The sequence below is a fragment of the Pantherophis guttatus genome, chromosome 3, assembly GCF_059756535.1.
Source record: "Pantherophis guttatus breed Tessera chromosome 3, ASM5975653v1, whole genome shotgun sequence".
NCBI classification, from domain to species: Eukaryota; Metazoa; Chordata; class Lepidosauria; order Squamata; family Colubridae; genus Pantherophis; species Pantherophis guttatus.
In genome coordinates, this window is record NC_142065.1 from 38,984,217 (window position 1) to 39,124,318 (window position 140,102).

General features: G+C 36.3%; 2 protein-coding genes and 1 long non-coding RNA gene across 6 annotated transcripts; all 3 read left to right on the forward strand.

Moving 5' to 3' along the window:
• The first annotated feature begins 2,122 nt into the window (after nucleotides 1-2,122).
• Nucleotides 2,123-11,632, forward strand: BCAS2 (BCAS2 pre-mRNA processing factor). The gene is made up of 7 exons (XM_034414260.3): nucleotides 2,123-2,452; nucleotides 2,548-2,640; nucleotides 4,293-4,363; nucleotides 5,034-5,195; nucleotides 6,555-6,605; nucleotides 10,082-10,162; nucleotides 10,875-11,632. Exons 1-7 carry the CDS (start codon nucleotides 2,360-2,362, stop codon nucleotides 10,999-11,001), a joined length of 678 nt encoding a protein of 225 aa, XP_034270151.1. The 5' UTR covers nucleotides 2,123-2,359; the 3' UTR covers nucleotides 11,002-11,632.
• Nucleotides 11,633-20,791: 9,159 nt separating this feature from the next.
• Nucleotides 20,792-81,876, forward strand: TRIM33 (tripartite motif containing 33). 4 transcript variants are annotated; one of them, XM_034414262.3, is made up of 20 exons: nucleotides 20,792-21,611; nucleotides 43,904-44,022; nucleotides 44,152-44,299; nucleotides 46,044-46,176; nucleotides 48,461-48,577; nucleotides 49,724-49,838; nucleotides 55,785-55,931; nucleotides 59,783-59,900; nucleotides 62,619-62,866; nucleotides 63,098-63,259; nucleotides 63,718-63,918; nucleotides 65,425-65,557; nucleotides 65,998-66,061; nucleotides 68,448-68,607; nucleotides 69,130-69,479; nucleotides 71,050-71,173; nucleotides 74,545-74,619; nucleotides 74,988-75,140; nucleotides 76,991-77,041; nucleotides 77,124-81,876. In XM_034414262.3, exons 1-20 carry the CDS (start codon nucleotides 21,092-21,094, stop codon nucleotides 77,334-77,336), a joined length of 3,351 nt encoding a protein of 1,116 aa, XP_034270153.1. In that variant the 5' UTR covers nucleotides 20,792-21,091; the 3' UTR covers nucleotides 77,337-81,876. The 4 variants fall into 4 exon arrangements, with proteins under 4 accessions (XP_034270153.1, XP_034270155.1, XP_034270154.1 ...); XM_034414261.3 differs by having other exon boundaries at nucleotides 21,053-21,611; nucleotides 63,098-63,268; XM_034414264.3 differs by lacking the exon at nucleotides 76,991-77,041.
• Nucleotides 81,877-84,171: 2,295 nt separating this feature from the next.
• Nucleotides 84,172-86,351, forward strand: LOC117663794 (uncharacterized). The gene is made up of 2 exons (XR_004590813.2): nucleotides 84,172-84,243; nucleotides 86,190-86,351. It is a non-coding gene; the product is annotated as an uncharacterized LOC117663794 (long non-coding RNA).
• Nucleotides 86,352-140,102: the final 53,751 nt, after the last annotated feature.

Sequence of the window (140,102 nt, forward strand, 5' to 3'; positions counted from 1 at the left end):
CTTTCAGTGGTGTACCCATTGTTAGTGTACATCCAGTTTGCTCCTGCTGTTTTTGATATATACTCTCCAGCATCTTGAATATCCTTTCCAAGGCTTCATGATTACTCTACCAAGTGCTAGTCTATGGTATACTTACTGACTGAATGTTCCTTTACTATTGATACTTTCTACCTTAACTATCTACCACTTCAATATATTTACTGTGTATTGTAAGGCTGGTTGCTGTACCTATTGTCATTATTTCTTTATTTAATTTTAGTTCCATTTTTTCACTGTGCTCTTTGACTTTTTTTAGCAGATTAGAGTAGTACAGCACAAATTATTGATGTTTCCTCCAGTTTTAAAGCCATGTCCTTTTCCAATCCTGTTTCACTTTATATTCAGCATATAGTTAAATAAATAGAGTGTGTACAATCTTATCTCACATCCTTGCCAACCTGGAATCAATCTGCTTTACCATGTTCTGTCCATACTGTGACTTCCTGATCTGCCTGTAGTTTCACAAAAGAACAATGTGATATTCTGGGATTCCCATTTTTCTAGGTGCATTTCACAACCTGATATGGTCAACTCAAATGCCTTGTTATGGGTAAAATAGGAGAAGGAAGCAGTATTGGGTATGCTTACCTTCTTGAGTTATTTATAAAATAATAAAGATGGAATACAAATGGATATAATCAATGAAGCGTGCTCTTTTTTCTTATTCCTCAGCTTTTTCTTAGTAGCATGCTGAGTGTCATCTGACCTGAAGGGACCATCATCTGGCACTGTATTGTCAATAATTTTATATTTTCTATCCATGTGACTTTCTCGATAAAAAATACAGGAATAGTTTACCATTGCCTTCTCACTAAAGTGATAATCTGCCTCCAGCATTTTCATATATCGTGCTGTTCCATATATATGTGAGCTGGGGTGGCGCAGTGGTTAGAGTACAGTACTGCAGGCTACTTCTGCTGATCACCCGCTGCCAGCAGCTTGGCAGATCAAATCTCAACAGGCTCAAGGCTGACTCAACCTTCCATCCTTCCTTGGTCGGTAAATTGAGGACCCAGATTGTTGGGGGCAATATGCTGACTCTGTAAACCGCTTACAGAGGGCTGTAAAGCACTATGAAGTGGTATATAAGTCTAAGTGCTATTGCTATTGCTACGTACCTGCTTGCTTTAGATGGGCACCTTAACATCTTGGGTGACGTTGCTGGGACATACACTCTTGGCATATACTGCTAGCTTTCTTTACTCATTTCTATGAAGAACATTTCCTTCATATGATGATGCAGTGCAATAAGTGTCGGGAGGGATAATTTAAGCTATTGTAAAAATATTTTAAATTCTCAATATTAAAAAGACAAGATCATACAGGGGGTTCCTACCATAGAGTTATTTTATAACCAATTTCGTTGTATATTATCATGTACAATGACCAGAAAGACTATACTATTAACACCATAGTATTATTTTACATTAATACTGTAACATTGTTTATATTATTCTACAATAGTAATTATAGTATATACAATAATACTATGATAGCAAGTTTCTAAATGTGAATCAGACTTTTGATTTGTAAAACAAGCAGGGGGGCAGCTTGGAGGCTTTTGGCACTTTAATGATTTAAGACATAGAGCAAAACATTCTTATTTAAGTACAGGACAAGCCATAAACGGAATGCAAACATGTTAAGCCAATTTAATACCCAATATCTTCGCCCCCCACTCCCCGTTTTCTTTTTCAAGCTGGCTGGGGAATCCTGGGTGTTGGAAGTCCACATATCTTAAAGTTGCCAAGTTTGAAAAACATTGCTATAGATGACAAGGGACATGATTATTTTGACATTAGCTCAGTAAGGAATATCTCATCTTTTTTTAGCAGTGGACTACGTAATGTACTTTTTGTCTACATTTGTGACGAATCCAGGATCTATAGCCCATCCTGGAAGCGTGCAAAGTAAGATACGTGCTTCCTCAAGCTCCTTATTGAGTTTTATGCTTTTCAGACCTGTTGGACAGCAAAAGCCCGAATATTTTTGCCAAGCTACAGTAGTGCGCAAGTGCAAGACCTGGAGTCCAATCATCTGAACAGCATGAGCTAAGGGAGGGGCGATCGAGCAGCTCCGTGGTGTCCGTAACGATGCGAAGGTACCGATTGGCTGGACGATTTCCAGGGCCTCAAAACTTGCCAAGTTGAAGACTTCAACTCCCAGAATTCTTCAGCCAGCCATTCCGAGGGTAAAATTTAGGCCGAGGAGCCAAGGCTGAAGTGTACATCCGCGCAGGCGCTGAAAGAGGAGGCGAGGCCTAAACGGAGCTTTGTCGCGGGGCAACTGAGAAGCGGAAAGGGCTCGTGCGCGGTCCAGTATGGCCGGCCCGGGCTTAGTGGCGGGCGAAGTCGCTGTAGATGCGTTGCCCTACTTCGACCAGGGCTATGAAGCGCCGGGCGTCCGAGAAGCGGTAAGAGTGGCGCGTCGGGAAAGGCGAGAGGCGGGCCGGGGTCCAGTTGCGCCTGTCGGAGGAGCTAAGCTAGTCGCTGTCCGCTTTTCTCTCAGGCCGCGGCGCTGGTGGAGGAGGAGACGCGGCGCTACAGACCCACCAAGAACTACCTGAGCTACCTGGCGACGCCGGACTACAGCACTTTCGAGGTGAGCGCCACCCGTGTTTCGCGTGGGATCGGGCTCCGATCGAAGCCGGGACGCCCTTTCTGTCACCGCGTTGCTCCCGCCGTTCAGGAAGTGTAACGACGGCTCCCTAGTTCGATCCAACGGAGTTACGCGTGAATTATGGGAGTGGGAGTCCAGCCCATTACGGGAACACTGAATTGAGGAAAGGCCTCTTCTTGAAACCGTTTAAGAGTCTAAATTTTAGACATTCCGGAACACGAGCGCACAGAAGATACTGGCCGGGGTGGGGGGAGTGGGTGAAATATGCTTGATTGACTTGTGTTTATTGACACTTTCCCTGATGCAGGTTTGCTATTTAGAAATAGGAGTAGTTTTGATCTTGCCCACAATTCTTGTTCTTTCTTTCTTTCTTTCTTTCTTTCTTTCTTTCTTTCTTTCTTTCTTTCTTTCTTTCTTTCTTTCTTTCTTTCTTTCTTTCTTTCTTTCTTTCTTTCTTTCTTTCTTCTTTCCTTCCTTCCTTCCTTCTTTCCTTCTTTCCTTCCTTTCTTCTTTTCCTTTCCCTTTCCTTTCTTCCTTACAAAAATTTCTGATAAAAACAGATTTTGTAGGCATGGTGAGTGGGTAAGAAAGGGACAGTAGTACTACTGTCAAACATAATATACTCTGCAGAAATGGTTGCGAGTAGAATAAATGTAATATTACCTTTCTTCCGTTGCAACTACAAAGGGCAGTTTTCAAAGTTTCTCCTTATTTGTGTGGATGTGTTCTGTGTGCAATATCTGTAGTGCTTTAAAAAGAAAATTTCCATTAGCAATAGAGTGGACCAGATGGAATGGGATGGAATGACCCTATCAACATCATCAAGATTGTGCTGCAGAAATTGAACGCTTCTAATTTCTAAATATCTTACCAAAAAAATCCCCATAACAGATCCATTTGCAATGTTAAACTGTAACCTAGAATATGTGGACAGACTCCGAACCAATTTAGACATTTCAGAAAATTGGAAAAAAAAAAATTGGAATTGCCACATTTATTCTCAATTGCAGTATCACTTTCATAGACTGGAATAAGTATGTGTCATATATCTGAAATGGACTTTTGACTCACAAAAACTGTTAGTAATGGTTTAGTAATAGTAAATTCTACTTTGTCCCCTAAAATTTACTTTCTGGCAAATTGTAGAGGATTATAATCTGCATTGATTCATCAGATGTTTTGTCTCTTGCTAAGAATTATATTTTCTAGTTCAAATAATAGACTTCAGGCCAATAATTTGTGAAGTGCATGTTGGCAAATTAGCATTTCTTTCACAGGGTTTTAATTTTAGGGTATTTCTCCATAGATAATATTGCTGTTTGGTTTGTATTCATCTGGTTAGTTATGAATGGATAATTCACTCTGCATCAAATTTAAAACTTCGGTTGCAGAGATAAATGTATAAATGACATCCTCCAATTCTAATTAAGGAAAAATAATTCCACAAATCTATATTTCTGAATATGATGATCAATGTATTGCCCAAGAAGTGGTAAAGTTTATAATCCAAAACCTCTAAAAGATAATGCGGTAAGACTGCTATACATGTATGTCTGTTGATAATGTGTTGATTATAATCTTTTGCTGCCTGCTTTTTTTGGATATAACTAATTTATCTTTAATTTGATTCATAGACTGAAATAATGAGAAATGAGTTTGAACGCCTAGCAGCCCGACAGCCCATAGAATTACTGAGCATGAAAAGGTAAGGCTAGCTATATGTAGGTACAGTGTCTGCATCTATGCTAGGGCAAAGCGTAGAACTAAAATTTGGGGGCATGTTTTGAATTTTTAAAAGCTAACATTTTACTTCTTGCCTCATGACAAGCAAGAACTAGGCAGTAGTCAATAATTCTTTTCATCTTAAAAATTAACATAATTGTTTTGGGAGTTACAAATCATTAATATATGAAAAAAGATGGACATATATTTTACAAATATTGACCTTTGGGGAAAAAAACAGACAATGGGTCATTACTTCTGCTGGTATAAGCCCTGGAATCTTCAGGTATTTAAATTATGTTTAACTAGGGTTTCCTGCCTGAGCAGAGGGTTGGACTGGAAGACCTCCAAGGTCCCTTCCTATTCTGTTCTGTTCTGTTCTGTTCTGTTCTATTCTATTCTATTCTATTCTATTCTATTCTATTCTATTCTATTCTATTCTATTCTATTCTATTCTATTCTATTCTATTCTACTCTACTCTACTCTACTCTACTCTACTCTACTCTACTCTACTCTACTCTACTCTACTCTACTCTCTACACTCCCCTTACAAAACTGATACATTTATAAGTTTAAATCTTCAAAATAATGGGTTATCTATCAGTTATACTCTAATGAGATACAATGGTTTTTCCTCTCATTTTCATTACAGATATGAGCTACCTGCACCCTCCTCTGGGCAGAAGAATGATATTACAGCATGGCAGGAATGTGTTAATAACTCAATGGCTCAACTGGAACACCAAGCAGTTCGAATTGAAAATTTGGAGTTGATGTCGCAGTATGGCTGCAATGGCTGGAAAGTATATAATGAGTAAGCTGTTTGTTATAGCCTTAGTCATTCTTTGAAAAGGGTTATCTGCAAGACTTGGTATTTCATTTCCATTTGGGGGAGGCTTTATTTTTTTTTTGGTAGTAAAAGAATGCTGTCAAGAGACTTAATTGGTAAATTAAATTTGATATGCAGTCACCACATAGCTACAGGTAGTTCTTGTTTAGCGACTGCCTCTTTTAGTTACCTTGTGCAGTTAACAGGGGCAATGAAAAAGTAACTTTATGATCAAATCTTGCCTTTATGACCTTTTCAGGTCAGTAAAGCAAAGGTAAAATGAAATAAGGTCGTAATGTCTGATTCCAGTTTTGATCACCAACTGAGGATTATCTATTCTGCTATTTGCTTTCTAATGGAATGGGAAACACAAATTTTCTGTTAAGGCTGAAACCTCATAAAAGTTGTCCTTGACTTATGACCACAATTGAGCCCAGAATTTATGTTGCTAAGGGAGACATTTGATAACTGAGTTTTGCCCCATTTTACAACCTTTCTTGCCATACTTGTTAAGTGAATCACTGCAGTTGTTAAGTTAGTAACATGGTTGAATCTGGCTTCTTCATTGACTTTGCTTGTCAGAAGGTCGCAGAAGGGGATCATATGGTCCCCGGACACGGCAACCATCATAAACATGAGTCAGTTGCCATGGGGATGCTGCAATGGTCCTAAGTGTGAAAAGCAGTCATAAGTCATTTTTTTCAGTGCCATTGTAATTTCCAATAGTGACTAAATGAACTACTGTAAGTTTATGACTGCCTGTACTCATTTCTTTGTATCACACACTGCAGCATATGCAAAATAAGTTTTGTAACTTCCTTTAATAGGTCAGGTGTTTTTACCACTTTAATATTTTTAGTGTCAGGTTTAAAAGATGGCAACATTAACAGCAGTACGTATAAAAAAGATTTGGGAACTAAATTAACATAAGCTCTGTTTGATTATTTTATCCAGGTAAAATACTTTAAATCATAAATATTGAATGTTCAGTTTTAATAAAAATGAGTCCCCAGTCTGGCACTAAGGCTTCCCATGGACCCATAGACACCTTTGTTGGAGCTGCGATCTTCTTGATAAGCATTTGTACCACTGCAATGTAACAAAACCTACTACTTTACTTAAACACCATAAGTTTGTATTTGCAAAAGGGCCTATGCTGTTCCATATAGCAGGGGCTATAAACCTTACCATAATACTACTATTCCATAGTAGATCCTTTTCCTGTTGGCCCCATCTTCAGATGACGAAGTCTGGTACTTTGAATTATTGTGAAATAATACTTCATTATTTTTCCTTTTTATATTTGAATAATATAATGAATTTGTATTTTTGTCTGCTAATTAGACATTTAGTCCACATGATTGAACAGGCACAGAAAGAGCTGCAAAGTTTAAGGTAAGAACTGTTTTTGCTTTCAGTCAGAAGAAATAAGGTTGTGGAATTTGTTTGCATCATTTTTATCCTCATTGGTAAATTAGTTTAAGTTGAGCAAAAATTTTCTTGGCCAGAGATTCCACCAGATTCCCATTTATGTAAGGAATACACATAAATGAAACAATTTATTTACTTATTTTCTATAGCTGCCCATATCATCCTAGTGATTCTGCGAAGTAAAACAAAAATACAAAAATGTATACAGCATCTGAGAAAATTGTCATAATAGTTGTCTGTATAATCAAGAAACAGCACCCATAACACATTAGGAGTCTCGGGGCGGGCACATAGCCAGGTTTTTTAAAACAAACTGAGTCAGGGCCATTTTGGCTTTGAAGGAAGGATGTTCCAAAGGATAGGAACCAGAGCAGACAAAGCATGGTCTCTGCTAGCCATCATTTCTTGGCTGGCAGGACTCACAGCATTGCCCAACCTGCTGTACTGATTTGGATGGATAGAAACTATTGGGAAAAGATTGTCCCTTAGTTAACCTAGTCCCAAGCTATTTAGGGCTTTAAAGGAAACAACTAGAATCTTGAATTGCACCTGGAAATGCCAGTAACCAATGCAGCTCACACAGTAGTGGTGTTACATGTGTTGCATATCCAATATTATTCACTATCCATATCAATTGAAGCTTCAAATGTTCTTCAAGGATAGCCCTATGTAAAGCATGTTGCAATCCAAATGAGAGGTTATAGGTGCAGGGGTGACTGTGAGCAGAGCCTCCTGGTCCAGGAATGGGTACAACTGGTGTACCATCCAAAGGTGTGCAAAGGACCTCCTAGTTACAGCTGTCACCTGCTCTTCAAGCATGAGCTGCCACCTGGTCTTCAAGCATGAGAATTCCCTTCTTGTACATTGGGTCTATCCTGGGCAATAATATTGCCATCGATTAAGTCTTGCTTAAGTTAAGTCAAAGCCCATTGCATCCTATCCAGACCCTGACAGTCTCCAGATACTAGGATAGGATATTCACCACAACACTCGGAGAACCTGGGGTAAAGATATAAAGCTGGAGTCATCCTTATATTTAGGATACCTCACCCCAAACCAACAGATTGCCTCACTCAGTGGCCTCGTATAGATGTTGAATAGAGGAGCAGAACTGAGTCCTGAGGCAGCTGATGAAGTAGAAGCCGTAAATTCTATCTCCCTATCAACCCCGACTGGAAGCAACACCAAAGGAAGGAGGAAAACTAGCACAACACAGGGCCACCCATCCCCAGCTTCCAAAGCCAGTCCAGAAAAATACTATGATTATTAATTGCTACTAAGTGTTCACATAAAGCCAAAATGGATGCACTACCCATTCTGTTCCCACCAGAGGTCATCCATGAGCACTATCAATAAAGTGTCAGTCCTAAACCCTACCCTGAATCCTAACTGAAAAAGATCCAGATAATAATCTTCATCTATAGTCCTTTGAAGTTGTCCTGCGACCACTCTCCACAACCTTCCCTAAAAAGGGAAGGTTGGAAACTGGATGAAAGACATCCATATTAGTTGGATTCAGTGAAGGCCTTTTGAGGATGAGGTGCACCACTGCCTACTTAAAAAGCAGCTGAACCACTCCCTCTCTAGTTAATCACCATCCAGTCATGTGTCCTATCATGCATAGTCTTAGCAATCCAGGAGACATGGATCTAACACTGAAGTGACTGAATGAAAGTCTGCAAGGTTCAACTGGCTCAAAGTCCCCCTAGATAACCATACAAAATCTGGCCCCGAAGCCACCGATTCTGCCTATGTTCCCAAATCCATAACACTACCACTTCTCTGACAGAAAAAAAACAGATCAGGTGCATTATCCCTATTATGTGTTAGGCTCCGGATGACTTGGGTTAGACCCATGGCTGACGTGACCATGAACTCGTGAGCTGTCTCTGACCCCACTCCCAAGAAAAGCAAATTAAAGTCCCCCAAGACCATAAGGAGAAACTTTATCATCAGCCCAACCATAGTGTCAAGAAGCTCAAGCAGGGAGGTTGGTACGCAGCAGGGTGCTGGTACAACTGATCCCTCTTTGATGTCCAACTTAATAAACTGTGTTTCTTGCCCAGCAATCTGAAAAAGGGCCCCAAATATTTTAGACAATCCCTCTCCCTCTCCCCCCCCCCACTCACACACTGGGGTCTTGGCTGGTACAATATCTGGAAATAGGCAGACATATCTCAGGGGACACATACATACCTCCTCTCCCAGCTAGATTTTGGTAATGAATGCCACATTGGCCCTTTCATGCACAAGTAAGTTGTGAGTAAAGGTGGCTTTATAACAGACTAATCTGTTGTTCACTAGCATCAGCTGACAACCCAGAGCCTTGAAAGTCTGCCATCTGCTCAAGAGTGAGCTTGGGGCTGGAGTGTGCAGAACATAATATACCTGTGGCTTGGATCTGTGAGTGGCCCACTTCCCACCTCCCACCTCCCATCATATTTTCTCCTCCCATCATTACTGGAATCTTACAACCTGTCTTGATGAATAAATAGTCCTCATCCATTCTCTGGTAGTCCCATCTATTTCATTCCACAGGCCACTCTGCTGATAGAGCTACTTCTTCATTGGTGCCAGCTCCTTTCCAATGCTGCATCAACAGTCTCTGCCAAATACCTGGAATGTTTCCCTTGCAAAGCAAGCAATCTGTAGATTTGGCAGTCAGCAATCCACTTGCCAGCAACACCGGCTCCAATCCAGCCACCATTGCTGCTGGATCCAATCCCCTATGACCAGCTTTCCAACTCCAAACAAAGCAAATGGCCTTCTGTCCCTCCAGACAACTCTGTTTCAGGTCGCATAAGATATAAGTCGTACGGGTCAGAGAGTAAACCAGTCCTGTTCTCTGCTTGGGTGACGATCTCAAACGGCTCTACCACAACTTAAAAACAGCAAACCTCCAACCTTTATAACATATTAAAAATCATCTAGCAACAGCACCCATTCAGTTCATATGTATGACTTCCACGAGTTAGATTTTGAAACTCCTTTCTTAATGGGTAAAAGTTTGTTTGCAGTGTATTTAAAGTTGATGGAAAATACTATACTTTCATTTATTAGGATATAAATAATAAATAGAATTTATAAATATTTAAAATAATTTATATAAAATTAAAATAAATCTTAGGTGCTCTGCATCAGGGTTGATACAATAGGGATCTTCATTCTGTTGTAATTCAGAGGCATAGCTACACAACGATAGTCCAGAATTATTGCCATGCTCTTCTGGTTAACACATCTAGAATCTAAAACTATTCTGCTTTTCTCACTGTGAGCATTGTGAGATGCTCCAAGTGTATCCGGTGAGCTGTTTCATTTTTATGATGTCATTTTAAAGACCTGTGTTATGAGTGTTTGTAATTCTAAGGATTATTATCTTCAGGTATTGGGCTGCAGAATAAATTACTATATAATTCATTATTCCATTTTCTTTCTTCCAGAAAACACATCCAAGACCTTAATTGGCAGCGGAAGAACATGCAACTCACAGCTGGTGCTAAACTTCGTGAAATGGAGTCCACGTGAGTAGTTTTTCTCACTAGTATTTCACCTACTTTTAAAACAATTTCTGCAGAACTACTGAAGTAATCTGTTAAAATGTAACTGGGTTTTATAAAATATTTCCATAGAAGTTAGCAATTGCAAGATTTTTTATTTTTCAATAGTCACTTCCTCATATTGGAAAAAAAATATTTAAGATTTTTTTGAAATTCAATATGGAGCATATTATTGGAGCTTAAATGTTTACAAGATAACTTTTCCAAGTTATCTTATGTGTGGCATGCCATGACATAGCATAGTTTATTTGGTTCCATTGGTTATCCAGCCATTATAATTTGTTAAACATGGCTTATTGGCTTAGCATAATTTTTAAATCTGGGCAATTGTGACTTGGTCAACAATTAGTCAACATAATTAAGCAAACAGGAGTTGTAAATCCCTGTTTCTATGTATTAACAATTCTGTGCAGTATTAAGGCAGATGTCTTTTCACATTGTCCCTTATTATCTATATTTTCCTCCCATCAACAGCCATGTTATTTCTGTCATCTCAGGTGAGGCTCTGTTTGTGTTAAGCACATCCTACTAACTACTATGCTATTTTGCACTCCTTTGCTATCTTTCTATTTTATTGACAATATGATATTGCACACCCCTAAGATGAATATTCTTTCTTTCAGCAATAAAACTAGCACATTCATTTATAATGTTTTTTTTCTTTCTTTTTTTCTAGATGGGTGTCCCTTGTCAGTAAAAATTATGAGATTGAACGAACTATTGTGCAGTTGGAAAATGAAATTTCTCAAATTAAGCAACAACATGGAGAGGCAAATAAAGAAAACATTCAGCAAGACTTCTGAGGCTTGCTTTAGTTTATTGTTGCTAATACAGCATTGCCTGAAGTGTGTGCATAAGTGAAGATGATTTCTCTATGTATATAATGATATAGAAGTCGTCACCTGTGTTAAAAGATTCATGAACTTTAGCTTAATAAACTGATTACAAAGTCCAAACCTCTTCAGAAGATGTATTAATTTTTCAGATTTTTAGCATGGACGGATTTATTTTTATGAAGGATTGTATCTTTTTTTTAAAGGAATACAAAAATAAAAAATACCAATGTAAATTGTCTAGCAAGAATAAAGCACTGTAGTTGAAAAATCCTGCGGCAAAATTTATGTTGCCAATGAATGTCAAAATACTTTCAAATGTCACAAAATGGTTAGCAAAATCTAAAAGATGGAATAATTTACTTAGATTTTATATTTGGTCTTAAGCAAAAAAAATAGATTATGTCTGCATTAAATACAAATATGCATAGTGGCAGCAAATACCTTTGTTCTAAGTGTCAAGACAATATATTGGATTAGTACAAATGGTATAATGGGATTTTTAATGTATGATTACTTAGGAGTTGTGGGACATTGGTTATTTAATTTGAAATACAGTTTCATATTTGAAATAAAAATAAAACTTGATTGGTTTTTCATACTTTAGATGCAATGAACAGATTTTGTGTTTGGACTCTATTTAATGGACTAATGAAAATAGAAGTTTGGGTTTCACTGCAAATGATATTATTCATATCAGTTATATATATACATAACTATGTAATGTATAACAATATACACTAAATTATCAGATGGCAAGTGGTCTTTTAAATTAACATTTTGCTGCAAATAATTTTGTGTTATTTATTCAGTTATGGAAATGATGCAAATTGACAAAGAATTTAGATTTACTAAATATTCCCCACAGTACTTAAAAATCGAGACATTTCCTAGCATAGTAACATTAATGGTGAATTATTGATAATGGTAACATGCTCCCAGGTAATTTTAGGACAGAGAAATATAGTAATGGTGCCAGAAGGTGAAATTTTCAGAAGATTGTGTTCAGTTGTATTGTGCTTAATGAATGCAGGTGAATCTTGTGGCAAATCAGGATTTCACTCTCATAACAGTCGTTATCTGTAGGAAAAAGTATCCAAGATGACTACATACATGTGTGGTAGTTTCTTGCTTTAGAATCATAATATACTGTCATAATATATTGTCCCCAGTCTTTGCCTTTAGAGTAATGGTCAGTTGGGATTCATTTGCAGTTTCTGCAGCAGTACAGTAGCTGTTTGTTTACTAAATATGAATAATAATATTGGTTTCAAACTGGAAGTGGAATCAACTCTATGTCAAAGCACTTATTTCTCTTATGGCAGTTTTCTTTATGAATTTTCTTTATCTCCATTCTTCTGACTATGAGATGGAGCACAGGGTACTACAGAAGAAATTATTTCTTCAGAGCTCTTATATAGAAGCATTTCTTTCTTGTTCATTTTTGTCCTTGCTTCTAGGATCTTGCTGATGTTGTATATTTTCATCTATTAAAATCCATTTAGCTACATTAGTAGCTTAATCACCTAACCAGTGCCAAGCCATCTTTTCACAGTTCCTTTTCCAGGGCTTTCTTAAGAGCTTGAGGAATTTTAATTCTCCATCAGCACTGCCTGCGTCAGCAGGAGATCTGGATTTCACTTTCTTAAAGCTAATACTTCCACAATCCAAACCTCAGCCACGGTTCTGCAAGCAGAGGCATAAGTTGCAGATGTTTGTGCACGTGCCATTTAGCACAAAATTAGAAAATCAGGATTAAGTTAGGAAAGAAATGCTACCATACTGCATAGTGAGGTGTGACAATATTGGTTTATTTCCAGTTATGTCCCTGGATCCCAAATGTGTCTTAAGCTTTGTTAGAAAATATGAATGGTGAATAAATGCAGTATAATTAGGAAGTGCACATATCTGCCCAGAAAAAAAAAAATCTATAAACTGGTGGTAATGGAAGCATTCTGTGGAACAGATAGAAAGAGTGGAAAGCGGGCTTCTCATAAGGTGTGCTTTGCAATTGGTCATGATTTGTGAACTGACAAGAACAGAAATTAGGCTGTTGGTTTGAGCTCCGAGCATGGCAATTTGGTTGCAAATGTTTCGTCACCATTGAGGAGATATCATCAGTGCTCATCTGTCAGAACACTGGCCTTTAAATGACTTTTTATGTTATGTAAATTAGCATCAGTGTTGTTTGTTCGGATACTTCTGAGTCATGGTCTGGTTTCGGACTGTTGATTGGTTGGCTGTTGACAGTTCAAGAACAGAAGTACCACACAGCCATTTTGCAAGAATGCAACAGATCAGCCTTAAAATGTTAACACTATTTGATCTACAACATCTAATTAATAAATTGCTTCAAGTACAATAGGAAAATAAGACACCATTGCTGGGCTTCGAATTGATTAATTATAGTACTGCTTTGCCATGAGATTTATTTTGTTCTTTATGGTGCAACCTTCCAGATCCCCTGACAAGCACTCTCTCTTTAATGTTATGAAGGGTGAACAGTCCACAAAGCCAAATGTCATAGCCACTGATATATAACAAGTGAAATAAAAGCTGTTTATGCATTTTTTAAAATCTAAAATAAATATGCTCTAGGTATTTCCACTAAAATATAATAACTGAAATTTTCAACAAGTAAAAAGCTAGAGGATACTTGCATTGATACTAGACATGGGTGTTTGTCATGATTTCAGTTCTACTATCTTAGGGATATTCCAATATCCATAATAAGGTTGTCTAAAATCAGATTCAAGATCCTCACCAGTGGTGAGGATGATCTATTTTGGAGAATGAGATTAGAAAATTAATCTACCTAATAATTATTTTTCCTACACCATTCAAGCAGGGATGCTCAGTCATAGGTTCAGCCTGATATATTGCTACCATTTTAATGCTATGGAATTTTTTCTCTGACATGCAAGACTTTCATTCTTCACCTAATTTCCATTGCTCTTCTCAGTCCTGACAAAAGCCCCAAATAGGGTTGTAAAGGAACCTTTCCAATCTTACAAAGCCAGAGATAACTATTATTTGTGTTTATTTTGTTCAGATGGGCTTGAAAGCACTGCAATGCTCTTTGTTGCATTGAGATGCCATGCTTGGTTGAGGCTTTTCAGTTTCATTCTGGAGTTCAAGGTGAGGATCAAAGTGCTTCCATTTGAGGGTGATATTCAAAATCTATGTTCTATAACTAATATTGCAAAGCTGAAGTTTCTAATTGGCTAATTTAATAGAAGGAATAATTTGAAGGCAACCCTTCAATACCAGATCAGGAAACGGCTATTACAAGAAATGCTGGGACTATACTTCATTTATTTGGCCCATAGCATTAAAATCTTGAAAAAGTTATTTCCTTTTATTTGTTTCTTTAAAACATTTGTATGGCTGTCCATTTTATCCTTGAGTTGTGGTTCACAACTCAAGGATAAAACAGCACATACCATCAATAAAATAAAAACAATACAACAAAAAATGAAAAAGACCTAGCATCACAGGTAATGTTTTCAATGCAACTTCCAAAAAGTTCATCCCATGCTTATTTCTCCTACTTCGTTTTTGAAAAGGGAATGCCCCACTACCTCCTTCACTGCAAATAGTACCATTCCTTCCACAGATGGGTTTAACCATCACTTGGACCCAATCACTCAAGGCACTTCCTGGAGGCTTTAACAACCAGGAGGAACATGGGTGATACCATTGTCCAATCTTGTGTGAGTTGAACCATAAATAAGTTGGATCAAGTCCATGGTTGCTACAGTGGTCATGAAGTCCTGTCTGCTTCTCATTCAAGAGAGTTCCTTTGTACCGTTAGACTAAATACCTAGCCCTATAATCATTAAAGATTGAGGTGAGGGATGTTAGCTGGTTTTTTTGCCTTCTTCCACCTTTTGTTGAAATATTTCTGCAAGGGCTTTTGGAATTCCCTTCTGCAGCAATCTCAGCCAATCCCACCTGGCTGAAAATATATTGCAAGATTATAGAAAATTGAATTTCAGATTGTAAAGTCAGAGAAGACTATACTTCATTTACTGAGATTATTTTTAAAAATTGTCCAAAAGTTGATACACAATCAACTAATGAATGATTGCTTTCCTTTTATCAATGATAAAATTGTAGTATTTGGGGGCATTTTCAAAATTCCCTCTAATTTTCCAACCCTGTCCATTTGCTGGAGACTATTATGAACGAAGTGGCTGATGTATCAATTTGCAGGACAGTTTTTAAACGTCTCAATATAAATAGCAAAGAAATGTATTTTTAGCCTAGTCCACAATTGATCATGTCAGAAACAAGCTTTTGCTCAATATAGCATGTTATTCCTAGGTAAGATATTTCATGGGAAGTTGTAAATTAGAATCAGCATTTGTTTAACTATTGGAGAGGAAAGATACCCCTTATTTCTGTTCTATATTACAGAATATGCATTTTCAGATACTAATTCTTTTTCCCCCTAAGAAGATGAAGCAGAGAAACTTTGCTTCATCTTCTTAGGAAAAAAAAGAATTAGTATCTGTTTTTGGTGAGAATGGAGAATGGAAGGAGGAAGTAGTGCAGAGGGTTATGACTGGCCAACTGACTGCCGGAAGGTTGCAGTACCAGGGCCGTCTTAACAGCAGTATGGCAGAGCAATGTACTGGGGCCCCTATGACAACTACTCACAGGAATAAAAATGTAAATGGTTGATAAAATTAAACATATATTTGCATGTTAGTATTAATTAAAAGTCCAGTAAAATGTAATAAATATGCTGCTGTATTTTTATGATACAAGGTGCATTGAAGAGTTAACATACACAGATTAGTATGGGCCCCCTATGTTCATGGGCCCACGGGAAATGCCCATCAGGCCCATGCGTTAAGACATATCGTGCAGTACACCACTTTGTGGATCTACAAAGACCATCAGAGGTCTACAAAACATTTGAGAATCACTACTGCATTAAAGACATAGTGAGAAAGGGTATACATTGAGGACAAGTGAAGTTCTAAAATGGTTACAAGCATTTGTTTAGTGGCTGTTTGAAGTTACAATGGCACTAAAAAAAATTACAACTGGTCTTTGCGCTTACAACCATTGCAGCATTCCCAGAGTCTCATGATCAAAATTCAAGTGCTCAACAACTGACATATTTACAATAGTTGCAACATCCTGGGTCATCTGAATGTCATCTGCAATCTTTCTAACCAGCTTCTGAAACCATGGCAAAGAGGTCATAAAATCAGGTGTGAATCACTTAATAACCACCTTGCTTAGCAACAGAAATTCTGATCCCAACTGTGATTGTAAGTTGAGGACTCTGAATTAAAGTGAGGTAGGTAAGAGAAGATAGTGCAAAATAATCTCTATTATAATGGTTATGTGGCAAGGAAAAAATATCTTTGAACTGTAGTAGTAGTCCTTTGATGAAGTCCATTATTTTGGTCAATTGTATAAGAATCCACTCTTTAGTCAGTTTTTGAATATAAGCTTGTGCGGAGAGTCAATCAGAAGGAAATAGCTGAACTTTGAGAAATGAACAAAGAAGGTGGAGTATTAACCATTGGAAACTAATTCTGCTTAGTGTTATTAGGAACAGAAATCTGATTTGAATTTTAAGTAAGGATCAGTAACACTTCTAAGCAACTTTTCTTTCTTCTCATTTACCTCACCAGATTATACAGAGTTTATAATTTAACAATGTTATTTACATATTTTCATTGCATTATTTTGTTACTAATAAATTTTGGATCTCTTAAAATCTGTCTCTGATTATGCCAACCTTACTCTGATGGCTAGAATTTACAGACCAGGGTAACCATTGTGTTTCTGGAGTCATTTTCAAACAAAAAGAAGCATCGAGTAAATTTTAAAACTTTTGAGAGTTTATAAAAGGGAATTTTGTTTAGAGAGAAAATAAGAATGACATTCTCTTTGCTCTTTCCACATTCCCATTTTAAGCATAGCATGTCATGTGGTTTTAAAAGATTCTTTTAATTTTTTGTAATTTTAATCTGTTTTTAAACTTATAATTGTTTTTACATCCATATACTTTATTACGTTGTATGCTGCTCTGAGTTGCCTTGAACCACAAAATGAGTGGCATATAAATTTGATAAATAAATTTAAAAAATAAAAAAAAATTGAACATAGCCAAAAATTGGTTTCATACAATGTACAAAACTATATTGTGTTGAACAAGTCATAGTTTGTTGAATGTACAAAATATTCTAAGTCACAAACTGTTGTTGCTGGAGGCTACAAGAGCAATAATCTGGGACTGGGAAATCAGAATCCAAGATACTTTAATTTCTCCAAACCTACTGAAGTTAGTTTTGATTCTCAGAATTAGTTGACACCTTTATCCAAAACCATCACATCATTTCTATGTAAGAATATAAAGAAAATTTGATACTAGTTTGTTATAAGTTCATCATAGATTTGAATTGTACCTGGTCTCTTCTCTAATAGGGGAAATATCATTTTCAATCTCAGTTTAAGTAATGCATTATCAAAGCAATTATGAGGATTGGATGAGGTAATACCTAAAATCACATATTTATGCATATGAACACAATTCCAACAATTAACTATGTATCTTAGATAAAAACTAAATTTCTCCAGCTTGTTATTTCCCAACTAATTTTCATATTAAGAATTTACATATTCTCTTAGACAGATGTACAATTGCAAAATATCACCATTTTAAGCAGCCTCTCTCCAATTACTGTTTTCTTCCTAACACCCACATTAATTCCACTGTGTTCTACAACTGATTTTGTAAATTTCTGGAAACAGGGAGAAAACATATTGACTAGATCATCATGTTTTTGCTTGCGCTTTTCATGATAGTGGATGTTATAAATAGCTATGGAAGTTTATTGTTTCATTATGCTGCTTGTTTTCAATTGGATTGATGTTTTAATCTTGAAAGCTGTTTGTGAATCTTCTGTTCGGTTCCAAGATATTATATGAAGAGATTAAATTAATGGAATACCTGACATCTGCATGCTTAACTTTATTGCACATGGTTCCAGAAAACAGTATATGTGTATGATTTTTAGTACTTAAAGAAGTCCCACTTATAGCAACAGTTTATTATTTAGAAATATATTTATATACTTTCATATTGCTTCCTATGCTGAAACATAAAAATAATATTCAATAAAATATACTCATTTAAAATAATGGCACATTCTTCTAATAGTCATATTATGAAGACCTGACCAAAGAGAAGTTTGCAACAGGCACCAGCTTTCAGGGACAGAGCATTCTAGGGTATGGGTGCCCCCAAAAAGACTTATCTCTCTATAAACATTTGCCAGGTGGCATTCAGCAATCCTCAGTATAGTATATGCAGCAGAACCTGCCCTGATGATGGACCAGATCTATTATGGCAAAAGTGATCTGACAGGTATCCAGTGCTTAGGCTGTTTACAGACTTTTGTGTTGAAACCAAAACTCTGAATCTGGTTTGGTAACTAATTGGCAACCAGTGCATTTCCTTCAACAAAGGTGTTTCATTTGTGAAGTACCTCATTTAGCAAATGTATACTGCTTCACTGTGAATTTACCTGGTATTTTCAGGCAATATCACAAGGGAGATAATAGGATCATGTCTCTAGATACTTGATATAGCAATATTGCTTCACAGTGCTTTACAGCCCTCTCTAAGTGGTTTACAGAGTCAGCATATTGCCCCCAACAATCTGGGTCCTCATTTTAGGGTGGAAGGCTGAGTCAACCTTGAGCCGGTGAGACTCAAACTCCTGGTAGTCAGCAGAATTAGCCTGCAATACTGCAATCATCTCGAAATGGTGGCTTAAATTAATTAATTTATGTTAGTTGGCTTAGATGCCACTTCAACTAAATACAATCACATGATTTATATTCTTAAATGCAGTAGTAAAATTAAAAGAACAAACAACAAGAAAGAATAATTGATTACTTTCAACCAAGGAACAAGCAATAACCAAGTAATGACATTTTCCTGTAGGTGGGATCAGTACATCACATCAGAATATTTGATCTGAAGAGGAATGATGTTGCAGTCCGGAAGAAAGGTGCTGGAAATAAAATGGAGGCTGACTGGCTGCAAAGAAAGGAGGTTTATTTATGAGCAGAGCCAACAACAGCATGTTGTTCTGGGACAGCTGAGAAAGTGATTTGATGAGTACCTTGCTTTTTATAGGATTCTGGAATTTTGTGATTGAGATGCTGTAGAGATTGTGCAATGTAGTGAGCCTTCTGTCTTTTGCTATTCTAATGGTGGCAGGTTAATCCTATTATGTACTAAAGGTCATATCCGGTTCTTAGAATTTGGATGGGGGAATGTAAATTCTTAATTCCATCAGCTGGAACTGAAGGTGTTTTGTTTTGTTCATGAATAGGCTGGCCTGGATTTCTTAATGGGTACAAAATATCTATCTCTAAAGACTTCAGGGATCTGCTGGAGGCTGTTTTACTATGCAGGAAGCTCCATTTCTCCTTTGGGGACATATAATATTCTGCCTCTTTTAATATTCCCCAAAATATTTCATTCTCTGGGGGTTGGGGGCTTCCAGCAGTTGTGAATAATGCATGCATAAATGTTTTCACTGGAAGTTAGCTTAAGTGTACAAAACAGTTACATAACCCTTTTAGATATATTGCTCCTTTAATGGTTCAAGAAAGGGCTTGATTCACACTAACATGATATCTGAAGCTTCTGTTTAAAACAAGCTCTTTGTTGCTCAGATAATATTCCCCAACCTGGTACTAAAATTCAGGGTGGATAAAAATCAATGATTTTTTAAAAAAAATCAAAAAAATCAGATTTTTTTGATTTAAATAGGATTTTTTTAAATTTTTATCGAATTTATTTTAATAAAAAACTTTTGGGGTGAAAATCTATCGTAAGATAGTTTTCTATTTAAGATACATACATAATTTAGTTTATTCAGCATGAAATGGAGCTTAGTTATGTAGCATGAGGCTGTATATTCTGCAACACTGGGACTATCGGTGAGTCAACAGTGGGTCAAAGGAGTAACAGAGATGACAGTTGCTCTTTAAAAATTATGATTTAAATCGAGTTGATTTAAATCAAGCCTTTTTACTAGTGATTTAAATCATGATTTAAATCGTGATTTAAATCAACTCGATTTAAATCAAATCCACCCTGCTAAAATTCAAGCCTTATTTCTGAATTAATTATGGCAGCTTGAATGTGCAATACACCAACTTCTAAAGTGTGGCCAGACAGGAGGCTGCAGCAGCAAATTCCTTTTGAAACTTGTGCAGACAAATTCACAAGCACAGAAGTTGCCATGCAAATACACCTGCTCAAATTATTAAACAATTAACATTAGCAAAGTGCAGCATCACTGTCATTGCTTGCACCTAGTCTGTCATTAGAAGTCTCTGAAAATCAAGTCCTTTAGAAGCAAATTATTGTTTTTTCATTGTAGCATCTGCGATTTAGCCCATTTGGTTTCAGTTCGGATGTCCCAAAGATGCTTTTCCAAAAGGTAACTGGATTTACTTGGTTTTGCAGGACCCAAGGGTTTTTTCCTTGAACACGTTTCGCTTCTCATCTAAGAAGCTTCTTGTTCAAGGGAAGAAAACCAAGAAAGTCCTGTTGACTTTTGGAAAAGCATTTTTGGGACAACTATGATTTGGATGATTGAGAATCCGCACAGACGTTCAGCTCGGACGCTTCAAACAACATCACATGACTCTAATTTCCTTCCAGTCTCCAGCCGCCAAAAATCATTTAGACATCCACGTATAAGACAACGGCGCGCATGCGCTGTTGCCTTACATGTCCCCCAGCGTTGCGCGCCTGCGCTCCCCTCTACATTCACTCCGTTCGCTTTATTACATTGTAAAGGTTGCTAACCACCTCCACCTCTTCCCCCCCCCTCTTAGAACGCGCACGCTCGTACGTTCGCTCTCCCCTCGGCGCCCCCCCCACTCAATCTCTGCAGTCCCAGCTCTAGAAGAGTGTCGGAGGCGCGCGCGCAACCTAATGGCGTGCGTGCGGACGCATGCGCCATCCGATGCGTGAGCAAAGCGGGGAGTCGGGTTCAAAGGAGGAAATATGGCGGAAAACAAAGGAGGAGGAGGAGGAGGCGGCGGCGGTGGCGGCGGGGAGGGGGCTGGAGAGGCCGGGCCGGCGGGGGGTGGTCCCGAACCTGCCGCTGCGGCGTCGGCTGTTGTTGTCACCTCTGCGGCGGCAACTGCATCCCCGTCTTCTCCGGCCCCTACCCAGCCCGAAGAAAGGGAAAGCCCCGCCGCGGCGATTCTGGCTGCGGCGGCGGACAAGGGCCCAGGGGAGGCGGAGGCCGCGGCGCCGGTTGTGGTAAGCGTAGGCCCGAGCTCCACCTCTATCCCGGCACCTCTGGGCCCCAGCCCTGCTCCCCCCGCTCTGTCCAGCGCCGCGCCGGGCCCGCTGTCGCTTCTAGACACCTGCGCAGTGTGCGCGCAAAGCCTGCAAAGCCGGGAGGCCGAACCGAAGCTGTTGCCTTGCCTTCATTCCTTTTGCCGCCGCTGCCTGCCGGAGCCTGAGCGCCAACTCAGCGTGCCGGTTCCCGGCGGTGCCAACGGGGATATCCAGCAGGGTGAGTGAGGGAGTGAGTGCCAAGGCTGTGGGCATGAAAGTGCCGGTGACAGGAGTCTGACTGGGGAGGCAGCCCTGCTAAAGGTGGGCGCCTGCCTAAGGGAAGGGGCTGTGAACAAGGTGAATGAATGGAGGAGAGTAGGGTGTTAGAAGCGCTTGTGATTTAAACTGGCACCATTTTGACCAGATCAATAACCCCGTGTGATGCAGCGATACAGGGTGGGTTAGAAAAGGAATTCCAGGACTGACTGGCTGGATCGGAGGTTTGTGTCAAGGGCTGTATAGATGCCTTACATAAGTGATACCGTAGGATGGAATTGGTCCGGAGCAGATCTTTTTGTGTAGAATTTGGTACATTTGTTGCTATATACAGCACCAAGCCTGACCTTGGAGAATCTCTTGTGTGTGTCTAAGTGGTCAATTGCAGAGAGGCCATATTAGATTACATTATATTAATAATTTGGAGTGTGTTAATTTGCACCTGTTGCAAAAGAGGCTACACTTAGAATTAAATCATTCTGAACTCAGAAATGTATGTTTATTTGAGCACTTCTACACAAATTCTTCTAGTACTTTGTATGAGTAATACTGTATACTGTACTGTATTCTTGAGAGTGGGATAATTTTTTTGTATGATAAAGAGTAAACATTTAGGTGTCAATACAGGGTCTTTTCTTTTTCTTCTTAAATTTAAGAATCCCATCATGCCTAATCCTAACTGACAAATTATAAACTGTTTCCAACATTCCACTCTTAACAGACTCCTCCCTTCCTCTTTATTCTACAGTTCAGGTCTATATAGTGCCTTTCCTGGGATTGCATTTGCTGTGTGATCCTAGGGGAAAAATTTAGTTTCTCTAAAGTGTTCCATAGACACTCATAGTACCTTTTGGAGATCAAATTCAAATATTCCCTCTCCCTCTCTCCCTCCTGCCTCAGATGTTTGCATTTTATTGGCTAGCAGTATTTAGGAAAAACAAAATAAATTTTAAGGATTGTCCAGCACTTTTTGTCTGCCTTTTAGTAGCTACTATCTATATTACAGATTCTGGGAGCCTTCAGGAAATCAATGATACTCACCTTGGCCTGAAAATAATAGTGGATAGTGTTTTGTTCTAGACGGAATTATTGAGAGTAAATGAAATGCATGTCAAGTGCTTCTAAACTTTCTCTAATTGCTGGCTTTTTCTGTTTTGAAATTTCACTCTAGGATACTTTTTCCTCAATCCAGATTCTCTGAAGTGTGTTTTACATGAGCATTTTTTGCAACTTTGGAAGATATACATTAAATAGATTTTCAGAGAATTGTGCATAATATTCTTAAATTGGGTGGGTATCAAGTATCAGACACCACATTAAATCTGGTTACAACCCGTCCCCCTGAATTTTTTCAAATCTTTATGAAAGCAGTATCATTTGGGAAAATGTTTTAAACCATCATGTAGGTCAAAAGGAGTGATTGTACTCTGTGAATTTTTTGTGACTAGAATTTACTTCTTTCAACTAAGTCATTGATTGAGATGGGCAGGTACAAAAATTGAACAAATAAATAAACATGACTTGCGATGAGATGTGTGCACAAGTGTACATACGTACACAAATTTAATAAATATGTAGTTTCATGAATTGCTATACATTTTTTTAAAAAATCTATCTGAGAAAACCTCATTGCACTAGGATCAATGAACTACCTATGATGCTCAGTTAATTCAAACTTTTAATGCTATATCTCTGGTTTTTCTAATTTCATCTTTACAATTTCCCCCCAGAAAATAAAAGGAATTTACAAAAATTAATTTTGAGTTTTCTGAGATGATTCAAAATCTCTGTTATTCTCTGTCAGAATAATAATGGTACAAGTTCTTAACAATATAATTAACTTACAATGTTAACTTACAAATAATCATATAAATTAATTCAATAATTTCTATTATCTCTACATTGTAGCTGGAAGATAGAGTGACTTACCATATGTGACTTTTTGGAGTATAAGACGCACTTTTCTCCCTCCTAAAAGAGGCTGAAAATTTGGGTGCGTTTTATACTCCGAATGTAGCTTTGTCAAAGCTTTTTTTCAGCCCTAACGAGACGCTAGCAAGTGAAGCAATCTCCGCTTCCTTGCTTTGCCTGCTCCTTCTGACTCTCAGCTGTGAAGTTTTTTTTCAGACCTAACGAGGCGCTAGGGAGTGAAGCGATATCTGTGGGTTGCCTGCTTTTCTCATTGCTTCTCTCTCCAAAGATCAGTTGTGCTTTAGAAGCTGTTTTTTATCCCCAAGCAGGGGATAAAACCCAGCAAACTAATGTGCTGAAGCCGACCAGACTAAGGACAGCCAGATGAATACCTGGTAGGCAGATTTTTTCCCCCTATTTTCCTCCCCAAAAACTAAGCTGCATCTTATACTCCGGTGTGTCTTATACTCCAAAAAATATGGTAATAATGTTGTTACCTGTCCTAATGAGAGGTAGTATGTAAACTGGACTGGACTTTCGGAGGATGGAAATGGCAGTCTTAGTGGCAACTGAGAGCCCTCCAGTGATCCAAGCTGGAAAGGGGAAGTGATCACTATCCTTATATTTTGCTTTATTTGCTTTTTTCCTTTTCATTATCTGATCGTTGTTCTTCAATCAGAATCATCTTTGGTGAATGAGAGGCTATACAAATTTGATAAATAAATACACCTTCAAAGGAAAGCAGTTTATTTGCATCTGCCAAATTAATGTTCTGAATCCTGCTTTCAATCCTGCTTCAATTTTAGGGGCTTCTTGAGATCAAGGTTTGTGATTTCAGAAAGGCCAACGATGGAGGCTAATTCTGATGTCCAGTTCCCTTCTCCAAGGTCAGAAACTTGTTGCTGACATTTGAGGGGGAGCCAACCAATCTTGTGGCCTTAGGACTGTAGCCTTATTTTCTTATCTAGTCCTTTTATCAGTTAATATAATTTTACATTCTGCTTCCTCAAATAGACTTAATTGGGTGTTTTAATAATGTCTTGAAAATTGTCTTTTTTAACTTGGTGACATTTTTTATTTTATTTTATTTTTCTATGAATTTGTGTAGACTTGAAAATTGATGGCAATTCCTAGAACTATGTAAACAGATTTCAATAATGAGAGTAGGATTCATTGCACATTAGATTGATGATCATGTTTGCATGTTTTGTAAAGAATATATATAGCTAATAAAGCTAATAATTACATGAAGCATTTGGATCTGTTGTACTTACATGCTGAAAAGGTTGAGATTTGATAAGCTGTTTTGGACATAGTATTAAACATAGGTTAATAATACATAATTATTTTGTATGTAATCCAGTTTCTCTCTTTACTGAAGTAAGAATATTGTCTTTTATTTGTCATTATGTTCAAATGTAATTACATTTTTCAGTATGAGAAAGTTGTATAAAGCTGCAGTTAGTCACAGGAGTAAATATAGAGGAAAAACTGCTCTTTGAAAATTGTTATAATATACATACCGAAAAGTGAGTTTTAATCTATTTTTCATCTTCCTGACAAAATATTTGTATTATCTGTAAATGTCAAACACATAGATTGAATGTTTATTATGGTTTCTGCCTCAATGGAGCCTTTTTAGAAAAAAATGATAACATTTGGAAATATAAAAATCGTACGTGTTCATAACTAATTTCTAATCAATTAGAGAGAGAGGGCTGATGTTGGGTCTAAAATAAGGAACTCTAATAAAGTGGATTCTAATTGATTTTTAATCAAACCATTGGTCCATATAACTTTGTATTGTAAGGACTAGCCATTCTCAATTTGATGACCAATTTGTGTTGGATTTCTATTATTTTTATTTTGAGACACCATGATCAAAGGCCATAATGACCTGAAATTAGTCCAATACATCAGGAAAACCTGCAGTTGAGAAAGGCTGCTTTTTAGGTGATATAAATTTTAGTAGTTTTTCCCATATCTGTTTGCATATGCTTAATGTTTATTGATTAGGCTTGTTCACTGAGCAAGTTTATAAATTGTTCAATAATAGATGACAATTTCTACTTTCAATATTGAAATCAGTAGTATTTCAAGGATGAAAATGTCTACCAATTTGTCTATGTTTCTGAAGTTCAAGTCCATTTTCTTCTATTAAAATCCACTGAATGATAATTGGCCAGCCATTATTTTTCAGTCGAGCATATACTGTTGTTCTTGGGAAGAATGCAAGATTAATTATATATGTTACATTGAGCTCCTGTGGAAATATCAAGACTAAATAAAAATGCCAGGTCTCTTGTATTACCCTTTCCTATGCAAAAGTTATGCAGGATTTTTCTTTGAAGTAAAAAATTTAAAATGAAACTTAGTATATTTTAGGTTACTCTATAACTTAAATAATGTAGTTTAAAATTGCAGATTAGTTTAAGACAACTATTTATGAATCAAAACAAATACATTCCTGTTGTTCAATCTTAAAAGTAGCAAAGCAGATTGTATGATTTGTTCAAATAGACCATATATTTGAAGTATTTGGTAGACGTTACTCATTAAAGTTTTTTTAAATTATAACTCATAATTTTGTAAAGTCAATTGGCTTAAGAATTGTATTCCCATTAGGTATTAAGACCAATTTAGCAGCATCAACAACTAGTTTAAATCTCATTTGGAATGTAAATTACTTGATTGAAATAATGAGCAATTAGAATACAGTGATTTATTTAAGATCAGCAAAATGGTTATGTGAAATAGGACAAGAAGGTTGCGTGCAGGATATCAACAATATTGATGTAGCCATTTGCTCCTAAAGGATTTGGTTCTATGTTTTATAATACCTGTATTTAGGCACATCAACCTGTAATATTCATACCACCAATATTGAAAAATCGATCTATAAATCAGGGTATTCTTCTGGGCTAGCTTTGGGAGTTGTGGGTTCTCTTCCTTCTCCAGCGTTGGTTTCAGCAGATATTGATGGGGGAGAGAGGTCCAGCCTGCAGTCCTTTGCAAAATGCTTTAGGGCTTGGTACTTTCTCCTTCTCTATTTAACATCTACACAAAGCCATCGAGTGAAGCTGTCCAGTGGTTTGGGATGAATCTATATTCTGATAATACTCAGCTTTATATTTCTACCCCTGATCCCCGAATGATGCCATGGAGGTTCTGTGCCTGGATGCTCTGGGGCCTGGATAGGATGTGATAAACTTCAGATAATCCGAGCAAGACTGGGTGACTCTGTGTAGGGCATCCTGGGTCTGTAGATCCTCTATCTTTGTCTCTGAGTTGGTAGCACTACCCTAGATACTGCATTATTGGGATGGGATGAGGGACTTCTGAGACTTGTACCCTGTTTCCCCAAAAATAAGACATGCTCTGATAATAAACCCAATTGGGTTTTTGAGCGCATGTGCTAAAATAATCTTCCCCCCGAAAATAAGCCCTCCCTGAAAATATTTAAATGCAGAGCTGGAAATCCGGTAAGATGGCAAGAGGAGCCCCGTCTTAAACCACGTGCCCCACAATAATAAGACCTCCCCGAAAATAAGGCCAAGTGCTTATTTCGGGGTTCAAAAAAATATAAGACAGAGTCTTATTTTCGGGGAAACACGGTACCTATTCCTTGACTGGGGTCCTGTTCATGATCACTCATGTCTGTACTGTACATGTTTTTCATGAAGGTGATATTGAAGAGCATTTGGAAGCTTTAACTGGTGCAGAATGTGATGGCAGAGTTAATGGTATTGGTTATTTGACACATGTAACACCACTGTTTTTTGAGCTGCATTGGCTTCCAATGTGCTTCTGGGTGAAATTCAAGGTGCTGGTATTCACTTTAAAGGCCTTACTGGCTTAGTACTACAGTACTTACAGGACTGTCTCTCCCAAATTGTTTCTGCTCAGCTTACCTAGTCTGGGAGGAAGGGCATGATCCGGGTGCTATAAGCAAAGGAATGTTGGCTAGCAGGGGCCAAGAGGAAAGGCTTTTCTACTATGGTGCACACCCTTGGAAACATTATTCCCTCTAAGATTAGGTTAGCCCTCATCCTGCTGGTCTTTTGCATGGCCCTGAAAGCCCTGATGTCCTGCTGCTTTTTTATTTACATTATTGTATTTTATATTATATTATGTATTTTACCTGTTTATCTTTATATTGTAAGCTGCTCTGATTCATGTATGTCACATGGGCAGCTATATGAATGAATAAATTTGTAGTATGGAAAGGGAAACAGGCTAATATGGAAGATGTTTTGGACTGTTGATTAAATAATGTATGTAAGAGAAAATTGGAAACTTTTCTGGTGTTCTGGAGGATGTTATTTTTTTTATTAGATTTATTTGCTAATTCTCTCACCTGAAGGTGATTCTAGGCAGCTTACAACAATAAAACTAATAAAACCGTAAAAAATAAACATTTCTGATAACAATAAAAATTACAATTAAAAGATGGGGCTGGAGGGAACGGGATGCCAGGGATGTAGGTGGGATCTCTTCTTAAACTATCGACTGCTTCCAGTGATACTCCCCCTTTGGTGCCCAAAGCCAATTGGCAGAGCCACGTCTTCAGGCCCTTACGGAAGATCAGAAGGGTGTGAGCAGATCTCAGCTGGGAGGCGGGGCAAGATGTTCCAAAGGGCAGAGTTACAGCAGAAAAGACTTCCTGTATCTGCCAGCTAGAATCCTTGATGGACACAGCACACAGCATGCCCCTTCTGCTGGCATAGGTGCGATGGGCGTGCTTCCTTTGGGGTAAGACGTTTCCTCTGATAACCTGGACTCATGCCATATAGGATTTTAAAGTTGATAGCCAACACCTTGAATTGCACCTGGACGCAAAAAGGAGCCAGTGCAGCTTGTTGAACAGTGGTGTAACATGGGCCACTCTAGGGGATGCAAGAACTGTCTGTGTGCCATGCTTGAGCTACCGTGTTTCTCCAAAAAGACGACCCACTTTGAAAAGAAGCCCTATCATGTTTTTGAGTGCATACTATCAAATTAAGCTCCCACCCACAAAATTAGTCCTAATTAAGACCCCACCCACCCCGGGGTGCAGGGGGTAGGGTGAGGCACACAGGTAAAAAATAAGCTAGGGTGGGGATGGGTGGTGGTGGAGCTGCTCTACTTATCAGGCCTTGCACACCCCAACATCTGCCTTTACTTCTTCTGCGGCGGCTTCTTCTGCAGCCGCTTGCCACCACTCGCATGCATTGCCCTGGCCTTTCTTTAGCTTTCAGATGCCTGCTGGAAGGCATCTGCAGCTGATAACAGAGCTCCGGAGCAATCCAGAGCTTTCTTATCGGCTGCAAGGCGAAATGGATGCTGGGACGATGCGTGCAAGTGGTGGCAAGCAGCAGCGGGCTCCTGCTGGGGGGGCTGTTGGTGCAACCGCCGCGAGGTGACCCACCGCCGTGAGGTGAGTAATTATTGAATGAAAACCCTCCAAAAAGAAGGCCTAGCTGTTTTTTCGGGACTCAAAATAAAACCTGGCCTTCTTTTTGGAGAAACACGGTATTTGTTGCTTCTGAATGCTCTTCAAAAGTATCCTCCTGTAGAGCACATTGCAGTATAGTCCCAAGTGTGAGATGACCAGGGTCTGAGTTACTGGGCACAGGATATGATTTCAAATATTGATTTTACTTACATTAAGTGAACAAAATTGAAAATAGAATCATATGTTCGTTTTAACCCCAGTGTGACAAGTATTTGACACAGAATATTTCAGGATTTTCACTGAAAAAAACTAAGGTATATTTGATACAATTTTTATATAGATTTTTTTTTAATTAGAAGGTTTAAAGGTAATAAATTGCCTTACAGTTTTTAAATGTTACCTCCCCCCAAAAAGCTAATATTAATAATGACTAATGAACCAGGGTGGGTAAAAATCAATGATTTCTTTTTTAAAATCAAAAAAATCAGATTTTTTGATTTAAATCGGATTTTTTTTTATTTTTATCGAATTTATTTTAATAAAAAACTTGGGGTAAAATCTATTGTAAGATAGTTTTCTATTTAAGATACATAAATAATTTAGTTTATTCAGCATGAAATGGAGCTTAGTTATGTAGCATGAGGCTGTATATTCTGCAACACTGGGACTATCGGTGAGTCAAAAGTGGGTCAAAGGAGTAGCAGAGATGACAGTTGCTCTTTAAAATTATGATTTAAATCGAGTTGATTTAAATCAAGCCTTTTTACTAGTGATTTAAATCATGATTTAAATTGTGATTTAAATCAACTTGATTTAAATCAAATTCACCCTGTAATGAACCAAAGAGAATATGCTGATAAACATTCATGAATTTCAGAGAATTCTTTAAAAAATAGCACATGCAGATAGAGCAAAAGGCACCATTACTTTTATTTTAAATTCCAGAATTGGGACATGCACAATTCAAGGACATCTTTCTTGCCTTTTGCAATTCTCTTCCTCTTCATAGTATTTTGATGATAGGTTTAATGAGTTTCTTGTACATCCATTAGCTTTAAAATGTCAGCAAACGAGAGGAAATTATAGAAATAGTGGCAGAGGGAACATCTTGATGGACTTTAATAATGAAGAGCTTGAGCTATTACCAGCAATTAAGGACATTGCTTGATACAACTATTTAAAATATTATTTGAGATATAGGCATTTAACAGGTCTTGAGGATGGTGAAGGTGAATCAGAAATTCAACAATGCATGTTTCTAATCAAGTAAAAGTGAATCTTAATTGAGCTCATTTGAGAGACTTAATCAGTTAAGTATCTTAAGTGATGCGGGAATGGTCCTGCAGCATTGAGAATTTAGTAGAATAACAATGGAAAACAAGAGAAAAAAATTCTAAGATACAGGAACAAAAAGGAAAAAAAATAAAGGTATATTATTTGTCCTTTTCTGAAACCCAATAATAGTGTGAGTAGATAACATTATAAATAGAACTGAAAGGTAAGGAAAAAGTAAAACCAGGGGAAATAAAAAAGGGTTTTATTCTTAAAATTATAATAACAGGAAGAAAATTTAACAAAATACAAGGATGTAATCCTATGTGGAATGATCCTGGGAGATAGGAGAAGGAGTTGCAGACCAGACAACACTTAGCTAAATGGCAGCTGAGTGCAGCAGGAATGGGGGCCTAGCAAATGCTACAGAAGGATTCACCCTTGTTTCTTGAACTGTAAAGTAGAGGGGGGGAGGTACTTTCAGACTTGCAAGATTCGGTTAATGTAATCTTGAGGATGGAGGTTTGTTTTCCAGACCTCTGCTCCTGCAATCCACTCCTGGGGGGCTTCTTTCTTCTTCGCTTCTTTTGACTGGGTGATATTTTTCCACTGTCTCTCCGTGCTGTGGCCACGCCCACTTTCCCATGATGCACCAGTCTTTTCACTCATTTGCTAACTGACTGGTGTCTTTTTCTCTTCGTGCTCAAATTTGGAATTCTTAGCTGCATTGCATTAGGTATTTTTCTTTATTTTTCTTAGTATTTTTCTTTTTAATCGGTGAGAGCCTTTTGTCGTGAGCTGCGAGGCGTGAGAGAGGTGCCTGGGGATCCAGCCCATCCTCCGCCTACGGACTTTGTCATCCTCTGACTGCATCTCGGGTTACCGGCCCTTCGGGGCGGTTCCCTACTCACTATCTAGCCGCCGGTGTGTAGCGCGGGGTTTAGCGGTTACCGCATCCCCTTTCTCACACCAATTTGCTTCAGTTTGCATTTGGCTCTCTTAGGGCGGCTCCGGAGCTTTCGCAGGGTTTGCCCTGCGGGCTCTGACGTCTGCTTAATTTCCCGACGCTGCGCTCAAATTGCCGGCCTGTCAAAGTGGCCGCTCGAGGATTCCCAAGGCAGAGTCGGAGGATTCGTTCCAGCCCACGGCGCTTTGAGGACTGTCTGATCCTGCGGCGGGGAGATTTGTTGGCGCCCGTCCCTCGGGCGGCCCCTGGTTCGAATTGCTTGAAGCTGAGCCAATCCTTTAATTCCGCCTCCTTCTACTGCACCTCCCCAGTTTTTGACTCAGCTTTCAAGCAGCAAGGAGAGGTGTTTCAGAGGAAAAAATTTTTTAGACCAGGATCCAACTAATAGGAGCAAAATTAATGGTAGCAGAACTGTGAGTAAAAAGACTAGGCTGTCTCTGCAGCCGTGTGTGTGTGTGTGTGTGGGGGGAGGGGAAGCTGTCCAGTAGCGATCCTTTAAAAGCATCAGCTCTCTGTCTACTTTAAACTGAAAAGCCGAGACCCCAGGATATCATTTGAATAATATAGGACCTAGAATCTCTGCTCAGTTTAGGCTGAGTACACTCATTACCGGCCATAGAAACAAGGGCCGTGCAGCAAAGCTCTGTGTGGGTGAGTCTGCCTGTCTCCCAGGAACAAAGAGGACAAACATGGAGGATTACTCTGAGACGGGCAAGTGGGAAGGAGCAGGGATTCCCTGCTCTAAGCCCAGCCCAAGAAAGGAGCTCAGAAGGGCCCAGAGTGGCTGCAAAAGCAACTACATTAGAGTTAAGAGGAAAGCCTCTATTTTCCAGTAAGTACTCCAAAGCTGAGGATAAAGAGGCCTTGAGGAGGCAGAAAGCCATTGAGAAAAGTTTTGCAAGAGCTGAAAAGGAGGTGGAGCGAAATGGGATTCCCTGCTCTTCAGTATTTCAGCCAATAGAGATGGAGCAGCAAGGCATTAGTGCCAGAGCTGCAACACCAGAGGGAGCTGGTGAGCAATCAAACCAAACAATCCTTTGTTTGAGAGAGGATGAATCATTGCTTGGATTGCAAGAAAAGTTTCAGGACTTTGGAAATCATTGGGATGAGACTGACACCAGGGGCAACATACACTCCCATAACTGTAGGAGTTAGATCTCCTGCACTTATGAATAGGATGAAAGCTCTAATATCAGAGGCTTTAACTCAGGTCATGTTGAGCAAGAGGATCAGACCAGCCCTATAAATATGGAGAGAATATCAGAACAGGATTGCCCTTTACCAGCAAGGAGGCAAAAGGGGGCCTGGCATTACAAAGACGTAACTCCTGCATCTCCTCCACTCCTAGTGAGGCTTCATTTTCAGGAGAGGAGGAACAAAAGGAGACAGAATTCTCTGATGAAGAGGAAACTGGAAGATACCTCACCATTTAATGATCTGTTTCGAACAAGTCTGTTCAAGCTATTGCTAAGCAAGGCCAAGGCAACAACTGGCATGGGCACTGATCTGATGACATCTAGGGTAAAACCATCCGTGATAGACCCAAAGGATAGGCTTTTTGCAAGCCCAGCGGTGGAATGCGAGATGGTTCCTTCTGCCGATCTGTTCAGAGAGGTGGTGCATGGGCAAATGGACCAACCAGTGTTTTTCTCAATGCTGAGTGGGAACGAAACAAAATGTATAACATAGAGCTGGAATTTGCAGAGTCTCTACAACCTCCAACAAATGATGGCCCAGTGGCTGCCTCAACCATCCTAGCCAATGAGGCAGAGGAGGGCTTGAAAGGATAGGACAAGAAAGCGGAGCAGACCCTTCATAAGGTTCACCAAGCAGCAGCATGGGCAGTCAAAGCTACCACAACCACCTCATTTTTCAGCAGAGCTGCTCTGATCTGGCTTTGGAAGATGCAGGACAAGCCACGACTTGGTGATCTCTGATCACAACAGGATTTTAACAAAGTAATAGCTACACTTATAGCAGACGCCATTCTCAATGGAGCTAAGTACGTTTCCAAAGCCATCGCAGCATCGGTAGCTGTAAGACACTTGGTTTGGCTCCGCCATTGGCAGGTGGATGTAAAACATAAATGAAAGCAAGCTTCTGCCCCAGTCAAGGGGAACAAGCTATTTGGCAAGTCCATAGAATCTATACTGGTGGAAACCAGGGACAAGAATTTTTTTTTGCCTGAAATAAATGGGCATGCCCAGCAGCGCTTTTCAGCCTATACACACAAGCAGTCCTTTCTAGCCACAGATGCCAATTTTGGTCACCAGCATAGACAGAGGCTCCACATATGGCCAGAACTGTCAATCGGACAGAACCAGATTTAAAGACAAGGCAGGACAACGGTTTTCTGGGAGAGGTTCATTCCAGGGCTCAACCAGTAGGCCTTTCCAACGCAACAAGTGAAAGCAAGAGCAGTCCACTCATCGGCAGAAGACTGGACCTATTTGCCGATCGATGCATGACAATAACAGAGGATGCCTAGGTCCTGAACACAGTAAAGCGAGGTCTAGCAATAGAATTCTGAACTCCTTCAGAAGGTGCCCAATATCAAGGAACAGGACAAAATGGAATATCATGGAGACAGCAGTTCAACATCTGCTGGACATCCAGGCCATAGAACCTGTTCCATGGGACAAACAGGGACAAGGGTTCTACTCAATCCTGTTCATGGTGCCAAAGGCTTCGGGGAGGTGGAGACCAATTTTAAACCTCAAACTTTTAAACCATCATATAGTATACAGAAGATTCGAAATGCAGTCCCTCCAGTCAATACTGGGGAACATTTGAGAGGGCGACATCTTAACATTGATAAACCTCATGTAGGCATATCTGCACATTCCCATTCTTCAAGCTCATTGGAAATTCCTACGATTCTGCTATGCCAGCTGCCATTACCAGTACAGAGCCCTTCCATTAGGACTATCCTCAGTGCCCAGAACGTTCACCAAAGTGCTGGCAGTAGTGGCAGCACATCTCAGAACCATTCCTATTTGCGTCCAATGCTACATGGATAACATATTGATACAGTCCTCGACAAAGGCCAGGGCAAAGGAGGGCTTGGAAATAGCAATACAAGCACTGCAGAAGCATGGATTTTCCATCAACTTCGAGAAGAGCCAGTCAACTCCAACCAAGTGACTGCTACATTTGGGAACAGTCATAGATACCACCTCATGCAAGGTGTATTTGTCACAGGATCACTAAACCAGCATAAAACCACTGGAGGATCAGATCCTAACAGCCCAAACAGTGTCTTTGGATCTACTACTGCAGCTCCTAGGCAAAATGGTGTCCTGCATAGCAATCATGCCCTGGGCATGCTTGCACGCGAGGACATTGCAATGGTTCCTCCTACCACATCAGAGATCAGGCAGGAGCAACCCCAGGATCAGGGTGTGAGGCAATCACTTCAGTGGTGGAAGTCACAGGCCATAACCAGGGGGTGTGGCTTCAAGGAGCCGAATCACCTGACCATCACAACAGACGCCAGCTTATTTGGTTGGGGGACACATAGCCAGTCCCAGATAGCACAGGGTCAGTGGTCCCCAGCAGACCTCAAGAACAACATCAACTGGCTGGAACTCAGCGCGACTCACCTGGCACTAAAAAGATTCCAAAGGGTCTCAACTGGTCAACACATACTCATCTTGATGGACAATGTGACCACAAAGACCCACATAAACCGTCAGGGGGACACACACTTCAAGGTGCTCATGCAACAAGCAGAACACCTGGGCCTCTGGGTAGAGAAGCATCCTCCTTTCGCTCAGAGCAGAACACATCTTGGGGTCAACAAACATACAGGCAGACTGGCTCAGCGGAACAAGACTCAACCACTCAGAGTGGTGCCTACATCCCGACCTATTCAAGGAGTTGGCGGAAAGATTTGGGAGTCCAGTCCTGGATCTTTTTCCATCCAAAACGAACATGCAGCTACCAAGGTTCTACGCAAGATTCCCAACACCGGGAATGGAAAGAGACAACACACTCTGCAGCCCATGGCCAAGGGGACTCTTATATGCATTCCCACCACTACCATTGATTCCGAAAGTGATCAGAAAGGTATGGAGGAGAGGGCAGAGGTCCTGCTCATAGCGCTACACTGGCCCAGACAGCCATGGTTCACAGATCTGGCCAACCTGTCAATGGCCAGACCGTGGAGGATCCCCATGGACAGAGTATCAGCCAGGGGGACTACTACACCCAGAACTCCAGTGGCTTCAACTGACCGTCTGGCACTTGAACGAGCTAGATTAGGTCAGCTCAAGTGCCCCACCAGGGTTATTCAGACAATGCAGGCCTCTAGAAGGCCTTCAACCAACAGGATCTACAACACCACATGGAGAGCATTCTGTGGTTGGTGTGATGATACACGTATCGAACCAACCACAGTATCAGTGATACAAATTCTAGTATTCCTACAGGAAGACCTGGACAAAGGCCTGTCTCCCAATATTTTACATAGACAGGTAGCGGCAATAGCATCAGTCTTGGGCAGCAGGAGGTTAGGGTTCATCACCTGACACCTGACACCCACTGGTGCGCAGCTTCCTCAGAGGAGCAACCAATCTATAGATATCTGTTGGATATCTATGAACCCCAGTGGTTCATAGATATCCAACATGGGACCTGACAAAGGTCCTGAGAAGATTAATGATAGAACTGTTTGAACCATTATGTTCCACCAGCTTAAACTTCCTCCCCTGGAAGGTGGTCTTCCTCGTGCCAATTACTTCTGCCAGACAAATATCTGAACTGGCACCCCTGTCCATAAGAGAGGACTTATGTATTTTTCACCCAAATAGGGTAGTGTTGCGACTAGATCCCACTTTCCTACCGAAGGTGAACTCCACCTTCCACAGGGCACAGGAGATAGTACTGCCGGATTTCTATCCTAGGCCGGTACATGAATTAGAAAAGAAGTAGCATTCCTTGGACATTAGAAGGACGATATACATCTATCTAAAGAGAACCGCTTCTATCAGGAAGACAGAATCAATGTTCGTTTCAATTAGGCCAAGCTCATTGGGCAACAAGATTTCACCATCAACAATAGATCGGTGGATTCGAGCATGCATTATCAAGACCTATGAACTGCAGTTGTTGCCACTGCCCGGATGAGTGACGGCCCACTCAACGAGGAATGCAGCTACAATGGTGGCATGGAATACTCAGGCTTCCATCGTGGACATCTGTAGAGTGGCAACGTGGTCTTCTCCGTCACCATTCATCAGACACTACAAGCTGGACGCTTTCGCATCAGCGGAGGCAGCCTTTGGCAGAAGAGTACTTCAGATAGTACATACAGAGGCAGGGACCCAGGACCAGACTTTGCCCCACCCGTAGGACAGCCAGCTTTGGTATGTCCCATGAATTGTATTATCCTATCAGCACGACGGAGAAAGAGCATTGGTCTTACCTGAACGCTTCTTCTCGTCGTGCTGAAGGATAATACAATCCTGTTGTGGTCCGCCAACTGCCTGTGGAGTTGGCAGCAGAGTCAGACAGGGAGGAGTCTGGGGAGGAACATGGGCCAGTCCTGGAGTCTGGGGAAGGCTCAGACGAGAGCTCTGTGTCAGAGGCAGAGAAAGGGCCATCTGGGAGGTATGTGCTGCCTCCAGAGGCTCCAGAGTCGGACCTCAGTGAGGCAGAGGAACAGAATAGGGGGAGCCTGTTCCCAGTGTGCGCATGCGCAGAGCTGCCAGAAGGCAAGAACAGTTAAAACAAAAGGGACAACTTGGGAGTAGGGCTTGGGGATGATTGGCCCATCCCATAAGACTTAAAAGAAGAGCAAAGGCATGTGGGCCTTTGCAGAGAGCAACATTGTTAATTCTGTGCAGTTTAAACTCTGAAGCTCTGTTTGATTCTGGACTCCGTGTGTCTTTGCCAATTAGCATGTCAAGGCAGATAAAGGCAGCGGGTCAAGGGAGATAAAGGTGGGTGATTATCAGCCTTATCTCGAAGGACTCTTTATAACTATTTGGGACTCATCTGTGAATGAACAGAATTCACAGCTGTTAAAATAAAACGGGTTTTTGGGACTACTTGTGTGTTTTACTGACTCAGGAGGCCTAGGTCAGAACAAATCCCACCCTGAAGACTGTCAAGTCCTAGGTCCGGAAATGATCAGTAACAGCACCGAAGAACTCCAAAAGTCAATCCATCAGCCTTCATCAAAACTGGGGAGGCGCAGTAGAAGGAGGCGGGACTAAAGAAATGATTGACTCAGCTTCAAGCATGGAAGTAGAGGAACGACCCATGAGTTGTATTATCCTTCAGCATGACAAGAAGCTGCGTTCAGGTAAGACCAATGCTCTTTTACTGCTGCCATTTGCACCCACCCCCTGGCTCTGCCTGCTGTACCATGTGCCATTACCATACCAATCGGCCCTTTTTTATGCCAGTGCAGCTGGGCCATGTCACATTTTGGTCAAGGTGTCTATTTGCCTCTCATCTAGGATCTTTTTTAACCAAATAAGTCTGGCAGAAAAGAAGGACCCTGGGTGGGGTGTGAATGGAGGCCCTGGCTGGTGCACAAGAGAAGACCCCAACTGGTACAGTAGTAGTATGTAGTAGTGTAGTGAAGTGGCATGGTAGTGACAGGCAGGGCTGGGGAGGGCAACTGGCTATAGCAGGTTGGTAGGCAGCCAAAAGGCAAGGATAGTAGGATAGGGGATAATAGGGTAGTAGGCTGGGGTAGATAGGCAGGTGAGGGAAGTTGAAGTGGAGACAGCCCCTAATTGAAGTTTAGGAATGCGAAGAAACCAAGCTGGGAATGACTTGGATCAGGTTGGGTCCTCACCTAATGACCTGTGGGATGGATAGAATTCAGTTAATGTTGGTAACAGAGATTGCTGGGATTGCTAAGTGATATGGTCACATGACATTGCGCTTTATTGACTGCATTGCTTATCAGTAGAAATTCTGCTCCCAGTTACTGTTGTTAACCAAGGACTACTTGTATAGCAGAAAACTTTTCAGTTGTGAAGCTAATCTTAATTAACCTGGTGCAAAAATTTGAAACCTGCATCCTTGAGGAAGTAAGAATTTTATGTATTACATTCTGCAGGAGATAGCTTCGGAAATGTTTTCAACAACTGAACTGAATTCAATTTTAACATCTTCAGTTGCTGTAAATTTTCCTCCCTAGCCTTTTTTGAAATACATATAACCTTTTGTTAACTGTATTGTTTTGAGTACATTGTAAGTAATTTTACTGTGTCTCCTGTAACTAAGCTAAATCAAAACTGGTGTATATTTTCTGGAGAAATTATTTTTGATTCCTTTTCCCCAATTTTCTCTAATTAGTGGTATGGGGTAATAGACTTTTATGGAAGATCTGGGTAGATGCTAAGATTTTTACGTTAGCTCAACTAGTGATGATAATATTGAGTTGTTATCATTTGCTGTAGTGAAAGATAACTGTATTTGTCAGTTGCAACCCATTTGTAGTATTTACAATTACAACTCTGAAAATATTTCTGAAAAATAACATATACATTGGTTAATTGAATCCACAGGAGCTTGGCAAACATTTTCAGAGAATAGTCTGTCTTCTAGCCCTTCTGCTTCTGTTTCTGTTTCAACCTTTCTGATTTTTTTTTCTTGTTAGCAGTTTATGCATTTAGGCATGGTGTGAATAAAATATTTAGTTTCTCAGTAGTAGCACCTCATTAAAAGATGATCATTTCACACAATGCAATTAACATTTAATATTTGCTGCTGCAAGATATGATAATGTCCTGTATCTTGGATTTATATGGCCAAATTGCCTGAAAAGATCAGGCAATTAATATGTGAAATTTTCATATTGAATTGCAATGTAAGTCCTGTTTTGCAGGTGTTTACAGTAGGTGACCTACAGTCTCTTTCAAATTCATACATTCTATGATTTTTATGACTATCATTTGTTGCAAAGCAAACAGATGAGAGTCATGTTTCATTTTTATATTCTTTTTTTTTTTGTAAATATTTTTTATTTTATTTTTTCAAACATAAAATATAACTTTCAAGAACAGAGTCTCGATCCGGTCATAGATGGTTACCACGCTTACATTCCTTTAACAAGCTCCATTCACAATTTCCCATTACATCTTTTACGGATAGAAATTCAAAACATAAAAGAACAGATTTTAATATAAAGTCTAGCACCTTCACCTAAACAAATCCATTATATCAATACAATTTTAATTTCAAATTAACTTTCGCTCATTTTTATATGTATATATCAATCCTGATTTTATCTTGTTCTTCTTCACCTTATATCTTTTACCATCAGTGTCAAAATAATTTTTAACAATATTCTAACCTCTTATTCTAATTATTTACCTTACAATTTTATCATCACAAATCTTAATTTCAAATTCAATACAACTCCATTTTTATTACACTTTATAAAACCAAATTCTATCTAATTCTTAATCTCTTAATCTCTTTTCCTCGAATCTTAGTATCTTAAACACACATAAAAACACTTATCATCTATTACAGTTTTCATATTACTCAGGTTTACCGTAAAAACATATTTTATTTAAATTAATTTCTGGCTTATTTTCTTCCATACCTCCCTCTATTGTTTGGCTGTTTTCCAGCATATTATGTTTGGCTGATTCCCAACATAGTCTCCTCCAGAGCACCAACTATTTTTGGCTTATTTCCAGTATAGTCTCCTCCAAGCCTACCACCATTATTGGCTAATTTCCAGCATATTATTCCAGCATAATCTCCTCCAACTCTCCTCCTATTTGCTTGGCTGATTTCCAGCATTTTATTGGCTGATTTCCAACATATTATGTTTGGCTGATTTCCAGCATAGTCTCCTCCAACTCTCCTGTAAGTGTTTGGCTGATTTCCAGCATTTTAACTAGTTTCCAACGTATTTCCTCCGAGTCTCAAACTCTTATCTAGTTGGTATCCATCCCTCTTATTTTAATTTTCTCTTAAAATATAGTTATCTATTTTGTGTAAGTTTCCCAACATGCTCTTTCAAATTAATTCTCAATATATTTCATAATAATCATCATTTCCAGCATATATTAAATTAAATCACAGTTTGTTGCTAAAATCTGTGTATCTTATAGTTTTGTTCAATAAAACCTTAGTCAAGCATAATCACCAATCTAGCATTTGTTTGCATATTAAAATTAAAATATATTATATCAAACAGTAAATTTTCTTAAAGTTGTCTCACATTAATATATACTCTTCTTTAATATATTAATATATACTCTTCTTTATTGTTTTTAGCCACCTATAGATCATCCTCTATTTTAGTTGCCATCTCTTATTTTCTATTTTTATTACTCCAAAAAACCCTCCTATGATTTTTATGACTATCATTTGTTGCAAAGCAAACAGATGATGAGAGTCATGTTTCGTTTTTATATTCTTGTGAAGCTTTATGAAGGCACTTAGATGGTTCTTTTAGAAAGCAGAATTCTGATCTAACCTGCTGTAATCCAGTATTTTAAAATGTTCCCAGTCTGGGAAATTCTCCATCATCTCCATCTCCCTTTTTTAATAGGAAGAATTTTCTTACACTCAATATTTGAAAACAAATTTATTAAATCTGTATATTCTGAGAAATTGTTATTTTTATTTTTTGACTATACCAATAAAATGATTTTTTTTCTTATTTCAAAATAGTTAATATGATTGCTCTTTGTATAATTTTATTTTCTAATTGACAGGGCAGTTTTATAGTGAGAATAATGTTTTCTTTCTAGCATTGAAATTAATTAGATTTATTATAAAATATTTTTAATTGTCCCTCAACTTTTTCTCAACTCTGTATGAACTTCCACTGGGGTGAATTATGTGGGTACTGTAAGGTGTATAGTGTGAAGTATAAGGTGGCAGTCAATGTATTTCAGTCTTAGTTTTTTTAAAAAGAGACTCAGTTCCTTAAAATTTTTATTTTGAAATTATAGAAGCTGTGTGCTCAAGATCATGCAGTAACATACTATCTCATCTTTCATTCTTACACAGTTATAAAATATTAATTTCATTGTTCTTCTGGATCAAACTCTTTCCTCAATTCTATCATTTTAAAAAAGTTCCAAATTCTATATCCTGCTGTGAAAGCTTTTAATCCTCGTGGAATTCTATATTGATCTTGTTTGTCAAAAAGAAACTAATACAGTCCTTCAGGTTTTATTATTTTCCTTCTGCTGTTTAACATTTGTATGAAGTCACTGGGAGAATAATTTATAAGTTTAGTTTAGTTGCTGATGAAGTGAACTGATGGTAATATTATGTATCAAACCAAGTTGCCGTTGCCCTGAATCACAAACCAGACAAAGTATGACCCTTGCTAGCTTTGGAGCCCCCAGTTATTTGATCATGTCATAGTGGATGAAATCCTGAACTTCACCATGCCTCACATCACTCAAGGGCAGTAGGAAATTGGAAATTGAAATTGCCAAGAATCATCAGCCTTGTTGATTCCACTGTTGATCCAGTACAAATTCAACATTTCTGGCAGAGATGTTACTGCCCAGCAAGGCGGTTTGTATGGTAACAACCTAACTCTCTGTAGACTGCAGCCTCAGACAACCTCACATCTGGTTAACTGTGGAAGAGACTCTTTGGAAGCCATCAAGCTTTTGAAATTACCACCTATCCTATCCTGGGTTTGTGACTGATATGCAACCCTGGTGGGTAGAGAAGGAAATATCCCTCTCTGGATCTATCCAAGACTTGGTCAACTACAAAATCATGGATGAGATTGGTCTTATTACATTCCTGGTAATCAATAGTAACAACTGGATTCTAGGGATACCCAGTGACCTGGCATTAGGGTGAATACTGAGGATTGGATCAGTCTCAACCATTGATTCCCACTACCTCTGTGAATGGCCCACTCTCAGATTCCTGTCTTATTTTCTTCTGCCAGCCAGGATTGTGATCTTAGTGCCTGTTTTCCCACATTCTTTGAGAACATTCAAGAATATTCTCAATCCATAAATTCCCAGCCTATGTTGCTGGGTACTCAGTTTACTATTTTTGGTTCTGGATGGGGTTGCACTTCCATAAACAAAATTAGTTTATTATCTGGAAAGTCAGCTTCTATATTCAAAACAGATGGCAGCTGTGAATAGAAGACCCTTTTCGCAATTATGTATTGCCTGCAAGGTATGATCATACATACCCAGAGGCCCTATTTAGCAGTAACATACTTAATCCACTCATTTAGACTAGAATAGCGTCACATGGGACTGCCCTTACAGAGATCACAAAAAAATGTATTAGTTCAAGTAATGTTGGATTCCATGTAACACTTCAGAAGCTGCACTTATTTTATGAGTGCAACTGAAAGTTGATTGTTACCTATAAAGCTTTAATGCCCTAGGACCATGATGGCGAACCTATGGCACGTGTGCCACAGATGGCACGCGGAGCCATAATAGTGGGCATGCCAGTTGATTTTCGGGCCTACCGGAAGTTGGGAATCGGGCAGTTTCCGGCCTCCAGAGGGCCTCCAGGAGGGTTGGGAAGGCCGTTTTCGTCCTCCCCAGGCTCCTAGAAAGCCTCTGGAACCTGGGGAGGGAGAAAAACAGCCCTACCGTGCCATCACATGCTAAAAGTAGTGGAAACGTGGGGGTGGGTGGGTTGTGTGCGCATGCCTGGGGGGGGCAGGGCACATTGAATTATGGGTGTGGGCATGATGACAAAAAGGTTAGCCATCACTGCCCTTGGATCTTGATGGCAAACCTATGGCACGCATGCTGGAAGTGGCACACAGACCCATCTCTCCAGGCATGTGAGCTGATACCCGTTGCTCTTCCAGGTTCTGGCATGCCGGTTAGCTGGTCTTCAGGCGTGCGGGAGTGCCGGAAACCGGAAGAACAGCTGCCCAGTGCGCATCTGCACACTTGCTTTTTTGGTTTCCAGTGCGTGCCTGCCACCTCATCTTCCAGTTTCTAGCGCACATGCATGCAGGAAGACCAGCTGGCCGGAGCACATGCACATGCCGGAAACCAGAAGATCATCTTCACAGCGCACGCATTTGTACCAGGCAGCTGTTCTTGCAGGTTCGCCAATACTGCCCTGGGATCTGGATGTCTGTTCTAGTGGTTTCCACTGAGCCAATAGGATTTGAAAGAGTAGCTTCTCTTAGGTAACTTCTTTTAGACAGTGTCATCTGTACGGATCTCTCCCGCTCTCACTCCCTCAAGTTAAATTAGTTACTTTCCCAATAACTTTCTGGAAACTGAGCTCTGCAAGGGTTTTTGAATGCATAAGTGCCTCAAAGGGGAAAGTATATGTTAAAGTATGTGCTTGATATTTGTTTAGTCTTTTGAAATGGAGTTTATTGTGCTTGTACTTCATTTATTTGCTTTTTTAAAAAAAAATCCTTTTGAGGTAAGGTGCTCAGTTTCATAGAATAGGTGACACAAAAGCCACAGTGAATAAACAGATTTCTTTATATATAATATACAAGTGACCTAAGCAGTATTGCTTGAAAAGTTATTTTAGGAAAAATAAATTTAATTATTTAATTTTATTTATTTATTAAACTTTTATGCCCCCCCGCCTCCCCATCTCTGCCAGAAAGTTGACCCTATACCAGATTTAGAAAAAATATTAAAGAAAAATATGATCAATCTTCAGTTTAATAAAAAAAATCTAGAAAAATATAAGAAATATTCTCTTTTGGTTGCAGTTGGTGTGATCAGATGCCCAATTTGTCGCCAAGAATGCAGACAAATAGATTTGGTAGATAACTACTTTGTCAAAGATACATCTGAAGTACCAAGCAGCTCTGATGAGAAAACTGAGCAGGTATGTCACTTCCAGCTTTTCCTCTTTGCAACATAGTTTGATTTACATTCTGTGTAGGGTAATACATTGTGCATTTGGTAATTTCCAGAATATGTAAACATTTAAAGATAACATTTTTCTTGATTCTAGGTCTGCACCAGTTGTGATGATAATTCTAGTGCTGTTGGGTTCTGTGTGGAATGTGGAGAATGGCTTTGCAAAACCTGTATAGAAGCTCATCAACGTGTAAAATTTACAAAGGACCATATGATCAGAAAAAAAGAAGATGTTTCTTCAGGTGAAAATATTGATTGAGTGGTTATGATGAAATACTTTGAGATATGTCATTTGCCTAAAATATTGAAAATCCATGATGTCATTTTCATACAAAGGTTGAGGAACTTGCATGTAATCAACTTAAAAATACTATTGAATGTTTATCTTGTGGATGGTTTTATTCAGCTGGAATGTTTAGAGAGCATAGTGCAAATTGCCATTACTATCTTATACTGTAATTTCATTTATATCAATATTTCATGCCAATTTTTCCAATGTTGAGCTTGAGAGATATTTTAAGTTTTAAATAATATCTCTCTCTTATATTTAAACACCCCATTTTGCAACATCTACAAAATATTTCAAAATCCTATGTCAGAAATAGTCTGACAAATAAAGCTAAAACCAGTAATGCTAAAACAGTTTAAAACAGATTAACATTTAAAGCCAACATAAGTGTTCATTCTGAAAGATACTGAAACTCCTCCTGCTCTGGTCTGAAAAAGAAGCCCACTGAATACAAGCAGGGTTTCCAACCTCAGAGAGGATTTTGTACTACTTTAAGCGTTTTTCAGCCCCAGTGTGGTCTCTCTGCTCTAGGACTGAAAATCCTGCTGGGAGTTTGGTATGGACCTCTCAGCAGCTGGCAGCAGTTTGACTTTCTGAAGAAGCTCACAGGAAACTCCCAGATAGAGTAGTTTAAAATGTTGTTTGAATTTTGTCAGTGTCTTTAAGATACAGTGTTGAAAGGTAGTTTTCTTACAAATGATGTATAATTAGCAAGGTACATCATGTTTTAAAATAGATATTACAGACTTCAATCATGCAGGATTTACTTTTAAAATAATTTGAGAGTGACCAACTAGTATAAAAGAGCTTTTATCATAGAGGGTGATACTGTATTTATGTTCTGCAGGAGTTGAGAAATGGCATTTGAGATTAAGCGATGATTTTAGAGACAAAGAATTGCAGGTACTCCTCGATTTATGACTGTTTAATGTTGGTTTGAAGTTACAATGACCTTGGAAACTGTCACTATCCATCCTTGTGATCATGTGATCAAAATTCAGGCTCTTGGTAGCCACTTCGTATTTATGATGATTGCAGTGCCTTGCAGTCATGTAATCATAATTTGCAACCTTCCCAGCTGGCTTCTGACAAGCAGAGTCAATTGGGCTTTGTTCAGCAAGCATGTATTTCACTTAATGACCACAATGATTTACTTAACAATCACAGTAAAAATGGTCATAAAATTGGATCTGGTCATGTAATGATGCTTTAACTACTGCATTGCTTAATGACCAAAGTTGTCATAAATTGAGGACTATCTCAAAAAGAGAAAAAAGTTGTAGTGGTAAGATGAGACAAGGTCGGTTAGTTTTGTAAATGTGAATAATGCTGGCCTATGTATAGCAAAAAATTACCACCGTATCTTTTTCTTAGGTATACAAATAAATGTGAAGACTCCCTTTGTCCCTTTGGCTAGCTAAGTAATTAAATTGCTAGCCATGGGTTATTGCAACTAATTTGCCCATTAATCTAGATACTGATTTGCTGAAGATATATTAGTTAGTGCTAGTATATTTCCTGAAAGAAGCAAACAGCTTAGCAAGATAGTTCGTGTAATATTAATTGGAGGTCAGTGAAACATTTCAGTCAGGATAAACAGAAATAATGATAAAACAACAGTCTTCAGCTAGCTTTCGTTGTCTGCATTACCAATTATATTGGTTTGTGACTTGGACAGTCTGTCTCTTTCAATACAGAAGCTGTTGGAGCATCTGGTCAACGTCCTGTTTTTTGTCCTGTGCACAAACAAGAACAGTTAAAACTTTTCTGTGAAACCTGTGACAGGCTGACGTGCAGAGATTGTCAGTTACTGGAACACAAAGAACATAGGTATAGTTGTCTGTGTCTTTCTAATACACCTTTTCTTATATAGATAACTTTGAAAAACAACCCTCAAATAATTACTATATTTAAAGTCGTCTTTCCTTTTGCTTTTGTGCCAAATAGGCTTATAGTAATTCAGCCTGTTGTTTCTAAACCTGATATAGTTAGGTCATGTAACAATTAAAAATAAGTAGACAGCTAAATAAAAAAAATCTTTGTCAATGTAATCATGACTTTTAATTGTTAACTTTATATATGTTTGTACATTAGTAAAGCAATGTTCTTTGATTTTAGATGATACCTGAAGCAGGTGCCATTTTAGAAAGAAACATTCCCTCCAGTATGGTGGTGGTGGGTGGGAGGAAGGAAGGAAATGTCTCTTCTAAATTAGTACCAGTGCTTTTGGTTCTTGTAAGTACACTTGTCTAAAAAAATATTTTTTGTAAACTATATTGCCTAATTAACCAGAAGTATTTTTAACATATCAGGATTTCATAAATAGTTTAAAGTTGCACCACTAAACTTAAGAGATGTTTGTAGTTTTCTTTTGCGTTGTTTTTTTTTTTTAGATCAGCATTAATAAATTGAGTAAAAGAAGGATAACAACAAATTTTAATGGTAGTTTAGCTACAAAATTTTCATTACATGATTTAGGTCTGTGGAGCACATTGGATCCTGAGGGAAAAATGTATTTTGGAGTACATATAGGTATGCATCTGTAGTAACTTTTTAAACCAAATATATATTTTCCCGGATTCACTCTGAACTTTGGAGGTTAGCAGCACTATGCCAGGAATAGACACAGATGTTTTAATTGTTGCTGACAGATGCTTTGCGAGCACTTCCATATCCTCTGAGGCACCTTCCTTGAACTGATTAAGAAAATTGCTGGAAGAAGTTACATTTCATAAATGCTGAATTATTACTTGCTAAGATGCTATTGGAATCAGCAATGTTACTGCTGATATTTTAACAACAGTTGAACTTATCTTTGAATAGGTTACACTTTAATTGTTTTTAAAAGTTTTTAAGAGAGATATAGTGGTAATTAGTTCTAGCAAGTTCAGTTTTGTTGAATGGACAGTATAGCTTTTGTATAGAAACTGTGTTCATATCTTGTTCAAAACCAAGGCAAATTCTGTTCTGTTAGAATTACAGATTTGGAAGTCTGTATCAGTTTTATCAGTTTACTTAATTTTGTCTCTGATGTCTATAAATGAACAGAAGGCATAAAAATATGGGAAGCATTCTTTTCTCTCCTCCTTTCTTAATTCTCTCATTAGGAATCTTAATTGTGTTAGGTACTTACGACTAGTACTAAAGATATAAATAGCAATATGTTCTTATATGTTTATATATGAAAATATTTTTAATGGTTTACGTCCATGCTATATCTTTCTATTTCTCCCCTTTATTACTTAACATGGTTAAAGACATTAAATTACTTTAGTTCTCATCTGTTTTTAAAATAATGTATTGTATTAATGTATGTATTAAGATACTTTGGCAATCTGGGTTTAGCATAGTATAAATAATAGATATGTATCATATTATGTGTTTTTAATTTAGTTTATCTAGAATATTTAAGTAAGAATAGTAAATTTGAAGTATCAATAGGGAAAATGTTTTTGATGGACTATTGGCAATAGTCCTGATGCTTATCATATACCAATTGTAATCTGAATGAGCACAATAGACAGATTTGTATGGTGTATATTCTGGTGATAAAAGGAGACAAAGTGTCTTCTTCAGAGTTCATATATATCTTTCCCAATTAAATGTGTATTGGAAGCAGGCAAGATTACCATCAGTCAGCAAAAACAACTATTCATTGGTCTGCCTCTGGATTTCATATATGAGTAGCTGTTTTGACAAAATGCCATAATACAATAAAGTTCTCACATTATTTAGAATCTTAATTTCTTGGCAATTATTATTTTGAGACACGAGACAAGCTATGGCAAGGGTGTCAAACTCGTGCCATCACGTCGTCATGTGACGTATTGGGACTTTCCCCCCTTTGCTAAACAGGGGAATGGGCATGGCCAGCGCGTGATGCATCTGGCCCATGGGCCATAAGTTTGACAGCCCTGAGCTAGGGTATGATTCTGATGACATAGAGATGCATCTGTTCATACACAATAAAAATGTGTTGGTAATGTCTAAATTCAGAAGAACCTGGGTTTATTTTAATACCTCTACAGTATGTGATAGTTTACCATCTTATTAATAAAAAGTAATAATACTCTGACTTCTCATAGTATGTGGACTCTGTTTTCTGGTTTGGAAGGTATCAGTTTTTGGAAGAGGCATTTCAGAATCAAAAAGGTGCTATTGAGAATCTCTTAGCCAAACTCCTTGAAAAGAAGAATTATGTTAACTTTGCAGCTACTCAAGTACAAAATAGGTAAGTAACAATTTCATTAAAAGAGCTGATATTTTATTTAAATTGAGTGAATTGTTAAAATTTCAATATCAGATGGCTTTCCTTAAACAGTTGGTAACAGTGATAACCAAGTTTCTACAAAAAGAAACTTCTTTTTTTAAAAAAATAATTTTTATTGAACTTTTGACTTTTAAAAACAAAATAAAGAAAAATACAACAAAAACAAAAACACATTTAAACATAACAAACATAACATTACATCATATATTATTTTACAGTTTACTACAAAAAGAAACTTCTATATACCAGCTGCATGAAAAAGCACAGATGGCCATGTAGAAACATTGTACAAATGTTTATTTTTAGGGATATTTAATTACTTTGATATTTCATCTCAGGTGAAATAATTTAGTGCTTTTTTTCTCATTTTAAAAGTCATTGTAAGGCATTGCCAAGAGAAGTCAAGAGATGTTAACTCACTTAACCAACCATTTAAAATTCTACGTGTCAGAGCTTCTTGAGGCAAATAAATTGTGGTGCATCTGCTTGCAGTGATCGATATAGCAGATCAAGAGATCCATAAATGCCATTAAAGAATATTAATTTAACACATCTGGTAAACATAGTATACTAAATACAAATCCTCCTACATTGTTTGACCTTTATCCTTTCCTGTAGTTTGTTATAATTGGCTGTCAGTGACCTTCTTATGATCAAAGTCTGCCATGGAAAGTCCATCTAGAATTTCTATCAGATTGCTATGGCAATAATTGGATAGGCAGCTATAGTTATTTGTTACGAAAAGAAAGTAAGAACAGCTAGATAGGTGAAATAGCTGGATTTTTTTAATTGTGATAAATTATTCTTAGTTAAGTTTTACTGTTTTTTTTTAATAATGTAGAAAATCAACAGAAAACTGACTGTCATTTACAGCATGTAAAATACTTTTTTTAAAAACCCAGGAGCAGATTTAAATGAATAACGTGTAGTAAAAAGAACCTTAAAAATTATAAATAATAGTTGTGATTTTTAATGCTATCTTTACTTAAGATAATGATATTTTGTATGAATCTGCATCAATTTCTATGTTGAATTTTCATTTACGTGGGGAGGGGCGAATGTTGAAGATATTGTAATATAAGTGACGACAGATTTCTCTCTTTTCAGGGTAAAAGAAGTAAATGAAACTAACAAACGAGTAGAACAGGAAATCAAAGTGGCTATTTTTACCCTCATTAATGAAATCAATAAAAAGGGAAAATCTCTCTTACAACAGCTTGAGGTACAATTAAATTTAACTGAACATAATGTGGATATCAATGTATATTATTCTTTTGATTTAAATGACCTTTTAATAGCTCTTTTCTTGATATACCCTGTTGTCAGTGGCAACAAACTCAGTTTGTATTTCTTTCCAGTTTAATCTGGTCATAGGAAGATTAGAAGCATCCATTTTCACTTGGAAGCAAAAGTCTGGAGAATTTTGTTGATTTAATTTAGTCTATAGTTTCTCCAAAGAAGTTTAGAATTGGATTAGTTTATAAGCGTAGTGTATAAACATACAGTAGTTTAATTCAATCAATACAAGGTTTAAGATATTGGTTTTCCCTTAAGATTCAGTCTCCACCCCAAAATTGAAAATGTTAGCCTATCTAGTGGAATAGATGCTCTGAAATCCAGAAAAGGTGTTCTGACAAATGACCTCTCTTGATCTATATCATAGCCTGATTTCGTTGGCTTTGGTTTAGCACTGTTAGGACGTAGTTAGCAGCCAGAAAAGTCCAGGCTAACTTGGTGAACTAAATTGAATATGAGAGTAGGAATGCAAAGAATATAAACATGCATCTATTGTCAGTAAAACACTCAAAGGGCTATAGACAGTAGGAAATCTGATTCCCTTCTTTAGAGGGGGTGGGATTGGAAGACATTGGAAAAAGTTTGAGATCTGCCCAGATAAAAATTCTAAACTACCATTCCTTGCTCAGAAACTGCTGTTGGTTGTGATTCTCATAGTGTTTGTGGGAATCTGACAAGAACATTATATGAACCCATCCAGTTGTAACTTATTTTTTTTTAAAAAAACATAGTTAAATCTGGTAGTATGATATATAAAATAAAACGTAATATTAACCTCTTCTTTAGTGTTGTTTGGAGTCTCCCTTTCTCAATATGGAAATGGTCTTCTTTCATTAGCTATCCTGTTTCTATGTCTGCAGAGCCTTATTCAGGAGCAGGCTAGCTAAAACTATTGGTTGCCATTCTACATTAATGCAAGTGCTGAAGAGTTACACCACCAAGCCCTTTGCTTTATCCACTACAGCAGTTTTGCTCTATCCATTACAGCAGTTGCCTTATTCTTACTTTCTCTTTTTGAGTGTGGTTGAGCTGAGTTCTTTTTCATTTAATTTTTACTCAGACTTAACATAAAGTTTTATTTCTTCTTTATTATGGTCCGTGTATTTATGCTACATTTTATTTTATGTTTTATCTTCTATGTATATCCTTAGTCTTGACTGTGACTTCAGGGGCTACACTTAGAAAATCTGCTGTTGTGAGAATACATTGCCCTTACAAGGCAAGGATTGTTATAAAGGTGATTCCTGTTGTTTTTGTGAGGATTTTTTTGAATAGGCTTATTATAATAAATCATCTAGACTTCATATGTTTGAGAATACTTTCAGATATGAATGTGATAGTCGTCAGTACAGGCATTTAATACCTTTACTATTTTTTACTAAATGTTAAATAAAGCCTTGGTAGTACAGTGGTCTAAAGCACCCTGTTATTAAGACCAGCTGCCTGCAATTACTGCAGGTTCGAATCTTGCCAGGCTCAAGGTTGACTCAGCCTTCCATCCTTTCTAAGGTAGGTAAATTGAGGACCCAGTTGTGGGGGCAATAAGCTGACTTTATATAAATATACAAAAGGATGAAGGCTATTGCTTAGCGCATTGTAAGCCGCCCTGAGTCTCCGGAGAAGGGTGGCATATAAATCAAATGTAAAAATAAAATAAAATAAAATAAACTTATACAGGACCCGGTCTGGTCTGGTATGGTCTGGTTGTTTCACTAACTGCCAGATCCCTTAGTTGTCACTATAGTATTGATAAATGAACCTAGATTAAGGATGCTGCTGATTTTAATATAACAAAAGATTCCAGACTGCCACTATCATAAAAAGTTGTCATAAACATTATTATCCATATCTTTGATTTCCAAGAAATGGGCAACCATTTCTGAATTCACAGAAATAGTTATAAAGCATATTTTTTCATCATTTGAATTTGAATTACTGAATTTACTCAGTTAAAAAAAAAGACAAAAAAAAGCAGGAATTAAATTTAAGAGATGTTGATTACTACATCCCTACTGATGCATTTATATTTTTAGTATCAGCATTTCCTCTTAGAAAATGAACTGGGAATGAGCATTCCCAGAAAAAAAAGTGCTATGTCAAGGTGTTTGTACAGAAAGGCCGTGACATCTGTTAAACTACAAATTAATCCAGAGCGGGCAACATATAAATTTAATCAATAAATAATAATTCAGGTTCTGGAACAGATACTGCTATAGTATGCTAACTTCTTGATACTGTTTCTTCTGACATCTCTTTTTGAGGTGTTTTGTGGACTAGGACTGCATTTGGCCTTTGAAAGGCATATCAGAAACAACATTCTGGGTAAAAAAGGGCAAAGCCAGAACAATTACTACATTGGATTTAGCCGATTTAATTTAAATGTTTATTGATTTAAATTTAAAATACGATTTCTTCCTATGTGTTTAATAATTTTCCTATTCTTCCACTTTAAATACTACAATTTAATAGAAACATTTGGAATTCAAAGGGGCTTGGTGTCATTTTTTCCCCTCTCACCAGTGTCTTAGTCTGCTTTACATCTTTGATGTAATACTTCTGTTGATTCTTGGATTTTTGAAGTTGTCTGGAAACTTTTTTTTTTTTTTTTTAATTTGATTTATATGCCGCCCTTCTCCGGAGACTCAGGGCGGCTTACAGTGCGTTAAGCAATAGCCTTCATACTTTTGTATATTTATACAAAGTCAGCTTATTGCCCCCACAAACTGGGTCCTCATTTAACCTACCTTAGAAAGGATGGAAGGCTGAGTCAACCTTGAGCTTTGGAGAGATTCGAACCAGCAGTAAATTGCAGACAGCTGTGTTAATAACAGGGTGCTTTAAACCACTGTAGTACCAAGGCTCTTTTCTTAGACAGTTGTACCTATCTTCCTTTTTGAAAGACATCTCTGCTCCACTGTGCAAAGGAGTGATCGAAGAGGGTTATTATGATTGGCTAGTACAGTTTAACATATTTCACTCTTCTCCAAAAAGTGATGTGTCATGTTAAGTCTTCAGGATGTCAGCATTTTTATTACATTGAAAGACTCCATAAAGCAAATGTTCTCTCATCATGAACGCTGAAGCCTTGTTTACTTCTCAGAAATAAAGTTACTTTTAAGTCAGTTCCAGCTCTTGGTGACTTCAGGGCCACACATTCATTCAGTTCTCTTGGTAATAAGATGCTTTCCACAGCCTGCTTCTGGAATATCTTTTTAGCTTCTTAGTCTGATATGTAGCTTTGAAATTCATGGCAGTGTCCCATCTAGGAACTAACTGAGCCCAGACTATTTAGGGTTCAAGTCAAAATCGGCCAAGTGTTGCCACCTGCTAAGACATTTATTATAACATATTTTAAAAATTGTTTATCTTCAGTTAAATAGCAATCATACCAAACCACACTTCTCATTGGTAGGATTTTTACATTCTTATGCATGTTAACATAAAAGCTAAATGAAAATTCTTTGGAAACTTCTCCCACAAATTCAGGTTCCGAAACTTAGTTGAAATTTGTCAATGATTCTTGCAGAATTTTCGTTACTACTTGAACTTTTAAATGACTTCTCACTGCTGACTTTTCAACTATCTTTCTTAGTGACAATCACATCAGTATAACAGCCTGACAAAGTGTACATCTTGTGTATTGATCATACATAAAATTCCACAAAAGAGTTCTTTGACTTGATTTAAATCTTTAAAAAAAATTCCATCTCCTTACTAGTGGTAAATCAGCTTGATGACCACTCATGTATGTAATGCAGAAATCATTGGGAAGATCAGGTTACTTACTTGCAGCTGCAGTTGTAGTAATCTGTTCTTTTCTTGTTGTCAGTGTCAGTTGGCATAGTTTCTAACCTTTCTCAATGAGGGCCTTCCAAATACACTCAACTATACAATGTTTCTTCTTGCGGTTTGATGTAGAACCCTAACTGTGAATAAACAAATGTGTAATCAAAAACCTGTAGTTACAGGTAAGCAAACTGATTTTCTTATTTAAAACTGTTTACATAATTGTAAACATTCATTCTAGAACAAAGTAAAGGAACAGTTGCAGAAGCTGCTTGACTGTAATACTAAGTATGGTTCTTTCTTGTGAAGTCTTATTAAAATCTTTGCCTGTGTTGAGTGCAATATGATTTATTTCAGATTTCTTACTAGTAATATTTTGCTTTTTTGGATCTACTGGTATGTTTTTTGATTATATCGTCTCTTATTTTTAAGTGTAGGACAGACTGCAGGATGGGACTTAGAAGCATATTAATAAAGTTGCTCAGGCAACCTCCCCCCCCATGCCTAGTTGAAACATCTTCTACAATATTGAATAGATAGATTACAGCAGGGTTACAAATGTTGTGCTAAGTGTTACAGTAGTTTATTCTACATCCATAATCTGTCAGTTGAAAATTTTAAATTGAAGCTAGAAGGCCATCAATCAGTATATTAATCTTTGTACTTCATACTAGATTTATTTCCCTCAATTTAATACCCTAATTTTGCAATACAAGTATTACAAAACCATAATACCTGGACAGGATGAGAAACTAGACTTGATCATTTTGAATAAAATCTCTTTCAATATCATTGATATGAATACAATGTTAGTAAAATTATAGAAAACAAATATTGAGCAGAAGATTAATGAGAAAGAAAGCATGGTTACTATTATTCTGAATGATAAATACTTTTAGAGACAGAGGTAGAGTAACAGTAACTTACCAAAATATTATTGGGTTTGAGTTTCATCAGAAAATGTTGAGATTTGTTTAGTGTAACCCAACAGTGGAAAATGTTACTTATCCTATATTGTAAAGTTGCAGCTTCTGAAGAATGACTTGAAATACTGTAGGATTTTGTTGTCGCAAAAGTAACTTATACTTTCCACTGAGAAATCATAATTCTGTCCATGGTATCAACCTTTGCATTTCTCAGAAATGTGGTGTACTTCACTCTTCCTTTAATTTTAACATGATTTTCTGTTTTAATTAAGAAACATCATTATAAAGTCTATTCTATAAAACAATTGCTGAATTTATTTTTAAATAAGATATTTGAGGATGCTTGTTTTATTCATTGTTTAGCAATTGACACATACAGAATTTATTCATATTCTGTCAAAATACAGGTGAAGTGCTAGATTTAGCACTGAAAAAGCATTTTTCTAAAACAGAATAAGTATAATGAAATTCATGGTGTAATAATGATGGTATGTTTTATTACTGATCTTCAATGTACTTTACTTTGAGCATGTATTAGTTGCCAAAACTATACACGTTTCAAATATAAAACAGTAAAGTTGTAAGTAGATGGTATTATTAAATAATGAGACCGATGAGAAAAATTGGGTATTTGTAACTAAAATTAAAAAAACAGATGTATTTTGTTGCATAAAACTTTAATATTGTTATTTCCAGATTTTAGAGTTGGGGCTTAATTGTCACTGTATCTGTGGGAGTTTGCCTGATGGACTTGTTTTGTTAGTGGTTGCTTTCAAAATATCATTGAACTTGTCTAAATTTGACTAGTGTTTGGATGGAAGGTGGTTTAGTTTGAGGTTGGTTTTAAATGAAAGTGGATATAAGTGCAATAAATAACATTAAGGCAAACAAAGCCACAATTTTAACTGAATTACAATTATAACCTGTTCTTGCAGGTGAATCTGATTTAGGAATATTGCCTTAGGAAAGCATAATTATTAAATTGCATATGATATAAATAAATTTCCATGCTGCAACTTTTTTTTTAAAAAAGCTTTGTATTATTAGAACACTTAAAATCTCTCAGTACCTGCTAGATCTCAACATTGTGATAAAAGGCTTTATTATTGCTGTTATGTATTTTTTAATTGATTCAGTATGTGTGTATTCTCTCTGTTCAGACTGTGACAAAGGAGAGACAGATGAAATTATTACAACAACAGAATGATATCAGTGGTTTATCAAGGCAGGTGAAGCATGTGATGAACTTCACTAATTGGGCCATTACAAGTGGCAGCAGCACTGCATTGCTCTATAGCAAGCGACTGGTAAGAAAAATCAGATTTTATTGTTGCAGTTTGGCTATAAATTCTATTCTTGCAATAAAACCATATTTATTATGAAAATCTGTATTATTCTTATTCTGTAGTCTTGAAGGTAAGTACCTCTAATGAAATTTTGTTTTTTCAACATAATACTTTGTATTTCAATTGTTGATATATTTGGTTCATCAAAGCCAAACTGTAAAATCATAATCCAGGATGTTAGAGGTTTTAAATGCTGAATTGGGATGATACTCTTTTTCTAGCAATTGTGTTTTCTCATCTGTAACCTATTCCCAAAGCAATTCAAGTATTAATATCACTAGGCTCAAGGTTGACTCAGCCTCCCGTCCTTCTGAGGTCGGTAAAATGAGGACCCAGATTGTTGGGGGCAATATGCTGACTCTGTAAACCGCTTAGAGAGGGCTGTAAAGCACTGTGAAACGGTATATAAGTCTAAGTGCTATTGCTAATATGCTGGGGGAGCCAAAATGTATATTGGTCAGGTGATATGTTTTATTTTAATGTTTTTGTAGTGGAATTTTTAGTAAAGGTAAAGAAACTGATAAAAACTAATATACATAAAATGTCAGTATTAGTTGTTTTCAGAACAGAAGGAAAAATCTTGTTAGTTCATTATTCTCAGAGTTATACACACTTGCACAACAAATTTTCTTTCTCTCTCTTCATTATCTGAATTAGATTTGAAGGTGCATAGAGAGCTACAGAATGGAGTAGTACCTCCTGATAGATATGTCTGTGAATCTAGAATGGGAAGGGTCCTTGGTGCTTTTAAAACTTTTTGTCTTGCAGTTTCATTATCCAAACTAGGTAACATCATCAGTTCTAGTCATTATCAGCTCTAACCCTGATGATGTTACCTAGTTTGGGTAATGAACGGTTTGCAAGAAAACAACCAAGCTCAGAGAGCACCAAGGACCCATCATGTCAACCTGAACTACAAGTATTCTCCTTTATTAATCTAGAATGTGTTGGTATTTTGATTGAAGATTCTGCTCAATGATATGTGGGCAGCAGGATGATGGTTTACAAGGTATTCTTAGAGATCCTAGTTTGCAAAGAGTATGTTAAAATAATTGGAGTAAAATTTAATCTTGATTAAGCTTGTGGCTCCCTAACCAAAATGAGCCCATGTGACTGGTATTGTTAAGAAATGTTGCATATAGCATAAGTCTGGCAAAGGCACAACCCACTTTGCTCATTCTTTATCCTCCTAAAATGTGTTTTATGAATGCCTTAGCTGACTAAAGCCATATGGGCCATGAGAGGTCGATATATGTTGTAGGCTATATGTAGGCTATACGTTGACTACTATGGTGTATGGAACATGACACCTATGAATATAAAAAGAATATATGATAATGAGCATGAATTAATTATTGAAAAGAAATAAAAATAGATATATGTTACATCTTTGTAAAACTCTAGGGAGCATGTAGTGGGGTTGAATGGCAATTTTAGCTTATGGGATGAAGTTGATGAATACACACATGGAATTGAAGACGTTTTATTCTGAATGATCTGGAGGAAAGTTTTCTGTAAAATGGTTGAATGGAGATAGAATACAGCATATACAAAAAATGCTTAGACTACACAGAAACCCAAAATGGAAATGGTGATTATTTGGTATCTGTTGAGGAAGATAGCTATTAAATTCAATACATGGTTGAAGTTTGAATCTGGTTGTGCATAATGTGTCAAAGAAATAAATCAAAAAGCATTATTTGGTTGGTTAGGATGAAAGGTTATAAAGGATACAAGGTTGCGGAAACCTTCTGAATGTGGGAAGGCTATTTTTATCAGTGTAACGGGAAAAGGGTAAGACAATAGAGTGTAAGGAAGGTCAATCAATCAATCAATCAGTATAGAGCTGGAAGGGACCTTGGAGCTCTTCTAGTCCAACCCCCAGCAGAAAATTCTATATCCTTTCAGATAGGTGGCTGTCCAGTCTTTTCTTAAAAATTTCCAGTGAAGAAGCACCCACAACTTCTGAAGGCAAGCTGTTCCACTGGTTAATTGTCCTCATTGTTAGGAAGTTTCTACTTAATTCAAGGTTGCTTCTCTTGATTAGTTTCCATCCATTGTTTTTTGTCTTGCCTTCTGATGCTTTGGAAAATAAGTTGACCCTCCCTCTTCTTTGTGGCAGCCCCTCAAATACTGGAATACTGCTATGTCACTCCTAATCCTTCTTTTCTCTAGACTAGCCATACCAATTACTGCAAAAGAGGACTAGAGAAAGACTCAGAGGACTAGAATCAGGCTCAGAAATGCATAACTAAATGTTCAAGAAATTAGTATCACAAGTGTCAGGGTTAAACGAAAATTTCCAACTATCACACAAGAAAGTATTATATAAAACACAGGGAAAAAATGCAGAATTAAAAAGTGAAATTACGATAGAGTAACACACCCGAGATATCAAAGTTAAAAGAAAAGCAAGAAAACTATATGAAAGAATTAGAATTAGAATTTTTTCTAATGTCTAATTATTCCAGTTTCTAATATGATTTTCATTACTGAGATCTTAAGTTGTGTTTAAGAGGTATATTTTATAATTGGAAAAAAGCTTACAGAACAGTTCTCTGAATTGTGTAGCAAGTGTGAGAAAATTCATCTATGTATGACACCTGAAAGGATGCTGTTACTCCCTTACAGAAAGGGAGTGGTAGCAACAGTGAATGCAAACAGTGTTTAAAGATCAGAGGTCTTAACCCATTCCTGACCACTGGCCTCTCGTTCACTTAGAATATCTGTGTGCAGGAGTGCGCATTCATCCACTTTATCCATGCAAAGTAAAAGTTGGGTATGTCAGATGAAATATATAAGTGAGTTGAATGCAGTGGGTATGAATTACTTAAGATCCATATGTGCGGTAAAACAAGAAGAAAAAGGAATGTATGATTGAAGAATAAACATTGACTACAAAAATGAGCAGAATGGTTTCTTTCTTGTACAAGAGAAGGAGGATTGACTCTCAGAACAAATATAAGAACAAAAATGAATTGATTGGGAGGGAAGGAAAAATGGAGAAACAGGTAGTTGTCTAGAATTGATGAGAGCCTCAAAAAAAGAAAGGTAAAAAGTATAAAGAAAAAAATATAAAAACAATATATGGAAGCAAACTGATTTACAAGGACAGACGAACAGCAAATAGTGTTGGTATAATCTAGATTTAATTAGATTCAGTTTTTTAAAAATTATCTTTTGCCTTTAATTTCTTTTTCTAATCACTGCTTATTTTTTTTCTACGCTTCATATAATGTTGCTTATCCAAGAAGGGAATAATAGCGTTGGTGATGAATGGAACTAACTTGTTGCAATGTAAGGGAGGCTTTTATAAAAGTACTGCCCTTTTTAAAAATAATATATCTCACAGTTATTAATTAAAAATAAGAGTAAAGTGTAGCATGTAATGAGCATACTTTTTGTTGCTAACCCATTGGGAGGGAGGATTTTTCTTGGGATAATCTTCTATTCAAAATTACCTGGTTTCTTTTGATACAAAGTAGTTTAATTTTATTGATTATCTATTTTTGAACATGGGTTCAATTCAAGTTTTACAAAATATTAAGAAAATTATTAAATTTATTTAAAAAGCATATGGAATTTATTGTTTGAAATTAAATCTTATCTGTATTCTTTAACATAATTGATATTAATTTTCTTGTGATGAATCAAATCCTTTCATCAAAATATATAAAGTGGAAATTTTAGCTTATCTTACAATATGGATAAGAAAACTTAATTTTTTCAATGTCACTTGTTTGCAAATAGCTTACTTTTAATTTCTTTTTTTATGCTTTGCATAACAGTAATTGAGATTATTTGCTTTGCAGATCACTTTCCAGCTGCGACATATTTTAAAAGCACGGTGTGATCCTGTTCCAGCTGCTAATGGAGCAATTCGCTTCCATTGTGATCCTACATTTTGGGCAAAGAACGTAGTCAATTTAGGTAGAGCTTTTCATATTTCTGACAGATTTAATGTGTAAAACTTTGTAAATGTAAATGGCATGTTCTCTGAAGTGTTCCTTATAGGTGTAAGAGACTTCCAGTAAAAAAAAAAAAAAAGGTTTGTTACTGGAGCTGTTCATATGGGTACCAATATGCCTTCTTTAAGATTAAAGCTATCCTTCAGGAGAATGTTCAGAAGTTCTGTGCACCATGACAGTTAATATACACATGATGAAGTGTAACTTACTTATGTAGGTCTGGATTTAAACCAGTGAGACAAATACAATCACAAGCCAGATATGTTTCTTTTTCTACCCTGTTTGCTTGCCTTTTTTCATACATTTCTTGTCACAGGAATACTTTCCATTAGAATAAATCTTCGTTCATATGGTAATTGACCCATCTTAAAAATAGATAGCAATGTTTTTCACAGAAAAGCAGTGTGAAGTGAGATATATAGTAGTAGCAAGGGGCATGTCAATTGTGGAGGAAGAGAGTGTTATTTGAAAAAAAAATGAAAAAAAATTACGGAGGTATGGTGTATTACATAATTATATGGTCACTACCTTCTTTTAAGAATATTAAAAAGACAAGTGTTTAATTATAGGAAAGTAATTTGGATTCAGTCCAACTTAATTTCTAGCATATCAATTATTGTTGGGAAACTCAGACGTGTTAACTATGTACATTTGATACAAATGTATCAAAATCTTCATATTCTAAAAAATAATTAAAAATCAGATTCAAAATAACTCCAAACTATTTTACTTGGCACAGGCAGAAACTTTGTCTTCCTTTATGTCTCCCCTCCCACCAAACAAGATATAAAATGCAAGGTTTACAGGAGCAGATGCTCTCTCTTTCAAAAAGAATTTTCTTTATTGTTCCTTTCTTTGCAACCCTTGTATTTGCAATATAAACTCTGAAGTAATGGGGTGGAGACTCTTAAAGGTAAAATTATTTCAACAAATTGGTGGTTAAGCCGAAAGTATGAGGCTGTTGGCTTAGAGACATTGTAGTTTCCAGTGAAACTACAATGAAAAGGAAAGTCCAGGGCCTTCTATTATAGCCCTTGCATTTTTCTATATGTAAAACAAAAACACGTTGGTCCATGTATGTCATTTATATCTTCTCAACATATATCAGATAATGTATTTCTATTTTTTATAGTGAAATAGATCCCATTGAAAATACATTTAGATTTAATAAGCAAGAACTAGCAGTCAACATCTAAATTACAAACAGCCTTGTGGGTGTGTACAAAGGCTTACATGTCCATACCAGGTTTTTCCCATGTTCTTCTCCACCAGCAGCACCTCTTACTCTGTTGGAGGCCACTTTTGAGGTTCCCAAACTTCAGGGTAGTGTGAGAGGATGCTTCTGGAAAGGGGGAGAAACCCAAACTCCCTGTTACATGTGCAGAGCTCATCATATGGTCCTTTGGAATGGGAATGTACATTGGGAACTGAAAAGGTATTGGAAATGAAATACTATAAAACTGTTTGAAAAGATCCTAGAGGGTGCAGAAATGTTTAAACTGTATTTTATTTTATTGACATAAATATTTAAGTACAATTTTTAATAAATACATGTGACAATAATACAATGCCTGGGTTATTTTAAAACTGAGATGATATTGGATGCCAATGTCAGATTCTTAAACAACAATAATTTTTTTTGAGAAGGAACAGAATTGTCCATTCTGTTAATTGGTAGTACAGACCAAGAATAGAGTATTTTTTAAAAAAGAATTATGGCCACTGTTCTAGAGAAAAAAATATTTCTTATTTTATACAATAACAATCTAGTACTTAATAGGGCTGTGCAATGCATCAGATTTAGCTTTCACTATAAGGGAGAGCCATGCAATCCTGGGAAAGATGCAGCTGCTGTAAAGAGATGCAAGGAAGTATATATTTGTAATCAAATTGAAATACTGAGCCATAATATTAAAATGTATCAGAATAGCAAGAATAAGAAAAAATGGTTCATCAAAGGATATTCAAAATAGGGGTTTTTAAAATATTGAATAATCCTGAGAATAACTCAGAGACCATACATTATGGCAGCGACTACAAGCGTTAATGAGATTTTGCTGTCGTAATTAAAATTATACCCATTTTTTTCATTTTAATTTTTTCAGTAATAAACATCTTTAAGAATTTAAGGGAAAAAAAATGTAATATATATATTATACAAGAGTTAAAACATTTTCTGCAGCTGTGCATCAAAGTTTAGGGAAAATCACATATATATTGAAACTAGGTGCTAATTTGTTGAAAATGTTCCATTAACCTTAGTTTGATCAAAATAAATAATGCAGATACATTAAAATCCACGTCTTATATATTCATTAATTAAAAATATGACTTTGAATCTTTTAACATAAAAAATACAGAGTCCTTTTTGCTCTCTGAGCTTGGTTGTTCGCTTGTAGACATTTCATTACTCAACTAGATAACATTGATAATGTTACTTATTTGGGTAATGAAATACCTGAAAGCAAATAGCCAGGTTCAGAAAGCATCAGGGACTCCATAGTTCAACCCCAAGCTACATGTATTATTTTCTATTGAAAAAAAATACACTAGTTGTGTATTTTTTTAAAGCTTCAACCCTTAATGTGAAGCTAATGTATACTAATCACAAGCATTTCACTATTAAACTTTATTTAACGTACAAGCTTTGTAGTTAATCATACTTTCTCCTATTGTCTAGGTAATCTTGTTATTGAAAATAAGCCAACACAAGGTTACACTCCTAATGTAGTAGTGGGACAAGTTCCTCCAGGAACAAATCATATCAGCAAACCTCCAGGGCAAATTAATCTTGCACAGCTTCGGCTCCAGCACATGCAACAGCAGGTGTTTGCGCAACAAAAACACCAGCAGTTACAGCAGATGAGGATGGGGCAGCCTGCAGGGCAAATCACACGCCAGGCAGGTCCACAGATGCTTCAGCAACAGGCAAGTCTTCAGACTCTTTAAATTAAGATACTCATATAAACTCAAAAGATCATTTTCAGGCATAGAATTTACATACATTTAAAGTTTATATAGGGCTACATTTTGTTAATTCTAATATCACTGCAATGCAGTTTGTTCCCTTATGCAGAAGAGTAAAAACATGAGAAAAGAGGCTAGTGTTTTTCCTCATTCACAGAGCCAGGGTTTTATGAAATTCATTATATTTTGTAGCCTCCACGGTTGATAAGTATGCAGACCATGCAGAGGAGTATGAATTGTGGTGCTTTCCAAGCTCATCAGATGAGAATGGCTCAGAATGCAGCTCGTCTCCCAGGGATACCACGCCACAACGGGCCCCAGTATTCTATGATGCAGCCACACTTACAGAGACAAGTATATGCTGTGTGCACATTTTGTTTCCCACCTTTCATTTTAGAAAAGTGAATCAGCTTGTTTTTTTAAATATCAGTGTAATTTAGCTACAAAAATGCTTTTCAAAATTAAAAGGATCATTTCTATTTAAGGAAATCAATTCAAATTTTGTTATAAGAAATCTGAAATTAGACCCAAACATAGTTTTCAAACATAAGGCATGCAATATTCATGGTTATCAGTTTGCCATAATTTTTTATTGCTTTGATTGTTTGCTCTTACAGATTTATTGATCTGTAAGAGCTTGTTCTCTGATAAAGGAAAATTTGTGTCTAAAAAACGTCAGCATTAAGTTACGAATGAGAAAATGTTGTTATTATTTTGACTTATTAAATGTAAGAGGTGAAAAATAAATATTGCCCTTCTGTGTAACTAACTTAATGATAATTTCTTTTTTTTTTCCTCTCCCCCTCTTTTAGCATTCAAATCCAGGACATGCAGGTCCCTTCCCAGTTGTTTCAGTACATAACAATACTATCAATCCAACAAGCCCTACAACAGCCACCATGGCAAATGCTAATCGTGGTCCAACAAGCCCATCTGTAGCAGCAATAGAGCTTATTCCATCTGTAACCAACCCAGAAAATCTACCTTCCTTGCCAGATATTCCTCCCATACAGGTAAGCATATTATATCCAAAAAAAAAATGAAAGTTAATTGTTACTGAAATTAACATTGTACAGCTTACACTGGAGTAAAATGATTTACAATTTGTATAAAAAAGATAAAATCCAATCTGTAGGATATATTTATTAGAATGTCTTTTTTTGGACTGGAGACTGTAAGAATGACAAGATTTGTGTTTAAGTCTTCACTCAATCTTGAAATTTATTGCACACATTAAACAGTCCAAGGTTAATATATCTTGTGATCAAAGATGTCTACAGAAGAGTGTGTGTGTGTGTGTGTGTGTGTGTGTGTGTGTGTGTGTGTGTGTGTATGCGTATGTGTGTACCAAAATGCAAATGTTGCCGAGGGTCACCTTGTAGGAAAATGGGTGGTATAAAAATTTAATAAATAAATAAAATAAGCTATGTATTCTCTATATTTTGGCTTTAGGACCTCTTTGGTATCAATGATTTTAAAATATACCCACTGATTTTGCCACTGATTTACATTTCCATCAAAACGGGGGATGAATTCCTCCCCCAGACTCCTTTAAATGCCTTAAAAATATCTCCAGAATGTGAATCACATCTGCTTGCACAGCATTGGGTTCCACTCTTAGTTGCTCCATTAATTTTGGATTGAAACTTAACTACTATGCTGTTTCCTGAATATTTTAAAAGAGAGACTTGATTGGAAATTACATATTTGCAAATTATTTCTATTTGTCAATTGTGTAATTTGTTCTGGGATGTGGGAAAACATTTCAATTTCTTTTTAACGGTTTGGAAATATATGGTTCCTTTGTGTGCTATAACATTTATCTGGTCTTCCAGTGGAATTTATCAATTAGAGGTACAGATTGACCTAATGTCTCTGTAAAATTTACAACCTACTAATGTGTGTGAGATGATTTCAATTTTCTTGACCCTGCATGGACAAATACACTCAGCTATAGAAATTTTATTATATCTGCCTTAAAGTGCAGATGGAAGAATGTTAAATCTAGCTTTAAAGAATGTGATTCTCAGCTTAGGGAAAATTAAATTTAACAAATAAATTGCTAGTTGCCATGTGCCCTTGGTAATTCAAATTCTGGCACGTTGTGGAAACCTGTTAACTTAAATCTGGAACCTGACATCCCTTATTTTTTTTCCCTATTTCCCCCAAAATAAGACATCCCCTGATAATAAGCCCAATCGGGCTTTTGAGTGAATGGCAATAAGGCCAAGCACTTATTTCAGGGTTCAAAAAAAATATAAGACAGAGTCTTATTTTCGGGGAAACACGGTAATAATTTATTGTTGTAACCTAATGATTTTAAGAATAGTGTAAAGAGGCTATATGAAGTCACCCTATGTTCTGCTCCCTGTTTCCAGGACATTGTCCTATCATATAGTTGGTTTTAGGTTTTTTTTTTTAATATCCTTCAGAAAAAATACAGATAGTTTCAAGAGGTCATTTCTAGCATACTGCATTTAGACTTAGCAAATTCACTGTATGAGTGTTTTTTATTTCAGCTAGAAGATGCTGGTTCCAGTAACTTAGATAATTTACTAAGTAGATATATCGCAGGTAGCCATCTACCCCCTCAACCCATAAGCAGTATGAATCCCTCTCCTGGACCCTCAGCACTATCTCCAGGCTCATCAGGTAAGCTGAGAAAGACATGATAGACATTTTAATTTCTGTATATAAAACAACCAATACTTATTTTGAAATTTTACCCATCTTTTTCTAGTAACTTGCACAGTAAAGAGGCTGAATGTTTTTTGCTTCAATGTATGGACTTTGTATTATGACTGTTTAGTTAAATTTAATCAAAGTAGGTTTTTTCCATGAGTAGGCAATTTCCCCCCTCATATAATAGCATATATATGAAAAGAATAAAATAATTTTGTAACTTCGTTCTCAATAAAATGAAGCTGAATTAGATTTAGAAGGCTATAGGATTTGAATGCTGGTAAACTTAATAATAGCTGGGATTAAAAAAAGTAACACTGTTTTTTAAAGTATGAACTGTTGATACTGTGCATTGCCAGAAATGTTCCCTGTGATATGCTGTTATTATAAACTCATCTTTCCTTCCTTAGGTTTATCCAATTCTCATACTCCTGTGAGGCCACCCAGTACATCTAGCACAGGCAGTAGAGGCAGGTGAGTTAATTGGCTTCAAAAACAGGGTCTTCTCAATTCTAAATGAGTGTTGAAGTTTCCAGAGAATTGAGTACGTAACTAGGAACATAAATTCCAGTTTATGACAAAGATTGGGACGGTACAATTTATCTGTGAATTAAAAGACACGGAAGACAAAACCATACATTATTTTTAATTTCTGCATCGTATAAGAAGTAACATCATTCTCTAATGTTTTTATTGTGCTCGTTTGCAAATTGAATATATACTTACAATGGAAGAGAGAACCCTGAAAATAGGGTTGTTGCCTTTGCTCTAGCAGGCAGAGCTAAAATAAAAAGGATTGCCACAGTTCTTTGAATGAGAAGAGGTCTCTTCCCTTCCATTTACGTTTCCACTTAACTTCATGTGCCAGATATTTGTCTTCCCCTTGCATACATGTATAAATTCCTCGCTCTCCCAGCAGAAACACAAAAAGGAATTGGGTAAAGAGATGGAGATGAGCTAAGAGGAATTGTATAGAAAGGAAACGAGAAATGGAAGAAGCGAAAAAAGTGGATGGAGTTGAGGTGAAGGGAACAGGTAACTGAATAGAGACAGGAAGGAAAGGAAAGAAAATGTATGCTCTATTTAGATGTTACAGGAATAATTAAATAGGATCTCTTTACTTAGATTAAATAGTTGGGGTAGAAATGTGATGAATAAAATAAATAAATAAATTTCCCAAACGATAGCTGTTCTAGAAAGGCATCCATACTTTGCAGCAACCTGGTCTGCATCTGGTTTTTTTAACCTCTGTACATATCTTTATTTTCAACTGCTTCTATTCTTAACATGGAACATATAACTGCTTCTAAAGCAGTCTGGTATATTTCAGTGAGATCCATACAATAATGGTTGTAAATTGTTTCAAGTTTTTTCCCTTGCTTTGGAAAATAGAAACACACTTGCCAACTGGACTGTTATCATTTTTATTTGCTATAGCAATAAACATTGGCCTATTCCAGTGAGTACATCAGCATAATGGACAGCGAAAGGTGTTTTTTTCCTAATATTCAGTCAATATCCAGTTGTATTGGCATATCTTTTAGGCTTTAGATTCAGAGATTGACTTTAAGTGTTCATAATTCTCTGACTCATATTGAAACACTCTGGATGAAGGAAATATCTACACACACACACACACACACACACACACACACACACACCATTATAAGAGGAATATAATTGTGATAAATGGATATTGTCATTTCTGTGATAATTTATGTAGCTTAAAAGATTCCGAAAACATTTGTGTTGCAGACTTTTATATACACCTGTATCTTCTTTATACTATTGTTTTGCTTTATACTATCAACCTATAACCCTGGAGACCCCATCATCCGGTCCGTGGACTGGCCAGTAACTGGCCGTGCAAATAAGGAAATCCTATCCTCAGGATGCAGGCAGCATGCGAAACCACGGCCCTTCTGGACCATGGAAAATCCTTTCTCCACGGAACCGGTCCCTGGTGCCCCAAAGGTTGGGGACCACTACTATAACCCACTGTTGGAGTTCCTTTAGTTTTGTGTACTATATTTGCATTTTGACATCTTGGTTTTATGGTGTCACTATCCCATCACTGTTAATAGGTGTCAGTTTATTCATGAAGAAGAAGACTATTGCTTCTGAAGACTAGAAGACTATTACTTCTGTGGCGATTGTTTCTTCATTTTTGCCTCTGATTTACCAAGAATTAAAAGATCAAGATAAAATAAGAGATATATATTTTCTAAATTGGAAACTAGCACAATACTGTATGTGAAATTATATTGTATTTTTACTGTGGAAAAAATTAGGGTCCCCAATGGTTTTTTGCTGCTTATATAATTTTGGAAGAATTGTAATTAATTACATAAACAAATGCCTTCATAAAGAAGACCTAAACAACTTTTTCAAATAAACCTGACTTTAAAACACAAACCAAACCAATGAAAAGAATGATTCAGTGATATAATTTACTTTTGAAAATTTCTATTGCTAAAACAAACATTTAAAGTTATTTGCAGAAAAAAAAATTGAAAATAAACTTTACTATTCCAGGCAGAATGCTTAAAGTGCGGAGTTTTTTTTTTCTCAACAGTTGTTTTAGATATCATTTTTAGGATTCTACAGGCCTGGTTTCATATTAAGTAGACGCCATGCTTTCATAAATTAAAAAAATAAAAATATATACAAGTATATTAAAAATGAAGAATTTAATAAATAAAAATATTAATCACAGAGTTACTTCTGTTGATTTTATTATTGGATAATTATGTTCCTTACACACTTTTTGGAAGAAGGATTTTATTAGGTATGGGGATGTATATTTCTCAGAATTTTTAGCAGAGGGGTTTTTAATTTGTATAACTTGTGTACTTTTCAGTTGTGGCTCATCAGGAAGAACCGTTGAGAAGAACAATATTAGCTTTAAATCTGACCATGTAAAAGTTAAGCAGGAACCTGGCACAGAGGAAGAGGTGTGCGGTTTTTCAGGACCTGTGAAGCAAGAAAAAACAGAAGATGGAAGGAGAAGTGCCTGCATGGTAAAATTCTATTTCTGTGTTATACCATTTTGACATAGGATTTCCTAAGCAGTGGGAAGAATTGAAGACATTTGTTACTTTCTACAGAGTAGCTGCTATTTCCACAGAGATTATTATAGTGCTAGAAATATTTAACAATTCTATTTTAGTACTATGTTTTCTTTTCCTGTCCTTGATTAGAAAACTAGATAACCAAGTTGCTTTGGTTCATAAATCAAACTAAGACAAAGGGCAAACTAAGGTGCTTGGCTCAATATTAGCCAATTGTTGTTAATTTAATAATTTATAATAATTTAATAAACCATAATAAACGTTGGCAGCATGATGTGTACCCTAGAATATTGAACTGGATCCATATTTATTCAACCAAGCTCAGAGAGCACTAAGGACCCCTCATATCAAACCTGAGTTACAAATATTCTCCTTTATTGGTATTCATGTTTAGAATAGCTTACTAAAATAAATGGGGAAGAAAGGGGACACCCAAGGGAAAGTTTCTTTTAATTTGTGCCTTTATTTTAGCTTAGCAGTCCTGAAAGCAGTTTGACGCCACCACTTTCTACAAGCTTACATCTGGAAAGTGAGTTAGAAGCACTGGGAAGTATAGACAACCATGTAAAAACTGAACCAACAGAATTGAATGAAAGCTGTAAACAGTCTGGACATGGTCTTGTAAATGGCAAATCTCCAGTACGTAGCCTCATGCACCGGTCTCCCAGGGCTGGAGGAGGAGAAGGCAACAATAAAGATGATGACCCGAATGAAGACTGGTGTGCAGTGTGCCAAAATGGGGGAGACCTATTATGTTGTGAAAAGTGTCCTAAAGTTTTCCATCTGACATGTCATGTACCTACTCTTCTCAGCTTTCCAAGGTATGAAAATACTATTATGTTACATCCCGCAAGAGCTTGGTGTGATTATTCGTAGTAAGATATAATACTGAATGTTAAAAATACAATATTGAGGTGGAAATGGTCCCTCTGCAGATTATTACTATATTGGAATGAGGTGTTCTTGGAGATTAGGATTTTCAATTATTGGTATTGGTAGGTCTTTTAAATATTATCTTAAAGTGGCCTAAAATGTGTAATAAATACTAAATTCAGAAATACAGTCACGTATACTATAGCAGTTACTTATTTAACATGAGTTTTTGCTATTGGCCAATGGCCATAATCAGGGTGGATTTGATTTAAATCGAGTTGATTTAAATCATGATTTAAATCACTAGTAAAAAGGCTTGATTTAAATCAACTCGATTTAAATCATAATTTTTAAAGAGCAACTGTCATCTCTGCTACTCCTTTGACCCACTGTTGATTCACCGATAGTCCCAGTGTTGCAGAATATATAGCCTCATGCTACATAACTAAGCTCCATTTCATGCTGAATAAACTAAATTATTTATGTATCTTAAATAGAAAACTATCTTACGATAGATTTTTACCCCAAAAGTTTTTTATTAAAATAAATTCAATTTAAATCAAAAAAATCCGATTTAAATAAAAAAATCCAATTTTAATAAAAAAAATCATTGATTTTTATCCACCCTGGCCATGATCTGTATGAAACAATTATGCTTTGTTTCATACTAAACAGTGCACAAGAAAAAGTATTCCATCACCTCTTATATGCTTTGAGGAGAGTTGGTCCTCATAATTACACATATGCAAGGCATGGTTAAAAAAAAAAGTAGGTTGCGGTATGTTAGGCAACATCTTATGGCATTACAGTAACTAAAAATCTTTTGACAAGTCAATTTGTGTTTGTTATTCTAGTGAAAATTATTAGACATAATTTGCATTTTATTTCTATAATTTTTCTACAAAATCTTCAATTTTTTGTGAGGCTATTACTGTTTATAATACAGGTAATCCTTGCTTAGCAAATACAACTGGAACCATTAATTCCATAGCTAAGCAAAACATCGTATGACTCTCGGATACACAACATCACTTTCCACATTGAGTTACCGTGGGTCATTAAACGAGACATTACAGGACATATACTTAAAATTGTAATGTCAATTTTTGTTTGTTGGAAACCAGTTATGAAATGCTTAAATGACAATTATGACTATAGGATGCTGTGACAGTTGTAAACACACACCGGTTGTGATGTGCCTGAATGTTGATCATATGATTGCAGGGATGCTGCAATGGTTGTAATGTAAGAATCAGTTGTAAAGTTACTTTTCCAGATGTTCGAACAGCACTTTTTCTGCAATAGTGCAGGGTCCACTATTTTCAGGTCAACCAAATGTTGGTTATGACGGGAATGGACTGACCAGCATGCATGCATGCACACATATACACGCACACATGTGCACACACTCACATTCACATATATATGCATGATTTGATTAATTGGACATTTGGATTTATATATTTAGAAGATTTATAATATGTTATATAGATTTCTGGATTATTTTTTCTTTTCTAGTGGAGAATGGATATGTACATTTTGTCGAGATCTTCTGAAACCTGAGGTAGAATATGATTGTGATAATCTGCAGCACACCAAGAAGGGAAAAACAGCACAAGGATTGAGTCCTGTGGACCAAAGGGTAGGTATCCCATACTTTAGGTATCTTGTTCTCAAATCAATTCAACCCAATTATTGTGGCTTTTTTGTATTATATGTTCCTTTATTTAGATTATATTTTATTTTACATAGTCAGCAACTGTCATCATACTACATAAATCAAATCAAGAAAGCAACTCTGTACGAGTTTATTAATATTGGCTATACTAACAGAATCTTAAGTTTTTCTGTGCTTGCTTCTCTCTGTCTTTCTGTGTTTCTCTCTGTCTCTCTCTCTCTCTCCATCTCTCTCCTTCTCTCTCTCTTCCCCTCTCCCTTTTTCTTCCTTTCTCTTCCCTTCCCCTCCCCTCAAATTCTTATGTAAATTAGGGAGGTTTCTGTCTAAGTCTTTTCATATACTTTCTTCTTGTTTTAGACTTTAGTGGATATAGAAAGTCTACACACCCTTGTTAAAATGCCAGGCTTTTGAATGTAAAAAAAAAAAAAACCCAGACCAAGATAAAACACTTCAGAATTCTTTCCATCTTTAACATAAGATTCAAGCTGTGAATTAAATTGAAAAACAAACTGAAACCTTGTAGGATGAAAAAAAAACAATAAAAACTTACAATAATGTGATTGTATAAAGATGCATACCCTTAAACTAATGCTTTGTTGAAGCGCCTTTTGATTTAATGACAGTATTCAGACTTTTGGGGTAAGAGCTCAAAAGTAATCACGATGGCATATCTTGCTTTGGGAATCTTGCAAGTCACTCTTCCTTGCAAAAGTGCTCCAAATCTGTTAAATTGCAAGGGCTCTCCTGTGCACAGTCTTCAGGTCACCCCAAAGATTTTGATCCTCTTTTGGTGAAGCCATTTTTTTGCTGATTTGGCAGTGTCATTGTCATGCTGAAAAGTGAAATTCCTCTTCATCTTCAGCATTTTATCAGAGACCTGAAAGTTTTGTGCCAAAATTGATTGATATTTGAAATGGCTCATAATTCCCTTCCCCTTGACTAAAACCCCAGTTCCAGCTGAAGAAAAGCAGCCCCAAAACATAATGTTGCCGGCACCATGCTCCACTGTGGGTATAGTGTACTTCTTGGGGATACATAGTGTTGTTTTTATGCCAAACATACTTTTTAGATTTCTGGTCAAAAAAGTTTAACCTTGAAGTGATTTATCTTGGTCTGATTTATTTTCTCCATTTCAAAAAACTGGCATATTAATAGGAATATTTCTACATACACTGTAAGACATGTTGCATTTCATGCACACCCAGCTTTGAAACATAATACTCTTTTTTTCTCAACCAGGTTTCCCTGTTTTCCTCACTCCATTACCCACAGTGATAATGGAACATGTATTTGATATGGGAGCTCACTACAACAAGCCAATTATCCTAAAGTTTCCATTCATATCACTTTTTTAAAAAATAGCTGGCTGTTTGCATTTGAAACTGTTTTATTAAACCGTACTATTTAGTTTGCATTCAGCAATTCAACCAATTTTGTACATAAACAGGGATGAGTGTGATGATATTCCTTGTTTTTCCATGGAACTTCAGTTGTTTCTCACTTGTCTACAGCATCTGTACTGTAGAATTCAGATATCCACTAAATGGAAACAGAAAGCTGGAATTTTCTGTATCTTTTGACTTCCATCTAGTGTTAATTTGGATTATTTATTTATGTAATTAATTTGATTTAGATGTCCTCTGACTCCAAATTGTGTGGCTTACAATATAACAGAGTGGATCTACTGGAACATAGCTTTGCAAGTCTTCAATCAGTGGAGAGCCAATAATGTCACCACTGTGACCAATGTGTAGTGCTATCAAGAGATCCCTTTGTTTACAAGAAGAATGAATCACAATTTTAACACAATCTAAATCAGTGAATTTTCATTTTTCTGTGATATGTATAGTAGTATAGAATTTCTGCTTTTTTACATTTAAAGAACTGTTATTACAGAAGAAATATATTTTTTTCTTCCTAGAGGTTTGAGCCCATTTATTAATCTCATTTATGCAGAATATCTTCTGAATCTTTTGTCTTTGGCATTTAGTTACTCTTACTCATTGAATTTTCTCCTTTAGTTATTCTCATGGAAAAGTTTACCTATGTTTATAGTCTTTTTTTCAAATCTTTCTGACTGTTCTGCCCATTGAATTGTCCTCTATCATAAGTGAGCTAAATGTTCTAGTGCTTTTACTTTTCTGTTACAGTATGATAAGCATATAATATGATATAACAACGTTTGCTTAGAAGGAATTCCACAGACTGCAATAAGCATATGATATGATTTGCTTAGAAGTAATGGCATAAAGCATGATCAAGCAAGTTATCGGACACGTCTTTTCAATCAGTTATCATTTTTCACCCCCACCCGCATAAACCTGAACCTATTGCATCATCATCACCATCATCATTATTATATTTTGGGCTGATAACTGGCATGGACTATATGAGATTCTGAGCTGTGTTTAGAGGGCTTTAACTATGATAATGGCCATGGCCAATTGTAGAAAATAAATGATTTCATTGCTTCAATATCTTAATCAAAACTGCTGTTTGTAAACGTAATTCAAGGCTGGTTATAAACTAGCAAGCCATGTGTGATGTAGGATGAATTGTCTCCCGGGAACCATAAAACTACAGGTATCTCTGGTAATTGGAAGATAATGTTCCCAATATAAAGTTTTGGGGAGACATTTGACTTTGAAGTATATTTGGCAGAAATTTGAGGTACTGCCTTTTGAATGACTATACTGAGGCTTTGGGATTCTTTGCCAAGGAAAGCTGCTTTGCCTTATCTGCCTTCCACTGGGAGCAAAGACTATTTTCTTAGATTATGCTCATAAGGTATCTTATAACTATGTTTCATTTGGATTTTTCCTGTCATTTTGGTTGATATTTTAGTTGATATTATATTTGTTTTATTACTATTGAAGAGCAGTTAATGGAAAAATAGGTTATTATTGATGCATGGAATACGTTGTGCTCAGTATTGTGATAGTATGCACAATATTTTTTAAAACATGAATTAGGCTTGTCAGTGACCCTTGAAATGATGCCTTGACATTTAGAAGTAACACATAACATTTAGAAACATGCTAGATCATAAATCGCTTTTAAAATACTTTACAATCTTGAAAGTTACCTCCTTTTGACTTTGTTCAGGTCCAAAGCTGTGAAGGCAAAAGGAATTAGTTGCATGGATATTAAAATATATATAACTAATCTCTGTTGATTCCAGGTAATCTAGATACTGGTAGTTTTTTTGCAGACTGAATTAGGCTTTGAGAATCTTATTCTTCTGAAAATTGTAGGATAAGCACATAACTGATTAACAAAAATTCAGTCTTTTAAGAATAAAACAATTTTAATTGAATTTGTTTTTCCTCCACAAGAAATGTGAGCGCCTCCTACTTTATCTATATTGCCATGAGCTGAGTATTGAATTTCAAGAGCCAGTTCCAGCCTCGGTGAGTGACATCATATACATTACCTGAAGATGATAAAATGTAAATTTTTACTTTTAGGAGGATGAAATTGGTGATCAACATTTGACAGTCATAGTTGCTATTATGTTATGAACGGTATTTTGCAGTATGTACTTTTAAAAAAGTATCTATTTACAAAATTGTTGGATCCGCAATGTTGAAGGAGCTATGAAGCAGAATTTTCACATTTAAAAATAATATCACAATTTTGCATTTTATTGTGTATGTTTTCAAAATCTTTGGGTCTGGTTTTAAAAATGAAAATGCTTCATATAGAAAAATATTCTACTGTAAAAGTATGTTTTTTACATTTTCTCTCTTCTAATATGACTGCATTTTTTTCTGAACAGATACCAAACTACTATAAAATAATAAAGAAACCAATGGATCTATCCACAGTAAAGAAAAAACTGCAGAAGAAACATTCACAACATTATCAGACGCCTGAAGATTTTGTGGCAGATGTTCGGCTGATCTTCAAGAACTGTGAAAGGTTTAATGAAGTATGTTAACTTCCAACCTGTAGAATTGTTTTGACGGATGAAAAAAAAAAAACCTTCTGTGTCTTTACAGACTTTAATTACAAGTGTTTCCAAATTCTGAGTGTGGGATGGAAATAGTGTCCCATATGTAAGCTGGGCACAGATTGAGCCTCAGACTTAGTCACTTATTATATACAGAGATGATAATGTAAATTGGATCCTGAGGACATACTTGCTCTTCTGATTTCTTTACTGATTTTAATAGTGAACCAATTAAATGCTGGGTTGCATGCACAAACTGTTTCATGCCTCCTTTTTGTGGAGACATTGTCTTTTCAATAGCACATTGTTACCTAGCCCAAGTAGAAAAGCTGCTTGTGTGAATGATTTAGTTGATATGGAAAAGCACTGAAAGCAATAGAAAACAAGATAGGTCATTAATAAATAATTTTACAATTAAATACATGGTGTATTCATAGATTATCTTTAAATCTAGAGCATTTTGTGAATGATAAATAGTTTTGAAAAGTTGCAATCTTAAATCAAGATTACATGAAGATTTTCATGTAATAAAATAAGCAATAAGCAGGATTTAAACAAATGCAAGGAGGCATGGGCTATCAGTCGCTAAAGGACTTATAATAGAACAGGATTTGTGATGGAAATAGCTGTAGAATACCTGGCCTTCTGATGATAACTGAATAGTTGTTTAAAAATGGACGCTGAAGCAGATCGACCCTGTGACTGCTTAAATAGCATCTTTTAAAAGTTTGGAAGCCATTCTGCAAGGCAGTCTGTTAGATTCCTTATTAATTGAAAGTTATCTTGCTAGCTTAAGCAATTTGGATAACAAAGTCTTCTTAAAATAAAACAAATAATTAATGGTAATTTCAAATATGTAGAAAAAATGCTGAAATAATATGGTGTTTTTGAAACATCAAAAATATGGCATGTGAACCTAATGCAGAATACTGTATTTATGGGAAAAGAAATAATCAATAGGCACCTAAGATATTTTTTTGACTCCAGGAAAATTGGCCACATTTAATCATATTTAAATTAGAGTTGTTAACATCTATTGAAAGGACTTGGATCCTTTCTATATTATCTAAAACCATTATTCTATCTCCCATTGATTAGAAGGTTTTATTTAAATATGCTCAGAAACTCTTGAAAAAGAATCCTGAATTTTCTATAGGACAGAATTTGAAAACCTGAGTTTCATTTAAAGTGGGTTATAATCTTTGTCCTGGTTTGATATTAATACCTGCATATAAAATTCTAATACTAAAATCTCAGAAATGTAAACATTTTTAAAGTATTGAGTTACCCTAAGCAGTTAATTTAAACTTGGATTGTAATAGGTGAGGTTTAAGTATTTTTCAAAATAAATAAATTTTAAGAAAAATGAACGCACTCACAGTGAAAGGAAATTTTCATGGACAGATAAATGCAGTTAGAACAGACTAAAAAAGAAACTTGCCCTTTTTTCTTACTGCAGTTATCACATTTATATCATGACAAGAAGAACTGAACTGGAAGGTAGTGGGATAGCACTTTCTTGAGAAGAAATGACAAAGGAATCCTGATGGAAGAAATTATTGCTGACCATTTATAACACAATTATTCTATTTACTGTACAGCTCAATTTTGGATTTCTGTGCTTAGTATCAGTTTGGCGAAACTGATCATTTGTTAATGGATCACATACTCAAATTTAGCATTGGGACCTTATGAAGTGTCACTTCTGTGTCACAGTTTTTAGAAATAAATTGCCATCATGGCTGAGTTTCATCATCCATTCCTGTACAGTCTCATAACTTTAGAAGGGATTATAATTTCCTTTGTTTTGACTCTGGTATCCTTTTTAGATGATGAAAGTTGTTCAAGTTTATGCAGAAACACAAGAGATTAATTTGAAGGTAAGCTTTTCAGACCATGCACACTTGCTGAAGAGATGTTTATTACCAATTGGTGAATGTTACTATCTTTTTTACTTTGCAGGTTGATTCAGAAGTAGCACAGGCAGGGAAAGCAGTTGCATTATACTTTGAAGATAAACTTACAGAGATATACCCAGGCAGGATCTTCCAGCCTTTACCTGAATTCGAGCAAGAAGAAGATGATGCTGAAATAACTGATGATTCAGATGAAGATTTTATACAACCACGTAGAAAACGTCTAAAATCAGATGAAAGGCCGGTGCATATAAAGTAAACTGATTAAATGGACCCGAACTATTGTAAAAAAAAAAAAAACATATTTAAATGTTCCTGGGATATTATCGTGGCTTTAGTAGCCATTTTATTGATAGTGTTCAGACAGTATTAGATTACAAAAACATTTGTACAGAAACATTCTTGTCTAAGGGGGAAAGCTTTCAACTTCTGTTACTGCTCTTGTGTTGTGTGGGGTTTTTTTTTGTGCTGGATTTTTATTTTACTTTTTCACTCCTTCATTATAGAAGTTTGAGATTATTAACATTCATATCAGAAAAGTTTTTATATGATGACATTTGTATGAACAATGCATTTTTGTCAATACCTAATAACTATTTCTGTAGGATTGGACCAAGACAAGTCATATTTCACTTTCATACCGGGTTGTGGTTTAAATTCTAAGCAACGTTTCTCTTCATGTAACCAGAACTGCTGGTTGTGTGATTTTCTTTTTCTTTTTCTTTTATTTTTGAGATTCAACATCTTATCCAAGTGATAATGCAAGTAACATACTTCGTTGAGTCAAATAGCCAGCTCTGCAATCTTTTATTATGTATAGAAGTATCATAACATCATTAAATCATCTTGAATTTGTGAATGCAGGAGTGCGAGTTCTTCATATGTGCTTTATTGACTTTGGTTGCAATTCATGTTTTTAAGTAGGATTCGTGGTATTAAATGGAAGTCCTATGCACAATACACCTCAGCACCATTTTCTTTTTGTATTGTGTTTTTTTCTCTCTCCTTATAAGGCAGGATGTTGGCTACAAAACCAACTAAAATATAGATTTTAGTACTTTCAGAACTAGTCTATGATGTTAATAACTGGTGACTGTCCAGTCTTCCCTACTAACAGTTTCTGATAGACTGCTATCAGCAAACTAATAACTTTGTCAACTACCAAATGTGTAAAATTTCCTGTATTCACTCTGTCTTATTTGTAAATAATGGTACTGTAAATTCTTTCAGGCAGCAACATTTGCTGGACTGTTTTTAAGCTAATATGTATTCTTACTAATGTTCCTAATCAAGAACAGATTTGTAATATGCTCTTTATTTCTTAAGCAGTTCATAATTTGAAGTTCTATATTATTTTGTTAGATCTATTCAGTCTTCTTCAGAAGCAGCTTAAATTGAAGAGAATGATGTGCCCTTTCAGGCTAAGTTACTTGTCTATTCTTAAATCTAGAAAATGGTCCAGCATATCAGACAAGTAACTAGTTGAATAATAATATGCAGTTGTCCATGCATAACAAAGCTCTTCGAAGACAAGAAAAATCTGCATTATTGTAATTCAATGTTGAACAGGTAAAAATCCTTATATGCTTGGCGTAGGTCTGTATTAAACTATTTCAAACCCTTATATAGAATATTTTTATGCCTGTTTCAAAAAGGCAAACTATACCGAGGTAACCAAAACATAAGCTTTACTGTGACATTAAGTGTATTCATTATGGCCAATAGTTCACAGTATATGAAGAATTGATCTATACAGTAGAGTTGAATAGTTTCTATTATACAATGTATTCCCAGTGATTCCCTAAAGAGTTTTGATTCAAATGCCTGATTTTATTTTCCCTGAAAGAGGCAGACAGGACGGTTCTCTAACATGAAAGTAATTAAAGATATTTATGACTTTAATTCACTTTCTTAGATAAAAAATGAAAGGAGTCCAGGGATTTATTTTCACAAAAGGTTTTATTTAACAAATCAATTCTAAACTGTCTGTTTTATGAATATATATTAGTCTATATTGTGACCAAATTAAAGTTAGAGAAGTCAGTTCAGAGAGATTGGAAGAAAGTTTCATGATCATAGCTGTCGTTTCCACATATAAAAGGCAACATTCTAACTGGACCTTGTGATGTTTTCTATATATAGTGTTATTGATTATCCTTTTTTCCAAATGTAGAGATGATATTACTTAGCTTGAGAGATCTTACGTACAGGTAATGAGCATAGTCTAGTTTGAATGTCATTTTTTATTTGCAATTAAAAATATGAGGGTGAATGGGAGGCTGTTCCCTCTTAGTGTGTTCACTCTCCAACAAGTTCCCAGAAAATATCCACTTATGTGCTTATTGCAAGCATCAAATGCAAGAACAAAATGCTAAATAACTGTTGGATGTAGTAGTTCTTACGTATACTAAAGTTCTTCGTATCTCAATTTATAATGAATGAAACTATTTCTTACTTAAATTAAATATATGCAGATTTCTTTCTGCAAAAGAGAACTGGTATTGAGCTAATTTAGTTTCTTTTCCATTCTGAAACTGCAATGGAAAAGTAATAGAGTTTAGTGTATTAAATTGTATGAATATCTTTTTACTTTTTTGCAAAAACATAATTTGAGACATTAAATTGATTATCTGCTACCTGAAACATAGTGGATAATAACATTCTGCATAGACTCTGTATAAATTGCTAGAGTCATTTCTTGAAGAATATATTCATAGATGGAAATGATTTGCAGTCTTGATGAGCTTTTCTCGGTGATGGTAAGAAGTATATCACAAAAGAACTTCTGCCACCTGTACAGCTGAAAAGAAGCCTGTGTTTGGCATATCACAGGCACTTGTGCAATTATTGAGCTACACTGGGTTTGAAAACATAGTTTATTTTGGAGTATGTTCTTCATATATCTACTTTCTAGTGGATAATGGGGCTTTCCTTGCATGTGAAATGGATTTACCTGGGCTTCATAAATTACAATGTAACTTACATCTGATATGGTCCCAAAATATTTTGTCTTATAATTTGACTCTTAAAACTATGACTTCAAATACTCTTACTAAAAAAGAAAGCAAAAAACTCTTTCCCTGGTTGTATAGTTCCAAACATTTAAGTTAATCCAAAGAAGAAAAAGGCAGCTTACTTTGAAACAGGAAGGATAACAAATGTACAGCGTGCTGATTGTGGACTTCTCAATTACCTCAGCAGGTCCCCTGCCTTGTACTTACTAGTGATTAGTGTTAGTTTAACCAGCTAAGTATGTTCAGGTCTTACTTAACTGTGCCCTACAATTAAGTGTCCTATCATATACTATTAAGGCTGATTTACTATCCAAAAAAGGTGGCTTTGCCCCTAGCTTTTAAAGTAGATACTGTATGCTGTAAAATGTAGATAGCCTTTTTCATGAGAAAAATTCCCATTAATAATATTTGAAGTGGCATTGACTGTCGACGTACTCAATACTGGATAGAAGAGCAGAATGTTTTATAAACATTTTTGCAAGCCACTGCATCAAAGTAGTATTTTTTAACAAATCACCCCAATTTGCGATTCTGTTGTATAATGTAGTTTTATTAGACAGTCCCATTTACGTAAAAGTTATGGCAACACTATCTTGAAGTTGAAAATGTAACGTGCTGGATGTAGGCTTTCTCTCTTTCTTTTTCCACTTCTTAGCAAAAAAGCAATAAAACTGCTTTATCTGTTGCCTGTTTAGCATGGCAGGAGTCCATTTCCTTTGGGTAGTGGTTTTATAGGAAAGTTTTTGTATGTGTATCACCCAAGTCTAGCTTTTAACAAATAAAGTGTGCAGTTATAGTGTGGCATTTTATTTTAAAAATTGGGGAAAGTTAACATATTTTTTTAAGAAGTAGGTGTTTCAGTAAATAATGGAAGTACTTTTTTAAAAACTTTATATGCCACAATTTACATAGACCTATTTCAAAGTAATTCATAAGATTGTGATTTTGGATATGGCCACCACTTCTTTGCTTCAGTGATGCATGTGCAGTAACTCCACTCATTTGTTGGTTTTTGTGTCCGCCTATTTGCTAGTCTACTTTTAAAATGCATCCTAATCAAAATTGTTTTGAAAAATTGAAGTTATTTTGATTTCTTAATTTAGTAGCTGATTGACAATGATAACACACAACTTTCTCTTTTCTATTCAGTTCTTTTTCAAGTAGGGAGCTGCTCTTTTCTTTTAAAATAATCTGTGACTTTGTATAAACAAATTCAAAGAATTTTATAGATCTTTACCCGTTTCAGCATTCCCGTAGTGTGAAGATAAATTTTGAAATGGAAAATGATGCATGTTAAAGGCCTGCCAATGTAGGCGTTTGTTAATTCAAAATGCCATTAAACATGTATATATGAGGTCGATAAAGATTTGTGCAATTGAAAGCCTGTTTTAATTTTATATGTAAACATACAAATCAAAGGGTTCAATTCCCAGTATTCTTTCTTTCTGGTAATTAAAACTGGTACTTTTTGCACATAGTTAACTTTACTGATTCTTTTTAAAAAGTGCTGTTTCTGTGGTGTTGTATTCTCTGAATAATATTTAATTTTTTTTAACAAGTTAACGTTTCTAATTGTTCAGTTCCTGTGTTTTTTGGCTGATGTGTAATAAAAGCATTTTTCTTTACATGATTATTTAATACATTTAGCAACCTGTAAATATTTCTTGTTAAGTGCTCTGGAATGTGGTGTAGCAATTGTATTAGAACAGTTTTAAAAAGCATTGTTTTGAAAACCACTTTGTTTTGGTTATTTCTATTAAATTAGAAAAGGAAGAACTTTTCAAATGAGTATTGTTTTGTAAATTCAAGGCCTCCCTAGACCTATTGATACTGTTATTTGATATATTATTAGCATGGGAAAATTATGAAAATTTGGCTAGCATCTACACAGTGTCTTAAGAATAAGGGTTATGATTTAACATTATTAAATACACACACAAGCCTTTTACAATATCTCTATATGATGGATATAATTTATTTAAACATTAGTTTAAACATACATACAGAAATAAATTCTCAATGTACACACTATGATATTTTACTTTGGAAACAGAATGAGATTGAAGAGATAACATCTTAGTTGTTAAGAAAAAAAATATTTTCCATCTTTCTATTCAGGGTGCCCTTTCACTTTGAATATTGTATTCTATAATATTAACTGTCCTGTGTTTTATTCACCAGTTTTGTACCTGAGTGTAAATAGATGAACTGATGTCAAAGGTTATTTGCGGATTTCATTTAATTATGATTGATACAGAGACTATGGATAAGAATGGAAACCTTTATAGAAACTAAGCAATGTTGTTGCATTACTTAATGAAATGTGAAGAGCTTGACTTGCAAATTAGCTTTGTTCCTTGCTATGTTACCTCGTCACATATAGATTTTTGCTTGTGTGTGTTTGGAAGGTTTTTTTTTCCACAAATGAATATATGCTTAGCCACTGTGAAGTGCGAACAATATTGGTTTGCATAGTTAACTCCTATCTGGAATCCATAAATCCAAGATCCAAACTTCACTATCAAACTGACTACAATGCTGAATTTGTTATCCTTGAAGAAGTTTCTGGGACAAATAGGTACTGTTATGAGTTGCTCAGATGGGAAGTGCAATCCATTTTTCTCTTTGAGAATCAAGAACAGGGTTTATTCCTTACCAGCCCATCTGCTCTCTGCTCTGCCCTGGTATTTGGTTTAGCTAACTTTATGTATTGGATTTAGTGATTTCATCCTCTTGTATTATCTCAGTTTAACCTCTTGAAAAGAAATGCACTTCTTGTAATATTTTATGGAGAAGCTGGAATGTTAATCTTTGGAATGTATAGTCTTTTTTTTCTTTATGTACTCTCCACCTAGTCTCTCTTTACTGCTAGTGAGATTTTTGTTTGTATTCCACAAATGGGCAAGCTACATACCAGCAAACAATAGATCTTTTTGGTTGTTGGCTTACCATATTGCGAGCCCTGCAAGTGGAAAGAGGATAGGATAGAAATAATATAACATTCTTTATTAGGATGTTACTTCAGTTTTGGCATCTGTTGTGGTGAAAGAAGATAGTTATGTTCATGAAAAGAAGAACTTTCTGAAAAAAGGTATTTCCATTTAAACTGATTGGGAAATAAAGTTTTAATTACTGCCATATACTAAAAGCAAAGAAGATGGCTGGAGGCCATTCTCCCTATCATTATCTTTGTTAAAACTTCAATAATTGCATATCTGAAGAGACTAGAAAGGTTTACTGGAGTATGCGAATATCTTTATAAGGTTGCCTTTTTCAAACAAAATACTTTTGAACTAGCTGCATTTAAAGTCTGTAAACTCCCTAAGAAACATATAATGGAATAAACACATTGCCAAACATTAGAGAGGAGGTAAGAGTCCTAGCTAGTGAGATTAAAAAAAACTATTAGAGCCAAGTCTAAGTATTCTGCCAACAGTAAAGATGCTATGACATAATAGGCCCTTTTCCCAGATTTCTTTGGCTAATCTCAGAAGATAGAAAAGCATCAGAGATGATGTTTAAGTTCATATTGAAGCATTAGAAATCCCAATTTGACATTATATATAGGATAAAAAGTGTAACACCTTTAATAATGCCTTAAGGCACATTGGAAAACTTTCTGAAACGAATGTACAGCCTGTAAAGTTGTTTAAACATTAGGAGGGAGGTGGAAAATTACATTGCATAATCAGTTCCATAACTATTCTGCACTGAAGACTACGGAAAGGATCTTTGGACAATATTGGCCCCCTCGGCTAAGTAAATTATACTAGATTACAACAGAGTGGTGCAATGGCTCAGTGGTTAAGACACTGGATTTATTGGCTGGAAAGCCGACAGCTTGGGTTTGAGACCCGAGCATTGCATGAAGGGTTGAACTCCCGTCCTTGCTCTAGCTCCTGCCAATCTAGCAGTTTGAAAGCATGCATATGCGAGTGGATAAATAGTTACCATATGCTGGGAAAGTAACAGTGCTCTGTGACATCATGCTAGCCACAAGACCATGAAAATGTTCTCAGACAAGGACAAGGCTGGCCCTTGAAACAGATGAGCACTGCCCCCTATAATCAGCAACTACTAGCAGAGTAAAACCGCAGGGGCTCCTTTAGTTTACAACAATAGTACTGCTATTTGGATCACTTAGGAAGAGTGGTATGTAAGAATGCTTTATATTTTGTTAAAGAGCTTTCAAAACACAAGATAATTCTGAAAATGAGCAATAGTTTGTTATTATGAATACCATAGTATTTAAGCTTTGGCTATATGCAGGATTCCTGTTTAGGTGGTTCCTAATAACAAGATGCCTAACTGTGTAATATAGTTGTATGATGATAAGTTGTTCTGTTGCTCTAAAGCAAAGTGAATGGGAGAAATATGAAGCAATTAAAAACTCTCCTAAATAACCATTTTAAAATATGGAAATAAGTGGAATAATTAATCTTTGACTATTTGTCTTCTTCCAATGGTTTTTTCTGAACAATTCATAATTACCTATTTAATAAGTTTTGTTATAGCAATAATTTAAGAAAATGAGGATGAAGAATAAATGCCATAAATTGTTACCACTTTCCCTCAACTACTGAGCAACACTTCAGTTGCTCTTGAACTTAAAAATGTATAGTAATGTATAATTAAATCCAAACTGATTATATGGCTTCTATTGTGGGAAATTACAGTAAGTGAGAACACACTGAATATTAATATCATTCAACTGTTAATATGTGTACTTCACAACTGTTAATATGGGGTTAACTATATGCTGTTGAATATAAACAGACTACAGACATGAATTAAGAGAGACAAGAATGTATTATTAATGTATGTGATACATACGTTTGTATCATCTAATATGAGTGAGGGACCTATGGCCTTTACTGACTTGCATCTTGAAGTAACCCCAACAAGAAGTATGGCCAATGGTGAGGGATCATGGAACTACACTTGCACAAGATGTGGAGAACACACATTTCAGCCAGATCCAAGAAGGCAAATAGCTTTACAATATTTTCAGTGAGTAAAGATAAATAGGATTGCAGAATGGGAACTCTCTTTTGTATCCCTCTAGAAAAAATATCTAATGCAACTGCCTCATCTTTAGTAACCTTACAAAGGCATATAAATTTATCTACTCACTCTACATACATAAGGCATATACATGCCTTTTATAATGTAGCATATAACAGAATGGACCTGGCAAAAATACTTAATGTAGATAGGCCCATTATATCTTGTAATGAAATCGAGACTGAACTCAAGAATATGCACAGAGTGCAATAATAATATAAACTCTGCAACTAACCAGTCAAGAAGCATGGGGGCATTTTTAAACTACAAACAGACTAATCTAATAGAATACAATGATAGGAACAAAAGCAACACCAAGCTTAACCAAACCAAGAAGTTGTTTTTTGCATTTGTAAATGGTGACAGACCAAGAACATATATAGATAATGCAATAATAATCAGTCCAGTCCTGTCCCGCCCCACACCCTGACAAAAAAAAATGGTAACCAGTGGGTAGTCATATTATCTGGATCAATAGATAAAAGTTTCTCCCTGACTTTGGATACCTGGAAGGATATATGCCTTTCATCTCCCCTGTCTCAGTGACTGTGTCCCTGCAACAACTTATGCAGATGGAAGCCTTGTGAAGGAAGTCACATGAGGAAGATGCTGATTTTTGACCCTCATAGAAGTCATCATGGCATTTTTTTCTTGGCGTACACCATTGAAATTCCCTAAATTGGCCCATGGCTCCAACAACAACAAAAACAATATTTTATAAACTTTTGTCTTTATTCCAATCTGTTTTACAGAAAATATTTTGATTGTTCCTTTTTTCATGAGAGTATATAAATAAGGTTTCCTCCTCAACCTATAGCAAATTCTGTAAGTTGTCAAACCACTTGAAATTTCAAATCCCTTTTCAAAGTTTGCAATTGTGACTATCTCAGATCAAGTTTTTGCTATTTTATCTTTAGCTCTTGTCTTTGAGGTATGATACAAACTCAGGAAATTGATGTGACATATATTATGGGTTCTTTTGGACCTGAAGCAAGATGCTGACCTTTTCTTCTCCTTTCTATTTCCTTTGGCAGACCTGAAGATAAAAAAAAAATTGAACTGTTTTCTGAGAAACTGTTTGTAGTGTTCTTATTTTACTTCTTTATTCTATAGTGAATCATGCAGTTTATCCTGTGTTAGTCTGGTTTATTACACATTTGACAATAAATGCTGAACACTGTTTTTTTCCATCAAAATATTGTCTCCTTGCAGTCACATTTTATTTATTAGGCAACCAGCGAAAGTGTTTATGAGAGGGGAAGAATGAAGATATTTCTTTACTGTGGCAAGATTGGGACACGGAAATGTTTACTTCTTGGAAGTAGTTAAAAAGGTAAATTCAAGGAGGAGACAATGTGAATAACCTGAAATAAGAGGTTTCCCTCACTTTATAGGCATTCACTAATATGTGAATTTGCTATTATGAAAGTGATTGTTTTTGTCTAGGAATTCACTTTATTATGAAAAAAAAATCTTATTTGGGATTTGTGCCAGCATAGCTATTTTGCTGGTCCAGAAACATGCCAAGATTTCTTCCCATCAAAATCATTTGAATATTTTCCCACTAAAATCCCTCACTCATGCATTTACCGTCATTTTGTACAGTTGTTCTGACTATGTCTTGTCTCAGTTACTTCTATATCTAGAATACTTACTACATTTACAGTGGAGTCAAAATGTCCATTGACAACTTTTGCAATCCCTTTACCCAAAATGAAAAGAGGAAAAAAACCCTTGCTAAGATTAGAAACAAAATTGGATACGTTACATTGCATCGAAGCTGATAAAGAAGCCTCAATCCTATGATATGTTTTTAACCTGGGTGAATTTACTGTTTGCAACATAACAAATGGTGCCAATAAAATTTGTAGTGCTGTGACATATTGTGCCTCTTTATTTGCCATTAAATATGACAAATTAAACTATAGAAAAAAGGAGCAAATGCTTTCACTGTACACAGAACACGAAGCAAGGAGAAAAATACACTTGAGCAATGTAGTGCTTAAGACTAAGATTTTAAAATATATTAGTACATTTGTCAATTCATTGGGGTTACAAAATTTGATACCTGTTGTGACCCCGATCCCCGAGCCTGTCTTATCGGAGGGAGAAGACTCCGAAAGTGGAGGAGAGGAGTTGGCAAGGCCTCCCTCTCCAGGACCCTCCTCTCTGGCAATGCCTCAGGTGTCTTCCGAAGGAGAAGAGATAGGCCAGGAGCCAGGCACTTCCGAGCAGCCGCAGTTAGACAGTGATGGAGATAAGTCTTGGCTGGATCCCTAACAGCGTCGGAAAGACAAGCGCGCGCAGCAGAGAAGGAGGCGTGCCAGAGATTAAACTGAGTCACTGGACCACACCCCACAGGGAATAAAAGGGGGTGTGGTGGCCATTCAGGCTTTGTGACGGACAAAACTGAAAAGCTAGCAAGTCATACTCGTTTCTGGAACTTTGTTATATGCCTTCCTTGGATTTATTATGGACTGGACTTGACAATTCTTTGGCTTTGTGAACTTATTTTGGTTTATCCGACGGAGGAGGAAAACCTCCCTTTGTGAGTAAAGTTTATGGCAAGCAGCTACTGGGTTGCTGCCAATGCTGTTATCTCAAAGAAATTCCTGACTGCTGGTTTTATTAACTCCTGGCTGACTGTTTGTGTGCGTGTGTGAGTCGGGGACAGAACAATACCAAATGCCTGCAAGCCTTTTTTCCCCAACTGGTTCAGTGAATCACTTTATGCATTTTTTAAAAATGTAAGGCCTTGAAGAATGAGAATGCAAACATAGCACGAAGGGTGGGAAACTTGTAGGGATATGAGATGTTACATGATTGCTTTTGGAAGTTCCTTAATTAAAACATAAAATGCACACCCAAAGGTGCATTTTCTTGTTTTTTTTCTTTGAAAATGTTTTTATGTTTTTATGTTTTCATTTCTCATTCAAGAAGCTTCCTCATATCTAACTGAAAAGAGAATAATTCACTTGGAAACAGGAAAAGTGAAATTAAAACGGTTATGAAACAAGTATTCATGATCTTCAAACATACACATAAATTTCTGCAGGTAGAGTTGCTAGGAAGAACAGGAAGGTGATGCTCTGATGTAGGGAAATTTCCTATCAAATAATAGAATACTGGTCAAGCAAAGTCACTGTTTTTTTCTTTTTTCTTTCTCACTAAGAGTGAGAAAAACACCCACTGAGAAACCCTGATTTAGTGACTTCAAAACTACAAAGATTAAGAATAGTTTACAAGAACATGAGGGACGCGGTGGCTCACTGGCTAAGTGCTGAGCTTGTTGATTGAAAGGTTAGCAGTTCGAATCCCTAGTGCCGTGTAATGGGGTGAGCTCCCATTACTTGTCCCAGCTTCTGTCAACCTAGCAGTTAGAAAGCACCTAAAAAATGCAAGTAGAAAAATAGGGACCTCCTTTGGTGGGAAGGGAACAGCATTCCGTGCGCCTTTGGTGTTTAGTCATGCCGGCTAAATGACCACGGAGACGTCTTTGGACAGCGCTGGCTCTTCGGCTTTGAAATGGAGATGAGCACCACCCCCTAGAGTCAGGAACGACTAGCACATATGTGTGAGGGGAACCTTTACCTTTACCTTATGAGAACATAGTGGTAAAGAAAACAAAGCTTGTTAATGCTTGCTTCCAAAGCGAACAATTTGTATAGAATCCAGAAAGCTAATTAAAGATTGTGTCCTCCTTTAGTGTTCTGCCCCAGCTATGGACCCCAAAGAATGCAGCACACACAAAGTCCATACAAACCTTAGTTTACTAATTAAGGACTACATATGAGCTTTCTTAGTAGTTGTTTAAACACAAGAAAACAGCTCGTTGCGCCCATGTAACACCTCTCCTACGCGAGCTGCACTGGCTCCCGGTGGTCTTCCGGGTGCGATTCAAGGTGTTAGTTATCACCTTTAAAGCGCTCCATGGCTTAGGACCTGGGTACCTATGAGACCGTCTTTTGCCACCAATAGCCTCCCACCGACCAGTTTGTTCTCACAGGGAGGGACTACTCAGGGTACCGTCAGTCAAATTATGCCGACTGGCGACTCCCAGGGGGAGGGCCTTCTCTGTGAGGGCCCTTTGGAATGAACTGCCCCCTGAGATACGAAATATCCCTGATCTCCGTGCTTTCTGCCGTGCCCTCAAAACCCTGATGTTCCAACAGGCGGGGCTAAACATATGAACATGTGAATGTTTCTAAAATGTTATCTAATTTTAGGTTCTATTGGGTCAAACTATGTTATAATAATAATTTTAATTAGCAATTTTATGATGTTTGTGTATCTATATTTTTCTTGACTGTACATGGCCTTGAGTCCTACGGGAGAAAGGCGGTATAGAAATATAATAAAATAAATAAATAAAATCAGTCTTTTCTGAACAAGGGCTGTTAATTTAACTTCATTAACAGCCGACAAGAATCCAAAGAATAACTCCTCAATTCTGAGGCATAGTATTTCAGATAACCATAATCTTACTGTGGTTGGCAGAATGCCCAGAAGCAATTTTCAGGAAAACTGACAAGATAAACAAGAGCCGAATCAAACGTTTCTGGAATCAAGACGTGAAGGAATATGAACAAAGTTGTTTCCTGCAAATTGCATCAGCACTACACCAACCTCCTCGCTGTCGGAATCAGTTACTAACTGCACAGGCCGCTGACGGGCCACAACATTTATGTGGATTGCAACATTGAAATTGCTGGTAGGCAGCCTAGACCCTGCAAACCACGGTTGTGACACTTCCAATGTGGCCACTAATCTTTGGCAGGGGAATTAGCCAGAAACAATGGATAGTGTCATGTGCTAGATCATCTCAAGTCCATATGGGAAATACCACAAAGGTTATGCAGGATAACAGGGTTAAGATATTGTGGATTTCGAAGTCCAGACAGTACTGGCCAATCAATCAGACATTGTGGTGGTAGAAAAGGACAAGACAAGCAGAGGTGATAGATGTAGCAGGGCCAAATGACAGCAATGTCAGGAAGAAGTATGAGACTCTGAAGAACAACAAGGGCCTGAAAGGAGATATCTATTCTGTTTACTTTTATGGGATGGATCAATTGTCCTTTATATTCATTTGAATTTTCTCTGAAGAAAAAAGAAAAACAAAACCAGATTCTTAGCCTTAGCTTCTTAGAGACTTTGTGCATGTTTGTGTATGTGTGTGCACTTACATTCTAAATGTGTTAGCATAACATTTATTTCTACCTAAATAATAATTGAAAAATATTGTTTCCTGTCTTTTTCGGGGGTTTAAAGATCCGGTGCAACTTTTCCACCTTATCAATTTAGTGATGCCAATAATAGCTGAAACTGATCCTGAAAATTGCATTCCGAGATAAATATGTGCACATGACATGTTTGTTCATATATGTGCATACACATACTTGTCTGTCCACAAGTGAAAGATAGGCCAGATCAGGAAACAAATACCACAAGAAACATTGGAACTTTATTGCTATAGGGTATAATAATAGAATCTTGGAAGCCTGGTAGTAGAATTTCTCCCTTCCCTCTCTTATATTATGATGGGGCAGCTCTTGAGTTTTTTTCTTATCCTTGCCTCTCTTTCAGATATAACTTTATGTTAGTGCTCTTGCATTCCTTCTTCAAGATTATTTCTATATTCCTCAACATTATCAAAAGCTACATGCTACACTTCACAAATTGAGTGGTCAGGGCCATGGAGATAGCTGTATCTATCTATAGTTAATAACTACAAATTATAATAAACTATAAGAACATCAGAACTTAATTCTGAAGGAATGAAGCCAGGGTCAAAAGCATTGACCTGCCCTATAATAGTATAACTAGCAGGAGAAAGGATGGTTTCTACTATTTATTTTTTAAAAATGACTCAAAAAGATACTGATCACTGGAGAGTAGGAAACAACTGGGCATTTTCAAGGGGCATCCAACAGAAATATTGATTTAGCAGTTAGGAGTTTTGAAGATTTGTTTGACTATATTAGTATAAATTATTTTTTTAAAAAAATAGAGCTGTCTAATAATCACCAGTTAGCAGTTAGGGGTTCAAATATCTCTGATTTTATTTAGAAATCATTGGATTTTTGCATACCAAATCAATAGTTCTAAGAAGACAGGCACACAGCCCCTAGTTTGTGCTTATTTGTACTGTATGACTATCATTAAGTGTTGTACCTTATGATTCTTGATGAACGTATCTTTTCTTTTACGTACACTGAGAGCATATACACCAAAGACAATTTCCTTTTGTGTCCAATCACACTTGGCCAATAAAGTTCTATTCTATTCTATTCTATTCTATTCTATTCTATTCTATTCTATTCTATTCTATTCTATTCTATTCTATTCTATTCTATTCTATTCTATTCTAGTCTAGTCTAGTCTAGTCTAGTCTAGTCTAGTCTAGTCTAGTCTAGTCTAGTCTAGTCCTAGTCTAGTCTACAGCACCTACAGTAGTTAATAATGGGAGTTTAATAACATTGACAGTAGAAACTATCACATCTGGACTGCAAAAATACTGATACCCCAGTGCATGGCAGAAAAGTGAGTTCTCCAAGTCTTTTTGCTGCAAAGGTTTATTCTTGTGGAAGTTAGAAGTTTGATGGCTCGTATAAGCCTTGGCTCAATTATTAAGCTCCAGGAATAATTAATGCTGTCTTCATCTCCTCTATTTTGTTTCTTTTTCCTAACATTTTTCCATCCCAACAATTCACATGCATGATCATGGATGTAGACCCACACATTTATCAACACTCTGAGCCATTGATAATAAATACCTTTTTTTGGCAAGATTTCTTGGATTTTCATCCTTCCCTTCAATTATAATAAAAAACTGTGAACATTAAAATTTGTGGAGCATAAAGCTTAATCTATTTCATTTATTTAAAAATACATACTATTAATTTTTGCAGTTGTTTACACCTGTATTTTGGTGAAATATTGCTTATAAGACTAGTGAGTTTGAAGTTGCAAATACCGTGAACACTGATCAGAAAATGCTGTTTGCAATCAAGCTGCATTTTGGATACACCTCATAGTAAATTCCCTCTCTTGGGGTTTAGGACAATATGTTGTCTGGGAGCTAGTAATGTTCCCATGTGAAACTATCATACAAGTCATCCGACTCACATATCTGATGAAAATAAGGGAGCTCAGAATTGTGCTTATATCTGCTATAATGAGGATGAACATTTTCAGACTCTGGAACTGGAGAATTAAAGCTTATTCCACTATGCTACTATTTCTTCCTGTTGGACTATAATGAAAATTACTTGTTTTTTACCCCTTCTGTTGTATTGGAATTTCTTTAATTTATGCACCACAAAGCTACAATATGCCAAATGCTTATCTAGGCTTACTTTATATCCCTAGGACCTGAGATGCTGATTTGTTGAATATTATAGCTAGAAGTTCCATTTCTGTTGATCATTGAAGCATTTACTTGTTGCAAATACTAATTGTACAGCAATTGTTTCCATCATGTCCACAATCCTTTCTGACTGGTAGATGCCCAGAGGCTTTTCATCAGAAAGATATGGAGGGATTTCAGTTTGCCATGCTGATTCAGAATGTGAATAATCTTAGAAGTGATACTATTATCCTAATCACTCTGGACAATAAAACAAATCCCAATCAGTCAATCAAACTACTTCTGGAAGTTCGTAGCCTCATAGCTGACTGTTGGGCATTATGAGAACAAAATTATGTAATTTGCAATTCATACACTGCAAAAACATTTGGACCTCTCAACTCGAGCAGGGTAAAGCAATAGATGCAATCTACATAGACTTCTGCAAAGCCTTTGATTCAGTGGTACATGACAAACTTCTGTTAAAACTAAGTTCTTACGGCATTTCTGGATCTTTGCACAAGTGGATAGCTACATTCCTATCAAACAGGCATCAAGTAGTTAAAATTCGAAACGATATATCAAATCCTGCACCAGTTAACAGTAGTGTTCCCCAAGGTAACATTCTAGGACCAACACTTTCTGCTTTATATTAACGACCTTTGTGATCATATTACAAGCAGCTGCATCCTCTTTGCTGATGATGTAAAACTATTTAACATCACAGACAATTCTACTACCCTACAAAACGACCTAGATTATGTATCTAAATGGTCAAACAATTTGCAACTCCAAATCTCTGCTAACAAATGCTCAGTCCTGCACATTGGCAATAAAAATTATAACATCAAATACAAGCTGGGCGGAAATGATCTAAAAGATGATCCACACTCTGTCAAGGACCTAGGAGTACTCATTTCAAAAGATCTAAGCCCAGAGCTCACTGTAACAACATTGCTAAAAGGGTATTAAGAATTGTCAACCTTATTTTACGAAGTTTTCTCTCTGATAATGCTATACTTCTAACTAGGGCATAGAAAACTTTTGCCAGAACTATCCTTGAATACTGCTCACCTGCCTGGAACCCACTGTATTTTGAACATTAATACATTAAAGAGAATCCAGAGGTATTTATTTTACAAGAAAAGTACTCAACTCCTCTGCTTGCAATAAAATTCCTTATACCACCAGGCTAGAAATTTTAGGCCTGGACAACCTTGAACTACACCGTCTACGTTCCGACCTAAGCTTAGTACACAAGAATATCTACCTTAACATCCTACCTGTTAATGACTTCTTTAACTTCAACCGCAATAACACAAGGGCTATCGATAGATACAAACTAAATTTAATGGGCTCTAATCTTGATTGCAGAAAATACGACTTCAGCAATAGAGTAGTAAATATTTGGAACACTCTATCTGATACTATTGTTAGTTTCTCTAACCCCCATACCTTTTACCTTAAACTGTCTACCATGGACCTTACACGTTTTTTAAGAGGTCCCTAAGGGGATGTGCATATGCGCACCAGCGTGCCTACCGTCCCTGTCCTACTGTTCCCATTTATATGTACTCATTTTATGTGTTTATGGCTATGTTTTGCCTATTTATATCCATTTATTTGTGCCATTTTTTTCATGTGTCCATGTCTATGTCTATACTGATACTTGTTTCCTTGTACTTGTTGACAAATAAATAAATAAAATCTTGGAGAAGGCAGGTCTTTGATATGATTAGATAGTATTTATCTGAGTTGCTAAGAGTTGTCCATAGTAGTTGTAAAGATTTATTTTCTCAGCGCAAGAATCCAATCATACTTTTGTTTGTATTGTATTTCTGTTTCATATTCTACTCCCAGAAGGACTCCTGAGACCAGAAAAAGCCATTAAGAATGGTCACAAAAAGAAACTAAGACAGCCATTGTCAGCCAGCCATATTTCTTTCTAATGCCTAAATTTGTGCTTGAATGCAGTGATGGGCTGGATGAGACCAATAAGCTGAAGCTGAACCCAGAAGGTGGAAATACCGAGTGAATTGCTGACTTTAGGGGCTCTACTCCTGTTGTCACATTTTCTCTTTACGTTGGTAACTGCAGCCATTAATTCTACCTATTTTTGGTTTCAGTGTTTCTTCCTTCCTGTTTTACCAAGTTTTCTTCTATTCTGTTTTACTCTTTCCTTCTGAAAATGTTTCAATATTTTAATGGAAAATAGAATGAAAAAAAAGCTGACTTTTGTTGCAAGTTCTGCTGTTGATACCTCTTGTAGTAAATGGAGGTTGCTGTACAGTGAAGGATGTTCCACACAAATCTCTGTACCTGTTGTAAATTAGTGATGGATGAGGCTGAATCACTTCAATCTCTCTTATTTCTTCTCTTCCATCACTGTTTTGCAGAAGGCATTGTAGTTTTCTTTTCCTTAACTATCTCTGTCTGGAAAGAAAATGAATCCAGGAACGTTTCTGACTTGGAAATGTTACAGACTTTTGCTACTTCCAGATTCCTTTTTAGTTAGAAAAATCCTTAATGAATCATTATGTAGGATAAACCCTGGCAGAGCCAGGAGGAGAGGGTAAAAAGAGGGATCAGTTTAGAGTTGTTATATAGCCACAAACAAACAAAGTCCAGCCCTCCCTTGATTGGTGTTAAGCCTTATTTAACTCTACTTGAGAAGATTCCTGTGCATAGATCATGTAGCAATAAATCAATTAAACTGGACTTTCATGTGTGGATCTGGTCTTTAGCACCTGACATATTAGGTAGAAGATATTTTTCTCTGTTCTAATATTTTGATTAAGCTTTTCATTAACTTTATTTAGTAGATAAATGTTTTAGCAAACTTTACTTTTTGTTTACAGCAATATTTCCAAGCCTGATCAACTTCAACATGAGTCAACTTCATTCCTAGAGTTCTTCGCAATAGTCATGCTGACGGAGGAATTCTGGGAGTTGAAATATACACATCTAGAAGCTGACAAGATTAAAAAACATTGGTTTAGATCATGAAGCTTAAGGCCTCCTGTTATTTAAAGGTTAAGGATGAGAACTTTTTTTTTTTGTAAACGCATATGTTCTAAGCACATTTATCTACAATATCGAGAGCTGAGGTCAGTGCCTTTATTTCTAGCTACCTATAGATCGCTTCAACTTTCTTACAATAAAAATGGACGGTTGCATTTTTACTTAATTAGGAAAAAAAGTTTGGTATCAATGTATGGGTTCCTTATTCAAGAATTAAAATAGTTTTAAAAGTTTTATAAAAGTATACCATCAGGAAGAAAAAAGATTCTGGAGAATTAGCTTATAGTGCCTAATGTGATCTCCTTTTCTCATGGTTTAGCTATTTATTAGGTATTATTAGGCCAACACTAATGTTATAAAATAATTTGTAATTCTTTGTGTTCACTAATATACATTATCAGCAAAACATTTCATTTCATTTCACTTGGAATAATATTCAGTCACTGTCATTTCAACTCTGTTAGCTAACCTGATACACAAAGAAACATTTAAATAATATATAAAGAAGGGAAAACTATTTAACAATTTAGGTTGTAATATAACTATATCTTATGTACAGTATATGGCTACTTCTGGAAAATATCACTGAGTGGGTTTTCTGATTTTGTAATCTGTTGAACTTTAAATGCCAATACCAGTAATTCTGTTTCCTCAGAAGTCTATCTCCTACTAATCAGAATGCAGACTGTATTGGTGATAATACACACCAGATGGTGCTATATGCTATAGTTTACTCTGAATGGAGATTGTGTGTGAATTTATGTATATATCATGTGAGGGACAATAGATGAAATTTCTACATAATAATTTTTTGTCTTTCAGCATCATCTGTGAACAGGTTCTAACACCTGCTATTTAGCCTTGTTTTTCATTTTATTTAAAAAAGGAAGAAAAAGAAAGTGCACAAACATATATGATATACTAAACCAAAGCAGACTTTAAATCAGATTATTTATTTAAAAAGGGATTCATTGCATAAACGAATCCATGCAGTCCAAATTTACAAATAGTTCTTCAAATGAGATTCTCAATGGTAAAATGCTTGTTCGTATAAATGAACAGGAATTAATTCTTCAGATCATTGTGTAATTGACTGGGAATGGATTGCAGTTTTATTTTGCTTTCTCTTATGCAATCATAAAAGCCTGCAATATCTAATCTAGTGCATTCAAATAATTACTTCTAAATAACTTTTATGAGCTTATTTATTTTAAAAATGAGGAAATACCAAACTGTACCAACAGTTAATGGGTACAGATTTATTAAAATCATCATTAAAATTGCCCCCAGTAAGTGCTGCAAAGCTAAAAGAATAATTTCATAACAGACAGCTGGCAAAGCTCCCAGGACAGGATATGTTACCACCAGAAATGTTTAAGGCATTGCCTGTCAGCTATGCTAACTTCCATGTTTATTTATATCAATGCCATTTGGCAAAATCCTGTGGGCTGGAGAAACAGTGTGGTAATCCCAATATTTAAAAAGGGAGATTTCACAAACCTAACTTTTGCCCTATAATTGACATAGGGTGCAAGCTATATAGAAGGTATGTTTTAAACAGGTTGATTCATTGAGAGGATACTAGGCAGATTAGCAGAAGAACAAACAGGCATCAGAAAGGACATGGTACTATAGATCAATGTTTCACTTTACAGTATCTGATTCACAAATCAATAAATGGACTCTCAAAATGGCCTCAAATGGATCTTCAAAATCAATGCAGAACGAATTACTTTAACTAATATAGATAGATAGATAGATAGATAGATAGATAGATAGATAGATAGATAGATAGATAGATTATATGAAGACACTTACACGGAAGTACAAATAAACCAAAGCAGCTCCCTAACAAAGCCGATAAAAATTACAAAAAGTGTATGCCAGGGCTGTATACTGGCCCCTTTTCTGCTTAATTTTTATATAAGCAATGTTGTAGAAGAGCTTAATAATCCTTCCATTTATATCCCATCAACTGGAAGAAGAAAAGTCCCTATAATATTGTATGTTATTTGATCTTTCTACCAAAAGGAGAACAGTTATTAGTGCCTGTGCTTAAGATCTTTCTGGAGAAAACAATATCATAGTTGAAATATGGGGCTTTGAGGTTTAAGTAATCTGAAAGAATCAGAAATGGTCCAGAATAAATTCATAAGATCAACCTTAGCCTTACCCTCAGGTATACTAACAGCAATGTTGAGATTAGAAGTGGGCTTTCCATCAATAAATATAAGAGTTAAGAGAGTAATAATGTTATATTATAGGAGACAAGTTCTCATGCCCAATACATATTTGGCAAAACAATGCCTCCACAAACAATTTAACAGTAATAGATGGATGAATTTGTGTCTAAAATTACTCTCATAATTCTCCCTAGGTCAGGAAGCATTGAGTGACATAAATCATCATACACTACTGAGGGACTACTTATTTTTTAAAGATTTTAAAGAAGATGGAGAGCAACTTCAGCTTAAATTGGCTAAGTGGTATCAATATTTTAAAGAAGGACCAGGAGTGTCATTTTTTACAGTGTCTTACATCTCATTCCCTGAGACAAGCTTTTATAGAACTTCGCTTTCAAACAATGCCACCAGGCTATTTGGTGGGAAGATATAAAAGATTATTAACTGTAACACCATTTAGGCATTTGTAATAATTTATAGGTGGAAGATTTGACCCGTTACTTATTACATTGCAGATGTTATCGAGAAACTAGAGCTAGATTCATTACGCTCTTGTTAAACCAACTGGAGGAGTCTAGCTTAGAAGAAAAAAAATAGTTTCTGCTGTCTGATGAAGATGAACGTAATGAAACAAGTTTCACTGTTTGCAATAGCTTCAAGGAAGATACTAAAGCACTTGCTGACAAATAGTACTTCAAATATTAGAAGGGATGTATTGAACTAATTATTGTAATTTTATATGAATTTAGCTAAAACCTATGGTTGCAAATAAATGTTTAATGTCAATGTCAGTTATCTCAGGTTCATACAGGTCTTGGTTCATACATAACGAGCACAGCCCAAGTATACCAAAAGGATAAAAATGAAACCACATGCTTCCTAATCTCTAGTGATGAGTTCAGCAGGTAGAAATAGGAAAGATTTCATCAGAAGTGAGTTCTCTTGGTTCTTATAATGACTCTGACCCCCATCAGCCTCCAATACATACAAAGTGCTTTAACCTTTGCTTCAGCAGTGATCAACATCTGACTCAAGAATTGAAAGCTGTCTTGTGGAAATCTTATCATATCAGCATGCTGGTACTAACCCATGAAAGTGCTATGATTATCGAACAAAATAGTGTCCCTGATCTGAGTCTAAAGTCCCTGAAATTGAAGCAGACTCCCAGAAATATTGAATTTGGTAAAGTGTTTTTCTGGTGAAACCCGTCTATAAGGGCAACCTGGTCTACCCAAATATGGGCCGGAACATACTGTTTCCGGTTTTGCCTTTCAGACCCAATCCAGGAGCCTTCGCAGGGAGTCGCTTTCACGACAATCTATTTTTGTGTTGAATTTAGATGACGAGAGCTAAATAGCTTGAAACAGATCGCCCTTTATTTCTTTGTCAGTAAAATATAAATTCAACATTAAACTTGGTACTCCAGACTATCTTTTTACAGTGTCCAGTTTTACATCTTTAATAGGCAAAAGATGGAAGCAATACGTGGAGCTTAGATCTTGGTGTGAATCTGCTGCTCCCATTTATTCCCATCTTTCTTATTATACCCTCTGTTATAGGAATCCTATCCTGCAAATAATTCCGTTGGGTTATACAAATACATTGTTGAATTTCTAAAGAATGATACATGAATGCTGGATTGGAAAGTTATATGTTTTGCTCATTGCTGGAACTTCAGCATATGCCTGGCATTTACTTCTGTTACACTGCTCCCTTAGCTGCTAAAATTAAAATTTAATAGCAATATTTTAATAATTTCTTATACAGCTTTGCTCATTAAAAAAAAAAGATGGATTCCAGCAGGGAAACAAGTTGTTCCTATTGGATTCTTCTTTTCAGCAAATAACCAGCACATCTTCTGTTCCCTGTTGGCCATCTAGTACACATGTTACTTGCTCCAGAGTCACTGTTGACACATCATTGATGGGGAAAATCAGCAATATTTTTCTGACAGCCTCTTTATAGTTAACTGGTATATACAAAGCAGAAATTCAATAGGTACAGATTCTTTTTTGCCTCTTCAATACCCATTCTTCCACTTTGGAAAGATCCTTTTGGATTCCTTCAGAATTACTCTTTGCTATAACCACTTTGATGCCACTGGCTAATTTAACCATTTTACATTTTTAATTCCAGATTTTTCAGGCTTTCTGGCAAGGGAAAGAGAGAAACCTGCTTCCCTTTTATTTAATTGGAGGTACTCAGGGTTGGAATTGGAACATTTTTATGACTGGGATTGTGCAGATCAGTATTATTCTGTGCCATTTCACAATTTTTCTCCTCAGAGAAGATACTGTAAGTGGGAAATATTTGTAAGGTTTTTAAAATTAAACATTTAGGGGGAAAATGCATTTAATTATAATATCCTTATTGTCAGGTTTTCATTTTTTAAAGTTTAGTGACCACAGTTGGGATTGGGACTGATTGTTTAATGTTTAATTTTAAACATGTCCCAGTAAATGAAGAGTTTCTAGGAATATCATGCAATCATCTCATTGGCCATCTCCTTCATTTTAACATAGCATGCTTGGATTTTTTAAAAAGAAAAACATAAATGTTTTAGACTTTATTTTTTGCTGCATTATTTTGTCACAGATGTTATCTGAGAAGAATATTGAATAGACTGAACTATGGAAAATCATGAAGTTTTCATAAACTGAATATATATCATTCTTCCTCGAGAAGCTGCAGAACTCCAGGAATTTGTGGTCAACTCTTATTTCTTTCCACAGCAAACGGAAAATTGATTAGAATTCAGATAGATTTTATTCATATTTATAGTGTGTATCACACAGTAGCACAGCTGAGTATAATCATATTTGTTATATGTTTATAGTGCCATGGAGAGCCAGTTTGGTATAGGGTAAATGACGATTCCACCCTCAGCAAAAAAAATTAGCAGGTGCTTTAGAGTGATTGATTGGTTCTGTTTTGCAGACTTGAAGTATAGTGGACATTTTTCTCTGTCTTCCAGATCTTGCCTTGACTTTAACAATTCCTCAAACATTATATTTTTTAATTTGTCTCATATTTGAAATTTCTGGTTGAAAAGATTAAGAGACTTTTTAATAGCCTGACCTTTGTGAATGTGAATTATCTTCTTTTTTAAATCCTTGGGCAACTGATTAAAGATCCCCTGATTGTTAAAAAGTAGACAAAGGAACAATCAGAACCTGAGTCACAGTACTTATTCATTGGTAGATTTGTCTTCATTTTTGCTAACTCCTTTTTTCTTCACCCCTCCGTTGATTCCCTACAAGTATGTGGTCCCTGGCATGTCAGCCAACACTCTGGACTAACTCATGGGAACCAGGGGTGAAATCCTACCACTTCGGGCAAACCTCTTCCAGCCACTCAATATTGCACAGAATTCAATGTTAAATGCAGCAGAAAGGATGCTAACTTTTCTCCCTCCATTCAGAACGGAGCTGTTGCAGCCTGTCCCTTTAAGGTAATCCCCAGGAGGGAAGGGGCCGGGAGGGAACCATAAAGGGAGCAGCATCCCCATTCTGAATGGAGGGAGAAAATGCTAACTTTTCTCCCTCCATTCAGAACACAGCTGCTGCATCCTGTCCCTTTAAGGTAGTCCCCAGGAGGAAGGGGGACAGGAGGGAACCATAAAGGGAGCAGCAGTTCATATTGTCACCGCTACCGGCTTGGCGGAACCAGGCCGAACCGGGAGGAATCCACCACTGGCCTGTCCCTTTTAAGGTAGTCCCCAGGAGGGAGGGGGACGGGGGAGGGGAGCAGCTGGAATGGAGCCATTTTTGTAAAAGGCAAGAAAATGGGCAAGAGGATTTTCCTGTCTGTCATTCATTCCTCAAACTCAGCGCAGACTGAGGGAAGGATGATAGGCAGGAATATTCCCCTCCCCATTTTCCTGCCATTCGCGACAAGGAGTGGCTGGAAGGGGAGGGCCTGGTGAGGAGCCCCTCGATGTGAGTGATGTCAAGTTGGCCATACCCACCCAGTCACATGACCTCCTCCCAACAAGCCACTCCCACAGAACCGGTAGGGGAAATTTTTTAATTTCACCCCTGATGGGAATATACCTTTCATGTGATATTACTCCAAGGTATCTGTTCTAAATGATTGGACATCTAGATGATTGCAGAAAGTCCACAGACAGAGTTTGGAGGGAACATCATCTATCTCAGAGAGAGATGCCATAAAGTTTCCCTCAAGAATTTGGGATACGGCTACAGACAGCAGTTACACATATATCTTAGTTACAGTTTGTGCTTATACCATTATAATTTTCTATTTGAACATTGTTGATTATGTACCACATAATCAGTTCACAATGCCATAAACATATCTCTTTCTCTTTCCCTCTGGTTTAATTAAAAAAACGTGTTACAGGTAATCCTTAATTTACTACCATTTGTTTAATGGTCCAAAGTTATGATGGCCTTAGAACAGGGGTGTCAAACTGTTGGCCCGTGGGTTGGATGTGTCATGTGCAGGCCACCCTCCCCACCCCCCCAGCTCCAAGAAGGGAAAAACCATCGTGAAACATCAGTTGACAGCAACGTGACACTGCAAGTTTGACACCTGTGCATTAGAACAAGTGACTAATGACCTGTACTTGCACTTATGATGTCACACCATCCCTGTGATCACTTGATTGCAAATGAGGAGTTTGATAATCATGACTAGTAGTATCATGCTGCAGTCACATGATCATGAGTTTTGAACTTTTTTGCCAATTTCTGGCAAAGAAAGCCCATTGGGGAAGCTGGATTTCTTTAATGACTTTGTGGTTCACTTAACAATTGCATGATTCACTTAATAACCACCCTGAAATTATTGTAAAATTGGGTCTGACTTGATTTAGGACCCCAATGACTTACAACAGAAATTCCGATCTCACTTGAGATTGTAAGTCAAGAACTACTTGGTATTTCTTCCAGAATGACAGGGGACCCTGATGTGTAACTCAAGTACAAATGTAGTCTCATGCAATCCCTAAAAAAATAAAATAAAATAAAAAAGAGAGGGAAAAATAAATGTTAGAGCAGCATTATACATGCATTGATCTATGTGGCAATGATATTTTTAAAATATCTTTAATTTCTTATATTATCCTGATTTGGAAATACTACACCCCCGTTCTCCAGATTCTGTTTTCCATTCCCCCATATTGGGGTGTGTGTGTGTGTGTGTGTGCGTGAACGTGAACAAGCAGTGAATGAGGGATTCATACATCTATAGCTGTAAACTGCCCAGAGTCACTTAGATAGTGAGAGGGGTGGTGTATAAATATAATAAAATAATTTTTTTGGATCCATATAAGTAAATGTACTTATATACATTTATGTACATGTATAGGGGATTCTTCTGAAAATTCTTCTAGCTAACACATACTTATCATATATTGTGTTTATAATTTTATTTATATTATTTGGGAACATTTTTCAACCCCTCCAATTATAAATGCCATCTATATTTTTTTAGCTTTGAGAGCATAGCTGAATGTTGAATTTGGCTCTAGTTATTTAAACCCAACAGCTGAATTTTCATCCAACTTATATATTCTATAGTCTTTTATTATACATGAAATTGTTACTTAGTTTTGCTAGAACAAAGATAGTTTGCCATTTAAAAATGCATGAAGAGCAATGGAATAAAAAATTAGAACTGCATGCAGTGTTAGACACTGAGTTGCCACAGATATGATGTTTTCAAATCCACTTGTCTAGCCTAAGCTATACTGCCTATCTTTCCTCAGTTTTATTATTTTTTTTTATTGCAAAAGTTTTACAATTACATTTTCACCCCTTTCCCCCCCCACCCCCCCCAAACTTCCCAACCTCCCTAACCCTCCCTAACCCTCCCCTCCCCCCAGACTTCCCTATAATATACTCATAACTCGTAAAAAAAAAACACACAAAAAACCCTTAATATGACACTTATGTGTAAACTTGAACCCCTCCCTCCCCTGTATAATTTTTCTTTTTACCTCATTACATTAAAATATTTCTAAAACATTACTTTCAAATAAAAGCTATTTGATACTTTCTAGTTTGATATTTATTCTGAACATATTCTATCCATCTTTTCCATTCCCATTCATAAGTCTCTTGTGAGCAATCTTTTAAGTATGCTGAAATCTTCGCAATCTCTGCAAAACTGGCCATCTTCAAAGTCCATTCCTCAATAGTGGGCAAAGCTTCATTTTTCCAATATTTACCTATCAACAATCTTGCTGCTGTTATCATATACAATATCAGTTTTGTTTCACCCGATGTAAAACCCTTAACTATACCCAATAAAAACAATTGTGGAGAGAATTGAATTTTTTTCTTCAAAACATTCTGCATGACCCACCAAATTTTTATCCAAAAAGCCTTAACTTTCCTACAGGTCCACCAAACATGATAATACGTAGCATCCAAACATTCGCATCTCCAACATTTTGGCTGAACATTAGGGTACATACATGACAACTTTTTGGGATCTAAATGCCATCTATAAAACATTTTATAGAAATTTTCCCTCAGGTTCTGCGACTGTGTAAATTTAACATTCTGAACCCAAATTTTTTCCCATGTTTCCAACATCACTGGTTCTTCAAAATTTTGTGCCCACTTAATCATACAATCTTTAACTAATTCGGTTTCTGAATCCCTTTCTAGCAAAACATTATAAAGCCTTTTGATGTGCATTGGACCTTTCTCTTTTATATGTCTAACCAATTCTTCTTCGTGCAACATAATACCAGTTTTTTGGTCCTCTTTCCACCTCAATTGTAATTGATTATATTGTAACCATGTTAGATTAATCCCTTCGTCCAACAGTGTCTGCAATGTCTTCAGCTGCCATCTGCCCGCATCTGTAAAAAGAACCTCTTTGTATAAACCCCCCCCGAGTGACATTATATTTGTATTCCACAAAGTATGACCAAGATCCAGCCATAGCGGTATTTTATAATCCCATTTGAGTCGGTGCTTCTTCCAAACTCTCATCAACGAGTCTCTAAGTATATGACTTTTAAATACTTTATCAACTTTGTCATCATAAAATAAGTAAGCATGCCATCCAAATTCAAGATCAAAACTTTCTACATTCAATATTCCAGCCTTTTTACTTCCAAACCAATCACTTGTTAAAGTTAAAGCTGCTGCATCATAATATAACTGTAGGTTTGGAAGTTTAAGACCTCCTCTTTCTGGAACATCTTGCATAATTTTCAATTTCACTCTCGGCTTTTTCTCGTTCCAGACAAACTTATTGAGTCCAGTTTGCCAGACTTTCAATTGTTTATCACTTTTAAGCACCGGAATCATTTGAAACAAAAAAAGAAATCTTGGCAAAATGTTCATCTTAACTGCTGCTATTCTTCCAAGTAGAGACAGCTGCAGTTTTTTCCAAGTCTCCATGTCTTTCTGCACCTCTCGCCACAACACCTCATAGTTATTTTGAAACAATTTCATGTTTGATTCTGCAACCTGAACTCCTAGATATTTTACCTTAGGTACAGTCTCAAAACCTGCCCTCCTTTCAAGCTCATGTTTACGATCTTGTGTCATGTTTTTAGCTATCATTTTAGTCTTTTTTGGATTCAGTCTAAAACCTGAAACTTTACCATAGTCTTGTATAATGTCCTTCATCAAGATTATTGATTCCATTGGTTGTGATAGGGTAACAACCAGATCATCTGCAAATGCCTTTATTCTGTAATCCTCTTGCCTAATCATTATACCTTTCAAGATATTAGAGTCCCGTATTGTATTTAGCAAGACTTCTAGTGTTAGAATAAATAAAAGTGGGGACAACGGACATCCCTGTCTTGTTCCTTTTTCAATTTTAAACTCTGTTGTCAAACTTCCATTAATAATGATCTGTGCCTTTTGCTCTTGGTAAATTGCTGAAATCGCCTGTATAAATTGATCCCCAAAATCCATCTTTTTTAAAGTCTTTAGTAGAAAATTCCAATCCACTCTATCAAAGGCCTTCTCTGCATCCAAAAAGACCAGCACTGCAGGAATCTGTTTATTCTTCTCAAGATATTCCAATAAATCTATTACTTGCCTTACATTATCCTTCATGTGTCTGCCCTCGATAAATCCCGCTTGATCATCATGAATCACCTTTTGGATTACTGGCATCAACCTGTTGGCTAATACTTTCGCATAGATTTTATAATCTGTATTCAAAAGAGATATTGGTCTATAGTTCTCTGGTTTTTTAGGACCGACTTGTTCTTTTGGTATCAAAGATATATAAGCAGTTGTCCATGATGGGGGTATTTTACCCCCTTGTTGAATATTGCAAAATAAATCTCTGAGTTGTCCCACCATTTCAGCTTGCAAAGTTTTGTAATACACTGCGGTCAAACCATCCGTGCCAGGAGCTTTGGCTGTTTTTAACTGTTTAATTGCTACTATTATCTCCTCCTCTGTTATAGGATAATTCATTCTTTCCTTTTGTTGATCAGTAATTTTTGTAACTCTTTTATCGTTTAAATATTTTTCTATAAGTCCATTCTGCACCTCCTCTTTGGCATATAGTTTGGTATAATAGTCCACAAAAGCTTCTTTAATTAATTTTTGTTGAAAGATTTCTTTCCCTCCAATATGTACATGTATAGGGGATTCTTCTGAAAATTCTTCTAGCTAACACATACTTATCATATATTGTGTTTATAATTTTATTTATATTATTTGGGAACATTTTTCAACCCCTCCAATTATAAATGCCATCTATATTTTTTTAGCTTTGAGAGCATAGTTGAATGTTGAATTTGGCTCTAGTTATTTAAACCCAACAGCTGAATTTTCATCCAACTTATATATTCTATAGTCTTTTATTATACATGAAATTGTTACTTAGTTTTGCTAGAACAAAGATAGTTTGCCATTTAAAAATGCATGAAGAGCAATGGAATAAAAAATTAGAACTGCATGCAGTGTTAGACACTGAGTTGCCACAGATATGATGTTTTCAAATCTACTTGTCTAGCCTAAACTATACTGCCTATCTTTCCTCAGTTTTATAATACCCCCATCCCCTTAATATATCTATGATAAAAATGGAATTACCGCAGTAAACGTCCAGGCTCTACCTCCCTTGAAGATCTGGTGAGCCTGAAACTATCACTAAATGCAGAAAGGTTAAGTATCTATAATTTATAAGACACCCTCCAGATAATCCCATAAAATTAACTGCTGAACCTTTGATGTTGAAAAATACACCTATGGTAGCCAGGTGATTTCTTCTCAATAGACCCAAATATCAGTAGGGTTAACATTAAATGTCACTTAATGACCCTCTATTTGCATCCATTAAGCAGTAGGTGGAAAGGAAATCAGGTAAATAAACAACTATCTCATGTGAATCTGAATAACAGTTGGATTTAAAAATCTGAATAGATGTACCTGATATTATAGAGTGAGACACATAGCTGTATAATTTCCTTGGCATAATTTCAGTGATTGTATCTAAGGAGGAAATGTGAATACATGAGACAATGGAAGAAATAACAGCTTGTAAGCATTGAAATGTACTTTGCAGTTATGTTTTATTCCTTTGATTCCAGACACCAGTCCAGAGCTGCTAGTTTTATAGACAAACCAAGAAAAAAGATGAACGTAGCTCAAGTGCATTTGCCATCACTTATATTCTATATTTGTCACTGGTCAGTCTACCAGTATGTACAGAATACTGTCCACATTTTATACCGTTGGATAACTTAATGTGTGAGTCTTGAGAATATAGATAAAGTCTTAATAGTATTTATGCTACCAGGCACTTACTTGCTCCTTGCTCCTCATGCCTTGCTATCTCTAGCAGGGAAGGAGATCTCTAGCAGGATGTGGGAGTAAATTAATTCCAGAAATAAAAAAAATGAATGACTCTAAGCTTTTAAAAAGGACAGGGAGTGCTGTTATTTCTGAAGAAACCCATTTTGTTTTCAGACTTTACCATCTATAGTTGGATACCAGTGGCTGAAGCCTGCTTTTGATAACAAGATTATTCTAAATGCTCTATTACGGTGTGATCTCAGTGGGAACTGATATAAGGGAAGTTGATTTTCTTTGCAATGCCATGAATTGTGCCATGAAAGCCAGTCTGAGTTTCATTTAGATGGTATTGTGTAATGGTAGTTCTGTTTAATAATGGATGGGCATATTTAGAAGATAATGCTGTATGGCTTTTCAATTCAGTCCCTCCTATTTCCATCTAGAGATTTGAAGAAGTGTGCGAGAGAGAAAGAGATGTGAAAAACCAGAGCTGTCTGATTTTTTGGCATCTGGAAAACTTAAGAGATATTGGTAATCATGGCTCATTTCTCTGAGTTGTAAACAGATAGAATTTATATAGAATTAGCTGAAATAAATGCTTCAACATTGAAAGATAGGACCACGGTGAGATCCTTGTATAGATTCACCCTTTGACACTGGAAGCAAACGTGGCTTAAAATATCTGAAGTTTGGTAAATGTTCAAATATTATTCTTCTATATTTTCAAGGCATTTTAATTTGCATTTTAAATAGAATTTTTAAATGTAACATTCAAACAATTCAAAATTACTCATTATCTTATTTTTAACTCCCCCCAAAAAGCAACGATTGAAAGAAAATACCAGTACAAAACTCAAAATTTACTTAAGAGCTAATTGAAAAGAAAACAAAATTAAAGCCTTAATTTGGAGTATATAGCTATTGATGTTTTCCTAAGGAGAGCTGCAAACATTTAAGCATCAATTATATCTAAAACATAATTTTTGCGGACAAAGGTAACCTATTAAATATTATAAATAATTATTCAATAGTAACTCAATGGATTGAATGGATCTAGCATGATAACATTTTCCAATGCTCTTTGTATTAATGTTTGAACCAAAGCATTTTCTCACAATTTTGTTTTCCACTGTTTTACAATAATAAGTCTAGCTGCTGGTAATAAGATAGAATAATACCTTAAGTTGCATTAGGAAATGCTTCAATAAATACAGTAGGCAAATAACTCTATGATTCATTTGAAGAGATTACTTTATGATTTCTCAAGTTTCTTTAAAAATATTTGACTTACTGGCCTTTACCACTACAGATTTTCTATAGACATCTGTTTGCATATCCATACATTCTAGAAAAGTTATAACTGTTAACAATATAATTTCAGTAGAAATTCTTGACGACATTCTGAATTCTCTCTGTGTCAGGAAAAAAAACAAACCAATGAGATTTATCAAGCTCACTGTTCAAAGTATATTGAGAGCATCAAGAGAACTTGCTGTCTTTAATAGAACACATTTATATGATATCAGTGTCTTACTAATAAATGAAATAGACGCATACTGTTCTTTAAATATTCTTAATTGACTTGAGTGATACGAGCAATGTATTTTGTTAAAGAAATGATTTACCTGACTTATTTGAAACCACATTGTAAAACATATTCAAACATTACAAGTTTGCAAGCTTTATAATCAATTATCTGATTAATTATAATACTGAACATTTTCAACCCCCTTTTAAATAACATTTTTTCTACAAACAAAATTATTTTTCACTCAACCAAATGCTTTACAATTTTCTAAGGATAATAAAGCTACTGGAGTTTACAGTATTTAGCATTATATTTAACATGTTATATTTAATCCTGCTCTAATTAAATTTGTCAACTCTCTTCTAAGAAGAAATTTGGATTGATCTGGAGAAATGTATTTGCCTAATGTATCTAACACCTCTATGATGACTTTTCAGCTTAAAAATGATTAAAATCTGTTTTGGTGCCACGTATTTTATGTTCGTGTTAGTGTATTATTACAATGTGTTTATTTACTAAGTGTAGAACCCAAACAATTTATACCTGTGATTTTAAAATCTGTCATGATAGTACATACTGTATCTCATTGTAGATAGAGAGCAGGGGTGAAATGCTCCCGGTTCGGACCAGATCGCCCGATCTGGTAGCGATGGTGGCGGGTGGTTCGGAGAACAGGTAGCAAAATTCCTGCCCCCCCCCCATGCCCAGATGAGCCGTACGATCATCAGAGGCTTTTTTTTTTACTTTTAAAAGTAAAAAATAAATTTCTACAACCTCTTCCGACGAAAAAATGCTTTTAAAAGTAAAAAAAAAAAAAACCTCTGATGATTGTGCGGCTCAGCTGGGATCATCAGAGGCTTTTCAAAGCATTTTTTTCTGCAACCTCTTGACTGAAGAGGTGGTTAAAAAAATGCTTTGAAAAGTCTCTGATGATCCCAGCTGAGTTGTCTGATCAGCAGAGGCTTTTCAAAGCTTTAGAAAAAATGGTTTGTAAGAGCAAGTATTCAAGATGTGATAGCTCAGTGTTCTCTCCAGGATGCAATTAATGTGCCCCTGATTGTGCTTTTTTTTTTTTTTTTTTGCAGTTTCCTTCTCCCATCCCCAATTTTTTTCCGTTCTGTTGGCATGTTTTTTGAGAACATTTGAGGGGAAAACGGACTATAATTTCATAGTTCTCTTTTTTAGTTGAACTAGAAAGGGAAAGTTGGGAGAACTCCATTACCCAGCTAAAAACCAAGCCACCATTTCATTTTTCTTTACTGATGAATCTTGGCTACTTCTTTTAAGCATATCTCCCAATTCCACCCCCACCCCACTTTTTAATTCATTCCCCTTTAAAGTTAAAGTAACATTTTCCCCTCCTCCAAATTTCCCAGCACCAACTTAAAGTGACGCCTGCATGCTTACTTGAGAAAAAAAAAACACTAATAAATGAATACTAAGCTACAGTTGGACATGGAAAGAACTCTTTTCACTTTAAATCAAAACTGGACTTTACTTCTCTGCTTAGGTAACACTCACCTCTTCCACCCTGTAAAAGTTCAGATTCAGACTCCATAACTGGGAAGGGGCACTTGATTTAGTCAGAAAGAGGGCTAGGACAAGATCTATGATGCCGGGAAGGGATGGCTGATATGATGAGGAGACTCAACATTGGTAATATGTGGACTTCTCGGCTTGTGTCATTGTGGCTGATAAAGTTGAGGCAGAGACAATTGTTGGACAAAAGCTGCTTTTCTAACACAAGCAAAGGAATGAGGGTGCTTTCCCAGTCACTTTAGAGTTAGTAACACGCTAATGATTTCTTCTCCTGAATCTGAGTCCTCAGCTAATGGTGGTGACCCAGAGTCAACAGAAAATTGAATCCCACCAAACCATGAAGTTCCATTGCTTGCTATGGCCATAAGAACATAAGACTGCTTTGATATTTGTTCTACTGCTACACTAATTATTTCAACAGCCTCAAGTTTTATTCTGCTGGAATGCAACCAACCTGAAATGTTGCTATTTTGTTCTGACCCAGAAACACAGAATGTTCTAACTTTGTTGTAAATCATTATCAGGAGGGAAGCATTCACATGATAGAAACCCCTCCAGAGCTAATATCTATTTAGGACATAGGTAAGGAGTTGGGGGTTTGGAATAACAAGCTGAGAGCTAGCTTATCAAATTGCCTTTAAAACCATAAAATGACTGCCCAATTCAAATAACATACCTTGAATTAGTGTGAATTTTTATCAGGTTAGGAAATGCTCTGACACTCATTCAACTTTAGCGAGTGTACAGGTAGCCCTCGACTTACAATAGTTCATTTAGTGACCGTTCAAAGTTACAACATCACCAAAAAAAGTGACTTTTGACCAGTTTTCATACTTATAAGCATTGCAGCATCCTCAGAGTTACGTGATCAAAATTCAAATGTTTGGCAACTGATATTTGCCGTGTCCTGGGATTATGTGATTCCCTTTTATGACCTTCTGACAAGAAAAGTCAATGGGGAAACCAGATTCACTTAACAACTGTGCTACTAACTTAACAACTGCAGTGATTCACTTAACAACTGTGGCAAGAAAGGTCATAAAATGTGGTAAAACTCACTTAACAAATGTCTCACTTAGCAACATAAATTTTGATATCAATTGTGGTCACAAGTTGAGGACTACCTGTATTGAATTAAATTATACTAAGTTGTCTTTCTCTGGGAATTACATCTCTTGCTGCAGTTGTGACTTTGAGGCCAACTTAATTTTATTGTAGGGAGCCTTTGAGGGGAGAGATAAATGTTTATAATTAATGAAATGGATTTGTCTTAGAATTTTATGTACGTAATTAACCATTGGTAGGGGACTAGATTGCAGAATCCAGTTTCTTTTGCATCTTCCGTGTTTGAACTAATTCTAATTTGTTATGTCTGAATTGGATCGACTTGGATTTGGTTTAAACAGCGTTTTACAGAAATAATTCAACAAATCAATATTTTAATTATCACAGTTTTAAATAATAAGTGAAACAATTTGTGTTTACTGATTTGTACATAACAAGCTAAAATTTAAGCCAGGAAGGATGTTTAATAATCTCCTTGTGGATGACTATAAATAAGAAATATTACCTAGGGACAATGCTTGAACCCTAATGCCATTATCTTAATAGGGTCATTGTGATGTGTTTTCATTTTTGTACAGAATTAAAAAGTCACTTTTTTTTTTTAGTTTGAAGGGCTTACTTTGTAGAAAAGATGGGAAAAATGGTTATGACCAAATGACTCTTTTGGACATATATGTATTTGTATATGTGTATGCAAAACAATTACAGCTAAGGATAATTTGAGAATTCAGTGATGAGGCTGATTTGAGAAAATATTGTTAGTTTCATTTCTTTCTGTTTTTTTTTCTTTCTTTCTTCTATGGGACTTCTTTTGATTCCCTAGTCACACTTAAATTTATAGCTCTTAGGAATATGGTTTCCATATGTTGATATTTCTTTTTCACTTGTACTACTGTCTCATGTTGTAATGCCACATATATCAAACAGTAGCAAACACCTCTTCTTGTTATTTATGTTGTCCTTAATTTGTTTTTTTCATGCTATACTTTGGCATTAGTATGAATCATTTTTATGTGGCAGTATAAATTGTATAAGCCTCGGCTGGCATTTTTATTTTTTCAGGCTTTTAAATTAACCATTTTAACTTTGAACTATTATGGGAAATCTTTAATAAAGAAATTAAACAAAAATGACCTACTTGGCATGATAAATTATGGAACTTATCTAAAGCCATTTTAAATGTCACAAAATTATCCCACATTATTTCTTCCCAGTGTGTTTGTGTGTATGTACACACAGTATATCTATATACAGTATCTATATACAGTCAATCAGTCAGTCAGTCAGTCAGTCAGTCAGTCAGTCAGTCAGTCAGTCAGTCTGTCTGTCTGTCTGTCTGTCTGTCTGTCTGTCTATCTATCTATCTATCTATCTATCTATCTATCTATCTATCTATCTATCTATCTATCTATCCATCCATCCATCCATCCATCCATCCATCCATCCATCCATCCAATATATGTATGTATGTATGTGTGTATCTATATGTACACACACACACACACACACAAACACACACACATAGATACACACACACAGACACAGACACACACACACACACACACATATAGATACACACACACAATGTATACACTGTTCCCCTTCCTCTTGCTTGGTACCATTCCCAGTTACTGCTTCCTGTAGGTTCCCTGCAACTTGGGAATGAAAGCAAAAGTATATAAGCAAAGGTGATTTTAGCGTAGGAAAGATGAACTTATTCAAACATAAGACTTTATCCAAATCAGATGCCATCACTTCACTTTTAATTATAAGCTGCCCAGACCTTACAAGCTTTTCAGAGTGAGTGGATGATACATACATTTAATAAACTACAAATGTAGGATAGGGAGGACTGGATATATCCATTTTCCTGTAATTTCTCTGAGTTCTTCATTTTTTATTAATCTGTCATGTTCAGGAATGTTTGAATTTACTAAGGTTCTCTCCCCCATGTTATTTAATAGTTACAGGAAACAGAGGCTACATCTCCACTCCAGGAAATATCAGGTAAGGTCAGGTATTCAATGGGGAGAAACAAAACTAAGCTTAGCAAAAGGTGGATACTATTTGTTTATAAACATCCCGACCTCTCTGAAATACTTGCGTATGGTTCTAGACAGGATCCTATTTCCTCTGAAATGCTAAAGGAGTGCTGAAATGCTGAAATTTCCCCTGAAATTTGCTGAAGGAGCAAATTCATGAGATTCTTCTGTATAAGCAGATGGGGACAGGGATCAGGGTTTTTTATTTTATGACTCATGCTTGCAGTTGGATGATTTCAAAGCCACAACTGATACAGAATGCAATGTCCAGATTGTTGGCAAGAGGACTCTACCATTAAATAGCATTTATAGTCACTATATTCTTCCAGGCCCAATTTAGATTTAAGGTTAGTTATTACTTTTAAAGTCCCACAGTACTACATCTTGTCCAGAATGATTCTGGAGAAAGTCCAGCTTGATGTCCCAACTGCATGGGAAATGAATGGACTAAAAGACACATCTTTTCTATGACAGCCCCAAAGCCTTAAAATATGGTGACCCCGGATATACATTTGACTCCCTCAATCTTGAGTTTTAAGAAATTTATAAAGATCTTCCCTTGTAGATACGTTTATGGAAAGTTTTGATGCCTATTCAAGATGAGATGTGACCATCTGATTTTAGCTATCACTACATTGTATATTTTGAAGATTGTTGTTATGTGAGAATCTTCTTTACACATGCCAAGAATCATTGGTATATAAATATTAATAATTCTTTTTTCAAAAAAATCACACAAAGATGTTCACTTTAGTGGCAAAAGCTGTGCATTTTCATGATTCCTTCAAGGCAGGGGTCTCCAACCTTGTCCACTTTATGACTTGTGGACTTCAACTCCCAGAATTCCTCAGCCAGCATGTGCTGGCATGCATTGGCTGAGGAATTCTGGGAGTTGAAATCCACAAGTCGTAAAGCTGACAAGGTTGGAGACCCCTGCTTCAAGGCCTGCTTTATTGGCCTCTTTCTTAATTAATAATCTGTTATTAATTCTATTTATCTGAATAAGGACTATTTTTCCCTAATAACTTCATAACTTGTCATTGAAATGGAAAGGTGATTTTATATTTGCTGACACTGGCAAGCCACATACGTCCAGTCCTATTTTGGAGGTAGAATTCCATGCTACATACCTTTCAGATAAATGTGGTATTTACTGCTTTTAAAAAGGTTTTGAAAATCAAATTGTAAGTCTGAGAAAAATATGATTTTAAAGCAGATTTTCTCAGTCTGGTCTGGTATCCTCCAAATTAGATGATAATTTGACATATTCGGGTTTGGAGTTCTAATATATCTTAAAATGTTGAGATACGTTATTCTGGAATTTAAAGCATTTTATGCTAGGAAAGATCAGGGCGCTTTTACTCTTTCAGAGCCAAGTAAGCACCTTTAGATACAGTAGAATTTATGCTGAGGAAACTTTCATAAGGTATTTTAAATTCATGCAGACATGGTAAATCTTTGGAGTGGACATAGGCCCCAAAGAGCAATATATTTTTATCATTGCATTTAAAGAACCGCAGTTAAATCTTGTCCTAGTGAACAATATTATAATTTTTTAAGATATATTTTCAGGACATGGATGATCTGAAGTAAGTATTTTTTCATGGTGAATATTGCAATTTTCTCTAATATGTCTTTGAGTTCTTTCTTGGGTTTTGCCAAGGTCTTACTATCCCCCATTGACAAGTGGTAGGAAGAGAAAATGGGGCTCTTTGTAAACTTACCTAAGAAGAAAAGTAAGAATTCTGGCAGCATGCAAATCCTTCAAATGGACCCCTTTTTGTCTTCATGAGTCTTCTTTAGACTCTTCATGTCTAAAGAAATGGAATAAGAAATTCTATATGAAGAAATTATCACTCAATATAAGGTTTAGTTAGCTTATTGGAATAGGAATGGATGGATATTATTTAATAAACTACAATCTGATTCACATTGAACAGTCTGTTTGAATTACATTCTTCCTTATGCTGTTTAGGAGTTCTGGAAGCTGTACAGTAGTATCAACACATCTGAAGAATTAGACTTCTCCCTGCCTTATATGGGTAGACCATACTCATATACGAATAAACCTAACCAGAGAATTAAAAAAAAACCTTCAAAAGATCTCTCTCCTTTCTTTTATAGCATGGACCAAATGATGGAGAACAGCATGTAATCTTACTTGATTAATACTAGAGGTCTTTGCTCAACCATCCAGGGGGTGGTAAGAATCCTGGCACAGACCCAATTTTAAGTTGTGGCTATTATTTTGGCAAAAAGATTGAAATGGAAAATCAGCTAAATATATGTGAAGTCATGGAAACTGAAGTCGCAGAAAAGCAAATTTCACTTACGCTCAAACGGAGAACCAGATGTAGTAATCCTACCAAGTCTTATATTAAATTGTATAACCTATTATTAACCATCTAGATATGTAATAGGAGGCAACTGCTTTGGACCATAGATGTTAAGGGTGCTGCTGAATCTTTCTCCTTCTCCCTTTCTTCCTCCTCTGTTTGGAGGTTGGTGTTATGTACTCACTAACTATGCTAACAATGTGTTACTGGAATTGCAATGCTATGTTTTGGGTATCACCATGTTGGGAAGAGTGGGCTAGCCTAATGGGAATTCTCTGTATAGCTCTGTGAAGGAGACATTTGTGCCAAGTCTGCTTGTCCACTAGATGCTGCTTGTGTTCTCTTTATGCTTCTTTCTGTGATTCTTTAAGAAAGATTTCCAGTATGCTAATAAAGATGGTTAGAAATTTATTCTAGTTATTTATTGTGGTTAACTGCTGATACAAGATGTCTAGATGGAATGTCTGCACAGGACTGTACTGTTGCAATATTTTTAGGATCAGACTCAATAATAATAATGAGAGTTAGATGTTCAAATATATTTCTCTTTAATTATAGTAGGCATTCTATATTCACTGAATATTCACAGATAGAAGCGAGGAAAATGGCGAAGGTGGCTCCTTATATATACAAAGGGTGGAGCCAAGAGTGGGAGTGGTGAATTATGAATACATTAAGAAACAAAGAATAAGTTAACCCCTGATATCCCATATATACATTATTTACACATTAGGGAATAAGGCATTTACATCTGACAAATCCCCCTCTAAATGCCGGTTCGCTATACAACACCAATTACATTCAGATTCAGGACAATATAAGACATACAATTTGGAAGTTAAGTATTTGTGCTGTTTAGAAGGTAAAGGCTTCGTCAATATGTCAGCTAATTGTTCAGAGGTATCACAATGCACTGCTTTGATAAATCCATCTTGAGACAATTGTCTCACATGCTTAAATTTTATATCTATATGCCTGGATCTTTGTCCAATGGCATCGGATCTAGATATTTCAATGGCCGCTTTATTGTCTTCATGCATAACAAAAGGCAAAGCAGGTTTTTTCCAAACATCTGAAATTAAATCATTAAACCATACAAGGTTATTTGCAGCTTTGGATAAACAAACATATTCCGCTTCTGTGGTTGAAGTGGCTACCAGTTCTTGTTTACCAGTGTACCAGTAAACTGGACAGTCATTTAACAGAAAAATATAACCAGAAGTACTTTTTCTGCATGATGTATCTCCAGCCCAATCCGCATCTGCGTAACATGTAAGTCTTGGTTCTTTATTATCACTAGGCTCTAATACTAGACAAAAGTCTAATGTACTTTTCAGATATCTTAAAATTCTTTTGACAGCTTCCCAGTGATACATTGTTGGTTTACTAACGTGCCTTGATAATAAATTGAGTGGTAATGCAATATCTGGCCTGGTCCAATTAGATATATAAAGAAGTGAACCTATGACTGATCTATAAAATGTATTATCCTTGAATTCAGGGGAAGATTCATCAGTATTTCTAAGGAAATCAGTTTGCATAGGAGTGTCACAGGGTTTGGCATTGTTTAAATTGCATTTGTTTAGAAGTTCAATAATCTTATCTTTCTGAGTAAGTTTGAATCCCCTTCTAGTTTTGTTAATTTGTACACCAAGGTATTTGTTTACTTTACCTAGAGATTTCAACGAGAAATGTTCATTTAACTTGTTTACAAAGATTTCTCTTCTCTCTCTGTGTTTTCCTATATATAAAATATCATCTACATAAATCAATACAAACTCAACGTGATCATCACTCTTTTTGACAAAGAAACAGTTATCAGCAGTGGTAGCGTTGAAATCCATGGTTTTAAGTACTTTTACCAAGCAATCGTACCATCTTTTGCCAGATTGCTTTAATCCGTATAAACTCTTGTTCAATAGCCAAATTTCATTTTTATTAGTGTATTGACTGTGAGGTGCTCTTACGTATATTTCCTTATCTAGTTTTGCGTGTAGGTACGCAGTCTGTATGTCATATTGAAATACATCAAGATTGAGTGTGGATGCTACTACTAGAGCTGTTTTAACACTCTCTGTTCTTACTGTGGGGGAGTATGTGTCAGTATAGTCCTCCGGATATTTTTGTGCATAACCTTGTGCAACCAATCTAGCTTTGTATAAGGTATTGCCTCCTTCTAGATTCTTAATTTTATAAATCCACCTGGTACCAATAATTGTTTTATCTTTGGGTGCAATCGCAGGTGTGAATACATTTAATCCTTGCAAACTCTCCATCTCTTTTTTCATAGCTAGTTCCCATTTTTCTTTTTCTTCACGAGGTAGTTTTAATACTTCCTCATATGTATTAGGTGTTATTTGTTCACCATCCATATGCATTATGTAATCTTTGTATTTATTTGGTATTTGATTTCTGTTGTTCCTAATAGCTCTTTCTGGTTTGCTATGGTAGTCATGCAAATATCTTGCTTCCTTTTTTGTTAATGTGTCTGTCTTTATTTTGTGTTGACTATTTGTCCATGGTTTGGTTTTGCTTTTACTTTTGTTAATATTTTGATTTTCTATCGTCCCTTCCTCACGAGATTTGGTATCCTTGCATTTATTCGGAAATATTTCATTAAGATGTAATTTAGACCAGTTGGCCTGTTCATGGAACACAGCTGTTCTGGAAACTATAAATTTATTATTATTATCAATGAATCTGTACCCTTTGGTACCAGTTTCATATCCCATAAATCTTAATCTTCTGGATACGTTTTCTCCCTTTCTTCTCAATTGTTTGGGTATGTGTACGTCTGCAGTGACCCCAAATATGTGCATGTGTGCTAATTTTGGTTTCCTATTATACATCACCTCATATGGTGTCTTATTCACAATACTGGACCAGGTTCTATTTTGAGTGTAATTTTAATAATGTAGGGCTTCTGACCAAAATTGTTTGCCTAAACCAGCATCCTCTAATGTGCATCTAATCATGGTTTGTAATGTGGAATTCTTTCTCTCTGCAATCCCGTTTTGGAACGCAGAAAATGGACTAGACGTGTAATGTAGCATTCCTCTATCCTTTAACCATTGGGAGAATTCTTTAGACATGAATTCACATCCCCTATCTGTCATAATTTGTTTTATTCTGATATTATGTTGTGTTTCTATGCGTTTGTAAAATTCCTTAAATTTTTGAAAGGTTTCATCCTTGTGTTTTAACGTGTAAACAAAACCATAGCGACTGTAATCGTCTACTATTGTTAGGAAGTAACGTTTTCTATAATTGATTGATGGAGTTAATGGACCAACTAAGTCCATGTGTACTAAGTCAAAAATTTTGTTAGTTGATCTGGTGGATTTTTTTGGCCTGGGACTAGTTTTTAATTTAGTAGATTTACATACTGAGCATTCCAAATAATTTTCACAATTTTTTATTTTGACACCTTCTGCGTGTTCAGTCATTTTTTGTACTACAGGAAAACTTGCATGTCCTAACTTCCTATGTAAGATATGAGCACACTCGTCATGAATTGGTTTACCTATTTTTGGTTTCTTCTCATTGTGTGTATCTGTGTGATCATGAGATATTTTACATTCATCATTGTCACTGTTACTAATATTTTCATCATCTGCCTCAATGCAATCTTCCATATTTGAATCAATGTTATGTAACCATCTTTCTTTTGTTATCAGATAGGGTAGGCCTCCTTTAATCATCACAGTGCCTACATTTGTTTTATTCTTCTCTAAAGTTGCTTTTCCCTTTGAGAAAACTATATTGATGTCAGAATCTCTGCTTAATTTTATGACACTTAGTATGTTATGAGGTATTTCTGGTATTAACAATACCCCCTCTATTTTTCCTAGACCAGGCAAGGTCACATTCCCTCTGCCTAATACTTGAACTTTTTCTTGATTAGCTACCTTTATTACAAACTTATCTTCTGTAAATGAAGACAATATATTTTTGTTATTAGTGGTGTGATTAGTTGCTCCAGAATCAATAAGCCAATTATTGTTCTCATTTGGTTGCGTTTTAGTGCTATCTTGTTTATTTAGTCCATTCAGTGAACCAGATTTTCTCTCTTTTGAATTTTCTCTGCCCCCTCTACTTTCTCTGTAATTTGGTGGGCTTCTATATTTATGTCTATCTGTGGAAGACTGTCTATAATTGTATTTATTCCTATATTCTGACCTATGTCTTTCCTTTGAAATTTTGGGGCAATCTCTTCTATTGTGTTCTCTGGACCCACAATTGTGGCATTTAAAAGTTTCATTATATTTTTCTTGGAAAGCTACCTTCCTAAAAGGTTTGTGTTCTGTGTGATTGCTATAACGATTTTTTCTTGAATTGTCTTCTGCTATCAATTTGTTAGACAGACTTTCTATTGACAAATATCCTAGATTGATGGTGTCTAAGTGTGACATAAAACTATCCCATGATGAATCAAGTGAGTTGATAATAACACTTTTCATTGTTTGATCTGAAATCACTTCCCCCCTCAAATGCAGCTCAGCTCTTATTTTGTTTAAAGATATTAAATGCTCACTTATGGAAACCCCTGGTTTTACTCTGGAAGAAAAGAAGTCCTTAGACATTCTTGTGGTGGTAGCTACACTATCGCTGTGAAACAAATTAAACATGCATTGAATTATTTCTGAAACAGTTAGATTTGGTTTGATGCTATGATACATTGCAGGAGACACGCTAGATATTATTAAGAAAAATGCCTTATGGTGTAAACAATCTATTTTTAAAGTCCAAGGTCTTCTTGGGGGACTAGTGATAAAAAATAGTAAATTTTCTTTCATAAAGACAACCTGGAGCTGTTGATACCATTCTTGTAAATTAATGCCATCAACCCTAAGTTTTGGGAAGTCACTGGGTAAGTTACCCACATTATTTTGTCCATTACTTACAACCTGAGGTAGTCCGTGGTCTCGCAAGTGTAGGAAATTGCAAAACGGCATGGGAATGCTCGCAACGAGTCTGCGCGGTTCTCTGGCCAGTTCAAGTCTTTCCGGACCGTCTACGTAGTTTCGCACATGCGCGTTGTTCATTTCTTCTTTGACGTCGTCGTGGAAGGTTCTCTCCATTGCATCTCGCTCGCTCCGTTCCTCTTCAGACGAGTCGGTCTCTGGCTCGGTCTTAGGAGTTCTGATGGCGGCGACTGTTCTTCTCTTTAGCGATGTTTTTCTCTCTCGCTGCTCCGCTGTTCTTCAGCATTTCTTGGAGGTTCGCGATGAGGCTTTCATCATTCTTCTGGCTTTTTAAAAGCTTCAGTATCTCTGACCTGAGTTCGTTATTTTCTATTTCGATTTCCTCCTGGCCATCATTTTCATTTATTAGTTCTTCTTCTTCAGTGGTGTATTCTTCGGATTCTCTCGAAATCGCGTTTGTGGATTCGTTGATTATTTCTTGTTCAGTTTCTATTTCTTTGCTGTAGGCCCTGGTGTTGGGCCTATCTTTCTTAGACATTTTTAGTTATTTATTGAGTCAATTAACCATCCTCTGCTACCAGTTTGTTGCAATATTTTTAGGATCAGACTCAATAATGTCACTATTCAATTTCTTAATTATGCTGCCAAAATTTAGACGGAACTTGTGTTTAAAAATAGTTTAATGTCTTTTTATTCATTTCTAGCTAACTTTAACATGCTAATTTTATGATGTTTATTCAATTTGTAGGTCAGCCACCTCAAATATATGAATCTGAGCAGCTACCAATTATTAAAAACAAAATAAAAACATAACAAATCAGTAAATAAATGTTTAGCCATTAAAAGTAGAATAACTTGGGACCAGGTTTTTCTGGCACATATGTTAATTTGTCTGACATACTGTATACTTGGTGATTGTTGATGTTTAACTACAGGTAGTCTCTGTTTAATAACTGCCTCATTTTATGACTGTTCAAAGTTACAATGGTAATGAAAAAGTAATTTACAACCAATCCTCATGTTTATCACCTTTGCAGGTCTGTAAAGCAAAGGTCTGCTTTCCTTAATGACCAAGTTGCAAGTCCCAATTGTAGCCACTAAATGAGGAGTACTTGTATTTGTAAAAGGCATTTTAAACTGTAGTTTGAATTAGATAATTAACTTATTCTGGATGTGGAAATTGGGATTATCAACATATCTCAACTTCAAAAAGTGAAGGGTATTTGGCTGGCTGGTTGGCTATTTATTTATTGTTTGTTTGTTTGTTTGTTTGCTTGCTTGCTTGCATTAAATGCCCTCAATAGTTTTCACAAGGGAGAAAAAAGTACAAAAGAAGCAGACTTAATTCTACCAGGTAATATCAGATTGCAGAAAATGAGTGAAGCCTGAGTCTTAGGAGCACAATAATATCCATCTTATTTTTTTGCCCTGATCTTTGTATGCAGCATTCTGATGTTATAGTACAGGCTTCAACTCTTCATGCTACAAGTTAGGGAGAGTTCAAATATACAGTAAGCTTTGTAAAGTGCTCTTAAATAAAAACAGCAGGGAACAATGAAAGGGAATATTTTCCAAAAGGCTGTCTAAAGTAAACTCATTTTGTTGACAACCTAGATCCATATCTGGGCCTTGTATGCAATAGGATGAAATAATAATATTTATTTATATTATTTGTATAATACAAGATTCTTGTATAATACAAGATTCTGGGAAAATATGATATAATGCACATATGGAAGATTGGGTTGAGAATGTAACACTTTATCATGTGTTCAGATATTTTATTTCATAAATTACTTCTATGGAAATAAAATATCATGTCTAAAAGTAGTATGAAAAAATATGCCTCATTTTTGCATAGTGTTCCTTGAAAGTCATCGTGTGAGGCTAACAAAATAGAATGGAAGTCTGAATGAATAGGCAACAAAGTCTCTTCCTAATATCATTTATTTTATAAACAAAGTCATCTAACATGGGATCAGTAGTGGGTTCCTCCCGGTTCGGCCCGGTTCCCCCGAGTTGGTACTGGTGACGATATAATGTCACCGAACCGGTTCTGCCCCCCCACCCCGTTTTATCCTTACCTTTTATTTGGCCCCACCCCCAATCTATTGCTGCCTCCTGAGTTCCAGCTGATGGCTAGAGGAAAAAAAACTGTTTAAACATTTGCCGCGGGGCTTCAAAGGTGCGCCCTACAGCTGATCAGTGTTAAAAAAAACCAAATGAGTAGACCAGTGCCTGCAAAAATACATGAGTAGATCAGTGCCTGCAAAAATACATGAGTAGATCAGTGCCTGCAAAAATACATGGGTAGACCAGTGCCTGCAAAAATACATGAGTAGACCAGTGCCTGCCAAAATACATGAGTAGATCAGTGCCTGCAAAAATAAATGGGTAGATTGGTACAGCTCTGCAAGCAGTTAAAGCCTGGTAGACCAGTACCTCTGTTAAATGCTAAATAATTGTCACATGACCATCAAGCCATGCCAACAAAATAAGCCACGCCCACAGAACCAGTAGTTAAATTTTTTTTATTAGAGATGTCATATTGGCACACCTGGGAAAACCCGAATCTGAAAGCTTCCAGGTTTTCCGCCCCAAAGGAAAGTTCAAGTCCCTGTCCAACACCCACATGTCCATTAAATGGTCCAATCCAAGCACTGTCCCAACTGGAGATGCCTCCCAGTTCCAGCTGTCCAGGTGCAGGGCAAGATATCCTTGATTTTCTGAGAAAGGAATGTTATGACTACATATCACCCTGGCTCAATACAATCCCCCCTCCCAGTTTCCCTCAGTAGTAAATGTGGCAGGCCTGAAGATCCAATGAAAAAGATGGCTTCAGGCCTGACACCTAAAGTTGAAAGCCTTCAAAGCAGGAGGGTTAGCAATCAGCTGGGCTCCAATTTGCCTGCTGTTGGATTGCTCTGTGACTTCATGGCCATTTGTGCTGCAGCTACCAAACAGAATTGACTCCTGTCTTGTGCTATTTTTGTTTACTTATATTGATCTCATGTAAAATCAAATGCAGATCTACCACCAGGTCAATGTTCCCACTGTTAAGCAAAAATAAACCTAGCTACACTCTCTGATGCTTGATACCAATTAGATTCCTCAGCTAATGCAACATATACAGGAAAGAACTTAATGTACCAGTGATTACTTTCATTGCAGCAGCACTGCTCTTCTTATAGATGCTGGAAATTGGGCCAAGGTTAACCACAATGTGATTTCTGGCACTCAAATGAAATTAAGTGCTTTCCCAGTGAACTCTATTAAATACAGAGCTGCACCCCACCCCCCAACTTTGGAAAAGGAGAAGCATTCTGGTCTGAACAGAACTTACCCATTTTGTTGCTGGGTCATGGGAAATTGTTGGTTTGGAGGACAGCACTTTCCTCTCCAGGATGGGAAGAAAGCACATCACCATTGCTGTGTGGATGAGTCCCAAGCTTCTGACTGTGGATTGACACAGTCTCAGAGTTTTAGATAAGACTTCGTAACCTTTTTCAAACTGGTAAGCATCAATGATATTTTAACAGAATTTTTGAGCATGCATTATATTCCTCTATAACTCAAGTACTGAGAACTTTGCTATGATGAGGGGTGCCTCTGTTTATAAAATGTACATATGGGCCCGGATGAATTGTCTACACAACTGAAGATTTATGAAGATTTATGCTGAAGATTCTTAACCGATGAACCAAATTGGCTTAATCATCTTATATTCACATTTTATATGTATGTTATTTTAACTGTTCACCGTCCTGAGTCCTTCGGGAGAAGGGCGGTATAAAAATTAAATAAATAAATAAATAAATAAATAAATAAATAAATAAATAAATAAATAAATAAATAATAAATAAAAAAACTGGCCCTAGTTAAGCCTTTAACTAAACTGATTGAATTTGGGAAATGGCTACTTTTTTTTACATGAAATAAAGAAATCATATACCAAACAATAACTTTGGTATTTGTTTATTTGGACTCTTTATATATCACTAAGACCCATATGAAGCTCTGGTCACATTTCATGAAAAGGTATTCAAAAAATCCAGTAAACCAAATAGAGATTTTTCACTAAGTGTATAGAAGGATTCTTAAAACTTGTTGGGTCTAGTTGCCTGTCGGTGCAGGACATCTTCTACTGTAGCATCTATGAGAGAGAGTTATCTAATTAGCTATTCCTAGTATGTTGTGTTCAATCCTTTTTGTATCTGTTGCAAGGCTGAAGTATTTGAGTGCAGTTGAGATGCTTTTGAATGCCTGTTGGGATATTGTCACCCTATATTTACCTTCATTTGTGTCCCTCAGTTGCCAAGGAAGCAGTTGCAAAAGATGGCACTCTGTCAAACTAACTCAAGCTGCTGGAGAGAGTATTTTGTGTTCAGTGGACATCCTTCCTGCCATGCTGGGCAGATGCTTTGCCTTCTTTTATTTGTTGTTCCACTAAAAACTGCAATTAAAATTCCAAAGCCCAGATGGGGCCTGTTGAATTTGCTCTTGTATTCCAATTGATGTTGGAACTTGAGGCTCTTACCTTTTCATTGGCTAGTGAGCATAAAATCTTAACTGTTTATGCATTTCAGGCAGAGCAAGAAACTGGTGATCCTGGCGGCACAAAGAGACAGTAAATGATAGTGATAAATGTGGTTGTCGTGAGCCCTTTGCATTTTTTTAACCATGGCTCCAGCAATCTGTGTTTCTTGCTGAACCTAGTAAAGTAGATGAGAATTTAAGTTGATAAATTTAAAAAATCAGACATAGGCAGTATGTTTACTTATTATATCCAAGTCCAGGAAGAGCTTATTATCTATAATTTCTTTATGCAGACTTGATCCACATTTATAATACTTCGAAATGACAGGGTTCATGATGATATCACACTCAAATGTCTATGCCTGACTAAGTTTGGTTCAGATCCAAACCACTACTTTAGGGAATATTTAAGAATTGCCTTATGATCTGGTTTTATAATGAAAAAATTAAGAAGAGTAAGATACTTAATAGAAATGCAAAATATCTCATTTGTATAATTTAGTTAAACCTACAGTATATTGTGGGAATTTTTTAAAACTACATTAATGCCTTTGATGCACATATGGCTTTAATTTTTTTTACAGTAACATGTCTCTTGTATTATAATTTGTATCTGATTGAGAGTGGTTGGTATTATATACATGAGATCAAAAAAGACTAAAAGAAGAACCATTGTATTGTTTAATACAGGAACTATTGTAATAAACAAGGTTGGGCATTTTTTGAAAAATATGAAATCTTGGTCTAATGTCTAAAACTTGCTAGACGTAAACCAATATTCAATATTTCTGTCTAGAGTGACATTTGTACACATGAAAGCATTCTAATAAGAAAAATGTTGCTGGTAAATGGTGAACTGATATGAGTAAATGTAGCTTTCACTGAAGATTTTTTTAAAGGTTCTTTTTTTTTTGCATCAAATATACAGTGAGAACAATTTTCCATACTTTTCAATACAAATGATGCAAACACAATTGTATTTTTAATTTTCCATGTTTTTGTGATAACAAACATGGCAACTAACAAGAGAAGCTGAATCAATGTGGCATCGACTTACAAGTCTTAGAAAATATGGGCAATTAATCAACAGCAAGATTCATTATAAAATACAGTTGGGTGATTCTCTCAAAACTTTCAGTGAAAAGGATTGGCTAATTGGGACCTTAGATCAGAGATTGTAACATATGTCAATTTGTTTATATACCATCAAATCAATCTAGAAAGATCACGATTTCTGTATTTTTAGCAACATGCAATTTCTCTTAGCAGTTTTACCAACCTGTGACTTAATTTTTGGATCTGAATCCTGAAAAGTTACTGAAATTGATTTAAAAGGAATTCTATACCATAAAAAGTTCTAATGAGATCCATGGAGTTGAAACCTCAAATCATTTTCCCAGAGTTTCAAAAACTTTAAAGAGATTTTGTCATGCGTCATATAAAGTTTTATTTAACGCCAACAAGATTTCTTTATTATAAAAATGAAACATATAAACTCCAGTCTCACTGGGAAGAATAACAATACAGATCCACGTTACATGCTCCTTCATGAAAGTTTAATTAATTAAATGTATTTATTCAGTTTCTGTTGTGGCCTGCCAGCGGCCTGTGCGGATCGTGGCTGATCCCAATGAAGAGGCTGGTGTGGTGTTGGGCCAGCAGCCTGCGCAGCCAGCGCTCGCGTCGGACAGCAAGGAGTCTGAAGAGGATGTGGTGCCAGAGGCAGAGACTCAGCCAAGGCCTTCAGAATCTCCAGAGGTTCCTTCAAGTGGAGAGAGAGAAGTGGAGGAGCCTCTCCTCAATGCTCGAGCATGCAGGGCTGCCAAAAGGCAGGAGTGGCTACTCAGGAGGAGGAGGTCTACTCGAGAGTAGGGCTTGAGGATAATTGGCCACTCCCTTAGCCTATTTAACTCGCACGCAGCTAGTGCTTTCTTGCTGGAAACAACTCGTATTTATAATCAGAGTATTTTGGTTTATCATATCTTGCTTTCTGGGCTGGTTGCCATCCTTTGCCGGTCTTGTTTATTCTTCCTACTTAATAAATTTGATAAGGACCGTTGGTGTGTGTCAATATCTTCGGAAATCCGGAACTGGAGCAGAACAGTTTCAATGTTGCCTGACTCCAGCTAACTCTATGCACAAAAATAAAAAGCAATGTAAAACAAAGATAAAAATACAATAAATTAGACCAAAACAAATGAAAAAAATCCTGGCTCCAAAGAAATTGCCAAAGAATAATCCAGGAACATATTAAAATACAGAATATCACCAAGAAGAAAAGTTTACCCATTCTACCATGGAGCATAGCTAGGTTTTCAAGGAAACTTCCAGAATGCCATGGGAACTGCATGGATATCTGGGGGGTGGGAGAACCTCATTCCAAAGGGCAAGTGCTGCTTCAGAAAAAGCATGCTTCCTGTTTAATTAAGGGGATCTAGATCACACTCATTCTGCTGGATCATATCAGGAATTGAAGAAGGCAGAAACTGTGGAAGACTGGTGGTTTATAGGTTGGTTTCAACATTAAAATAAATGTCTGTAGAGATTCTCAGTCATCCAGGTCATGGCTGTCCCAAAGGTTGCTATTTTTCAGGACTTTCTTGTTTTCTTTTTGAAGATGTTTCACTTCTCATCCAAGAAGCTTCTTCAGCTCTGACAGGATAGTGGCAGTGGTGGGTTGCCCCTGGTTCACACCGGTTCTGGTAGTAAAAACAGCAGGAGGCTCTGCCCACTGACCCCGACGTCATCAAAATGCTTCTGTGCATGCGCAGAAGAGTGTGCGCGCGGCCCCACTGCAAACCGGTAGCAAAGGTAGTAGAATCACCCCTGGATAGTGGGGAATATAAATCCTTCCATTCTCCACTATCCTGTCAGAGTTGAAGAAGCCTCTTGGATGAGAAGGAAAACGTTTTCAAAAGAAAAAATAAGAAAGTCTAGTTGCTTCCTGAAAAAAAGCACCTTTGGGTTAAAATAGATGTTAATAATCTGTAATATTTATTGTTTTATAAGGAAAACATTTATAAAGAGGTTGACATCTGAATATACACTCTATATTACAATGGTAATTCTTAGGATAAGCTTTAACTTTTTGTCACTGGAAATCAATTTTCTTGCTGTCTTTGCTGGTACCCTAAATAGTATAATTCTGTTTCTGCTGGCTTTCTTATCATTTCCTTTACCCCCAAATTTAATTATAAGGAGTTAGCTTGTCCATAAGGTTCTTGGACTATCTTCTACATAATAGCTTAATCAACTTAATTTGCTGCCTAATAATAATCAGGCTATCTGATCTGGTCTCTTTTCAGGTGCAAGCAAATTTCATGGTCAGATAAAGGAAGAGAGAAGGAAATCTATGGATGAAAACTCACTTCCTTTTTAAGTGGCCATAACAATGCCATTATTAAAATTCTAATTTAGCTCCTTTTAATTTTGGGTAATGTGGCTTTGTTTTAGTGAGATGTGAAATGTTGGTGTTTCTGAAAAGCAATAGCAATAAGGATCCAAAGAAAAATAGGAAGGTCTTTCTATAGAGCTTTCTCTCCAGATGGCCTGTGGGATTTTTTTCACGCAGCACTTTAAAGTAAAATCCAATCAGAGGCCTTCAAGATGTTGAAAATTTGGCTATATTTCCAATCCTCCGGGTTAGGTTGGTTGTTGAATCCTTAGTGGGTTTTCATAGTCAAAAATATTTAATTAGCCAAAAATATTTAATTATTTTTAAACTGTTTTTAAATTTTGTATGTTCTGTTTTATTCTGGCTGTTCACCGCCCTGAGTCCTGCTGGAGAAGGGCGGTATACAAATTAAAACAAATAAATAAATAAATAGTACAATGTGTGTTTTGTTGGAATGTATTTTTCTTTTTTAAAATTTGTAAGTAGCCAGGAATTGTTTGAGACATGGATAGCTTTCTAAATTTGGTCAAATAGTAAATATATGAGAAGTGATATGGAGATCTGGTATCAGAAATCCCGATTTTAAAAAAATCAGCCACAGGGTCATTGTATGATTTTCTTTAGTCCTCAGTGAACTAATGTAGATATGGATTTTTCTAATTATTAGATAGTAGACTTTTTTTTAAAGCAAGTAAGGCTGGTATTGTTTTGTTCAACAAGTAGTTCATCAGTGGCCTCATCCTGATTTTTGACCATATCAAAAGCAGAATGCTGAAAAAAATCAACATTTCACAATAACTTCATATACAGAAAAGCTCTATATTATTTGTTATTATTTCTGATGATTTCATTTTATATCTGATTCAGTTTAGTATTTTTTTAAAAAATGATCTTTGAATCATAGCTCTACGTAACATGCAAAAGCTGAGGGCAAACATTGGTTGGATTCTGTTTTGATGCATCTATACTGGACTAAGCAGAAGAACTTTGAAAAATATAGTATCTTTCTTCAGGTTGCTAGCCGTGAAGAAACCCATTGTATTGCAGCCAGGTCACTAAAAGCCTGAGAAAGCTGGTTAAATTAATCTGTCATTGTACAGCATCACTTAATGCTATAGAAAACATATGCAAGAAGGCATCAACACTTTCATAACTGAGCCTGTAGTTGAAATTTAGCACGTAAGTGAGTAAATTTTGTGGAGTTTTTGGTGCTCTCCGAGTTTGATTCTTGCAGACATTCATTCCCAAACTTGGTAACATCATCAGTGCTAGGAGGCAGTGGAGTTTGCTCTCATTTTATGTACTAGTGGCTTGCCTTTGCAGTGTCGGTGAGAGTGGTCTTAGGGGTTCCTTGATTGGGCTGTTGTTTACTGTTATTACTGTTTACTGTTAGCTTATTTGGCAGTTCCTTGATTGGGATATTGTTTGCCTTTTGATTGTTAGACAAATCTTAAGTGAGTATATTTTGGATGTGTCACCACAATGATGGTTTGTAATGGAAAATAGGGAACCTTTCAACTGGTAATCAAACCTATCTTACAGTCATTTTCATGGCAAATAAAATACAAAGCCAGCAAGATAGCCAACAAAGGCCAAGAGGCAAGTGTGATGTTTATGTCAGCTAGCAGTTTGGCACAGTGGTACCATGAATTTAAGAATGTAGCCTGCATATCTTCTAGAAACTTGCCTGTAAAATAATGACATATGGCTTTGTTTGAAAAAGGAATTTAAAAAAAAGGATGTATTTTAAAAAAAGGATGCATAGTGATCAATAAGGATGCTTATTGATCACTATGGTAAATAAAATAATTTCTGGGTGTAATTCAGTTTGTTGCTTATAGTCTTTTCAGTCCTAAACATCTTGGAATTAAAGTACCTAAAAGAGCACTGACTGCTACATAAATCTTCTTGGTCCATAACAAAATCCAACAAGAGAATCTCCTCTGTGTCCCCTGTTCTGCCTGAAGCTACTCTATTCTGGCATATTTTTGTAGTCAGGAAATAGCAAGAGTGTATATGGAAGTTAATCAACAGCGAGAGGTGAAATCCCATGGAATTATTTGCAAGAACTGAAAGAAAGCTGAAGCCAAGATGTAAATTAGTATTGCAAGCCAAACGAAGCAGACTGAGGAAATCTGATAACGGAGCAGCAGAAACAAAAGAATGATGCTGATTCAGCCTGTTGTTTCCTTTATATAAAAAATATTTATACTTTAGTGTTCAATAGTTTCTCCTCTGCCTTCGATGTTATTTTTCTTAAACTGGATGCTAAGGTTTTGTTTCTTACTGTCAACATGCATATTCTTATGTACTTGGAGGTGTTCCAGATTCTTCTAGCTACAGGACAGATAGAGGATGGCTGGAATCCTTATCAGTGCCTCTCAGGGTAGATAGAGGGATGCTCCTTGAGCTTCCTCTGTGATTCAGCCATTTTCCAAACAGATCTGGAAGCCACTAATGTCCAGCTGTTATTTGCAACAGTGTCATTTCCCAAATAATCTCCTCATCCAATTTGTCAAAATCAGTTGGTATATGACATTCTGAATAAAGCCAGAATAATATTGTGACAAAAGCACAATATTTTAAGTGTCTGCTTTCATTTTGTGAAATTCTTTATTACTTAACATTCATTTAATTCTATTTCTCTCTGCTTGATGCATAAGTGCAAATCATTTTTCCCTAGTTTTATTTTCAGGTTTATTTAGTTCCATGTCAGTGTTCCAGATGGATATTTTAATCAGTTTGTCCAAATAATATCACAGCTTAAAACTGAATCCAAGTCTGCACGCCTTGGCCTGAGTGGTTAAGAACAAAGACTTCTATTTATTAATCATGTAGAATTACATACTATCCTCCATCATTTAGTCCATACTATAAAAGAAAGGAGGCAGACCATTAGAAGTTTTTGTATTCCCAATTAAGGCTTCATAACTCACAGTTTTCCCCCCAAGTTTTTAAAATAATTTTGAATGTTTTGGGAGAGGATAACCACTATACAATATTTATTAATATCCCATCAGTAGAATAGCCACGGATGAACCAACTATTGGTCCCTGAGAAGTTAAAGCATGGGTGATTTATAAGAGCTGTGGTGGTGCAGTGGTTAGAATGCAGTGTTGCAGGCTAATTCTGTTGACTGCCAGGAGTTCGATTCTGCACGGCTCAAGGTTGACTCAGCTTTCCATCCTTCTGAGGTTGGTAAAATGAGAACCCAGATTACTGGGGGCACTACGCTGACTCTGTAAACTGCTTAGAGTGGGCTGTAAAACATTGTGAAGGAATATATAAGTTTTAAGTGCTATTGCTACAGCTATGGCTCATGGTATTAAAATCTGCAAGATAGGAGATGTGGTATTGCAATCAAAGTCTTGCCCCTTTGGGATGTGTGTACAGTATCATGGCTGCTTTCTTGCAGACTTTGAGACTTCCCTGTGGATGCTTTTAATTTGAAAGATGGTAAATGATAGTCATCACATGAAAGAAATCACTAGGTGGTATCCATTCCCATCGTAATAAGATACTGCAACAGAAAATTGGAACATAATTCATTGACAGAAGGTGTGAGATTAACTCCAGGTAAAGCTGGAAAAGAATCTGTACCAAATTAGTTGTCCAACTCTGCATACAGTGCTTTGCTGTAATCTTAAGACTATTATTCCTAAACAAGATTTATTGTTTGGAATAAAATGAATTATCTGGAAGAACTGTTTGTGGTGATTTACTGTATGATAACCATCAATAACAGTTTAAAATTTTAATTTATCCTGAGTCTGAATGAGTGAGTGATGCAAAGGCACAAAACATAGATTTTTGCTTATTTAAGCATGACATTCCTTATGTCATTCCTATATGCTACAAAGAGGTTTGAGTTATACTGAAATATGGAAATCTTATGTGCTATTTTTAAAATGTTCTAAACTTGGTAAGTAATGGTTTAGATTAGAAACATTTATAAGTAAGGTCTTGACATTGATGAAGCTCATGATGTATTAACATTTTTATTGTATGCTGTGAAATCATTTTCTCCTATTTTTAGTTAATAAATATTCATTAAAAATATAGTCTTGAGTCATTGAAGACATAAGCTTTTCATTTTTTTCCTGGACAATTAATAGCTTAGTTTGCTAGTGAAGAGAAGACCAATATATGCCTTAGTACTAGAAACGCAATAAGATAAAATTAAAGTATGATGGACTGCAGAGCCAGCCCAATGTGTAACATGTCCACACTGGTGCCGGGTGGTGCCGCCATAGGACCGGGTGTTTTGTTAATATGATTTATTGGGTTAGGGATTTTCTTCCTTCACTGTGAGTTGAATTGTGTTGGTGGTGGTGGTGGGGGGTTGCACTGAGGGAGCTCAACCAATCTCATTATACATATGTTGTGCACTGACAATAATGATTTGAATTTGAATTTAAAGCCATTTTTAATATATATTTTTTTTAATTACTGAAGGGTACAAGATTCTTTCCTCAAAAAGATGAGCTTGAAACAATGTTAAAATGATATTTTACACATATTTTAGTTATTGGTTCAACAGCCATTGTGCATCCTGTCCCACAAAGAGCAGATGATCAGAATTGTATTCAGTGATGCTCCTCTCTAAACAGAATATTGCTGTTTGGGTAACAGTATTCTCCACCTTCCTGCAGTACTGAGTTTTCCCCAAATCTGCACAAGGAGGTTCTCTAGAGCAGTTAATTGGGTGAATTCAGGGCCCAAAATATGAAAAAGCAAGTCCCCGTTTCAAAAAATAGAAGTTAACTTATGTAATGTTGGATTTCATATCAAACCTTGTTTATTAACTTTTCAAAGTGCAGGACTGTCTAAGACAGAGGTCTTCAAACTTGGCAGCTTTAAGACTTGTGGACTTCAAGTCCCAGAATTCTCTAGCCAGCATAGCATAGCATAGAATTCTGGGAGCTGAAGTCCACAAGTCTTAAAGCTGCCAACTTTGAAGACCTCTGGTCTAAGAGCTAACTCTGCAATAAAAACAGAGATAATTCTAAACCATGTAAATTGCTGCACAGATGAAACCATTCCAATATTGGATGCCAACTAAAAGTGCATGAAGCACTACAATAAAACTATACCCCAAAGCCTTCCTTAACAAGGCTACAAATATTGAGAGAGTAAGCCACATCATCTTTGGAAGGAAGATCTAATGAGAAAAAAAAGAACTTTGAAATAAAGTGTTAATAAAAGCAAACTAGTATTATTGTTAATATTATTGCCTAAAATGTTTACTTTGCCACCTCTGGAATTGATTCTTATTTTCAGCATAAAAATCCCTTCAGCAATTATTTGGATGGATCTAGCATATACACACTGCTTTATTATTCCTAATTTTACAATTTGAAATGTTGTTTTAATATAGCACTTGACAGGTGGTAAGAGATGAATTGAATATGCTTATGAAACAGAGAACTAGAGTCACCTACCTGAACTTGAGGGCACTCCTTCATGTAAGTAGTAAGTTTGGATTCCAGAAGCTTAGAATCCTCAGACTAATTATTTAATTAATTTTGTGTAAGTATTTCTTGGTGTAAAATAATCCCTAGTTTTAAGATTTTGTATGTGAATGATGATAATTCTATACTGTCAACTTTAATCCATTCCATTTTTCTTTTTATAAATAGGAAATTATCACAACACAACACATTAACATACTTTAACTACCTAGCTGCTCAGTCAATATCAGTTCCTGCCTGAAGCCCCAAATTTACTTATTTATTCAAATTTATAGAGCTGCCTATTTCACAAAACAAGATAGTGGATATGATAAGAGCATTTGTGAGTATCTTCATAGCAGGGGTGAAATCCAGCAGGTTCTGACAGGTTCTGGAGAACTGATAGCAGAAGTTTTGAGTAGTTGGGAGAACTAGCAAATACCACCTCTGGCTGGTCCCAAAGTGGGGTGGGAGTGGAGATTTTGCAGTATCCTTCCCCTGGAGTGGGATGGAAATGGAAATGTTGTAGTATCCTTCCCCTGCCACGCCCACCAAGCCACACCCACCAAGCCATACCATGTCCACCAAGCCACGCCCACAGAACCAGTAGTAAAAAATTTGAATTTCACCACTGCTTCATAGAGGAATTTCTGAAATCCTCAAGATGCTTTTTTTCAAGAATACTCCACTGACAAGCTTCTTACAAACTCATAGTCAATTGGCTATGACTACAATGATTGTTTTACTGTTTTTAAATGATTACTTTTCTACTAAAAGCCCCATCTCTTGACAGCAAATAAAATAAAAATTCACTATAATACAATAAAACAATAATTTCAAACTATAACCTATGTTGATATGTTCATATGTTCATATCACTCCATGACAGCTCTTTCAACATCCTTTTAAAAAATTTTTTTATTGGAATTATAATAGCATAAAATACAAATGAAAGTTAAGATAATAGGGAAAAGGGAAAGGATAAGAAAGAGAGAAATACAGGATAAAGAGGGAAAGAAAAAAAAAGCATTAACGTCTAAACTTTTTTCAGTGCAGTAAGATACAAAATAAAATTTCAACCTCAACTTTTTATTTTTAGATCATTACTAGCCATTTTTCTAGCAACAAACTAGTCTAATCAGCAAAAATGAAAGTCAAGAGTTCATTTTTTTAACACAAATTCCAGAAGGGTTTCCAAGTAGAATTAAAGCTGGAGATGTTTTTTATCTAATTAAAGCAGTCAGTCTTGCCATTTCTGCTAGCTCCATCACTTTTTCCATCCATTCTTCTGTTATGGCAATTGATCTATCCCAGTTCTTTCAACATCTTGGTTCTGGAGGAAAAGGCAGGTTACACTACTTTCCTGAAGACCAAGAGGGTTGGGGAATGCTACCGGTATTACATAAGGCAAGCACCATGACAGAGGAGGCACACTTCTGAGGCCCCACCAGATTGCACTGATTCACCAATCAAGCATGCTTGATCTAGTAGGACAGGCAGAAATCCTGAGGGATAGGTAATCCCACAAGTAACCTGGTCCAATGCCATGTAGAGTTTAAAGATGACAACCTTGGATTACACCGAAAAGCTTACTAGAGCTAGTGTAGCTTGGACAGCAAGATTGTTATATGAGCATACTGAGGTGCACACATTAGTATTTGTGCTGATTTATCCTGAACTAGTTGTAGCTTCCAAATACTCTTCAAGGGCAATCTCATATAGAACACATTGTAGTAGTGCAATTGGGAGGTGACTAAGGAATAAATGACCATGAACAGTGTCCATTCCCCATCTCTAGAAAAGAGAACAACTGTTGTATAATATATTATGCATTTGTACAAAGAGCATCCTGATCAACAGTGCTACCTGCTCTTCAAACAGGAGCCAAGAATCTAGGACCATGATGGCAAACCTATGGCACTCATGCCAGAAGTGGCACACAGAGCTCTCTCTGTGGGCACGTGCACTGTCGCCCACTCCTCTGTGATGGAACCTGGAACAGCAGCTGGCCGCCACTGGTCTTTTGGGTTCCAGTGCTCTGGCACGCACCGGTGCCGAAAAGGTTAGCCATCACTAGTCTAGGACAATCCTCAGATTGTGCACTGTGTCTGTGTCAGCGTTCCAAGTAATGCACCCATAGAAAACAAACTACAAGGCACTCAAGTTCTTCAAAGAACAGTTTATTGGATACATCATATAGGCACAAACTGGTGAAAGCCAACTCTGAAGTTTCTCAGAGGTTAGCTTTCACCTAATTAAAAGTTTTCTCCCCCTCCCAGTCACTGGTCATGCTGTCCAATCCAGGTGCTGGCCAGTTGCTGGGTTATTTGCTCATCCTCTGGCCAGTTACCTGTGAGAATGTCTTTTGTTCTCACATGAAAACTTTATTGTTTTGGCTACAAAACCCCATCTAACTATTTCCCCCCCCCCCACTGTTGTGTGTTAGCCCTAAAGCCTCCAAAATGGCTTCAGCCAGGCTCACTTCAGGATTGACACTCTGATTTGAGGAATGCTATCCCAACCAGAAATAAAGATGTCACATTGCTACATACAAGGAACCCTAAAATCTAGAGTTATTCAATCTGATCAGGATTGTGCCAAAGTCCATTCTTCCGCATTCATTGCCTTCCAGCATCCAGGCATTGGGAAAGCATCTGTATTGTTAATGTCTCCGAATATGTCTGTTCTATACTGGTATGGATTATATGAAGCACCATTAGGCTAACAATATGATTTTCCTCAACCTAATGAAGTGCCTCAGTTGTGTAGGAAGATGGAAAACAATAATATGAGATCAGAAAAGTTCTTCTTGTAGCTATTCTTTAGGGATTATATGTGGCTCTTTCAAAAACAACTCTAAGAGTCTCTGATAAACCAAAATGGTTGAGTAAAGAATTAATCTTGAATTTTGATGAACCACTCGATCACATAGGACACTTCCTTAAAGTAAAAACTGGTTTAACTGCTGACTTTGCCTGTATCCTTATAGTTCTCTCCTACTAGAATAGGAAGTATAAGGTTCTCTTGCAATAATGAGTTGAATGATTTTGTGTTGACTAGTTTATGTTCAGTAGCCATATTCATTTTGCTTTCTGTTTTTTTAAAAAAATTCTTGCATTTTATTTTTGCATTGGTATTTTTATTCAGTTAGCCACTCAGAGTTGCTTTATGTGAGATTGGTGGCTAGATAAATAAATATCTTTCTACATATCCATGTATTTTGGCATGGAGATCATCTTCCTATTGATAATGAATTCCCAATATGAAGCAAATGGAAGAAGAGCTGTCATTTGGGTTTAGCTTTCTTACACACTATAACCCTAGGGAAATAGATGAGAAAATGATTACACTAGATTACAACTAATCACATTATTACAGATTTTTCCTGGAGTTTATGTAAATATATATTGACAGATAAGATAACCTTTCGTTATCAGGGGCAAGTACTTTATTCCCTTTTGATAGAAGAAAGCTATGAATATTCATTTTATTTTTCAGTAATTATAACAGTTATCTCTATCCACTGCATTCATTTGTAACAACAGAACAAAATACCAAAGATATCAAAGATTTTAAAAAATGGCAAAGAAAATCACTCCTACTTTGCACAGAGCCACTTGACCCTAGCTAATTAAATATATTCCATTTGTGACTTCGGGTTGACAAAAAAAGATTATGATTCAAAGTCCAAGCTAATCTCAGAGGAATGTAGCATCTTTATCTTCCAATCTTTTCTGGCTGCTACTGTTTCCTGAACAGACATAGAAAGCATGCCATGCACAGATGGCCAAGCTTTGCCTGAGTGTCCCACGTACAAGGAGAGATTTGGCATACTTAAAAATGACCAGGTTTCTGGCATGACAAGACCCAGGTTGTACAAAATGTTGCTAAGAATGTGCAGAACACATGGCCAATAGGGCTGTGAAAACCTGAGAGAGAGAGTAACTTACTTTGCAATGAGCAGAATCCCTCCTTTTCAAATTGTTAAAAGCAACCCCTGTTTTGTTTTCAATCCCAAATGCATTTTTTGAAGCTGCTTCTGAATGTCTCCATTTTTTTTCCTGAGAAAAATAATGACTTGCATGTGTTCCAAAGCACATTGTTGAAAAACCTTATATTGTTTTAATAGGAAACCCTTGAGAGCCCCATCACGCCAGCCATAAATGTAATAGAAAATTATCCAGTCTCTGTATTGTATGTTAGTGTTCATGTTTGTGACAAAGCTTGTGTCACAATGTATTTGTTAGTCTTTACAGTGCCACAGCCTTAAATCTGGTGGCGCAGCAGACTAATAGCCTGTTATTATCATTCAGCTGCCTGCAATTACTGCTAGTTCGAATCTCCCTAGGCTCAAGGTTGACTCAGCCTTCCAACCTTTCTAAGGTAGGTAAATTGAGGACCCAGTTTGTGGGGGCAATAAGCTGACTTTTTATAAATATACAAAAGTATGAAGGCTATTGCTTAACACATTGTAAGCTGCCCTGAGTCTCCGGAGAAGGGCGATATATAAATCAAATTAAAAAAAAAATCTAGCTTATAATAGACAATGAAAATATAATAGAAAATAAAAATCGAAAATGCAAAGGTAAGGAACACAATATAAAAGAGGACTAGGATTAAGTATAAACAAAATCTAATTAATGACAATAGATAAAGCAACTAGTTTTAGAAAACCCAATTAAGATATTGAAGGGGCACCTTTTACTACCAACTATCGATAGAGAAGGAATCAACAATTAAGAAATATGCTTCAACTTGGTAGACTGCCCGTGAAGGCCTTGGAAAAGATTTTCAGGTTCTATGCACATATCTTTATCTAAAAAGTTGAGAAAATAAATGCAGACAATACTTTTCCTGTGCTGTTCTATGGAAATAGAAGTTAAACTTTGGAGATTGATAGAAAGAGAATTGGTGCTTTTGAACATTTGTGTCAGAGAAGACTCCTGAAAATACCATGAACAGCCAACTGAACAAACCAATGAATCATGCAATGAATCAGCCCAAAGTTGTCATTCCAGACACAAGTGACTAGGCTCAAATATTATACTTCAGATATACAATGCAAAGACTTAACTCTCTGGACAAGTCTATAATGCTGCAAAAGATAGAAGAGAAAAAAAGAAGAAGAGGAAGCCTAGCATCAAGATGGATGAATTCAATTACAGCAACAATGGATGCACTGTTGGAAGACCTGAAGGACCAGGTAATCACTGTCTATGTAATCACTATGAATTGATACTGGCTCAACAGCTTTGAGCCAGTACATCAATAACATTGATGTTATAATCAATGAATCAATAATACACAAAGAAATACTCTTCTGAAAAGAAATTTTAATAAACACCCAGGAAATAATATGATGAATTAAATCTAAAATTGGTAATTATGCTCTTCAACTTTAATATCACCCTAGTCATTTCTGAGAAGATGATGGTAAATTGTAATCAGAAACAAAGCACATCAAAGATCAAGCATTGACAGTTAAGTTAGGCTTTTATCACATGTAAATTCCCAATGTTTTTAAATAATCAGTGAAACAGACCAAACAGAGCTATGGAAAAGTGATATGGCAGATCTTACAGTATATTTCAACTTTTGCTGACTTGTATCTATTTCCATTCACATAGCTGATGGTCCTGTATTGAAATGTAGCAACAGTTTTGGATCTCCATCATCACTTCCCCCCAAAATTCCATTTTCCCTTAAGATATGAAGTGATATAGTAACTTAATATTGCCCAAGTACAGCAGTGGCTTTGTTGTGGAGAAACTTTTGTTCTATTAATGGTGCTTCTCTTACTAGATGGAGAGATACAAAGCACGAATGCACACAAT

Bases quoted from the DNA above. Each gene is read 5' to 3' on its own strand.
- TRIM33 (XM_034414261.3), top strand. From the start codon at position 21,092: ATGGCGGAAAACAAAGGAGGAGGAGGAGGAGGCGGCGGCGGTGGCGGC. The intron at 44,300-46,043 runs GTGAAAATATTG...CTTTCAATACAG, and splicing joins AAAAGAAGATGTTTCTTCAG to AAGCTGTTGGAGCATCTGGT. The intron at 77,042-77,123 runs GTAAGCTTTTCA...TTTACTTTGCAG, and splicing joins CACAAGAGATTAATTTGAAG to GTTGATTCAGAAGTAGCACA.
- BCAS2 (XM_034414260.3), top strand. From the start codon at position 2,360: ATGGCCGGCCCGGGCTTAGTGGCGGGCGAAGTCGCTGTAGATGCGTTG. The intron at 2,453-2,547 runs GTAAGAGTGGCG...CTTTTCTCTCAG, and splicing joins CGCCGGGCGTCCGAGAAGCG to GCCGCGGCGCTGGTGGAGGA. The intron at 10,163-10,874 runs GTGAGTAGTTTT...CTTTTTTTCTAG, and splicing joins CTTCGTGAAATGGAGTCCAC to ATGGGTGTCCCTTGTCAGTA.